Genomic DNA, 144,179 nt, shown 5'->3' on the forward strand with positions numbered 1-144,179 from the left:
GGTTGACGAAAGGTGCGGATGACCATAAGGTATCTCCGCCTACCACCTGACTTCCCAGGTCATGATTAACAGAAAACGTTCATGCGGATAACCACTTGGGTATCTCCGCATGTCATCAGACTCACTGTCTCGGGATGACAAAAGGTGCGGATAACCATATGGTACCCCCACATGTCATCAGACTTGCCGTCTCTAGATGACAAAAGGTGCGGATAACCATACGGTACCCCCCGCATGTCATCGGGCTTGCCGTCTCTAGATGACAAAAGGTGCAGAAGACGACGTTAGTCTCTACGTGTCAATCGGCTTGCTTTCCCCTGGTTAACGAAAGGTGTGGATAACCAAACGGTACCCCCGCATGTCTTCGGACTCGCCGTCTCTAGATGACAAAAGGTATGGATAACCATACGGTACCCCCGCATGTCATTAGACTTGTCGTCTCTAGATGACAAAAGGTGCAGAAGACGACGTTAGTCTCTGCATATTAACGGGCTTGCTTGCCCCTGGTTGACGAAAGGTGTGGATAACCATATGGTGCCCCCGCATGTCATCGGACTCGCCGTCTCTAGATGACAAAAGGTACGGATAACCATACGGTACCCCCGCATGTCATCGGACTTGTCATCTCTAGATGAAAAAAGGTGCAGAAGACGACGTTAGTCTCTGCGTATCAACGGGCTTGCATGCCCCTGGTTGACAAAGGGCGCAGATGATGACATTAGTCTCTACGCGTCAACGGGCTTGTTTGCCCCTGGTTGATGAAAGGTGTGGATAACCGTACGGTACCCCCGCATGTTATCGGACTCGCCGTCTCGGGATGACAAAAGGTGCGGATAACCATACGGTACCCCCGCATGTCATCGGACTTGCCGTCTCTAGATGACAAAAGGTGCAGAAGACAACCTTAGTCTCTGCGTGTCAACGGGCTTGCTTGCCCCTTGTTGACAAAGGGTGCAGATGATGACGTTAGTCTCTACGCGTCAACGGGCTTGTTTTCCCCTGGTTGACGAAAGGTGCGGATAACCATATGGTACCCCCGCATGTCATCGGACTCGCCGTCTCGGGATGACGAAAGGTGCAGATAACCATACGGTGTCTCTCCATGCTACCGAACTCTTGGGTCATGATAGCAAAAGGTGGGGTGGTCGACAAAAATAGTCTCGGTGTTCTTTCACTAAAATGCGAACATGCTTTAGTAAAGAAACAAAGCCTCCAACTGATAAGAGTAACATATGATTTTTTGATGAAAAACAATGTGTCTATTGGGGAAGGAGAGCATGCTGATAAAATTTTCTCATAACCATAAATGAGATTTTGGATGTTATCGTTTCATTTCTAAATGACCATTTAGAGGAAACACTGGGTCCAACAAAATAGAAAAAAATCACTAAAAGTGTATCAATCTCACACAACTAAGTGTTTCATCCTAATTTCGAACCATAGATATGTCATGACTTGATTTTGCAAATCATTTCCTATCAAATCAAAGATTACATGTGTGATCATGGATCAATAGGACTTTTTCGAGAATGGTGTTTTGGTGAGGAATTTGGTTCGGAGTGTTTGGGCCTTTCCTTTTTCTGTTTTTGTTTAGTGCGGGGCGAGAAAGTCACTAGCGCACAGGATTTTGGTTGGCAATCAAAGGGAGGAAACCACTTCAAGTCGTAGTTTTCTTTCTTTTCTTGTTTACTTGTGACAATTCTATATTGTTCAGATATTGTCTGGTCCAAAGACCTTTCTTTATATTTTGTTTTCTTCCGATCTTTGATTGGGAATTTTTATTTCTTTTTTTTGCTTTCTTCCAATCTTGATTGGGAATTTTCTTCCTTTGCTTTCTTCCGATCTTTGATCGGAAACTTTCTTTTTTTGTTTTCTTCCGAGGGCAAGGATGAACATTCTTATCATGGGTCAAGGTTTATGGTAAGTTGGGATGTTGGCTCAAGGCTTGTAGAACGGCTGGACATGATATATGTCAAGGTGTTGGTTTGGCAAACGGTTCAGGGATAAAGGGGATGTCCCACATTATTTCCATGACACACATGCAACAATGATGATTAAGAAATTTTATGCAAAACTGGTCATGCATGCACCCATGTGGACACTCAAGCATCAAGTTTTAATAGTCATGTGACACTAGGGCTCAGGATTCATTTTCCTATTTAAGTCAACCCAGTGTTTCAAAACATATTCTTTTATCAATTCATGCATTCATCCGAGTCTATTTTGGGCGTTCGGGAAGATTTTCACAGCATTCACCCTTCAGGTGCATACACATTTTTTTTTTCAAAAACTGGTGTTATGATCAGTGAATCTTTTTCAAAGAAAAGCTGGAAGTTATTTCTTTTCAAAAGCGTGCTAGCTTTTCAGTCGAAAGATATATTTTTTGTTCTTGTTTGTTTTTGTTTTTTTTTTTCATGAGGTATTTTGCTACCTAAACATATGTATATTTTTGTGAGGTATTTTTGCTATATACATGCGTATCCAAGGTATCTTGCTACCTAAACATACATATATATGTTTTGTGAGGTATTTTTGCTATATACATGCATATCTAAGGTATTTTCACTACCTAAACACACATACATATATTTTGTGAGGTATGACTACCTTCCGAGCTTGTGCTTGTTTTATTTAAATTCTTAGGATCATGAGAAACTAGGTGTGTCCTACTATGACTTGAGAAACAAAGGTGATCAACTAACAAGCAAATTTAAAAGGTATTAGGTTGCCTCCTAGTAGCGCTTCTTTAACGTCTTGAGCTGGACGCTTGAAGACTTGTCAGTCACGGACCTAGTACTTTGCTCACCTTTGGCTTTGGACTTGGTCGCCTGCTAGTCGGCCATGGGTCATAGGCAACGCTTCAGCCTTTGTAGATGAGCTGAGGGGCTCTGGAGGTGGCGGCGGTGCGTCTATTGCCCGCTGCCGGCCATTCCCAGGCTGCTGTGGTGTCTCGCCCTGCGCTTGCCTAGGGGGCGCAATACTTCTTGATGAAAGTCCGGTTAATAGGGGGTCTGATGACCTTGTTGGGGGCAACGGGCACTCCATAGAACTGACAAAGGCTCATAATCAGAGCTGGAAACCCCACAGACCAACTAATACTTCTGCAGGGGGAGATCGGCATTGTAGTCATTGGGCAAAATATTGCTAAGTAGCAACATCATTCATATCTGTGTAAGAGTGGTCATGTTGGTGCGCATGATCCACACTCCTCTCTTTGTAGCAGCACGGGTGAAATCTTGCCCCAGTATGCATAGTGGCTACATGATAGCCTCCCTCTGGTTGTGCTTGCAGAGTTGGCCCTCCTCCGAGATCAGGGGGGTGACCAAGGGACTAATAAAGGAAGACTACTGGCCCCTCACCCGGGAGCGTAAGTCTCGATTAAGCATTAAGGGCAAGGACCTTAAGTCTTCTGAAGGCGCAGATGTGGAGCCCTCTAAAAGCGAGGACGTGCAGCCCTTTAAAGGCGAGGACGTGTAGTCCTCTGAAGGCAAGGGCGTGCAACCCTCTGAAGGCGAGGACATGTAGTCCTCTGAAGGCGAGGACGTGCAGTCCTCTGAAGGTGAGGACATGTAGCCATCTGAAGGCGAGGATGTGTAGTCCTTTCAAGGTGAGGATTTGTAGTCCTCTAAAGGTGAGGACGTGTAGTCCTCAGAAGGCGAGGACGTGTAGCCCTTTGAAGGCGAGGGCGTGTAGCCCGTTGAAGGCGAGGACGTGTAGTCCTCTGAAGGCGAGGGCGTGTAGCCCTCTGAAGGTAAGGACATGTAGTCCTCTGAAGGCGAGGGTGTGTAGCCCTCTGAAGGCGAGGACGTGTAGTCCTCTGAAGGCGAGGGCATGCAACCCTCTGAAGGCGAGGACGTGTAGTCCTCTGAAGGCGAGGGCATGTATCCCTCTAAAGGCGAGGACGTGTAGCCCTCTAAAGGTGAGGACGTGTACTCCTCTGAAGGCGAAGGTGTGTAGCCCTCTGAAGACGAGGACGTGTAGTCCTCTGAAGATGAGGACGTGTAGTCCTCTGAAGGCGAGGGCGTGTAGCCCTCTGAAGGTAAGGACATGTAGTCCTCTGAAGGCGAGGGCGTGTAGCCCTCTAAAGGCAAGGACGTGTAGTCCTATGAAGGTGAGGACGTGTAGTCCTCTGAAGGCAAGGGCATGCAACCCTCTGAAGGCGAGGACGTGTAGTCCTCTGAAGGCGAGGGCATGTAGCCCTCTAAAGGCGAGGACGTGTAGCCCTCTAAAGGTAAGGACGTCTACTCCTCTAAAGGCGAGGGTGTGTAGCCCTCTGAAGACGAGGACGTGTAGTCCTCTGAAGATGAGGACGTGTAGTCCTCTGAAGGCAAGGGCGTGCAGCCCTCTAAAGGCGAGGACGTGTGAAGGCGAGGGCGTGTAGCCCTCTAAAGGCGAGGACGTGTAGTCCTTTGAAGGCGAGGACGTGTAGTCCTCTTAAGGCGATAGGTACTAGTACCCAAGGGTCCACCCTTGTGAGAAAGCAAGAGATCGACTCATTGAGAGGGCTGGTCATCCCAAATTCACAAGATTGGACAATAGAGGTAGGAAGTCTATGCAGTTAACATGATTTTCAGGGATGCAGATGCATGCAACCTTTGTCTTGAAATGCGGTAAATATGGATAGAAGAACAAATGATCGGTTGAAATTCATTTTATCATTTATTAGGTGAGAAAACGGCTTAAATAAACGGTTAAAAGCTCGTTAAAGCGGAAGAAAAGAAAACTAAAAGTAAGCGAAATTAAAGTGAAAGTACACAAAACAAGTAGGGACCACTAAGGGTGCATAGCATGAATTGAAAGATTCAATTTCGGGAACTTACTGGTTGAAGACCGAAGAACGACAAAGAACGAACGAAGAATGGTGAAGAACGATGAAGAATTTCCACAGAATCGCTTACGAAAGCGTTACAGAAGTATCTCGCCTTGGATTTTCTTCACGAAAACACATTTTTTCACCCAAAACAACCGAAATGCATAGCCAAGGGGTGATGAATATTTTTGAAACAGCCCCCTCCCCTATTTATAAGGAAAAAAGGGAGGTGTTTGCCGCCCAGAGGCTTCTTGAGGAAGCTTTCTAAGCGCACCTAAATTACTAAGTTCACCCCCCTTTTCATACTGTACGGAAAAGTTACGGAAGCCTTATGGAAGTGTTTTGGATTTGATTTTCATCTTTTTTGCTCTTCCCTTTCACCAATGTTAAGTGAAATATGCTTACCCAAGATTTTCGGAAATTTTACGGAAGCATTACGAAAGCCACGGAAGCCCCGGAAACCATTTTTCAAAAATGTGGAGGAACTTGCCGCCCAGTTGCTTCCTCCTTAAGCAACACAATTCCATAATGTCATGAAGGATTCGAATTGCTATTTACACCCCTATCTTGATAAGTTCACCCCTCATTTTTGTGTTTTTGGCTGTTTTCTTTCCAAAATCTCACGAAACTTTATGCATTCCGTAATGACGTCCATTTTCTTTCTGGAATGTTGCGAAACTTTACGGATTACGCAACAATGCTCTTTTTGACTTCGGAAATATTGCGGAACTTTACGGATTACGCAACAATGCTTCTTTTTGACTTCCATAATGTCGCAGAACTTTACAGATTACCTAACGATGGGTGTTAAGTACCTCGAGGCGGTCAAGCGAAGGTTGCATGCCACCAAACAATATTCCCCATATGAAATTAGGATATGACAAGTGGTAAATTAAACAAGTATAAACAACTATGTATTATAGTTTTAATATACATACCAAGCGAATGGCATGATCCTACAAGCTGATAGAACCACCTATATGCATACATCCACCCTTTTCAGATGCTCAATTTTTTTTTTTGCCTGTGCACACTTGAAACGATACTCAAGTGCATTCCAATGTGATAACAGATCATTCCAAACGCGATCTCCAATCCAATATGGCCTTTTATTTTCATTTCGGGCATCCTTAAACATCTCAAAAAGTCTATGAGAGGCTTTCGAGTTAAAAGCTTTTTTAATTTTATTCTCTTCCTCAGGTCTCCAGACCAATTTTCTCTAAAGTATAACAAAGTTATGAAATGGTACACAATTAGAAAAATACGAATTTTACAATTTCAGATAAAATAAAATAAAAATCAGCATTACTATCCATTTCAACCCTTCAACTAATTCATTGACAAAAGAATAATTTACCTTAAAATGCTGGAAAAAAAGTTCCTGATGATCTTTTGGAATCGCTCCCCATGTAGGCCATGGTTGACCAAATTGTTGCCTAATGGACAAAGTGATAGACTTTGCCGCAACCTTAGATGGATGAAACCTAAATATAAAAAATAATTCATGAAAATAGTAAAAGATCAAATAATGCATCATATATAATGATAATTATATATATTTTGTAATATTTACGCTCCATTGATTAGCGTAACCATAGGACGATCATTAAGAGGGAGAGGGGATCTTTCATTGCCAAATTTGTAGCTTTTTCATTGGTAGGCGTGTTGGCTACAGCTGGGGATGAGGAAGGTGTGGATGCAGGTATCGAGGACGGTCCACGTGCATCAACCGAGGATAGAGATGGTGTGGATGCAGGTACCATGGATGGTCCACATGCATCAACATGAGATGAAGATGGTCTAGCTTCAGTCGAAGGTGGAGATGGTGTAGCTGCAACATCAGGAGGCCTAACTAGCATAGACACAGAAGACACGGATGAGGTAAATGATGGTAGACTATCCCGAGGTGGTAATAGTCTAACCACATATCGTTTTTTCTTCGTAGTTCTCCCTTTCCCACTAGAGTCATGAGACGGAAGTCAGGGAGGGTCAACACCACCTAATGACATATCTATATATAGAAAAATAATATTATAATATAAACACTCAAATAGAATATTGGGATGAATGAAAATTATATAACTAACAAACTTCCATATGACAACAAAAATAAAATACACTAACAAAGTTTTCAATTATTAAAAGAAAGCAAACATGTCACTAATAACAAACATTATAAATGACTAACAAGCATCAATATCTAATTCTATTCAGAATTGTAAACTTCAAAGTCGTCTTCTAATTCCCCTTCATTATCTTGTTCAATATTTTTTGATTCTCCATTCAAATTATTTGATTCTTCTTCATTTGTCAACAAATTAGTAGGGTCTACTTCTTCAACACCACCTCTTGAATCTTACAATCTAGTAATACTTTCAACTTCAATGACTTTGTTGACATGTGACATTTCCTCAACTTGGTAAGGCACATGATCTTGTACATGATCGGATTTTATGTAACCCCTTGGCTTCATTTTAATTGCAACATACCAACCATGCTTGTCCCTTCTTGTTGCCGAATACGGCACATAATACACCTGCCTTACATTATGTGCACTAATGAATGAGTCAAACAGATTATAGCTTCTATCAATTAGTATTTCCACTATGTCGTATTTGGGATCAACTCTTGTTCCTCTACTCATTGGATCAAACCAGTGACAATAAAATAATACTACTCACTTAGGATAACTTGTAGTATTATACTCCAGCTTATATATATGTTGAATGACCCCATAAAAATCATTTGTGGCTCCTTTTATAAGGCCCTTTACGTAAACCCCACTATTTATCGTTTTCTTCCCTTCAGTCCATGCTTGAGTATGGAATTTGTACCCATTAACAAAGCATGTGTGCCATTCTTTGACGCAACTCATCGGACCATACGATAAATCCTTTAAGTGTTGGTTTCTCACATTTGTAGGCTCATTTATAACCTACGAATATAAAGAGTATGAACAGTTATATTTTATTTACCATAAAGTAGCAAAATAAAATATTCAATAACAAATACTTTTTCTGGGAACCAAGTAGGAAAATCTGCATGTAGATTGCGAGTAGAGGCATTTGACTGGGATTGCAAGAATGAACTGTCCAAATATAATGTATCACGAGTCAATATTTGAAGTATAATGCAATTGACAACCATAATTAATGAAACCCAAAGGGCATACATTGTGAAACTTACTCAAGGTATGGCTTCACTTCAACACAATTAGTCAACACATGAACATGGGTTGAGTCTTTCTCATCATCAGTTAACCAGTGAATCAACTCTTTCCCAAAAGGACGACCTTACTGGTCAAACACTGATAACATTGGTGGACGCCTTTCAGTTTCAATTGCAATTTGATTCCTAATATTGTGCGACGACAACATAAATTTTTTGAAATAATGAGAACAAAAATAAGTTGTCTCACAATTTATGTAAGACGCATAGATGGATCATTCAACCCTGGCTTTATTTTTCACTGTTCGTTTAGAATCGCCTATGAATCTACAAATTTTAATCAAAACCAAGCCATCATTGATGAGCATTAAACAAATGAATTTTAAATAAAATACAATGATCATTTTAGTACCTTTCAAATGGATACATCTATCTATATTGGACTGCTTCACCAAGTCTAGCTTCATATGCTAAATGAATAGGTAGATGTTCATTGAATAACAAAACCAGGGGGAAATATGTGAATATATGTATACATGATTTTGATGATGCCAAAGAAGAATCAAACAAGGTTGCTTCAAAGGATAAACAATGCTTCAAGATTAATACAAGATTGCTTCAACAAACAAAGCCTTGTTTCAAGATTCACTAAAGATCAAGCCTTGCCTCAAAACAAAGTGTTTCCAAGACATGCAAGGCTCTGGTAATTGATTACCAGGCAATGTAATGATTACTAGAAGACAAGTTTGAAAAATAGTTGTTTAAAAGGGTTTTGAATTTGAAATTTGAACCTGTAATTGATTACCAGATGTGTGTAATCGATTACTAGCAATGAAACTCTTGAAATTCAAATTCAAAAGTCATGACCCTTCAAAATATAATTGTGTAATCGATTACCAGAAACCTGTAATCGATTACCAGTGAAGAAATTCAGAAAAAGCTTTTTGAAAAGACACATCTCTTCAAACCATTTTGAAAAGGCACGAAGGGCCTATATATGTGTGTATCTCTGACTTCAAAAAGCAAGAGAGAGATATTCCAAGAGAACTTCATTGCCAAATGCTCTCTCAACAACTCTTGGGCAAATACTTGCAAATCCATTAAGAGTTCATCCATGAACTTCAATTGTAATATTCTTCTCTTAAAGAGAGAATTCTTCTTCTTCTTCTTCTTCTTCTTCTTCTTCTTATTCAAAGAGATTGATTAAAGGACCGAGGGTCTCTTAAGTTGTAAGGATTCCTGAATATAAGGGAAGGGTTGTCCCTGTGTGGTTCAGACTTTGTAAAAGAATTTTTACAAAGAGAATGGAAAATCTCAAGTGGGTTGCTTGAGGACTGGACGTAGGCACGGGAAGTGGCAGAACCAATATAAATCGAGTTTGCATTTCTCTTTTTCCTTATCTCATTTATATTATTGCAATCAATTTTGTCTTGCATGTTTAAAGAACATTATTAAATTGATTATTGCTTCTACTTCTGCATTCTGAGCCTATCATTTAGAAGGGGGTTAAAAGTTTGTTAGTGGGAAATTAATTCACCTTTTCTTAAGATAACTGAGGCCATTTGTCCAACAAAATGTTCTCTCCAACTTGCACAGAATGAATGGAATATTTTGTTCCATTCTACTCAAGCCATCCTTCATCAAAGTTTTAGAACATAAATCTTTGAAGAAATGACTTATTTCAATAAGTGGATTTAAGACATATGGCGACAATGTGTTAAAAGCAATAGGAAGTAAATACTCCATGAACACATGACAATCATGACTTTTCATCTCATGCATGGTTCCCTAATCAACATTGCACTACCCATATCCATGTACATTTGTCCAATGATGCCAATACCCATATCCATGTACAGTTGGTGGTGGTAGAGCAGTTTCTGTGACTTTTGGCAAATCTCTAACCCTACGCCAAACTTGTGTAGGTGTCAACATACACGGTGGTTCATCCCTTTCTACTTCCCCTTTTTTGAAGGCATTGTTGTTCCTTCTAAATGCATGATCACTAGGTAAGAACCTATGATGACAATCAAACTAAGAAGTTTTTCCCCCATTTGCTAACTAAAAGGCCTTTGTGTCCTCCATACAATACGGGCACGCCAGTCTACCATGTGTCCCCCAACCAGACAACATGCCATAAGTAGGAAAATCATTAATAGTCCACATCAAAGCTGCCCTCATCATGAAATTTTGCTTTCTTGAAACATCGTAAGTCAGAACATCACTCCACAATTTCTTTAGATCATCAATCAAAGGTTGTAAATAAACATTAATACCAACAGTTGGATTAAATGGGCCTAGTACGACACAACTCAAAAACATATAAGGTTTAGTCATACACATTTATGGAGGAAGATTGTATGGGTTAACAATGATAGACCAACAAGAATAAGGTGTAGATGATGCTTGAATATATGGGTTAAATCCATTTGTGCATAAACCGAGTCACACATTTTGCAAATCAATAGCAAAATCTGCATGTACCTGATCAAAGTACTTCCAGGCTTCACCATCAGAGGGATGGCGTAACTTGCCTGAAGGTCTTCTATTCTCATAGTGTCATGTCATTTGGCTTGCAGTTTGCATTGATGCAAACATTCTCTGCAACCTTGGTATTATAGGCAAATAAAACATCGCCTTTACTGGAACTAGTTTTTTGTTGCTTGTTCCAACAGTCTTGGCATGATACCTGGGCTTGTTACAACATTTGCATTCAGTTAACACTCCATCATTGTTATAATACAACATGCAACCATCCATGCCGCAGTCAATCCTCTTAGCCTCCAATCCCAACTTCGATACTAACTTCTTCGCATCATATTTTTTTTGGCAAACCATCTTTTATAGGTGTTGCATCTAAAAGAATTTTTGAAATAAACTCTAAGCACTAGTCAGGAACATTCCAATTGGACTTGCAAGCTAAAAGCCTCGCGGATATTGATAATTTTGAGTCTGTTGCCCTTTCGTACAACGGTTCATTCATCTCTACCAATAAATTATAAAATCTTTGAGTATCTTCATTTGGAGGTTCTTCCATATTATTTGAGTTTGGAGCTTCAAATGTCTAAGGTTGCCTGAAAGCATCACACACCATGTCTTACATTAACATAAATTGTTCATGTTGAGCCACATATTCTGCACTAGTTGAAGCATCCATGTAATTGTTGCCCTTATTTAAATCAACATACGACATGTGTTCACCATGATAAGTCCAAATCTAATAATTAGGCTTGAACCCATTTTTGTAAAGGTGAACCTTTATAACTCTATCCTCCAAAATCCTAGTACAATCGCATTTAACACAAGGACATCTGATCCCCCGTCATTCCGATAACAATCTTGCTGACTATTTTTGCTTACAAACTATTCAAGCCCCTCAATAAAAGACTCTTTCAAACCGCTTCTACCACTATAACATCTATCATACATCCAACGATGATTCCAAAGAATATTGGTCATATTCTGTATATTTAAGAAAAAAATAGGAACATTCATGTTTAGTCGCACATAATCTTACAGTTATCTCTATTATTAGTAGCAAAAATTCTAATCATAAATAATAGAACGTACATGTGAGTAATGAAACGATCACCCAGCACAATCTCAACTATGAAGCTGAGAGTAAGAGACAAAGAAAAAAGTTTGAAAATCATTATCTATATATTTAAAGCATACATATAAAGTATATTTATTCTCATCGAAGAAAGGTTTATCTTTTTGTATTATTAAATAATACCATGTTTTGTTTTGTTTTTTTTTTTTTGCCCATTTTATGTCGTTTACCTAAATATGTACCTATGAAAAATGTCAAGCTTATATTTTTTGACACATTCTTTTCAACACTTTTTAATTGGTTAAAATTGATTGAAATGAAAAATTTTACTAAATATGATCAATTACATTTTTTTAGTAAAAATTATGAATAATTCGTACAAATAATATGTTAAAAAAAGTTTATACCTAATGAAAGGAGCATAATGGGTAAAAAGAATCCATACGTTGTAAGGGAAATATACTAATAGTTTAGGTGTGAGGTCATGTGATAGTTAATCACTTACTTATCAATCAGGTATGGGTGTTGATTGAATGCATGATCATGGCACACAGTTGATGGTCACTGTGACAAGGTGCTAGTCTAAGATTCCCTTTATGATTTGAGTAGGATAATTGAATCTTTTGTGAGGCCTAGTACTAGCTAGTCTAGAACAAAACCCATGCTTATGTGAATAATAATTTCAATATTTTTATTCTAATTTACTAGTATATTAATACTTGAATCCATTATAACAAATTTATTATCAACATTTTAATTGATATAAATATTTTCTAAAAAATCAATAAAATATAAATTCTAATAGAATACTAATATGTTAGCAATAAAAATTCAACGTAAATATAATATATTATATAATATATTATTTAATTAAAAATATTTGAAAGTATTTATTTTGAATAGATTTTAAAGTATTTTAATTCTTATAATTAAAATATAGACCAACAGATTGTACACAAAGAATTCTTGTAAGTTTGTATCTAATTTAGTCCTATAAAAATGTCTTAGGTGAAAATTAATTATTCTCTAGTTATGTACTCTATCTTAAAAAGTAATACTTAAAAATTTTCCTATTAATCAACGTGAGCCGTTAAAAATTAAAATTAATTGATGTTAATGTGAAGTAAAATATAATTGTAATTTAGTGATTCTTGGATTGTTATGAGGAGCTTTATTGTTAAAACGAGATTACAATTCCAAAGTGCAAACGGACGAGGTATGTTGAAAGTTATTTGCTTGGTAGTTATTAGCATTTTAAGGGTTTTGCTTAGGGCATCAGTAGAATTGTTGGTACACCCAGCAAAATTTTCTAAATACCCATTATACCCTTAGCTTATAAGTATAGGTATCCTTTGTCATTTTGCATCCGAGCTTTTGCGTCCGAGCTTATTTTCATTTTCGTTCACCGTCATTCATTCCGTGAGAGGTTATTGGCGAGAGTTTGACGTTCGTTGTTGTGTCATCTTTGGTGGTTGGTTAGCAAGTGGTGTTGTGGCGGTGGCTGGTTTGGTTGACGACGAAGGTAAGGTTTTATTATTTTATTTCGCAATGCAGAAGGATTTCTAATTTGTAAGTTGAATTAGTTTTACAAATTGATAATCCGTAAAGTTAATTGAACTTACGGATTCAAAATTTGTATTCCAACGAATCCGTATACTTCTTATGGATTGGTAATCCGTATGAAGCTTACGGATTGAGAATACATAAGCTTCATATGGCTTACCAATCTATAATAAGTACATAGATTAGGAATCTGTATGCTCCTTACGGATTGGTAATCCGTATGCATGATAAATATTGTTTTGAATTTTGTTTTGAATTTAAATGTTTTTTCTTAAATTATTTTATTTTTTAGTCAGAAAAATTAAAATTGATAATCATAAAATTTAAATATATATAATCAAAATATTCATTTGATAGTTATAATTTGTATACAAAGAAACTAATATTTAGGGTTTAAAAATTAATACATAATTTTTTATTCGTTTTTATTTTAGTTTAATGTATTATATTAATAAGTGTAGTAAAAAATGCGAAAATTATATGATAGTATATTTTGGTGTGGTTAGGAGTTTTTTGTTTGTTATTGAAATTTTGGAATGTTTTGTTAAGATAGACGAAGATCAGTGGATGTATGATTGTGTAATGTCCGAAGAAGTTTATATGAATGACCAAAATGAAGACGAAGGTGGAATGAATGAAGAACATGTTGATTGCTCTGATGCATTCAATACTTCTTAGGTAGTAATATGATTTATTGTTATTAAAGTAATTAAATGAATGTTTGTTGAAGACTAAAGTTGTATGGATTGCATTATAGGTGTTTGCTACCCATGATGATGTTCTGCAATGGGCTCAATTTGTTGCTTATGAAATTGGATTTGTGGCGGTGATTATGAGATCAAACACAAAAAATGGTATTAGAGGAAGGACCTCATTTATTTTAATTGGCTGTGAAAGGAGTGGTCAGTATAGGGCCAAGAAGAAGGATTTGGTAAGAACATGTACTGGTAGTAGAAAATGTGGGTGTCCATTTAAGCTACGTGCAAAACCAGTTGTAGGGGGTGAAGGATGGATGGTGAATTTAATCTGTGGGAGGCACAATCATGAATTGGCAAAGTCTTTAATTGGGCATCCATATGTCGGTAGACTAACTAAGGATGAGAAGATAATTGTTGTTGATATGACAAAGTCAATGGTCAGACCCATAAATATTCTTCTAATGTTGAAAGAGTATAATGTCAATAGTTATACAATGATCAAACAAATATACAATGCAAGAAATGCTTACCGTTCTTCCGTAAGAGGCAATAATACTGAAATGCAACAACTAATGGGGCTTCTTGAATGGGATCAATATATTCATTGGCATAGATTAAAGGATGAATATGTTGTGCGTGACATATTTTGGAGTCATCCTGATGCAGTCAAATTAACTAATGTCTGTAATTTGGTCTTTTTGATAGACAGTACCTACAAGACAAACAAGTACAGACTGTCGTTACTTGATATTGTTGGTGTGACACCAACAGGGATGGCATTCTCTGCTGCCTTTGCCTATTTGGAAGGAGAACATCTGAGTAAAGATGTTTGGGCTCTAGAAAGGTTTCGTCGTCTTTTCCTTAAACGTGATGCACTCCCTAGAGTTATTGTCATTGACAGAGATCTAGCATTGATAAATGCGGTGAAAGTTGTATTCCCTAAGTCCATGAATTTGTTGTGTCAGTTTCACATTGATAAGGATGTGAAGGCAAAGTGTAAAACCCTTGTTGGTCAAAAAAATGCATTGGATTATGTAATGGAAGCCTGGGAGAGTTTAGTGGATTGTCCTTTTGAGCAACAGTTTGATGACTGCCTTAAGAAGTTTGAAGTTGATTGCTCACCATAGCCAATGTTTTTTGACTATGTTAACCAAACATGGGTCATTCCTCACAAAGAAAGATTTGTTAAAGCTTGGACAAATAAGGTCATGCACTTAGGAAACACAACAATAAATAGGTATTAAATTGTTAAATATATAAAATTGTTAGCTTTTACGATTGAATGCATAAAAAAATAATGTGTTTCTTCTATTGGTTATGTATCTCATATGCAGGGTTGAGTCTACTCATTGGGCCTTAAAAAGACTACTACAAAATAGCCTTGGAGACCTATGTAGCATTTTGGGAAGCCATGAACAACATGATCATGCTGCAACACACTTAAATTAAGGCATCTTTTGAGACAAGTACACATGTGGTTGGACATGTGTTTAAAGTTACCCTATACAAGAGACTACTTGGCATGGTATCAAGGTATGCTTTAAATTAGATTGCTACTAAGTTTGAGCGTGTACATTATGCTAGCAAAAACCTTTCTCGTTGTGGATGTGTGATAAGAACTACTCATGGTCTTCCATGTGCGTGTGAGCTATCCAAATATGTTGTTGGTAGCATACCACTTGAGACAATCCATATGTTTTGGCGGAGGCTAAGTTTTTTAGACCAAGGGTTATTCGAAGCTAAAGTAAGCATAATCGAAGAGATGGAAACCATTTTCAAGCAATTTAAAGAACTACTCATGGTCTTCCATGTGCGTGTGAGCTATCCAAATATGTTGTTGGTAGCATACCACTTGAGACAATCCATATGTTTTGGCGGAGGCTAAGTTTTTTAGACCAAGGGTTATTCGAAGCTAAAGTAAGCATAATCGAAGAGATGGAAACCATTTTCAAGCAATTTAAAGAACTTGATGTTTGTGGCAAAGTTACTTTGAAGAGTAAACTTTGGGAAATTGCTTACCCTGATCTAAACTCTATGTGTGCTCCTCCAGAAAAGGTCAAAACAAAAGGTGCTCAGAAGAGACCGGTGACAAAGCAACAAAGATCTACAAAGCGTGATCCCTCATACTGGGAGTATGTTGATGCATTACATTCCGTGAAAAATAGTAATTCGTCAGTGAAACATAGTGCATCATCATCCAAGCAACCATTTTAAAGAAGGACCATGCTGATGTTGGATCAATTTCATCCATGCATTCATGATTCCATTGTAAACATTGTTGATGTGAAAGTTGATGGTAACTGTGGATATCGTGCAGTTGTTACCCTATTAGGTATGGTGAAGATTCATGATCATTGGTGCGCAACCATTTGCTTAAAGAACTTACAAAATTTTCTGATGACTATATAAATCTGGTTGGTGGTATATACCGATTTGAGGAATTAAAGTGATTCCTACTTGTTGATGGATTATCCATGGTATAGTATATAACTTTAATGTTATGTTTTCTTCCATTAAATATGCATTAACTAAATTCAATTTGTTGACTGTTACATGTAGGTTACCATGGACAAGTGGATGAATATAACTAACATGGGATATGTTATTGCATCAAGGTATAATGTGATCCTTGTTTCTCTGTCACTTTGACAAAGCATGACATTTTTTCCTCTTAGAAGTCAACCACCAACAAATTGTTTTGTGCATCGTGTGATGTGTATCGGCCATGTGTATGGTAATCATTTTGTTCAGGTAAATGCATGAGTCATCCTTCCTGTGTAATTATTGTGAAAATATTTTCACCAAGGTATTTTTTATGTGTATGTTCTTATGTAATAGGTATTTCTAAGGGGTCGTTGTCCCTTACCACCATTAGCGTTGTTATGATCTACACATTATCATCAACAAGCAAAGCAGTGGTCCACACCATATATTAGTAGAATGCAACAGTATACAAATTTGTCAAGGTTGAATACAGAATATGTTGATTTAGATGAAGATTAAACATTTACTTTTGTAGTTGTGATCTAAAATAATGATATACGTGTGTTTCATTCAATGTTGACATTTACTTACTTTTGTGCTTGTGATCTAAAATGATGATATGCGTGTGTTTCATTCAACGTTGACATTTACGTACTTTCACTAATTAGGGTAACTAAAGGATAAACATAATAATTTAATTCGTAATTAATCAAAAATTAAAAATACAACTTAAACAATTAACGTTCTTTACTCATATAAAACCACAAATTATATAAAACTAGGTAACTAAAATAACTTTTCACGCATGTTTAGTGTGCCGCCTTCATCGCAACCGCACATATACATTGTCATCTGCAGTGACACCTCTAGCGATCCGCAGGTAGTCCTCCATGACATCGTATGTCTCTGTGCCTTCAATGATTATCCTTAGGTTGAGCAACCGCTCCAACCTTTCGGCTATTGGTTGACAAGCCTCCTACAACATGATAAAAAAACAAAAACAAATAATGTTAAGGGTTAATGAATGTTCACATAAATTGAGTAACAAGAATATGTTGAAAATTTATTTACCACTGCATGTCGAGGCCGCTCTACACTAGCATGTGCATCTTCAGCTGCTTCATTCATACCCATTGTCGCCACTGGATGCTGAGCAACATGCGGTTCAACAAATGTGTCATGTTGCTGCACGTGGGGCTATCTAGGAGGATCCTCAGGCTGTGCTGGACTCATGAAGGGATGGGATATCGAGTAGAACCAATCCATGTAGTCCAATGAACACTGCCCAGGCGCTACACATATCTGACCAACCGGTGCAATGTATTAAAAAAATTGAATCCATCTATCATCAATGTCTTCTATACACAGAGAAAGAGTAGCAGGGTGTGGAGGAATGGTTTGCATATACCCAAACTGTTGTACAATCCTCTCCAATCAGTGTATGACAATAGATGGACCTCATCTGATATGTCCTAAAAATAAAGAGATAACCTCAAACTCTCTGAAGGCACAGTGATACAGCATCGGATGTCAATCTATCCAACAATCTACAGTATGTCGATACTAGTAATGCCTTCCCAGACTTCCAACAACAGGCACGTGGTTTCCTCTCATCATAATCCTTAGCAGCAACAACACAACCAACAGAGGGAAAGTGCTCGTAGATCCAACACTGCACATATTTTCCAAACAAATCAATTAAACACATTTCTCAAAATAGAACAAACAAGTTAATATATATTTTCAATAAAAAATCAAATGACCTGTAAAAGTGTGATGTATCTTGCAAGCTGTCTAGTCGTGCTCTTTGATGCATCATTCAGATTGTCATACATATGCACCGGTACAACAGCTCCCCATGCGTAGCTAACACTTTGCGTCAGGTCCCTCAATGCGACCAAGAATACGACATAAACGTGTGTCACACTCTTGTTAGCAAAGAGTGTGCAACCAAGAAGGCGCAACAAATATGCACGAGCTGCAGGTGTCCACTATGTTGTGTCACATTTGCTCCGATATACATCTCACAACCAGGAAAGTCAAACATATGCCCCATGGCATTGTACTGTCTCAGCTCATGCCTTTTCACCACTTAGTTCAAGCAATTCCACTAGCAACAAGATGATATCATCCACATGAAGAGACTGAAAACTATGGAACGCGCATGTAATGGGCAAATGCAGCAACGAGGCCACATCATCCAACGTGATAGTCACCTCTCTAACTGGCAGATGAAAACTACTAGTTTCCAGATGCCACCTCTCCACGAAAGCAGACATAAGTCCCCGATCACCAGTGTCCAACGAACATGTGATCAGAGGACTTAATCTTGTGGTAGCCACTAAGCCTTCGATCTCAGGGGTAGGCCTGCCAAACATCTTGACCTTTCTTCCATGGGAGCATAATTTCAGCTCAGGATGTTCCTGAAAATGATAATATAAATCATTTCAACAAAATTTAACAATTACTTACGGGAAAAAAATATTTAAAATTATAAATACCTCTCCACTCCAAACTTTCGTGGCCACATGATAAACATAGTCTTGCAACACTGATGTGTCATGGGGTCCTCCTGGAAAACCCTTGGCATCAATTGGCACATCAACACCAGCTGTTTCTTCAAGCAGTTCATAAACTTCCTCATCCACTTGATCCATATCATCAACATCCTCAGCAACAGGTGCAGCTTTTTGTTGCCTACGTGCGGATGTTGTGGGCCTACGTGATCAGGGAGCATCATCTGCATCACGACTGACTTCTCTCCCTAAGGCTCTTCTGATAACCCTTCCTAAAGCCCGACCCAAACCTCGTGTTCTAACCATGATTTGCACATTAAAGGAGTCATCAAAATTTGTAAGCCAAAGAACAATACTACAATCAATCCCAAATTACTATCACAATAAAAAATTTAAATTTTATTCAAAACTTAAAGTAATGGCCAAAATAAAACTACAATTTTGTTTTTCAATTAAATTTTAATGCAAAGTTAAACTAATGAAAATTGACTAATGATAAATTTTTTTATTGTTCCATATCATTACTAAATTGTCAAATATATACTAATAAACATTTGAAATTTATCATATATAACAAATTTATGAAACACCTTTTAAACTATCAAATATAACAAAATTACTAAACTTCTTAATGCAAAATATTAATATTTATGTAATTAAAATAACAAATTTAACAAATTCTAATTTACTAATACTTTTTAAAAATAATTAAATCACAATAATATATATATATATATATATATATGTACACACATTTGTTTTAAAATATACAAATTACTTAATTTCTTAAAAAAATCAACTACACAAAATAAATATTTTTAATTAATTACAATTACACAAAAAAAAAAACAACAACATTAACTTATTACAAAACAAATTTTAAACAAAAATATTATTTAATTTTAAAATTTTAAATAATTATAAAATATATTTTTAAACTCATAAAACAAAAAAAAAATTAATTACGGATCCGTAATCTATATAAGGCATACAGAATCCGTATACCTTATAGGGATCAGTAATATGTATAAAGCTTATGGATTGTTGATATGTATGCTCTATACGAATCCACCATCCCCTCCGACATGTGCAGCTCCCCCCATCATGAATGAAATGCAAGCTTAATGAAAAGAAAAACTTACCTCGACGACGACTATTGTGACGACGACGCGACAGCATGACCGGCGGTGGTGGCAAGACGAAACACCAATGGGGATCAACATGCGCGGAGTAGAAGCAACCCAATATTACGGAAAGTACTGTAGCGGCAAGGATGGGGGAATTCCAAAAGCTTTTAAAATAAGAGTGAAGGGCATTTTTTCCATTTCACCAAATATGTTGGGTGTACCAGCAGTTGGGCAGGTGCCCAAAGCCATGATAGAGTCAACTTTGAGGCCCACTCCACTCCGACAGCCAAACCCATTTTTTTGTCAGTACCAACTTGTTTTATTTTTTTATTTAATTAGATGATAGCTAACTATTAACTAGCAAATTTTAGATAAATAATCATACCAAATTTTTTATTTCCCGAATTAAAAAAAACATAACAATCCAATTGTTTTGTTTTAGTAAAATGATTGATTACTGAAATGTCTTTATCCTGTCATAAACGAACACAATTATATTATTTATATATTTTTTACATAATTTTTTAGAATTCTGTTTTTTCCTATCTTAATTAATTACTAAGTACTTTCCTATCATAGTTATATATTATCCCCAAACAATATATACAACTACAAATACAATTTTTCCAAAGAATAAAATTATTATGATTAAAGGAGAAGGTACGTAATAAATTCTATTCACAAACATTTTGGGTTCTAGCTAGAATGATTGCCAATAAGAAATTACAAGATTGGAACACACATTATTAACGGATAAGCTAGCAGAGAAATCCAACGCATAGTATACATCACCTTAAGTAGAGTCCTTAAAAGCATACTAGTAAAACAGTAACATATCTCACAAGCTTAAAAGAAAGAAACAAGATGTTGCACCACTTACAGTTATATGTAATGAATAAAAGTAAGAAGAAAAGTTAATACTACTATATTATAAAATGGTAATGAACCTTTAAGTAATTGCTAATTCTCCTTATTCCTCCAAAAATGATAGTAGAAATTTAAGTACTTTGCTTGTCAATTCGGTTTGCTTCTTTGCCAACTTGTTACTTATTATCTGGAGTACTTGTCATTTTCTAGTTCTCATTATCTTCAATGTTTATATGAAAATTTAGCAAATATAACTGAGGGAGTGAAGCTTGGACGAATGATTGGGTTCACTCAGAATTATAGCATAAAAACAGAATCACCGCTGTCAAATAAAATCTCAAATTCTCACACTATAATTTTTTTAAAATCATCCATAGGAAGGGTATCACCTAGAATAACATTCTAAATCATCCATATGAAGGGTATCACCTACACAACAATTTGTCCTACAAATTTTTCTATCAGCCCTCTTCGATTGAATAACTAGAAAGACACACAAAGTAATTCCAAGATAAACTTCTTAATGGTAAGCAACAACAGAATTCTGGTTTATAGTGATTTTATCCACTAAAAAAAATTTGTTAAGCTTATTAACAAGCCAAATTTACTAACCTTCAGGTTATTGTCCATGATCCTTTTCAGTTTGTCTAGAATTTCAGTCAATGTATAGATTAACAAAGAATGCAGTACTATCAATAGTTCATGATTTTATCCATGAGAAGATCAAATCAAATCATCGTCCTTCCTTGAATGAAATCAAATCATCATCCTTCCTTGAATTTAAACAAAACACAAATTTATATCTATGACAAGATCAAATCAAATCATCATCCTTCCTTGAATTGAAATGTAATATTTGTATGTACGTTTTTTCTGGTTTGCAATTAGTGACTCGTAGTGGTTTGTAATTCTTTTTAGAATAACTACCCAACTTTAAAGAATGATTAAATTACTTATTTGGTTCATATAGTTTCACGATTCTTACTTTTTTAGTTCTTATAGTTTGAAAGTGATTTTTTTAGTTCCTATAATTTACATTTTAATTCTCTTTTAGTCCCTATAGTTTTGAAGGTGATTTTTTTAGTCTTTATAATTTGTATTTTAATTATATTTTAGTCCTTATAATTTGAAAATGGTCTTTTTAGTCCCTATATTTTATATTTTAATTTTCTTTTAGTCCTTACCATCAAAATATGAATAATGCTATCAATTACAATTAACTACAAAAATATTAACAAATAATTTGTAACTAAAATAATTGATAATTTATAATTAATTTGTAATTAATTATTTTTATATATTTTGTAATAAGGACTAAAAGGTAATTAAAAATGTCCTTTCAATATTTGAGATCGATGCAAACCATTTCATGGGACAAGTTCAAAGTATAACACCCCATTTTTTCGTAAAATAAATTAAAACGGATTTTATTTAAAAAATAGTTTTATAAAATTAATGAAAATTTTTGTAATTGAATAAATAAAGAAAAATAATTTTATTAATTAAAATAATAGTTTCAAGGTAAATAAAATAAATATATGTTCTTAGAAAAAAAATATTTTATTTATTCGTTTGATAGGTAGTAAAATAGAGTTTCTTTTTATAAAATGATAAAATAAAGAAAAATAGAGTAAATAATAGGCTCAGAATATCTTAATTATAAAATAAAGACATGTTAGGTCAATTTTTACATTTCTCAATTTCGTTTTCCCTTCTTCTCCCAAAATCTTATATTTTTCCCGCATACACTCAAATTTATCTCAGTAAAATGACGATCTTGAACTCATTAACCATTAGAGCTTCATAAAATTTGAACACTAGGTTTGGAACTTATTTTCACACATACCCACCATTGAGATTTATGAAATAATGTTTGTGGTGAGGGTAATGTCCCTCACACAACTTTTTGTTTTTCCTACATACACCCAAATCTATCCTGTAAAACTATGATTTCTGACTCGTTAACCGTTGGATTGTCGTGAAATTTGGAGTCCAGGTTTGAAACATATTTTCGCACATTCTCACCGTTGGAATTTATAAAGTAATGTCTATGGTGAGATCAATTTACCTCGCACGTAGATAATGGAATAGAGGCTTCAATCCCTTCTCCTTCTCTCTAATGCTTGGAAACCCTAATAGAACAACCAGAGGAAAAACTTGAGAAATCTCAGGGAACTACTAGAGATGTCACTATCGCTTCCGGACTACACATGTGAGCCCACTTAGAGGTAAGGGATGAGTTTATCACATTTGGGGTTAAAATGAACATATGTAAAGATCCTTAGGGGATCAAATTGGGATTTATTTTGGGATGTTTATTGTATTATAATTCTTCATGTATGATTATAGTTGCGAGATTGTTTTATTGGGATCATGAAATTGTGATTGAAATTGATAAATTGAATATGTGATAAATTGTGAGATAACATGTTGCTTTGAGATCATAACATTGTTATTGAAATTGAGTATAAGCGCAAAGTTGAACATGTGTTAATTTGTGAGATACACGTAAACATGTGATGGTGGATTGTGACATTATGAAATGTTAAATTATGGACATGAGATATGGTTGTGAATAAGTGTGTTTTTAATATTTGATGTGACAATACTTGTGTTGTGAGCTGTGAATTATACAATAACCCAACTGGTGTTTACCTGGAGAAAAGTGTTTATGCGCAAAGTGTTAAAGGGAAAGCGTAGGGTTCCAAGTTAAGAACCTAAAGTGTTAAATTCTAGCGCAATGTGTTAAACGTGTTTGAAACACGAGTGTGAGATCATGAGTATTGTATAATTCATGAGCACTGTATGCGTGCAAAAGTTATTTTATGGGTTGGACCTGAATCAAGAAGGTGAGACCCTAACAGATTTTTCAAACTCTAGGCCTTGGGGGTAAAGACATTCAGTTTAAGTGCTCCTTTAAGCCTATATTGATTCTATATGGTTGGAGCATTTTCACAAAATAGAGTGACCTTGACTGGTCACCTTATGATTTTACTAAGTGAGAGTGACATGACATGCCCATTGTGTGACGTGTCTTGTTATGTACTTCTAAGCGCGCCCCAGTGTAATTTTTCACTGACATGGTACCACATTGCAATGTTTAACTTGCCAAAAGTTACAATCTCTAAATCTTTCGCAAAACAACCTTACAGAAACCATACCCTCAGAGGTTTTTAGTTTTTCCTCTCTAACAAACTCATTGGATCTGTCACAAAACTCATTGAGTGGTAGTATACCAAAAGAAGTGGGTAACCTAAAAAATATCAACTATCTAGACATGTCTGAGAATCATGTGTTGTAGTATCTCTATTTGCAAGGGAATTCCTTACACGGAATCATACCTTCCTCTTAGGCTTCATTGAGGGGTCTTCAAGAGTTAGATCTCTCACAAAATTACTTGTCCGGAACAACTCCTAATGTTCTACAAAACATTTATATATGCTTTGGAATACTTGAATGTATCTTTTAACATATTGAATGGTGAGGTGCCAACTGGAGGTGTCTTGGGAAATGCAAGTGGGTTAGTGGTGACTGGAAATAGTAAGCTTCGTGGAGTATTTTTGAACTGCATCTACCACAATGCCCCGTCAAAGGTAGCAAACATGCAAAACACCATAAGTTCAAATTGATAGCATTGATAATTAGTGTGGTTGTTTTTCTTCTCATATTGTCAATTATTCTAACTATCTACTAGATGAGGAAAAGAAGTAAGAAACCGCCTCTGGAGTCACCAATAATTGATCAGCTGGATAAAGTTTCATACTGAAGCTTACACAACAGAACCAATGGGTTCTCAACTTCAAGCTTGATAGGGTCTGGAAATTTTAGCTTTGTCTACAAAGGAACTCTTGAGCTAGAAGACAAAGTTGTTGCAATAAAGGTCCTAAACCTTCACAAAAAAGGAGCTCACAAGAGTTTCATTGCTGAATGCAATGCACTTAAAAATATTAAACATCGAAATTTGGTTCAGGCTTTAACATGTTGTTCTAACACGGATTACAAAGGTCAAGGATTTAAAGCCCTAGTTTTTTAGTACATGAAAAATGGAAGCTTGGAGCAATGGCTGCATCCTAGAACACTTAAGTTTTTTTTTTATCAGCAAAAATATAGTGATATTATATATAATATGAAGATCAGTACAAGTGGTACTGTTATATATACAACCTAACACCATGCTTTGCAAAGCTATGGTGGCCTAATACTAGAAATACATCAAGAATTAGGTAACCATTGGTTTGACCGCAAGCTAGGCACCCAAACATAGAAAGGCTATATGCTAATCCCCCCCTAAACACAAAAACCTTCCCTAATATTACTGGACCAGAAGTGGAATGGGGTATGGAATCCTTTTTCCAAATTCTTAAACCATGTCCAACAAAGGAGTAAAGCGTCCTCCATCAATTTGTAGGCATTAAAGCTGTCATTTGAGAAGATGATTCTGTTTCTGTGGTGTCAAATACACCATGTCAAGGATATCCACCAAGTCTGCCAGCGCTGTATCTGAATGTCCTCCAAATTACAGTATGAGTGTTGCAGGAAATGTGTCCTAGAACACTAAGTGCAAACTGCAAAGGTCCAAGAACATTAAACCTTGATCAAAGATTAAATATCATGATTGATGTTGCTTCTACATTACATTATCTTCATCATGAATGTGAGCAATCAATCATTCATTGTGATTTAAAGCCACGCAATGTCCTTAATGATGACATGATTGCTCATGTGAGTGATTTTTGCATAGCAAGACTTCTCTCAACCATTAATGGTACCACTTCTAAGCAAACAAGTATAATTGGAATAAAGGGTACTATTGATTATGCTCCTCCAGGTATGTTTTAAACTCTCCAATTAGTGTTTCTTTGAATTCCCTTATCTTTCGATTCAAACTTGATATTTATTTACTAATTACAAGGTATTGACAATTTTTGCTTTATACTTTAGAGTACGGAATGGGGTCTGAGGTGTCTATGAATAGCGACATGTATAGTTTCGAGGTTCTTTTGTTGGAGATGCTTACTGGAAGAAGACCCACAGACCAAATCTTTGAAGATGGTCCAAATATGCATAACTTTGTGGAAAATTCATATCCTGATAATCTTTTTCATATTTTGGATCCATCACTTGTACCAAAACCTGAAGAAGCAACAATACAAGAAGAAAATAGTCAGAATCTCACTCCAACAGTTGCAAATTACTTAGTTTCACTCCTTAAGATTGGACTTGCTTGTTCAGTGGAATCACCAAAAGAAAGAATGAATGTGGTGGATGTCACTAGAGAGCTGAGAAAAATCAGAAAAGCCTTTCTTACTGGTAAGATAAATGGAATATTACTTAATTCTCTGCATATTACTAGAGAACAAATGTAGATGTGTCACACTTCTTTTTTCTGCCAAATTTTAATTGCAGTTGCATTTATAGTAATACTCTTTTGTCCTTTGTTTGTGTGTTTTTGAATTATTTCACACTTTTTAGTTTTCCTTTCCAAACTTGACACCATAATAAAAATGAGATTTCTAGATGCTTAGTAGCATATGTTGCTGCCTTTGGCTCTTACCTGATTAATTGCTTATGTAGTTATAATTTCATTTTCTGTCATTTGCTATGTATTTCAAAATTTCCAAAATTACAAAGGTAACTAGCTTCTTCTCGAATTTCAGGTGTTGGCACTTGAATAATCAAAGTTAAGATCAAATGTCACAACAATTTCAGAAACTGGTGTGTATGTTGCGCTGTGTACTCTTGTAACATATATCATAATATACTTAATGGATGTAATAGTAGTGAACTTATTAACTTCCTTTATTTTCATTTCCCATGACTTCTCCAATTTTAATGCATAGCATCAAAATACTTTCAAACTATATCCATATTCATCGTACCAAATTTTTATGTTATTGGCGATCCATAAACATGTCTTTTATATTCACGGGCTATATAGCAGAGAATTCTTTCTAAATCTGGTTTATGAGACGTGAACTTCATAAAGGTAAAAACATAAAAGCTTCCATATATTAATGAGTATAAACCCAAACTACAGGGCAATAACTATAAGTGAACTGCAACACTATAAGTTGATGCAGTGGCTGCACATATGCTTCACAGGGACTTTCGATCAATTGCTCTGTTTAAGGGTTTCACATTTTTGTGCCAAGTCTTGTGTAAAATCATGTTGCAGATTCAAGGTTTGAATATTAAAATAACAAAGGAAAAAAAATACTTTTCAATCTATCCGAGAGGTAGTACTTGTAATTTGTAAAAGCAGTAATTGAAATCAGTAACAACTTCTCTTAGTTGTGTCTTACTCAGACGGATTAAAAGAACTAAACATAATTGAAATGTTGTTGTACAAATGCTACCCAAACTAATTTGATGTCTTTTTTTCGAAAGTTTTTTGTTTGGAATCTTGTAAGCTCATTATATTATGCAGCAAGCTCAGTTCAAACTCCACTTCCCTTCTGGTTCTTTGAAAGTTTGCTCAAGTAATCTGCATCACTAAAACCACGTAATTGTAATGAGAAATTCTGACAAAAGAGAGACTCCGTCCTGGACAGATCTTGAGATAATGTAGAACCCTGCAAGCCGTATGAAAATGAACTTGAGTAGGGTATGATAAGAATTGGCTGAGCTTATGAGTTGCAATTGTAATGCCAGGCCGTGTTGTGGTGAGGTACAGCACTCAGCCAATAAGTCTCCTGTAAGAAGAAATGTCATTGTATTTGATAAAAAAGCCTCTGCCTACTAACAAATTACGCATAGCAGAATGCTGAATAAAAGGAATCCTAATCATTGGTGGTACCATTTATTGCTGAGTTGGGGCTGGTAGTATCTTCTGTTTTGGCAATTTCTATATCAGCATCTTCTGCATGCAAGTCGGTTAGCAGTAATTCCATAAAGAGATTCGAAGAATGCGAGATATGCAAGTGTATGCCATACCAATTCAGTTAATTGTTTGGAGGCTGATCAAGTGATTTTGGTGACTAAATCAAGTGTGTTGTTTTGTGTCATATTTGTCACTGGTTCATCTCTACATGAGCTATCATTTAGTTGTCCTCACTGCTTTTATGCTTATGGTGTACAAGAATAATTTCTCCCTTCCCCCCTTAGTTTCTAGATTTGCCTGGTTAACAAATAGTGTAAAATGACATAGTAAGTAAATGTTGAACGCATCAAGTAGGGTAATTGACATTGTCATAAGGCGTATAATTATTGAACAGAAGATCTTTATGTTAACGATTTATATGTTTTGTTTACACCAGAAAGAAGTTGAATACCTAAATTTCTTGGCTGTGTTCAACCGTAACTTATTGCCTTGCAAATCAGAAGATGCATAGCATATTTTGTATTATATAATTTTGCTGTATTTGGAGCAAGTGGTTTTGGCAAAAACTTTAGATTGTTGGTCCAGACTAGAGGTATCCATCTTACCTTGTAAACAGTAATCATACTTGAATATGGTTTTCGATTTTATAAACAATTCAAACGTGAGACTTGTTTAAGGAAATTAAGCATGTAGCATTGGACTTAATTAATCATTCATATATTTTTCCGAATGTGAATTATATTCAGGCCCATAATACCAATTTTGAGTTTGATCTCTTGTTCGCCTTTACTTGCTCCATACTTCTAAATAAAAATTAAGGGTTTTATGTGTTCTGCTCTGTATCCGGTCTGTAATTTATGGTGAGCGAGAGTTTGCATAGAAGTTCAGAAATCTTCAATTATCCTCAATATCGGTTACCACAAGTAATCCCATATTTATTTCTTTTATAAACAGGCATAATGGCTAACCGAGTTGATCCTTTACCCGATGCTTAATCAGATTTTGTTGCAGCGACAACAAAGGTGCTAGAAGCTAAAGAAAATGCTAGTAGCCTGAAAACAACAGCATGCAATGCATTAGTGTCCTAGATAACTTCAAGCAGAAATGAGAATTATTTAGAGTACCATGTGTAGGCCCAAAATCACAATGCCACAAACCAAGTTGGGTGCTGCTAGGTGCACCCAGCAATTTAAGTGAAGTGACAAAAATGTCTTTCACTTAAATTTAAAATACCCTACCTATGCAGTGTTACTGTTCACCTTCCGTACGCTGCTTTCGCTCTCCCTCCTTGCGTGTTCGTCTTCTTCATTCGCGACCACGCCCCTGCGCCTTCGTCTTCTTGCTGGTTCTTCTTTGGCGGCGCTGCTATTGGCTGCTTCCCTTAACAGCATTGAGGACCTGCGGCTTCATTTTGTTCTTCCATAGTCGAGGTAAGCTTCCTGGTCTCCATTAATGGCTGCTATTGGAGTTTCGTCAGGTGTGGTTTCATACATATCATATGATCCGTATGCGTTATATGATCCGTGTAACGCATACGGATCAACTGATCCAGTATAAACTATTTTTATTTAAAACACAAATAATACCTATTTTTAAAACAAAACTAACAAATAAACTAACTATTTAAAAACATAATTGAAAACATAATTTTTCAAACAATAACTATTTTAAATTTTTTTAATTAATTTAAAAATAGTCATACGGATCAGTTGATTGGTATGCATTACACGGATCATATAACGCATACGGATCATATGATCCGTATGAAACCACCCCAGACGAAACTCCAACAGCAGCCATTAATGACCAAGAAGCTTACCTCGACCATGGAAGAACAAAACAAAGCCGCAGGTCCTCAATGCCGTCAAGGGAAGTAGCCAATGGCGGCGCCACCGAAGAAGAACCAGCAAGAAGACGAAGGCCCAGGGGCGTGGTCGCGAATGAAGAAGACGAACACGCAAGGAGGGAGAGTGAAAGCAGCGTCCAGAAGGTGAACAGTAACCCTGCACATGTAGGGTATTTTAAATTTAAGTTAAGGGTATTTTTGCCACTTCACTTAAATTGCTGGGTGCATCAGCAATAATGCTGGGTGCACTTAGCAGCACCCCAAAATATATTCAGAGTTCTATAAGAAACAGAGCTCCAGCCTCTAATTTGTTAAAAATTGAAGCATCTAGTTATGTAGCCACAGGCAAAGACACCCAGACATCAGGAGGGGGAAAATGACAAACGGGAGTCCCACTTAGAGGTGTCTTTGTGGCAATTTTCACCTAACCCCTCATACAGATTGGTGCCACTTTGCTGGTTGTGGCAGTAAAAGACTGTGTAAGGGTGGTGACATCCTATAATGTTTAAAACTGAAATTACTTTCCCTTCTGAGATTGTATAGTTCTATAAAAGGGCCAGTGGAGTTTGTTAGATGGATGATGGTCAAAACTTTGAATTGCGCATTGGACCGAAACAGATAACATGCAAAATCAAACAAAGGAAGTAGCACGGAACTTGGTCTCTCCTTCCATGGATTCAAATTCACATTGTTTGTGTGTATAATTCATGGCCTTCGCTTGGGGAATGTGTTTTGAGATAGAGAAGAATTTAAGAAGGAATGGTAGCTTTTGAAGAATTTCTAGTCAGAAATTTTGGAGATGTTGAAGAATTCTTCTTGGAAAAATGGATGGGCATTATTTTCCCAACTTCTAAATCATTTGGGGTGAAAAAACACATTCAATTCAAGGTTCGTGTGATTGTGATCCACATGGGATGGCTTGTAAGCATGCACATCCTCTGAAATCATTCTTTGTGTCCATCTTTATACTCCTCCTCATTTTCATTGGCATCCCACTTTCCTTTCTTCATCTTATTGTTGCCGTCATCACTGTCATCATCCTCATCGTCGTGATCTTCATCATCATCGCCACCACCTTTGTGAGCATGCTTCTTATTCCTTTCTAGATCAGCACTCTCAAGCTGCTTAATATTGTTAATCACAGGATACTTCCTCCAGTTGAATATCCCTCCCAGATGTTGCAGCTATCTTTATAGCTCCACTATCCTGTAGAATCTACAACATCCACGAGGAAGACGGAAAAAGTTGAAAAATCAAGAGGGAGGGTCATGGACAAATTTATCATAAAAGCAACCATTCTCATATCAACAGGATGATGAAAACTAAGGAGCCAAAATCATTTCAAACAAAGTTAATTTGCTTGAAAAAAAGATGACCAAAAGGCAAAACTTTTCAAGCAGCAGTTGAAAAAAAACTAATTAAATTGCAAGACCTGTAGGACTGTTACATTATGGAGATAAAAAGAAAGTTTCAAGTCAACAAAGATGTGATTTAAGTTAATTGAATATCATAGCTAGATCTTACCAAAACGACAAGTAGGATGCACAGGATGAAGCTTCAAGAAGCAAATCAAAATCTCATTTCTTTGTTTTCCTTGAAACTTCTGATCTTTCTTCCAAGCTTCTAAAGTATCTTCTGTGGGCTCCATTCCTTCCAGAGGCCGCCATGTGAGCAATAGTAAACTATTTCGTATTCAGTTAAGTGAATGTGTGTGTGATTCACAGTGTTTTAGGAGTGTAATTAATTAAACAAACCGTTGTAGACCTCGCCTGTTATCAATTTCTTTGCATCATAACATATAGTTTGAAGAAGGCCTTCATGTCAATGCAGTTTGGGAATTGCATGACTTGTATGAAGACATTTTACAGCGTTAATAAATGCATAATGGAAATTCAGGCATAACTCATGCGTTTTCATTTTTGCAGGATAAAATACATTAATTATCACCAACAGAAAATTAAGGAATAAGGATTGTTGTGTCATGCACAATACACACAAGTTACATTCTTTAACAGCTTAGCATAAATCTAATCCTTAATCTTGTATAAAATGTTTAACACAATATAGTCTAAGCATGATCATCATAGAGAAAAAAATATATAACATTAATCATCACAGTCACATTAATGCTACTGAGCAGCATCTTCAGAAAACCTGGCATCAAACGGAGCTGAGGGGTGGGTAAGAGCTGAATTAGCAGAACCAGCTCCAGAGCCATGCTGCAATTCAATCACAAGCCATCGAACAGCTTTACTCATCTGTTCCAACCGAACTGCACTAATGGGAGGAAGACCGGTCATGGTAGCTTGTCCAGGTTTTCCTGCCACAGGCCTTGTTGCCTCATCCACCAGACACTCAGATCCTATCCTTTGCTTCACAGACTCCACAAACTCCTCAGCTTGATCACATGCTACTCTAAACAATTCCCACTTCTGCTTAAAGTTTTCTAGAGCAGTATCTGTTGCCATTGTTTTAATGGAACCAGCATTTTCTTTGGCTTCTAACACATTAGCTGCTGCAGCAACAAAATCTTGATAGGCATTATTCAGAGAATCAACTATGCTGTCCATTGTGCCTGCTTGTGTCAAATCTAAGCTTCTTGTAATTACAGATCCTAAGGGAAAGTAAGACCAATTGAATTAAAGCACAAGAACAGTAGCTAGCAATAAAAGATTTCAAGCTATTTGTCTCCTAGCCTGATCTTGTTTCCTGAAAATGCATGACAAATTAATATGCAAGACTAAACCTATGAAACAGAACACAAAATGAATTGGAGCATTATAAAAAGGGAAGGTGGAAGGAGAAACACTGCTAATACCAAGCACCCTATAAACAGATACACAGATCCAGCAATTAACTTTGATCTCAGATAGGGAATATAAATATTATAAAGTAGAAAAGTTTTTCTGATCATGAACATAAATATTATAAAGTAAAATAGTTGCTGGTTATGAATCTAATCTAATAAAAATTAAAATCCACCAAACATAGGTATTATAAATTCAAAACTGTCATTGTACTCAATGAAGAATGATAGCACGCAACTTATAGCAATAAGCAAGCAAGAATTGCATGAGAAATAGTGAACATATTCCACAATAACCTTAAAACTTTAATTTATTGAGGTACATTCTTATGGCATAGACATTGAACTAGATTTGTACTAAAAAAAAGGCATTCAGATTGATATCACTGTTACCACCAGATTGATCGGCACCACTAACTCACTCAATCTCATTGGCCTATTATTCTGATAACCAGGTGCAAATTAGACTTGGAAGGTCACAGGGAGACAAACCAATAGACCAGCACAAATTAGTTTAGTTTATCTGACCCAACCATGTAAGAACAAAATCAAAACTCAATAAAATTAAATTTTAATTTTAACTTTTTCCTTGGTTTGAGACAATACACAGGGAAATGAATCCCAATTCACAGTGGCATACAAATTATCCTTATCCACCCTCTAAGAAAAATAGCATTAGCAATTCAAGATGCAGAGCACATATGTGTTGGTGACACTTACTGTTTCACTTACTTGAAGAGTGGGCTGAGAGTGAGGGTCTTTGATTGGGTTTTACTGCTTCGACTTCCTTCGTTCTTAGCTCGCGCCAACGGAACCCTAATTAACCAAATCTGAAGTGAAACAAACCCCCTTTCTAGTTTGTCCCTGTTCTGTTTAATGTTAATATAATAAAGCTTTTTAGGCTCCACTAGTGCAGTGATTAAGATTTAAGACACAATAAAATATTTTAAGTTAACAAAAATAAAGGCTAAATAAAAGATTGCTTACGTAAGGAGTGTAATTTTTTAATATATTCTTAAACTTATACCCGAGCCTAGATATATTTGTGGCATTCAAATTTAATTATTACTATAAAAAATAAATAAAGAATAAAAATATAAGATAATATTTGTATAATGATTCTACAATCTTATTTTATTTCGACTAATAATAATTTTAAAATTTTTCTCTTATAAAATAACTCATGTCACGAATATTAAAAAATGATGGTAAAACATTCTATAACAATATAATTTTATAAATGTAATTTTTTTATGATTTTAAATTCTACTGCTTTTTTGTTAGTATTTACACACAAAATACATGTGTACACACAACCATACCACTGTCTTAATAGGGGTTTTATTAATTGATCTAATTCAATACAAAACCACGGTATGAGGTGAAATTGTTGACGAATTAAAAACATAATTATTTGTAAATAAAAACAACTATAAAATTAACTCATAGATAAAGAAGATAAAAAAAATGAGGTTGTAAATAATGACGCATAGTAAATCATTTATTTTGTTTCTCCATATTTAAGATTTCTTTTTTTTTCTCATAAAGTTAATTGTATGTAGTTGTACCAAATATTAAGTATAAGTCATGACTAAATATATTAATATATGATAATGTTTCTTCTCATTCTCTTAATAAAATAAAGTTAGTCTATAATAAAGTATTTAAAAAATATAAGTAATCTTGGATACAATATAATTTTAATGAGAATTATTTTATTATTTGAATATAATTAATATCATATTATATTATTATTTAATTTTGTTATCTGATGTGCATTAAATATTATGTAAGATTAGAACTTATCTTACTTTTATCTTACATGTTATTATTTTATTCTCACATCTTATTATTGTTCATAAAATGAGTTTTATATATTTTATAGAGCAAATTAAAGTGACACACCCTAGAGATTTTGTCTAATTATACATGTATCCCTCATTTTTTTCATCCTACACACTTTCCATAGTGGCACCCCCTCACTCAAACGGTGTAAACTCCATTAGCATGCAATTTAAAAAAAAACCAAAAAAATACCACCTTCTTAGTTATTCCTCAGTTTTTGATGATCATAACTTCCCTTGCTATTGTTCTTGTGCAACACCATCTTCTCAAAATGGTTCTTCTCTATCATATTGTGGTTTTTTCCTTCAAATTAGGCATGACTCAGATGAAACAAATTTAGCCCTCACGATTGTAGCTTTGTGGGCAAAATGAATTAGGCAATGAGTTTTTAAGGGTTGAGGCTGAGGCATCAACGTAGTACCAAGAAATTTTGGAAGATCCAAAGGAAAAAAAAAATAGGAGAAGGTTCATGAAGAGTGGTGGCTTAGTGCTACGCAATGGAACACTGGGGAAGAGAGAGAGATATTCAAACTTAACATTAAAGGCACAATAGTTAAGGAAATTTTAGAGGATCTTACCTTTTTTTGGTTATAAGATAGATTGAAACTTCTATATTTTCAAGATCCACACCAAAAGGTACCTGGGATTATTTGGTTCTGTCATCACGATGACATAATTTTTGCACAACCTCCCTCGTCATGGTTGCATTGGTGTCCAAAGACACCACCCTTTTCTTTGTTGCCATTGCCATGAAATCTATCATCACCTACCTTGACTGCATCAAGCTACTTATGCAAATGAGAAAAAACATGAAGAATGGGTGGCATCAAAACAACAACCATCAAAACCTATGCTTCGTTTTTCATTTGGGAATTGTTTAATGCTATTCTAAACTTAAGTTCAAGGCAAAATTGAATTTCCTGAAATGGGTAAAAGATATTCTTGTAAATGAACTTTGAAAGTTAACATTTTACTTAATCGATTATAAGAGGTGTGCCAAAGTAATGTCTTTAGGCGGAAGAAATGCATCTGTAATTATACAACCTTCAAAGAATATAAGTGTACTTTATTCTATTTTATAGACGAATTCTAGTGTAGACCACTTTAATAAGTGATCTTGCTTATCATTTTTTTATAGCCATTAGATTGATCTTATCTTTAGTTATTACAGTGCACCTTCTACACCCTATAATTCCTTAACCTCTTCACCTCATTGTCCTCTACAATGTTGACACCAAAAACCCAATCACCACTGTCAACAAATTCCTCACTGTTGTCGGCGACAACCCGACATCCTCCTCAACACCACCAACATACCCTCTTCCTTCCCCCTTTGTCCAAAAACAAAGATAACACAAACTGTAATGACGTCACTCAACTCATCAAACCAGCAAATTACAATTTGGGTGCATTCACCTTAAAGCCTCCACATTAGTTCAAGTGAAATTCTATACAAATCATGATTTATCTAGAAAATTTTAAAGGAAATATCTTGTGTTTAGGAGACTTTTTGTTAAGGTGGAAAGATGCTTCTCCCATTACACAACAAGTTCAAAAATTTGAAGACACCCATCATATAAAGAGGACCAATGACACTTAAAAACCACCATGAAGACGCAGGGCAAGGTAAAGGATAGACTCCTTTATATTGTAGACCGCAAGGGCGCACGGTGCGCCAATCCACAAGTTGCTTCCGAGCAAAAATGAACCTTTGATTCCTGAAATTTGTCGTGCAATGTATAATCATGTGCATGTAATTAATGTATGATTTATAAAAATGAATCACTTGTACAACTCAGCCTCCGTCTATTTTATATGATAGTTATGTGATACATTTTTCATAAATATTATACAATTTTTTTATAATCACTATTCTTTTCATTAACTTTCTCTTTACTATATCAAATTTGAATCATCATATTAATTTTATTGCACTTTTATAATATCTAAGTCTTTACTCAAGTAAAATGTTAAGAATACGTTTTCTATTAAGTAATAATATTTAAATATGATCTTAATAATATTTACAAGATACATATCATATATTACACGTTCAATCTTTTTAATTTTTGTATGCATAAAAATAATAAAAAAAGACACTCTCAATATATTTTTATTAGGCTTTCAACATTATCAGATAGGGCCTAATGATATGCTCGTACTTAGATTTTCTATAGAGATTCACTTGGAAAACTACTACATAATATTTTTAACTTATAATTACTACATATTAATGCTATATATATTGCTCATGGCTCACCCTTCTATCTCCACGTCGAACTCCTCCCTCACCCAAGTCGAACACCAGAAAAACCGTGAATCGCTCATCCTTCAAAATTTCTCTACTGTTCTCTCCAGCGAAAACTCTGACCGTCCATTGCTGCATTCCCATCAACGGAGGAAGATTATACGCCCACGGAGTCGAATAAAACCACCCACACCATAGCATAACCCCTCTCTCAATAAACGATCTCGCTTTCAAAATAAATAAATAAGACCGTGCGGCAACAACAAGCTGCAACTCAATTCTCGAATCTCCGATCAACCATAACCACTGATTCGCCGGAAACCCTACTTCGCTCACCAATAGGCCGAGGCACTGTTCCGTTCTGCTGAATTTGAATCCCGTCGACGGCGAGGGGAGGAAACCTAATTTGCGAACTTCGTTTTCCTTTTTTTTTTTTTTCTTTTTATTTATTTATTTCGGGAACGAAGAGGAATATTGCGGAGTGAAACAGCGTTAGTGAAGTTTAAATAGGGTTTTTGAGGCAACGAAGGCTCCAGAAGAAGACAGTAATCGGAATTGATTTTGCTGGAATTGTGCTCTGTAGCTGCTGCTGTGCTTCTTCGATGAGTTCGTGCTGAATTCAGTTACAATTCGCGGATAGCTCTGTTCAGACACATGGGTTACGATTCGGATAGCCCCTCGCAAGATGGGAGGGACGAAGGTGAGTTTTTATTTAAATGGAATTTGGGTAATAGTAGCATGAGAAATGCTAGAAACAGGGAAAAGGAAAAACAAGGAAAAAGAAATAGTTACAATAGGGTCACCGGGTTAAGTAATTGGATGTATAGTCTAGTTGTTTAGTTGTTGTAGGCTCTTTTTACTTTTTTTTTTTTGAACTGCAAAAATGATTTATATTAATAATTAATCAGTACCAGGGGTACTACATAGTAGAAGCAGGAGTGGAGTATCTCCTGAATAAGGAAAAAAGAAATACAACAACCCTACAAAAACAGCCACAAACCCAACCCTACAAACCAACTCTACTTAAAAGCTATAGACATAGCTGAAGACCATTGTTGAAAAGGTACATTGAAATCCCTTTCCCTCCCTTTCAGCCAAGACCAAGTGAGGAAAATTGCATTATCCACCATCTTAGAGATAACAAAGGTCTGATTATGAAAAACCATATCATTTCTAAGCTTCCAAATTGACTTTGTAGCTGCCAACCACCATATTTTCCATCTTCTATTGGTAGCCATCCTTCCTGCTATACTTTAAATAAGAGAGTTATACGCGCTGCCTTTTTATCAACATACGTGACATTTTTTTTGAAAAATTATGAGGCCTTTTTTTATTGGGTCTTGCTAACCGGTGCCCTTAGGGCATTGGTTAAGAAACTTAAAAGAAAAAGTATTTATCGCGAAAATCATAGGAGAGCGGAAAAAAGTCATGAGGGGTGCAATTTTGCACATCCCAATGTCTACGGACACTCGTTAGCATTTAATTTTTTTATGTTATAAAAATGAAATGCAAATAATTTTTTTGTTGGTGGGTTTAAAGTTCGAGCTTTAGTTGCTTTACTCTTGGGTCGACCTTGTTGTGGGCTTGGAACATGTTTCGTTTGCTTATTCTGGCGGTTTACTATTGCACTTAAGCATTCCTCTCTTTAATATTAGGTTTAGAATTTGGAGTAGGGTTGAATGGTTGCACTGAAATCTAAGTTAGTGTCCATATACTTAAATTTGTAAGCTAAAGTTCATATGGGAGTTTTGGTAGTGTTCTAGTATGCAATTTGGTTTCTTGTTTGGTATAGTTTGTTAACCCCATGTTTGGCGAAATTCAAATGATAGACGACGAAGAAGAATATGAGGAGTCTGGCAAGGGTAATCGTTTTCTTGGGTTCATGTTTGGAAATGTTGATAATTCTGGTGATCTCGATGTTGATTATCTTGATGAGGTAACTTTATGCAGCATTTATTGTTACTTTTGAATTTGGCTGTCAACATGTTTGGAAAATCAGGATTGAGCTGATGCATGCATGTATGGCATGTTTAGATTGCTTTGCTTTTTTTTTTTTTACTGTCTGTCATAGACTCATAGTGTTACTGTTACATGCAATTCAATTTTGGAGGATTTTAGTATTTAGAGTGCAAACTGCAAAGACTGATTGATTATTTGCTACATTTGTGTTTGGTAGGATGGTGGAAACTATCAGAAGTGATTTTGCCTTCTGCAAGCATCATTTTAGTGAAAATACAAATGTTTGGTTATTGTTGGATTAGGATAGAAATGATTTTGCCTCCAAACCTCGGTTTGACTAGAGGCGATGAAAAGTGGCTTTTGCATTAGGTTGAAAAATTTACTCTAAATTTTATATCATAGGTTTTAGGCATCAAAATTTACAGCTGATTTTATAGTGCAATATGAGCTCGACCTGAAAATTATGTACAATAAGATTTTTGTTTTGATTAAATTCATGCACAATAACATTGCTGTTTACACTTTATTATGGGCATGCCTGATTATCAATGATCCAGGAAGGATAAATTGGAGGTTCTAGGAAAGCGGGGGGTGGGGGGGGGGTCTTTCTAAAAAATAATTGCATCTTTTAGGATATGTATTCCCGTTTAGAAAATTAAATTATATTGGTTGTTGAATGAGCAATTTCATATTCTCTGTTTTTGTTATGCTTGGTTTATTTATGTTTCTGTGTTTTGGTGAGAAACTGTAAAGCTAGTGCTAAATAAGCACATTTCCTTTTTAGGATGCAAAGGAGCATCTTTCTGCATTAGCTGATAAGCTGGGTCCGTCACTGACAGATATAGATGTAAGTAAATCTAAATATCATTATCTGGCTGTATTGTTTAAGTTTGGAATTCAAAATTCTATCTGTTGATGTGGTTAACAAGTGTTAATTATCAGATTTTCCTTCTATATTTCATTCTTTCCACTTCTATTTTGAAGATGTGATGCTAATTTGTTGGTTGCAGTTGTCAGGAAAATCACCACAAACACCACCTGACGTTGTTGAACAAGGTGAAGTTGTCTGCCAGGAAAAAACTATATCATGCAGTTTTTGATATTCTGTTGGTATCATTTTTTTCCCTCGACAATTGAGAGCACTTCACCTGTGTTTTATTTCTACTGGAATTCTTTCCCACATGACATATGCTCTGTAGAAAATATCATATGAAAGAATAAATTTTGTAAATCTTATAGGAGAAATCCTAGCAACACACTATTTTGAACTCATTCTCTGCTATTGGCTGAAATTTATTGGAAATAATTTTTTTTGTATGTCCCACTTCTTATAAATGACTCTCCTAATTTTGTAGTTTTCAATAAATTTTAGCCAATTTTAGAGTGTGTTGCTAGCAATCCTCATCCTATATCTTCTCCATGGTATTGGAGGATTAGAGTTGAGTCAGTTGACGCTTGGTGTTACTCCATTCTGGAAAATATTTATAAAAAAGTTGTTTTTGTAAAATTAAAACCTCAAGGAGTTATGCCTGATGCTAGGTGTTAGTAAGGGACAGTGGCATTAGTCATTAGAAGTAAATTGGGAAAACAATCTGATATGAAGTTTCAGTGATGGCTTGTGACTGGTATTAATGAACATGTGCGAATAATATTCATTGATTAATGCCATATAGTGTCACATAGCTATTGGTTGGCTCCTAAAATATGGGGCAGGTGCTCCTGGCCTATGTTTGCACCAAAACGAATTTCCTTAGGTATATAGTGCATTTTAGTCGAAATGAATTGATTTATTAAACAGTAAACAATTAATTGGGCCCTTTTTGGGATTTGATCAGTAGAAGGACGTTAAGGTTTTATGCAGTTGAGCTCTTTCTACAGGGCTTTGATGCATTTTAAAGCAAAATGCAAGAAAATTACAGTGTGTGGCTTCTGCTAGTGAATTTGATTTGGGTTAGGATAGTTTCCATGTTTTTTTGTGTGTCTGGATTTGGATCCTTTCGTACAAGGTTCTCACATTTTTGTTTTGATCAGCAAAAATATATATATATTATAAATAATAGTGAAAGCAGTACAAGTGGACTGATTTACATACAGCCTAGCATCAACAGGAGCAGAACTACGGTTAACTAATACTATATACAAAAGAAGTATTAGGGAACCAAAGATCTGGCTGTAAACTAGGTAACCACTCACACACAAGATCTGTAAATTTTATACACTATTCCTCCCGAGTACAAAAAACATCCCAATACTGCTAGACCAAGAATGAAATGGGATATCAAATCCTTTTTCCAGGTTTTTAAAAGCAGAAGAATAAGGCATCCTCCATCAATTGATGACCATTGAATTCCATGCAAATGGGGTCTTCCCTAGGGGCAGCAACGCATCCTTTATCACATTGATCCCAAAACTGAAGGACCCGCAAAATCTTTGTGAATATAGGCCTATATCACTAATAGGCTGTGTTTACAAGATTGTGGCAAAGCTCCTAGCAAATAGACTCAAGAAGGTGATGCCAAATATAATAGATGAGAAGCAGTCTGCATTTATTAGTGGAAGACACTTGCTGCACAGTGTGTTGATAGCTAACGAGGCAGTGGAGGAAGCAAAGAGGGGCCATAAGCCATGTCTGGTGTTTAAAGTGGATTACGAAAGAGCATATGACTCAGTCTCTTGGGCTTTTCTATCCTACATGATGCGGAGACTAGGATTCTGTTCTAAGTGGATTTGTTGGATAGAGGGATGTCTTCACTCAGCCACGGTCTCTGTTTTGGTTAATGGTAGTCCCACAAATGAATTCATACCTCATAGAGGCCTAAGGCAAGGTGATCCACTAGCGCCTCTTCTATTCAATATCGTTGCTGAAGGTCTAACTGGTCTCATGAGAGAAGCATTGGATAAGAGCCTTTTCAGTAGCCTCCTTGTGGGAAAGAACAACATACCAGTTAATATACTACAGTATGTAAACGACACCATATTCTTTGGTGATGTCACAATGCAGAATGTGAAGACAATTAAGTCCATTCTGAGAAGCTTTGAGCTTGTATCTGGGCTAAAGATAAATTTTGCTAAGAGCAGCTTCGGGGCAATAGGGAAGTCTGAGCAGTGGCAGTTTGAGGCGGCACGATACCTGAATTGTAGAATCTTGTCCTTTCCTTTCCCGTACTTGGGTATCCCCGTCGAGGCTAATCCAAGACGTAGTGAGCTTTGGGATCCTATAATTAGAAAATGTGAGAGAAAACTAGCCACATGGAAACACAGACACATATCCTTTGGGGGAAGAGTGACTCTCATAAATGCAGCCCTAACAACAATTCCTATTTATTTTTTCTCCTTTTTCAGGGTACCTTGAAAAATAATAGTCAAACTGGAAGCAATCCAGAGACAATTCTTATGGGGAGGAGGTGTGGAGCAGAGGAAGATTGCATGGGTTAGCTGGAAGGAAGTCTGCCAACCAAAGGACAAAGGGGGCCTTGGCATTAAAGATCTCAAGACCTTTAACTCAGCTTTGTTGGGGAAATGGTGCTGGGACCTACTTCACAAGCAAGAGGAGCTTTGGGCAAAAATACTCTTATCAAAGTATGGCGGTTGGAGGGCATTGGAGGAAGGCATAAGAGGAAGTCACGATTCCATTTGGTGGAAGGACCTGCTTTCAAATCAGCATCAACAGCAGAACCAGGTAGTCAAAAGGGAAAGAGAATGAAAGGTGGGGGGTGGGGAGAAGTTCAGATTTTGGGAGGACCCTTGGACAGATAATGCTATACCATTAATGGAGAAATATCCAAGGTTGTACCGGATTTCGGGCCAACAGAAGCAAATCATCATGCATATGGGGAATAACACTAACAACGGATGGGAATGGAAGCTAGCTTGGAGGAGGGCTCTCTTTGATTGTGAAGTACAAATGGCGGACAATTTCCTTGGGGAAATATCACAGCAGCAGATACAGCCCCATAGGGAGGATAAATGGATTTGGAAGCATGACCAAAGTGGATACTACTCAACAAAAAGTGGTTACGACTTGATATGGGGAGAACAAATGGGAGCTAATCAGAACTTAGACTTTGTGGACATTTGGAAGCTCAAAATCCCAGCTAAATCATTGGTTTTTGCTTGGAGGCTAATTAGGGACAGACTTTCGACTAAGATGAATCTTAGAAGGCATCAGGTAGTGGTAAATGAGGTGGTGTGCCCATTTTGTGGAGATGTAGAGGAGGAGGCTGCTCACTTATTCTTCAACTGCAAAAATATCCTACCTCTATGGTGGGAGTCCTTATCTTGGGTTGGATTAGCAACAGCATTACCACAAAATCCTAGGGATCACTACCTGCAGCTTGTGGCTGACTTTGCAGAAGGAAAGCAACTTACAAGATGGAGATCTTGGTGGATTGCTATGACATGGACAACCTGGAAGCACAGAAATAGAATAGTATTCCAAAATGACACGTTTGACGGCAGTAAATTGTTAGATGATGCACTCCTAATACTTTGGACGTGGATTAAATCCATGGAGAGGGACTTTGCATTACATTTTAATCAATGGTCCTCCAACCTAAAGGAAGCATTTAGTAACTAGGCAGGAGGGGTGTTGCAGAACCTATGTAACAATTATGTGTGCTTATGTTATGTGGTTCTGTGAAATAACAGCAACCAACTGCATAAATATATCTACATTTGTAACCTTAGTACCACTGGTACTTTTCAATATATATATTATCTATTTTTGCTGAGCAAAAAAAAAAAAAAGGTTCTCACATGACTGGGTCATCTTGTGTGGCATCCCTAGAATTCCTACATGGTGGGTCTCATGGTATTTTTCCGCTTAGGGCATTACGCCAACATTCCTTTCTCTCATCATAAGACCTACTCATGTGAGGGTCGCATGTGAGGGTTGCATGTGAGGGGTAGGGTTTTGATTTGTATCTCATAATTTATTCAACGAGTTGCTTTGACAGATTTACAGAGGGTTTTGAAAGTATTTCAGGCTGATCTTCAGTTATTTTGTTATTGTTATTTTCTGTTGGGAGGATTCCTGACCCTTCTGCTCTAACATTTCTTCTTCCTTGGAAATTTCATTTGATAAAGCTAATTCACATCAAGGGCATTTGTTGTCTGTAAAATAGTTTGAATTTGATGAAATGAAGCATGAGTTGCAAAATAAGCCATCTCTTTTCCCTCTTCTGTAAAATAGTTAACTCACTGTGATTCTTTTTAATCTTAGGCTGTGACGTAAAAGCTGAAGACGCTGTTGATTATGAAGATATTGATGAAGAGTATGATGGTCCAGAGACAGAAGCTGCCAATGAAGAAGACTATTTATTGCCAAAAAAAGAATTTTTCTCTGCTGAAGCCTCTGTATGTTTGGAATCCAAAGCTTCTGTCTTTGATGATGAAAATTATGATGAAGATTCTGAAAAGGAGCAAGACTTTGTGAATGACAATTGTAAAGTTGATAACATCCCTTTAGCTGGTAATATTTTTTTACATGAATTGCACCACTTTGTTATTGCTGTTGTTCTTTGTTTTGTCTGTTTTTAACTTACGATATGGGTTATGTTGGTTTTAATCCTCATAAAAGTGCAAGAAACTATGGTAATTGTAATCTAGCTCTAGCATATTGGCTGGAGACAGATGTATTGTTTGTCATGCATGAGAATGCTTTGATTTTCTACTTTTTAATTTTTTATGGCTCTCCTTATTTGAACCTTTAAGGTAGTTCTCTTTCACTTTCCCTGAGGACAGGTTTGGAAGTAGATTTTGTTTGATTCATAGATTGTCTGTTAGGCATTTTGTCCATTGCCATGTGATTGTTTAATCACATCCAGTATGCTTTACCAGCTCCTTTATGATTTATAATCCCTCCTGAACCTGTGGATGATATGTTTGCATTCTGTTTGACGCATCCAATTTATAATTTGAATGTGCGTGAGTGCGACTAGGAACTGGTTCTATTGTGAACTAATTTCATATATTTTAATTCAATTGCCAGAGGCAAAGAATACCTATCCTTTGGGAAATTGATTTGCACTGTGCTGGTAATGCATACAAAAGATTAAAAAACCTTACTTATTAATGGTGATATTTGAATCTCACTATTGTATTGGTTTGGATCTTAACAATAGTAGCTTTGTGTTTGAGCAAAAGCTTTAATACCTTATCATTCAGCACAACTCAGCTCAATCAATTCAGCAACATATGTTTTTGTGAGGATTGAAGCTTGAAAATCTTTGGAAAGAAAAAAATGATTGGTTTTCCTTGATAAATGGTAGTCGATGAATCTCATTTCATATAGCAGTTTACATATGCTAGCTTTGTTCTTTCAGGGGAGCAGAAAGAGAGTTTTGTGGATGCATCTAAAGAAGAGAGTTCACTTGAACATGAATTACATGTTGACTCACCGCAGACTGAAGAATTGGATGCTGATGTACAAAAGCTTGAGGAGGTTTGTTTCAAACCTAAAATGTTCTTGGGGACATTATGGTGCTGTTTGATATGGCCTTAGAAGGAGATGTGGGCTTAGGTGATCGGAGAGTTAAGCCCAAGGTGTGGAAAGTTTATGAGAGGAAAAATAGAAGGCAGAAAAGGAGTTATGAGGTGGTAGAGAGAGAGAAGGAAAATTGAGAGGTGAGTGGGGATGTTTCTTATAGGGTCGTTAGAGGAGAGGGAGGGTATCATCATTGTTGTGAGTGAACCATTTTGGTGAGGTCAGAGAATTATCCATTCTCTGAATACTGATTGCAGCTCTGGGTGTAGTAGCTGTTACCCTACTGCATTGTTTCTTTTCTATTATCAATGATCTCTCACTACTATATTGCTCTATTATTCTCTATTTGTTTTTCTCTGTTTTCCATTGTTATATTGTGTGTGGTGCCTGTGGGTTTGCATCAATTGGTTTGACCTACCGGATCGATTTCCAAGCAGAGGTGATACTTGTTGATGCCCCCTAAGAAGATGGAAGCGGAAGTGTCAGCGCTGGAGAGTGAGGTGGCTAACCTTAAGGTGACGTTAGCTGAGATGCATGCCCAGGCTGCGGCAGATCAAGAGCGACTTGTTTGTTTGCTCACACAGAGCAAGGACACCGGAGGTTCCGAGGAGATGGACAAAATCATCCAGGATGAAGACTCGAGTAATTCTGGTTCGTTTGACATGCAGTGGTTGTTACAAAAGCTGCAAGGGGGTGCTCTTGATGAATTTCGGCAACCAGTGAAGAAGGTGGAATTCCCTCTATTCAATGGCGAGGATCCTTTGGATTGCTCGTGTTGAGATTTATTTTCGTGTCCAGAACACCTGCACAAAACTTAAGGTCAACCTGGCTCAGTTTTGTATGGATGGTCACACTATCCATTTCTTCAAAGCTCTATTGGATGAGGATGATCAACTGACTTGGGAGAAGTTGAAAGATGCCGTACTGGAGCGTTATGGTGGTATTGGTGAGGGTAGTGTTTTTGAACAACTAGTTGCTTTGTGGTAGGAGGGTAGCGTTGAGGAGTACATTCACGATTTCAAGAGGCTTGTGGCGCAGGTGACATGGTTACTAGACGAACAATATATGGGGTGTTTTGTCCATGGTCTGCGAGACGGAATCAAAGGCCGTGTGAGAAGTTTGAAGACATTGGGTCCCATTTCTCGATCTCACCTATTGAACTTGGCAAGGGCAGTGGAGATCGAATTGCAAGAAACACGACCCAGCTGGAGTGGGTCTCGTTTTTCTGGGTCACGCTGGTCTGGAGGGTGTAGTACCACGATTCGTTCCAATACACATGCGAGTAGTGGGTTGGGCCCAAAACAATGAATGGGTCTATGTCCGTGGGGTTCGTGAAGGTCCAGGTAAAGGGGGAACAATTTCAGGTCAAAAGAAAGAATTAAAAAATGATGAAAAACATGTTGGGTTTCGTGATAGAGGTGTGCGCAACATTTCTTCTCAGTTGATTGAAGAATGAAGGGTGAAAGCATTGTGTTTCAAGTGCGGGGGTCCTTTCCATCCGAGCCATCAATGCCCAGACTGCCATCTGCGCATTATGATCACGGAGGAAGATGAGGGGGATGACGGAGAGGTGCAGGATGTCGAAGAGGAAGATGAGGAGGGAGAAATGAGTGTGATGAGTTTGTTTGGTTTGTTGCTTTCCCCCTCAGCCCTACACAACATTTCCTCCAGCATATTTCTATACAGACAGAAGGAATAAGGGGCAAGAGGTGGAAGTATTGGTGGCTGGCGGTAACATGGTCTATTTGGAAGCTCAGAAATAGAATGCTGTTCTCAAATGCAGAATTTGATGCTAATCGATTGTTTGAAGAAGCTATTTTCTTGACCTGGACATGGCTTAGACATTTTGAGAAAGACTTCACAACCCATTTAATTCAATGGTCAAGCAATATTAGACAGGGTTTTGTTTATGTAGTGGATGATACAAATAGAACAAACTAGATGTTCTCCTCATATCTAGAATACCATTGAGTTCTGGTGTCTAGATATAAGGATTGTATATCCCTTTTGTATTAGTACCTCTGATACTGTTTCATTTATATATACACACACACACACACACACATATATATATATATATAAAATACATTTATTTTGCTGATAAAAAAAAAACAGTTTTGAAACTATGAAACTAAGAGGTAAGATCCAAGGGGTGCCTATTCTCGTGTTGGTTGACAGTGGTGCCACTCATAATTTCATATCTCATAAGCTAGTGAAAGCCATGGGGTGGAGTGTTGAGGCTACAACTCCTTTGCATATCAAATTAGGGGATGGTTTCAAAGCCAAAACTCAAGGAGAGTGTAAAAGGATCTTGATCAAAATTGGTCAAATGCAGATGAATATTGATGCAATGCTTTTTGATTTGGATGGGTTGGATGTTGTGTTAGGGATGGCTTGGCTAAATGAAATAGGTGCCATCTGCGCATTATGATCACGGAGGAAGATGAGGGGGATGATAGAGAGGTGTAGGATGTCGAAGAGGAAGATGAAGAGGGAGAAATGAGTGTGATGAGTCTGTTTGGTTTGGTAGCAGCTCAATCAAACAGTTTTGAAACTATGAAACTAAGAGGTAAGATCCAAGGGGTGCCTATTCTCGTGTTGGTTGACAGTGGTGCCACTCATAATTTCATATCTCATAAGCTAGTGAAAGCCATGGGGTGGAGTGTTAAGGCTACAGCTCCTTTGCATATCAAATTAGGCGATGGTTTCAAAGCCAAAACTCAAGGAGAGTGTAAAAGGATCTTGATCGAAATTGGTCAAATGCAAATGAATATTGATGCAATGCTTTTTGATTTGGATGGGTTGGATGTTGTGTTAGGGATGGCTTGGCTAAATGAAATAGGTGGAATGTGGATTGACTGGTCTAAGTAGGTGGCGTGTTTCAAGTTCAATAACCAGTGGATTGAACTTCAGGGAAAAGGCAAGGAGAATCTCCCATGTTCAGCCCTGCAGAGCTTATTGGCTAAGCCCAAACTGGGAAGTGAGGGTTTCTTCATGGCATCTAAGGTGCAGATGGGGAAAATGCCAAATCCAGAAAACGGGAAGTTATCTGTTTTTGGTGCTGTTTTTCAAGAGCCTAGAGGTCTACCTCCCAAACGAAACCAAGAGCATGTGATTCATTTACTTGAGGGTCAGGGACCAGTAAATGTACGCCCTTCTCGTTATTCCCATCACCATAAGAATGAAATCAAAAAGCAGGTGCAGGACATGCTGCAAACGGGAATTATTCGTCACAGCTAGAGTGCTTTTTCTAGTCCCGTGATCTTGGTCAAGAAGAAGGATGACACATGGCGCATGTGTGTGGACTACCGTGCTCTTAATAAGGTAACCATCCCCGACAAGTTCCCTATTTCAGTCATAGATGAACTCTTAGATGAATTGCATGGTGCCAAATTTTTTTCTAAAATTGATTTGAAATCGGGCTATCACCAAGTGACGATGCATCCAGAGGACATTCATAAAGCTGTTTTTCGAACGCATGAGGGTCATTATGAGTACCTCGTAATGCCCTTTGGTATGATGAATGCTCCATCCACGTTTCAAGCTCTTATGAATGCAGTTTTCAAGCCAATGTTGCGTAAGTTTGTTCTGGTGTTTTTTGATGATATCTTGGTGTACAGCTCTACTTGGACAGCTCACATGTCTCACCTGCGGTCAGTGCTTTCAGTTTTGTGTGAAGAGAGATTAGTAGCCAATAAAAAGAAATGTTCTTTTGCACAGTTATCGGTTGAGTATTTGGGTCACATCATTTCACATGAAGGTGTGGCAATGAATCCTGCTAAAGTGAGTTGTGTACTTAATTGGCCTGTTCCAAAAACTGTAAAAGGGGTTCGTGGGTTCCTAGGACTTACGGGATTATGGGAAGTTGGCCAAGCCCCTCACGGAAGTGACTAAGAAAGAAGGTTTTAAATGGGGTCCGAATGAGCAACAGGCTTTTGATGTTCTTAAGGAAAAAGTAACTACAGCACCAGTTCTTGCTTTGCTCGATTTCACTCAGGAATTCTTCATTGAAAGCGATGCTTTGGGAAATGGTTTAGGGGCGATTTTACTGTAGCAGGGGCGCCCAATTGCATATGCCAGTAAAGCCTTAGGGGATCGAAATTTGAGTAAATCAGCCTATGAAAAAGAGTTGATGGCTGTGGCATTATCGATTCAACACTGGCGGCCTTATCTATTGGATCGTAAATTTACTGTATGTACTGATTAGAAAAGTTTAAGGCAGCTGCTTTTGCAAAGGGTGACTACTATGGATCAACAAAATTGGACAGCCAAATTGTTGGGGTACTGTTTTGACATCTTGTACAAGCCCGGGTTGAAGAATAAAGGTGTTGATGCACTTTCTCGTATGCATGATTCAATGGCTTTTGAGTCAATGGTGCATTACCCTGAATGGGAAGGCAATAAAGAGGTGATTGATGAGGTCCACAGGGATGCCATGTTACAAAAGATTATTGCTGATTTGAAGGAAGGCCTGCCTACTAAACCCGGTTTTTCTTATCGCAATGGGGTGCTGTATTATGAAGACCGGTTAGTTTTATCTGCAGATTTTGTTTGGATCCCCATTTTGCTGTATGAATTTCATTCTACTCCCCAAGGGGGACATTCTGGGTTTTATAGAACATACCGACGGCTGGTTGCCAATTTGTACTGGGTAGGGATGAAGAAGAGTATTCAAATGTTTGTCCAGGAATGTGACATTTGTCAGAGACAAAAATATGTGGCTCGTTCCCCTGCAGGCCTCATGCAGCCGCTGCCTATTCCTTCATTGGTTTGGGAGGATCTTTCGATGGATTTCATCACGAGACTCCCTAAGTCCAAAGGATATGAGACTATTTTTGTTGTAGTTGACCGTTAATCAAAATATGCCCATTTCAGTCCTTTGAAGCAACTCTATTCAGCAAAGACGTTGGCTGATATTTTTACGAAGGAGGTGATCCGTTTACATGGAATTCCACATTCCATTGTGAGTGATCGGGATCCTATTTTTGTTAGCAACTTTTGGCAAGAGTTGTTCAAGTTGCAAGGGACTCACTTGAAGTTGAGCATGGCATATCACCCGCAAATGGAGGTGGTGAATCGTTGTTTGGAGACATTTCTGAGGTGTTTTATTTCTGATCAACCCAGGGCTTGGATGGTGTGGATTCCATGGGCGGAATTTTGGTATAATACAGCTTTCCATGCTTCCACAAATACTACTCCTTTTGAGATTGTCTATGGGAGACAACCACCTATTATTACTCGATTTTTGCCAGGAGAGGTTAAGGTGCACGCTGTTCAGCGGGATTTAACTGATCGCGACAAGTGTTTGCGTCAGTTAAAGCATCATTTAGTATGTACTCAGACTAGAATGATGAGTTTGGCTGATGGTCATTGCCAAGATAGGCAGTTTGTGATCGGTGAGTGGGTGTTTCTGAAGCTTCGACCTCATGTGCAGCAGTTGGTTGGGGCCAGAATTAATCCCAAATTGGCTCCACGTTACTATGGTCCTTTTCAGGTGATAGAACGAATTGGACCTGTAGCTTACAGGCTTAAAGTACCGGTGTCTTCCCGCATTCATCCCGTATTTCGTGTGTCTTTGCTTAAGAAGGCGGTGGGGAATATCAAGTGGAGAGTGAGCTGCCTAAAGAGTTGGACTGTGACCCGAGTGCTGTTTGGGGGCCTTTAACAGTGCTGGATACTCGCACGGTTATGCAAGGGGGTGACTCTGTGTAGCAACTGTTGATCCATTGGAAAAGTAAGGCTATTGAAGAGGCTACTTGGGAGGATGAGGCTCTAATTTCACGGCAATTCCCTGGACTCAGCCTTGTGGGCAAGTCTGTTTCTCAAGAGGGTGGTAGTGATAGGGCCTTAAAAGGTGATGTGGGCTTAGGTGATCAAAGAGTTAAGCCCAAGGTGTGGAAAGTTTGAGGACAAATAGAAGGCAGAAAGGGAGTGATGAGGTGGTAGAGAGAGAGAAGGAAAATTGAGAGGTGAGTGGGGATGTTTGTTATAGGTTCGTTAGAGGAGAGAGAGGGTATCATCATTGTTGTGAGTGAACCATTTTGGTGAGGTCAGAGAATTATCTATTCTCTAAATACTGAGCGCAGCTCTGGGTGTAGTAGGTGTTACCCTACTGCATTGTTTCTTTTCTATTATCAATAATCACTCACTACTATATTGCTCTATTCTTCTCTATTTGTTTTTCTCTGTTTTCCTTTGTTATATTGTGAGTGGTGCCTGTGGGTTTGCATCACTGTTTGATCCTTGTATCCAACCCTGCCTGGGGGGGAAAAGCTTGGTTGCTACTTGAAATATGCACAATTGCAGGTTTAGTACATGTGTACTGTAGGTGTAGTACCCTGCTACAATCCCTGCCAATTAGTAATGGACACACTAACATATATTTCTCTAACATTGATGATAATTATTGTTGATATGATTATAATCTTTTCATGGTTGACTTTCTATTGACATGTTAATGTCTTAATTGATGAAACAAACAGGAAAGCCCTGAAGTTCCGAAAAGGTCTATGGCTATGCCATTGCCTGTTTTATGTGTGGAAGATGGTGTGACAATTTTACGTTTCTCTGAAATCTTTGGCATTCATGAACCTCTCAGAAAGGGAGAAAAGAGAGAGCATCGACATTCTATTCCTAGAGGTACTTGGAGATTGGAAATGTTTACCTGAATTTTGTCTCCATGTGTTAGGGTCTATTATGTCTTGTAGGAGAGGTATCGTTAGAAAACTTAAATAGTTGTTGCACAATTTATACAATATGTGAATGAAATTTAGAACTGTCAATGGTGAGATTTGATTTGAATGGCAAAATGAATGCTATCTTTCTGCAGCATGGCTTCTGCCCTAATTGACTCCCCCCCTTCCTTGTGTTTACAGATAGATACAAGTCTTTCGATTTAATTGATGATTTTATAGAAGAGGATGAAGAGGAATTCCTCAAGGGCTTCTCCCAGAGTCTCTCACTTACTAAACAGGTTTGTGTAGTTCATAATGATGTATCAGAAAGCAATGATGTTGACTTGGAGTTTCCAAAATTTGGATTTCTTCTTGCGGATGCCTCAGTGGCCAGGAAAGATGATCATCAATCAAAGGACTCATGCCATAGTGCTGAACCGATGAAAGGGGATTTTGCAGAAGATCATTCACGGAAAGATCATCCTTTCATGTTGGCCAACTTTTATCCTCTTGATCAGCAAGACTGGGAAGATGAAATCCTTTGGGGCAATTCTCCAGTTCCAAGTAATAATAATGTTGAAAGCTGTGAAATTTCTGGACCTGAGTTGGGAGCTTCTGGTGGCAGTGAAATAGAAATAGAAAGTGGGATCCAGAGTATTCAGATGGAGCCTCAGAAGAAACTGGAGGATAAAGATCATAATGTCTTAATGTGCAGCTCTCCTGTCAAATTGGAGCCCTTTGGCTCATGGGATTCTTTTGGAGCTAAGACCAATTTAATATCCAGAAGTCTATTTCACCCCCAACTTCTAAGGCTAGAATCCAGATCTGAAGTGGATAGTTCTAGTCTTGCAGATGGAAGAGAGGCGGAGATATCAGAGCATAATCAAAGTGGTCAAGTAAAGCGTTTTACCAAGGTTATATCACAAAACAGAGACATGATGGAGGGCTCCTGGTTAGACAAGATAATATGGGAGGAGCTTGATCAGCCTATGGTGAAACCAAAGCTTATTTTTGATCTTCAGGATGATCAAATGCACTTTGAAGTTTTAGATAGCAAGGATGGTACACATCTTCGCCTTCATGCTGGGGCTATGATTTTAACTCGTTCTTTACAATCAATCAGCGGGGATTCTTCTGAGCTACCAGGGCATGGAAGTCAATATGGATGGCGACATGTTGCTAATGACAAACACTATTCAAACCGTAAAACTTCTCAGCAGCTGAAATCAAATTCCAAAAAACGCTCAGCTCATGGTGTCAAAGTTTTTCACTCACAACCTGCACTGAAGCTGCAGACAATGAAATTGAAATTGAGCAAGTATGAATTTATTTGTTTGGAGGTGAACACTTTTGGTTTGTACCTTGTAGCATGTCTAACCTCTTTTGAGACATTCTTGCTTAGTCAGAATATTGTGTTTTTTAAATGAAGTTCTGGTTAATTCTTACATGCAAGCTTGTTTGATGTTTGTTTGGCTACATAATACCTAATATGCGGAGAACACTCTATCTCCAAATGTTTTGGGCTTTCTACTTTTCTTGAAGAATATAACTTGAGTCCACAGTTTTTCACGAACCAGGTTCTTTTGGAAAAATTGTATTTATTCATCTGTCTTGGTGTAGGTGAACTTTTGTTGGTACCACAATGTTTTTCATAATATAATTAGTATATTCAATGGATACACCGAGCTTAATCCGGTACATTATAGAATTTTCTATACTAACATATTGTCCAAGACTAAGTTCACAGTATATATTTATAAAACACCGCAAAGTTACCCGAGATGTGACCACCCATGTGAACTGTACTGAAGGTCTTCATTGTTAATAAATGATTCCATTGCTTGCTCGTAATCAGTCACCATTAGACTAGTTTGTTCGTTGATCTGTTGGTTATCTATAACAATGTTTGGATTTCTCATGCCATTTATCAAGTTCTTGCAAAACCTTTATTGATTTGTGTATAAGTGAGCCATGCCAGTTCTTTATATGGCATTTTAATATCTATTTGTGAGTATTGTCTACATGTGCATTGTGGATTTTCTGTCATTATAATCTTACCCACTCTTTTGCAGTAAAGATATTGCAAATTTTCACCGGCCAAAAGCATTATGGTATCCCCATGACAATGAGGTGGCTGTCAAAGAACAAGGGAAATTGCCAACACAAGGACCCATGAAAATTATTATAAAGAGTTTGGGTGGCAAGGGGAGTAAATTGCATGTCGATGCTGAAGAAACTCTCTCTTCTGTTAAAGCAAAAGCTTCCAAAAAGCTAGGTTGTGAATTTTTTCATCTATAATAAAATTTGTTATCTCTGTTATGGAATTAGTATCATAATTAAGCTGCAAGTTTATTCTAGTCTTCAGCGTACTTGCTCCTCTTCTGTATGACTGACCTGAGATTTTTTTGGGGGTAGATTTTAAGGTATCAGAAACAGTGAAAATATTTTACTTAGGAACGGAGCTTGAAGATCACAAGTCACTTGCTGCACAAAATGTTCAACCAAACTCCTTGTTACATCTTGTTCGTACAAAGATACATTTGTGGCCAAAAGCACAAAGGGTTCCTGGTGAGAACAAGTCCTTGCGTCCTCCTGGGGCATTCAAGAAAAAGTCTGATCTGTCAGTAAAAGATGGACATGTTTTTCTGATGGAGTAAGTGACCTGAACTGTTATCCTGCTATTATATGTTTGCTTTCCATTGGGGCAACATTATTTTCTTATTTTGTGTTGAAATTACATAGTTTTAGATATTGAGGGAGGAAAAGAGATAAAAGGAAAATTAAGCACTGAATTAATATTAGCTTAGAATTTCATTAGCAGTTTGTGAATTGGGCAGTGGCTTGGTTGTAGAAATTGGAAATCCTTGAATATTCAATATTCAATAATAAAAACATTCTATTCTCATTCAGTTTCTGTATTCCTAACCTACTGTGTTATAGTTAATCCTCATCTTAAAACAGAAATTATTGCAAGCCTTGCAATTTATGTTTTTTCTGCATAGAATATATCTCAAGCATGTTATCATGACTCCAAATCTAATACATCCAAGAGCAATGTTGTTTCAGCACTTGATTTTAATAGTTTGTTAATTTCTTGTCTTCAATTGTGATACTCTTGTTACTTTGTTTCTCCTTCGGACTTCGCTAAATGAATGAGGATTGTGGATACTCCACTGGGATTCTGGGAATTGCATTGAATATGTTCTCTTTGTAGGCATTGTGAAGAAAGGCCTTTACTTTTGAGCAATGTTGGAATGGGTGCAAGACTTTGTACATACTATCAAAAATGCTCACCAGATGACCAATCTGGCTCCTTATTACGCAACACAGATAATAGCTTGGGGCACATTATTTCCCTGGATCCTGCTGATAAATCTCCTTTCCTTGGAGATTTAAAACCTGGTTGCACTCAGTCATCACTTGAGACAAATATGTATAGAGCACCCGTATTTCCTCATAAAGTTCCATTAACTGACTACCTGCTGGTTCGTTCATCAAAGGGAAAGCTATCATTAAGGCGCATTGATAAAATTAATGTTGTCGGACAGCAGGTTTGTATGTTCTTGTTAGTGTTTTTTGTTGAGTTAATTGTTTTTTAAGTTTTTTGAATCTTTGAGTTATTGTTTGGTAAAATCTTAATGGATGTGATATATTGAGTAGTTATACTAATAATCATGTGGTATTGATATCTTGATTAACTTTTCCTTGTTTCATATGCAATTTGCCTACCAAAGTCGAAAGCTATGTCTCTGAAAATTTGACAATGGCAGGAAAAAAATAGTGCAATTTATAATTCTGATGTGTGCTAATAATTTTTAAATATTCTTTGCAGGAGCCTCTCATGGAGGTATTATCACCTGGAAGTAAAAATCTTCAGAATTACATGATAAACAGGCTATTGGTACACATGTGCCGTGAATTCCAAGCAGCAGAGAAGCGGCATATGCCTCCGTATATCCGTGCTGATGAGTTTCTCTCACAGTTTCCTTACCAGTCAGAAGCGTCATTCCGTAAGAAAATCAAGGAATATGCCAATTTGCAGGTATAAGAGAGTCACAAAGCTTGCCACCCAAGCAATTTGTAACAAATGGATGCTGAATAGAATTCCTTAGGGCTTGTTTGGTTTATGAAAATGTCTTCTGTTTTCATTTCTTGCTTTCACAAATAATTACAAAAAAAGTGACATTGTTTTGCTGTGTTTATTGTTTTCAAAGATTTACATAGGAAACAGTGCAATAACAAAATTCTTGTTTGTATTGTTTTCTGTATAGATTTTTGAAAACAAGAAATAAGGTAAAAACAAGGTGAAATTTTTGTAATTATTTTTGAAAATAGGGAATGAAAATGAAAAAAAAAAACATTTTCTCAAACCAAACTAGCCCTTTATTTTCAAAGAGAGAAAAATGAAAATTTTGGCAAGACAATTTTATATTGGCATTACAATCTTATTTTTTTTCTGATTAAGTTTGCTGTATACTGAATGTTTCATTCAATATCTATTACCACAGAGGGGAACAAATGGACAGTCAATTTTGGTTAAAAAGCGAAATTTTCGCATTTGGTCAGAGGATGAATTGAGAAAAATGGTTACACCAGAGCTTGTAAGTTATATCATATGACATTCAGTTTTTTCATTTATAAATTAAAACATGTCATTCTGTTGAAATGTACTATTAATAGAAAAATAAATCATCTTTAAAACATGCTATGGAGGTTTGGAACTTGCATTGTAAAACTTAATCCCTCAACTGCATGATTTGTAAAGTTCTTTTAGGTTCTCTTAGAATGTGGGCTTGGGCCTAACTCAACCCCAAAAGCTAGGTCATGGGTTGAGGGTTGTCCCTTTCTTATATACTCTTTCTTGGCCTTATCTCTAGCCAATGTGGGACTTGGGATTTTTCCTAATACACCCCTTCACGCACAATACTTTTGGGCTTGGTGTGTGGATAATATGGTGGGTGGCTTGTTAATGGATCTTGGATAGACTTTGATACCGTCTTAGAATGTGGGTTTGGGTCAAACTCAACCCCAGTACCTGATGCTATGCTTTTGGTTTGTTGAAAAAATGAGGCTTAAAAAAACAGTAAGGCTAAATTACTCTTTTTGTCCCTCTTTTTACTTAATTTGTTCAATTTGGTCCCTCTATGATTAAATGGTTCAATTTGGTTCCTTAAAATTAAATACAAAGAGGGACCAAAGGAGTAATTTAGCCTAACAATAATGCATTTTATTGGATGCTCAATGCACTTTGTATGCTCGTGTTGTATTATTTTTATGATTTTGTATGTTTGAGGGTCTATAATCAACATGCTGCTTAGCTTGGGATGCATTTATGTTTTGAAAGTGAATTAATTGCTTTGTCCAGATCTTGGGCACTTATGTTTTATTGTTTCTTTGTTATAAGATCTATCTGTTATAATGCTTCATTTAATATGATTTCTTCTTTGTCTTGCATTTTTTTAAAATTGTTTTAGGTTTGTGCTTACGAAAGCATGCAAGCTGGCCTCTACCGTCTAAAACATTTAGGAATAACTGAAACACACCCCACTAATATTTCATCTGCAATGAGTCGTCTTCCTGATGAAGCAATAGCATTGGCTGCTGCATCACACATCGAGAGGGAACTGCAGATTACTCCTTGGAACTTGAGTAGCAATTTTGTTGCTTGTACAAGCCAGGTGATCTATGTTAAATCTGATTTTGAGTTTATTTGACATTGGCATCTATCCTGGTTATGTGTTGAAAATTTGTTAATATATGTCCATTTGATTATTTTGAGGGTAGAATTGAAAATGGGTTTAAAAGTAAAAGGAAAATAGGGCAGGAAAAATTAAAGAAAGCATAGTTGATTGTCAAGGATGAACCGACGGCTATAGAATGATCTCATTGTAGGCATTCTTGTCTGATGTAACGTATAATTTCTCCATGAATGAGTTACTGACTTGTGTAGGCCCTTCATACATTTGCACTTGTTTATAATTTTATACAAGAACTTGAAGCTTGAAAACATGCTATTGTTTTTCACTAAGAATCTTGTGCCAAGGCTTGAGAATTGAGTGCCCTCTATGATTTTTTTAACTTTTTGATAAACAAAGAATATTTTAAAATAGACTTAATTACACTTAGTTTGGACTGAGTGTAATTTTTGCCCCTCAAGTTTTTTTTTCTCGTGCCAATTAAAATGAAGCAAATTAGGTTCTACTATTAATTTTCTGTTACTATCAAAACCCTTAAATTCTAAATTTCTACTCAGTAATTGATTAAATTATTTTAAACCTTTTCATTGAAAAACTCACCAACTAAAACATCAAATTTCACCCAAAATCAGTAAAAAAAATCTCAATTTTTTCCCACTTCAAATCATAATCTATCATATGAAATTCTTAAAATCTTATAAAAAAAACCCCCACTAAATTATGACTTCTAAACTTTTAAATATATTATTAGTCCTCAAATGTTTGAATAAAAAATAATAAGAATTTGGTCTTTAATTGAGTTCAATGGCATCATGTTGTTGTTGTTTTTTCTTAATTTTTAAAATAGATGAACTTAATTTACCTGAAAAGAACTTGATGAACTAAAATCGCAGAGAGTCCAAACTAAAGGGACTAAAAATGCAATTAAGCCATTAAAATCTAATAGAAAAGTGCAAATGCAAAAGGATAAACATTTGACTTATCCCCTTTGTTCCCCCATCCCTTAAAAGCAAAAAACTTATCTTTCTATCTTTTGACCTCTCATTTATATTTTGCAATTTGAAAAATGCACCAGAAAATAGAAGTTCACTGTAGTATGTTATAAAGGTGATCTCTTCTGCTATGTTATGTTGATAAGATGGTATTGCTTCTTGACATTTGCATGAAGCAAGTGACTTTTCCAGAAAGATATTAGTTCTGCATCCACAAGTTGCCTAGAATTGCTGCAATTCTTCCATTTGACTGTCATATGAATCCAATAAAATATGAATGCAAGTGTAAATAGGTCTTATAATTGAATTTAGAAACATGCATCAATGGAAGTCATGCATCCGTTTACAATTATTGTAGTGATAATTTGCTTCTATGTGTAGGAATTAATTGGCTGTGATGAAGAGAAATGGACATAAAAAATTTGCTTCTTGTAAGAAATGATGTCATGAAGAGAGATGGACATAAAAAATGTTGCACAAATTGTTGTATGAATTGTTGTATGTGTATTACATCTCTGTTTATTTATTTATTTTTTGCTTTTCATAATAGGAGTTATCTATTTAGAAGATAGGGATTATTATGATTTATATCTATTCTTGAAATCATTCATAAAGAGAACAATTTCTATTTTTGGTTCATTAAGGACAATGTTTCTATGTTTCTATATTATACATACACTAATGTGTTTGATGTTGTTGTATTGGATTTTCATTAAATGCTTTAAAAGCTTGGATACTTCACCGATACTTACCGGTGAAGAATCCTAAGAGTATCAGTATTGGATATGTAAACCAAATTGAATTATCGGTGCTTCATAGACTACACTGCAATAAGTATATGTTTGTTATTTTTTCTAGTAGTTGACTAAATTAATCATGAGTTTTTCACCCCTTTTGGTGGAATTTTTTTTGACAGGGTAAGGAAAATATTGAACGAATGGAAATTACTGGTGTTGGTGATCCATCTGGTCGTGGCATGGGTTTTAGCTATGCTCGGGCACCTCCAAAGGCACCAGTGTCAAGTGCAATGGTGAAAAAGAAAGCAGCTGCTAACCGTGGAGGTTCTACTGTTACCGGTACAGATGCTGATCTACGTAGATTAAGCATGGATGCTGCACGAGAGGTGTGTGGTATTTTGGCGATCTGTTCTGAACTGTATGTATTTATGTAAGCTATAGAGCTTGACTTTAAAAAAGGCTTTACTTTCTGGCTGGTGAAAATTTTCCTTGCATATTGTACTCAATTGTGGTATAAATAAAGCTGACATTAGAGGAGAATCTTGTTTTGTAAACTATAGAAATGAAAATTTGCGTAGCAAAATGTTTTGATCTCTCAATGAATATCTATATCAATAAATGGTGTCTCGAAAAGCCAGGGATATTTGATTTTCATCAATGTATTATTCTCAGTATTTCATTTACTTTTTTTTATCTGCAAAGATAAAATTATATATTAATACGAAAGCTGTACAAGGGGTATCGGCTAAAAATAAAACCAAGTTAGAGTATATAAGTGGACAATCCTCACCCCTTGAGCTAGCTTTTGGGGTTGAGTTAGGCTCAAATTCACATTCTAATAATCTAAGAGGTACTGTTATATGTACAAGCACCAGCCTCCCAAGTATTTCATTTACTTGAATATGAATAGACAATTATTTGACAAATGCCTATTTGGTTGCCCTTCATTCCCTTATCCTTTTCATTAATCTCAGAGCTAAGATTGAAAACTGAATTTGGTTCTGCGATATATGCTTATTGGTATTCTCTTTGTTTCTATTTTCAGTATTTTTTTCATTTCGTCCAGATTTTATTCCAAACACTAGTTTGTTTTCTTTTCTCTTGCATTTATATGTAGTTTCTTAAGTTGCAAATTAATTTTCCACAGCTCCATTTGGCTGGTTTGTCTTATTAGTGTCTAGTTGACTTCTGAGTGCAATTATAATGATGGAATAGCATTGCATATGTAATTCCTAGGGTTCCTGTTTTTAATCTCAAGTATGGTCTTATCCAGGTTCTTCTTAAGTTCAATGTTCCTGACGAAGTCATTGCAAAACAAACTAGGTGGCATCGCATTGCTATGATACGTAAACTTTCAAGTGAGCAAGCAACATCTGGGGTTAAGGTTGATCCAACAACTATCAGCAAATATGCTCGTGGCCAGCGAATGTCCTTTCTTCAGTTACAGCAGCAGACCAGAGAGAAATGCCAGGAGATTTGGGATCGACAAGTTCAAAGTCTGTCAGCTGTAAATGGTGATGAAAATGAGAGTGATTTAGAAGGGAATAGTGATCTAGATTCTTTCGCGGGAGATCTTGAAAATTTACTTGATGCTGAGGAGTGTGAAGAGGGAGAAGAGAGTACCAATGACTTAAAACGTGATAAGGGTCTTAAAATGAGAAGACACCCAACTTTGGCTCAGGCAGAGGAGGAAATAGAAGATGACGCAGCTGAGGCTGCTGAATTATGCAGGCTGCTTATGGATGGTATGACATTTCAGTGATTATTGAAGTATTATTTCCAGATCCTGTTAGGGCTGTTCTAATATAATGACTATAAGTTGTTAATTGGATCAATATTTTGAAATTGAACTCAAAGATGCTACTTGTAGTATTTGACCTTTTTTTTTGCAATAATTTATCCAGATGATGAAGCTGACAAGAAGAAAAAGAAGAAAGCTAAAGTTATTGTGGGAGAAGCTAGATTGGTACCAAAGATGCAATCCAAATTTTCCTTTGACAATGCTGAACAAGTTAAGCAAATAACAAATACATTACAATTAGATGGAACTAATCACTGGAAAGAGGATGCAATCACAGATCTTAGGGAGGTAAGATGATATTTAGTTTATTTACATTCTCCTGTGATTTGCATCTTGTTTAAAACACTTATTTCACAATATATATTAAGATCTGATCATAAATTTGTAAATAATTAACTACATATAAATGGGGCCTAATTATTTTATTACACGTTTTTGGCAGGAGGAAAACTTTCCCACTAAAAAAAGCAAATCACTGAAGGTCAATAAAGTCAAGAAGAATGATATTACACCTATTAGTATACCCAATAAAAAAATCAAATTGAATATGGGAGAAGGAATTAAGGTAAGTGATCAAATTTAATTTGTTACATCACTCTTTTTTCCTCTTAGAAAAATCCTGAGTTTATGTAAAAGCAATAGTATTAAACACTGATTTTTTTTTGTAGAGAAATGCTATGAACACACTCTTTTGGATACCAATTAGAGAGTGTGTTTAAAGGAGTGTGTTCTTAGCAATTCTCTTTTTTTATTATAGTATGACTGCTGATAAAGAGAGCAACAAGTTCTTTCATGACCGTACCAAAGTTTTGTGGGCTTTTTGCTTTGTCTTTTATTTTTGTGTTATAAACATTTTTTATCTCATGTTTTGAATTATAGCGAGGGTAAGCACAACAATAATGTTGTCTCAACCCATCCTAGGATTGTGACAAGAGAATCTGATCTTGATGTTCCCAATCAGAGTATGTTGGATTTTCATTCCCAGCTTCACAATTTGCCTCTATGAGAAAACACATCGGGATCTAAGGATTTGCCCCCAAATGTTGAAGTTTATAAGCCTTGATAACAGGTTCTACCTATTGCATCCATAGCAGGAAGTTAGAATCATCTAACTTCTGAGAAATCGGAAGAAAGGAAGGAGTAGTGGAAGCGGAATTCTGATTTGTCGCCATAGATAGATCTCAAGCTCTGATACCATAATAGAGTTTGAGAGAGAGAGAGATAGAAGATATTGCTATTGATTCATAATGAAAAGTTGGCTACAACTGATTTTGTTTCTCTATTTACAGAGAAACATATGTGGTTACACTTAACATGACTAAGGTAGTTAACTAACCGTAGATAGTTACTGCTCTGACAGAATAATAAAAATGACAGTTGTACTAACAACTGCTCTAACTGAATCATGAAGTAAAACTTACTTAACATAGCAGTCATTTCTGTTATTTTGTTAGAGCAATAACTATATATGGGTAGTTAAATGCCTTAGTCAGGTTAAGTGTAACCACATATGTTTTCTCTGTAAATAGAGAAACATAATTAGTTGTAACTAACTTTTCATTTTGAATCAATAACAATATCTTCTATCTCTCTTCTTCCTTTCTCTCTCTCTCTCTCTCTCTATTATTGAGGGCAATACTATATCTAGACACAAATAAAAGATAACAAAGGGGGCTATCGAAAATCCGACAGAGTCTCCCCTATAAATAGAACAATCCATATCTTGATTCACCACTTGTGAAACCATACAAACTATATATATATCATACACATAGCCCACTATTCGTGTCCATATGGTAGGATCACATAGGACCCAAAACAAAGATATTGTCCCTGTCTAGCCCTATAGCTGCGATATATTGGAGTTACCAATAAAAGTAGACTCTTCATCATATGCACTGGAAACCTACCGAAAAGATGGACAAAATTCCTTCTGTAGATTAACAAACCCCAAGAAGTCTACTACTCAATCACCTGTGAATCTGAAGGGACAAAGAAAATAATGGGATAAGTCATAAAGGCTTAGTGAGAGCATGATAAACAAAGTGGACAGGAAGGAGAAAACAAACATGGCACAAGGTTTAATATTCAAATAAAAGCTTAAGATAATAGTTTAATTAAAATGAAATACAAACCAATCCACTTTGTAAAACAGATTTTTTTTATTCTCTCGGAAAATCCATGAAATAAAAATATAATTATAATCAAGAATAGAATTCGTCTATGAACATACGCAACTCATACTCATAGTAGTTTACACATGAACTACATCAATACAAAATGACAAACAAAAGCCTTAATCCAATAGATTAATGATATACAACATAACTCACATTTGACAACCAGTAATTACTCCTTTGAGCATTCATTAGTAAATATAATTAAAAGCATAATTCAAGAATAACAAACTTTCCATGAACTTCCATTCTATTATGTGCACATAGACCACATTATCTTTTCATTGTGGCGAACAATAAATATGGAAACTATTGAGTATTTAATCCATTAGTTACATTATCTCTTTGTTGTAGCAAACACAATATATATATATATATATATATATATATATACTATGAGTATTTGACCCATAGGCTACATTATCTCTTCGTTGTAGCCAACAAAAATCAATCACAAAACCCACAATGAGAAACCAATTTTACATTTAAAATGCACGCCCAAAGATCACAAAGAATCAAGTCCAACCAAGAAAAATAATATTATACTTCATTCTCAAGTACTCGTAGAAATCAAAATCACCAAAATAGCTGATTTTGAAATTTACTTGCTTCTCCTAAAAACAATTAAAAGTGTTACTAAGTGGATTAGCTACAAACAACCAAAGAGAACCAAATTGAACTCTTCCAATGCCATTGTGAGGAACAACCACCATATTTTTCAAGGAATCTAGGGTTTAAGATCAAAAGATCAAGAGATTAGACAAAATCCCCAAATTAAAATGCCTAGGGTTTTAAGTCACAATAATTAAATTACCAACACCTCACTCACAACCCATTAATAAGTACTAATCTATGCTATAAATTTATCATCTACCCTTATTTATTATGGGTTTACCTGAAAGAGCTCAACTAGAGAATTTTAAAGAAATGGGTCTTGTTCCCTTTAACTCCAATCACTTTCCCATGCTTGGGTGCCACAAGGCTTATTAGAGTATGCTGTTAGTCCACTGTGAAAACAATTCTGTAAACTAATTGTAAGCTAACAGCACCTATCTTAGAGTTGGTTAGAATCAGTTAGAGTTGGTTAGGTTTTGTTAGTTAGTTACAATCTGTTACAATAACAGAACAGAGGTCTATATATACCTCTTTTGTAACCTTTTGTAATTAACTTTGATAATCAATAAAATCAGCCTTTCTGTTCAACAAGTTTTCTCTTCCTTCTCTCTCTCTCTCAGTTTATTCAACAAGGCTGTAAGGAACTTGTGAGTTTTGAGAAGGAAAGAGATGCATATGGAGTTGAAGGAGACCGGGTCAAGTGAGAAATGAAGGGAGGAGGGGCTGTGTTTTTAGAAAACATGATGTTGAGAAGTGGGAATGGGATCTGGGTTTGTTTTAAAATGAAACAGGGATTCAAAAGTGGAACGGTGCGTTTCAAAAGTTGTACCTTGATGACCGGTTGGTCATGGGTTTGAATCTGGAAAGAGTCTTCAGGCACTGAGATTCGTTAGTTAGTTATATTTTGAATTTCTAACTTTAATTTGAGTTTGTAACTGCCACATGCATTTTCAATTGGAGTTTAATTAAATGTTAATTATAGATTTATTTGGCAAGCCCCCCCTTCCAAAAGTTACACAAGATCCGGATTTTGACAACCTTGGATCAACCTTAGGCAACTGATATAAAGGGAATTTGACCAAGGTCAAATCCAAAGTGTATATAGTAGTAATTGCATTTCACTCCATTGAATGATGGAGAAATTAGGACCGTCCTTCTTGTCTGGAACTGTTTATAACTTTTACAGTAATTGCTAGAATGGAACTAAATACATGAAAGGTTTAATTACTCATTTGATCCCTAAAGTTACAAAAACTTTTTTTCAGTCCCTATACATAAAAGCATCTCCTTTTAGTCTTTGCACATATCATTTTAATCCCGTTTAGTCCCTATGGCGAGGACATGTTTAGTGGCTAAAAGGGAATTTTTTAAGTATAGGGACTCGAAGAGATAGTTTTTGTAGCTATAGGAACCAAATGAGTAATTAAACCTACATGGAAATAGTCTTCTTGAAGCATGTCCAGAAATGCAATACATTATTGTGTATATTGCTGATGTGCTAAAAGCTCGTTGATCTATGTATGTGTTTGTGAGTTTTGTGTTCGCATTCTTTTAGGAAGATTGTAATAATGTTTTTAAATTTTATTCTGCCTCCTTAAATTATCTTTGATTTATGTCTGAAGAACCAGGTGTTTAAGGAGAAAAAACCATCAAGGGAAACTTTTGTTTGTGGAGCATGTGGTAAGGTATGTATCTTGAGTTGTTTACAGCCTATTTAGCCTTAAAAATTAGTTTTTGACACATGCTGCTTAAGGTTTGATGCTTTTGATAACTTTTTTTTTACAAAAAAATATTTTTAAAATCATTTCTGTAGATGTAAAGTTAAATTGTAACTTCGCAAGTGTGTTTTGAAGACAAAGCATGATCAAGAAACCAAAAGAAATCTATATTTTCTAACTTAATAAATAAAAAGATATCAATTAATTTAAAATAGAAGGGTATATTTAGTTACGTGAAAGTTTTGCTCCATTCTTTGAATATATAGCATTATTGTAATTATTTTGTTGATGAACCAGGCTGGGCACATGAGAACGAATAAAAACTGTCCAAAATATGGTGAAGATCTAGAAACTCAACTTGAATCTACAGACATGGAAAAATCATCTGGAAAATCCAGCTTTGTGGATCCCTCTAGTCTTTCCCAGCATAAAGCTCCCTCCAAAAAGTCAATGTCTAAAGGCACAACAAAAATTGCTCCTGTTGACAATTCATCAAAAATTCCATTGAAATTCAAATGCAGCTCCACAGAGAAATCTTCTGATAAACCTGCAATAGAAAGCCTGCAGAGTTCTGACAAGCCAGTCACTTCTGACTCAGAAACTGCAAAGTCTGCTAAGGTTAATAAGATAATTATTCCCAAGAAAGTGAAACCAGATGATACACAGGCTGAATCTGGTAAGCATGCTATTGTTATACGGCCTCCTACTGATTCAGGTAGAGGACAGGTTGATTCTCACAAGTTCCCTATTAAAATACGCCCGCCAACAGAAATAGATAGGGAGCAAAACCACAAAAAGATTGTTATAAAACGTACAAAGGAAGTTATTGATCTGGAACTGGACAGTCCTGGTGGAAACACTGGACTTCAACACAGAAAAACTAAAAGAATTGTTGAATTGTCGAATTTCGAGAAACAAAAGAAACAGGAGACCGTGTATGGAACTGAAGGTTTTAAAAAATGGAACAGTAAAGAGGACAGAAGATGGCAGGAAGAGCAAGAGAAATGGAGAAATGATGCAAGGCTTCGAGAAGAAGACAGAGCAAGAAGGCATCGCAAAGAAGAAATCAGGATGCTCAAAGAGCAAGAAAGGTTAGATGAGATAAAAAGATTTGAAGAAGATATTAGAAGAGAAAGGGAGGAGGAAGAACAACAAAAAGCTAAGAAGAAGAAGAAGAAGAAGCCTGAGTTAAGAGACGAGTATTTAGATGACCTCAGAGCAAGAAGACACGATAAGAGAATGCCAGAAAGAGACCGGAGTGGAAAAAGGAGATCTATTACTGAGTTAGGAAAGATTGGTGCAGATTATATGCCGCCAACAAAACGCCGAAGAGGGGGAGGGGGAGAGGTACATTTCTATCCATGTTATTTTCTTTATTTAGTACTTGTTGTACATCCATGTTCTTCATCTTCATACATGTTAATTAGAAGCAAATTACCAATAGCTACTTGGTCATTTATGACGTGAAAGTGCTAATATCTGTCCAGCAGTTGAGGAAAGCTGACGAAAATATTGAGGACTGGGAAGAAAACAGTCCTGGAGCCAAATTCATGCCATTGCCATGATTATTTTTGTTGTGAATTCAAGATTTTGTCTAGAATTGTAATTCAAATGTTAGCAGCCTGCTTTTTTTTCTTTTTTCTTTTTTTCTTTAGTAGTTCAAATTAAGCTACTAATACCTTTACATTCTGCAGAATGAAAATCATGTGATTTATTGATTTAGATTAGGAATGTCATCAAGGTGGATGCAGGGGTGCCTCTCCTGCAGGGAGTATAACCTTCACCCCTTGACAGAGAGGGCCACCTTTCTACTTTTCTTGATAGAAGAGTTTAGTCTTCAGTATTTTCTTTTAGGCTTTGGAAGACCGCCATTTTTTTTTGAGCGAGTAAACTATGCAAATGACCTAAAGAAACAATGTCATTTAGTTGTGATTTATGTAGTAAAACTATATTATATGATTTTGGTTAGAAATAGTTTTGAAGTTATTTGTATGGCTGTGGTGCTAGTCTTCTTTACTATGTTTTTGTAGCATTGCTTGGTGTTTCACTTGGCTTGAGCTCTATGTTAACTTAAATTTTCCTATGAAGGTTGGTTTGGCAAATATCTTGGAGAGCGTTGTGGACACCATTGTGAAAGATAGGTATGATCTGTCGTATCTTTTCTTGAAACCGGTGTCGAAGAAAGAGGCTCCTGACTACCTGGACATTATAGAGAGACCTATGGATCTTTCCAGAATCAGGGAGAGAGTACGGAATATGGAGTACAAGAGCCGAGAAGATTTCAGGCACGACATGTGGCAGATTACTTTTAATGCACATAAATATAACGACGGGCGAAATCCGGGAATTCCTCCCCTTGCAGATATGCTTTTGGAATATTGTGATTATTTGTTGAATGAGAATGACGATAGCCTCACTGAAGCAGAAACTGGCATTGAAATTAGAGATTTCTAAACCATGTCAAATTCAGATCATGATCTGGAGGTCTGTTTGTAGAGCTAAATGATTTGTCAAAGACTCAAATGTTGTATTATGGTTTTAAAAGATACCAAAATGCCTATTTTTAAACGATATCCGAAGAGGGTTGCAAGTTGTAAACAAGAGTGATGTATGAACCATGTAGCTCGTTAAATTTTCAGCTTATAACAATGTAGATCACTTGATTGAGACCACTTAAAGAATTCTTTTAGATGATAAAAAAAATCAAACTAAAAGCAGAATAGCAGCAGTTATAGATTACTATTGGTAATTTTTTTCTTGAGAACTTTATCATTATTTAACGATAGTTCTTTTTAATGGATTTAATACTTTAATTTTACTAATTTTTGCAATTAATTTGTCATAATTTTTTTTACTTAAAGCCGTTAGTTTTTCTATTTACTTCAAATTTTCGTAATTAAGTCAATTGATTGATGTTAAACATTTTTCGTTCAAAACTTATCTAAATCTCATTTTTTTTATCGGTATGAATTGAAGATTGTATCAAAAGGTTTATAATATTTTATACATCATACTCAATAAATTGAGTTAAATTTTCTTTGACTACTAAATCTCATCTTTAGTTCTTAGCCTCACATCTTATTAAGAAAATATTAATTTTGAACTATTTAAAAAATAATTTTATTTTTTTATTTTTAATTTATCATATTTTCTTGACTATTTCAATAGGAAAATAAAATGAGTGGTAAAGGTTAAAGAAAATTGATAATAGATTTGTAATTTTATGTTTTTTTTCCTGTGAACCTTGAGATATTGAGATATATTTAAGACTTTGATTTGTTTGTTGTCTACAACAGTTGTAGTAGGATGTTGGTGGTGAAAGCTTACAGTGGCAGGTTGCACTTGTTGGTGGAAGAGGCGAGGGAGAGTGTAAAGGAGGTAGCGAAGGGGGTGTAGGGGTGTAGCTTGGAATAGATGTTATGGCCTTCTGCAACAGAGGGGAAGGGCAGGTCAATGGGGATAAATTGGAAGGGGAGGGACAAATTAAGATCTTCATGTTATTGATTTGGGTTTTAGGAATTTTTTAATAACTAACCATGATGTTTTGGTATTTAGGGACACTTATTTATTTATTTTTATTTCATTACGTATTTTGGCATTTTTTAAGATTAAATTAAAAAAATAGAATTTTGGCCGTAAAAAACTTCCACAAGTGGTGACATTATTTGTCATGTTGGGGCTTAGTTAATGTTGTCTTGATAGATGGACTAAAAAAGTAATTTCTAATTTAGTGGGACTAAAAAAGCCTAGATTAAGAAGCGATTTCAATTCTAGATCTAAACAACTTCACGCCTTAGTCACTTATAAAACCAAGATTAAGAAGCAGATCTAGGCGATCCTCTCCCACGTCACCATTGAGAACCTCCCCATGCTCTTGTTCACTTACAACAACATGCTCTTGTTCACATACAAGAAGAGGCTCTTGTTCACTTACAACAACATGCTCTTGTTCACATACAAGAAGAGGAAAACATGCGAAAAATGGTCTTAGTATTTGTGGAGAATAAAAAAAAAGAAATGTAGTTTATCATTGACGAGTTTAAAGAGCCTTACTTCACTGCGATATGTATTACATCACAAAAATTATCGACACATAATTGCCAGAGGATGAAGGTGGTAATGAAAGAATGAAAAATAAAACCAAAACACCACCGATTGTCCATAGAAGTGGAAAATGATGGCTAGAGTAGGAATGGCTGTTAGAGTGGGAAAGACTAAAAGATCATATGTGGAAGGATCTATAATAAAAAGATTAATCATATGATTAAAAATTATGGTCCACTATATATTTATTAATAAAACATCTTTAATGTTGGATCTTGGGGATAGATCTTAAGCTAAAGATCTAATCTTTCTCAAATCCAACAGTAAAACATCCTTTAAGATCTTCATGCTGGAGATCCAATTCTTGGGAAAAAACTTTGAAGATTCGCACACTTTTTAATTTTTTGTATTGCTTATTTGGTAATAGTAAAATGCGAGGAGGAAAATGAGAGAAAAAACAACACCAGATCTTCTTTGCAACAAAGAGAACCATGAAACAATTTTTTTTTAAATAATACATCACAAAGAAAGGAAGGGGGGAATATCGGGGAAGGTGGAACAAAGGAGGGGAGGGGGGAGGGGAGGGGGGAGCCGAGGGGTTGCACGGTGAAAGGGAAAAGGGGAAGTCAAGGGGTTGCGCGGAGGAAGGGAAAAGAGAAAAAGAAAAAAAAAAGAAATAAGGAAGATGAGGGGATGAGGGGATGAGTGGGTGCCGAGGAGGGAAGAAGAACAGTGGGGAAGATGAGGGAGGGAGTGGGTGAGATGAGATGAGACGAGAGAGAGGAATAAAATATTTAAAAGCGGGATTCATGTGAAACCTACTCAAAGTTATCTAAGAATCCAAAACGAAAGAAAATCTGGAGAGATCTTTAATTCTACGTGACATTGTGAGGCTCACCAAAAAGTGGTCTAAGATCTTAATTTGGGATCTCACTGAAAATACTCTTAGAATTGAAAATAAGGATAAATAAAAAAAATATAGTAATTGATAAAATAATTAACAAAATATAGTAATTGATAAAATAATTAAATTTATGATGTTAACATAATTATTTTTTGACAACATGTTAACATAATAGTAAATAATAACACGTATAAAGTATGCTTGAGATCCTTGTAAAATTTAAAAAATATGAATTTTGTTTTTATGATTTTTTTTGTATTAATTTAGTCTATGTAAAAATAAAACATAATTTTGTTGATTGTCAGTCAGTCCCTAATTGCATTAGACATTTCCTTGGCGTGGCTAACAAACTTTACTTTCTCTCTCTATATTCTCATGTACACACACTCAAAAGACACCAAAACCCACTATTATTTCATCTTCCTTCTTAATCTCATCATAAAGTGTGAAAATTATAATTTTTGGGGGTATTTAACCACCATAAATTGTTTAATTCATTTTATGAAATTTAATCAACACATATTATTTAATTCATTTGTAATCAAACTACAAATATAAAATTGTTTGTCACATCATATTATGATCTAATAGGATTATTACTCAAAATTAATAAAAATGTTATTTTATTTTTATAGGGATTAAATTAGTACAATTTTAGAAGAATCACACATTTTATCATTTTTTAATTAAGAGATATATGGGTTAACTCCTCTACCACTTAGTCCAAGTCCACTCATTTAGTGGTAAAATAATATTAAAGTGACAAATTCATTTTTAAGTCAAAAATCCAAACTCAATACTTAATTCGATGCCAAACTTTGAGTATTAAAATTTTCACACAGTAATACTATTCATAAGCAATTAGATTAAAATATCACAATCATTTAATTATTCTAAGTAAAATTTTAAATTCAAATTTTATGGTAAAAAAAATGTAATTGAGACAGTTAAAAATGATCCAACTAGATTTGTTGTGGATACAAATTAGTCATTAATTAAAAAATAAAACTGGTGAATCCTGACAATAATTAAGACAGTTGAAAAAAAAAATCAACTGACCAATTCAAAACAGAAAATGTAACCCCTCCTAATCCGATTTCCCCTTTATTACCAAACAATACGTTACAAAGTGAATGCAAATCAAAACAATTGATCCAGTTCCATTTCCATACCATGGTTGGTGTAGCAGCAAAATAAATAACTCTTCCTCTCTCTCTCTCTCTGTGTTCAATTACAATCCCATTTCAAATTTCAAAACCAAAACTAATTGTCTCTCTGAGAGAACTCCATAGCTTGGAAACTCCACTCTCCAAAACTCCATCCTCCTTCCTTCTATGCCACAACTATGTCCCTCCTCAGCCGATTCTTCTACAAGCGCCCCCCTGACGGCTTACTCGAATTATCCGACAGAGTCTACGGTAAATTCCAATTCCCAATTCCCGATTCCCATTTCAATTCCATTTTCATTTCATTGCATCATAATCTTTTTTTTTTTTTTTAGTCTTCGATTCCTGCTTCTCCACCGAGGCACTCCCGGAGGGAATGTACAGCCTCTACCTCCGCCAAATCATCTCCGACCTCCACGAGGACTTCCCGGAATCCACCTTCCTCGCCCTCAACTTCCGCGACGGCGACCACCGCAGCCGCTTCTCCCGCGTCCTCTGCGACCTCGACGCCACCGTCGTCGACTACCCAAAGCAGTACGAGGGATGCCCCCTCCTCCCCCTCTCCCTCCTCCACCACTTCCTCCGCCTCTGCGACTCCTGCCTCGCCGACCCCGCCGCCCTGATCCTCCTCCACTGTGAGCGCGGCGGCTGGCCCCTCCTTGCCTTCCTCCTCGCCGCCTTCCTCGTCTTCCGCAAGGCCGCGCAGACCGGGGAGCGCCGGATTCTCGAGATGGTCCATAAAGAGGCGCCTAAGGGGTTGCTGCAGCTGTTGTCGGCGCTGAACCCGCTGCCGTCGCAGCTGCGGTATGTGCAGTATGTGGCCAGGAGGAACATTGGGGCGGAGTGGCCACCGCCGGAGAGGGCCCTGTCTTTGGACTGTGTTATTCTCAGAGGGATTCCTGGGTTTGATGGCGGGAATGGGTGCAGGCCATTGTTTAGGATTTTTGGCAGGAATTTGCTTAGTAAAGGGGGGCTTTCCACACAGATGATTTATAATATGCATAAGAAGAAGAAGAGTTTGAGGCACTATAGACAGGTTTTGATTGTGTTTGTTGTGGTTGTGGGACAAAACTTATATATAGTTGTTTAAGTGCTTTTGGTGTTGTTCTTCAATTCTGTGTGTGTGTGTGTGTATGGTTGGTTGAGTTTGTTGTGGGGAAAAACCTATATATAGTTCTTTAGGTGCTTTTGGTGGTGTTCTCTAATTAGAATTGGAGTTTTACTTTTAATAATTTGAAAATATAGGCTTGCGTTAAAGGTTAAAATTGATTGCTGAAGTGAAACTCTAATTCTGATTGGAATATAGTGGTAGATGTAGCTAAGGAACTGTATCTAACTTTTGTCCTTTGTTGTGTTGGTTTGTAATTTTGTATGTGTGTCTGCACTATTTTGATGCTGGAATGAATGAGTTGTGTTTTTATCTCAGGCAGACTGTGATGTGATTAAGATTGATATTCAATGCTTAGTGCAAGGGGATGTGGTTTTGGAGTGTGTCCATTTGGATTTGGATCTGGAGAGGGAAGTGATGATGTTTCGGGTGATGTTCAACACGGCGTTTATTCGGTCCAACATTTTGATGCTGAATGCTGAGAACTTAGACATTCTTTGGGATTCGAAGGAGCGGTATCCGAAGGGCTTCCGGGCTGAGGTGAGTATGTGTTATAGTATTGTATGGCTGATGAAAAGTTAAGACTTCGATTTCTTGTTGTGATGGTTGTGGTTTTTCTGTGGTAAGGTTATTGGTTGTTAATCTGATCATGAAAAGCCTTGATATTTAGGTTTTGTTTGGGGAGGTTGAAAGCATAAGTCCTCCAAGGGCTCAGACGAGTATTTTAGATGGTGAGGTGAAAGGTGGATTGCCTATTGAGGCATTTTCAAGGGTTCAGGAACTTTTTAGTGGTGTAGAATGGGTTGAAAGTGGGGATGCTGCTGCTGTCTGGCTGCTCAAACAGCTTACAGTCTTAAATGATGCCAAAGAGCTTTCAAGGTTTCAAGGTAGAGGAAGTTGGTATTCATCACCCGCTGACTCTGACTCTGAAAATAATGAATCGAGCACTGCTGATAGTTCAGATGAGGCCTTTGATGTTATTCCCAAGTCTTATGCTGATCCTTCAAAATTATTGATATCTGACAACCCTGATTTGGTCCATTTAGCTTTTGAGAACAATGGTGGAGATTATGTAAATCTCACTTCAAGAACACCTGATCAGTCGTTGACTGATAATGTTTCATCACCTCATCATGCTCCAAGAAAGCAATATTCTCCTTGTTCCTCTCCACCATCACCTTCACCAGTTCCCGCTACTCAACCTTTTCCAATACCGGCACCACCACCTCCTACATCAAATATACAGCCAGATTTAGCTCCTCCCCCACCTCCACATCAGATAGATCAGAATGTGAACAATGCTTCTACATTTCCTTCACCTCCTCCTCCTCCTCCTCCTTTGGTTTCCAATACTCCTAGTCAACCTCCACCTCCTCCTCCTCCTCCTCCTTTGGTTTCCAATACTCCTAGTCAACCTCCACCTCCTCTAGGACCTGTACGAACAAGTTCAGCCCCACCGCCACCACCTCCTCCTCCAGGTCATGTACAAACAGGTTCAGCCCCACCACCTCCTCCACGATCTGTACAAACTGGTTCAGCTCCACTGCCTCCACCTCCAGAATCTGTACGAACAGGTTTGGTACCACCACCTCCTCCAGGTCCCGTGCGAATAGGTTCTGCCCCGCCTCCACCTCCACCTCCACCTCCACCTCCTCCGGGTCCTGTACGAACAGGTTCTGTCCCGCCACCACCTCCACCTCCTCCAGGTCCTGTACGAATAGGTTCTGTCCCACCACCACCTCCACCTCCTCCAAGTCCTTTACGAACCGGTTCTGTCCTGCCACCTCCACCTCCTCCTCCAGGTCCTATACGAACAGGTTCAGCCCCGCCTCCTCCTCCTCCTCCTCCTCCTCCAAGTCATGTACGAACAGGTTCAGCCCCACCACCACCTCCACCTCCTCCAGGTCCTGTACGAACAAGTTCTGTCCCACCACCACCTCCACCTCCTCCTCCAGGTCCTGTACGAACAGGTTCAGCCCCACCTCCTCCTCCTCCTCCTCCAGGTCATGTACGAACAGGTTCAGCCCCACCACCACCTCCACCTCCTCCAGGTCCTGTACGGACAGGTTCAGCCCCACCACCACCTCCACCTCCTCCAGGTCCTGTACAAACAGGTTCAGCCCCACCACCTCCTCCTCCTCCTCCAAGTATACGAACAGGTTCAGCTCCACCACCTCCTCCTCCTCCTCCAAGTGTACGAACAGGTTCTGCTCCACCACCACCACCACCACCACCATTGGCACCAAAACCTCCAGGTGCTCCTCCTCCTCCACCTGGCCGTGGTACATCTCCAATGCCACCTCCACCACCTGCAGTTAGGGCCCCTGGTGTGGCACCACCACCAGGCAAAGCTTCAACAACAAATGTTGGAAGAGGTCGTGGTACTGGTGGTACTGTTAATGCTCCTAAGAAAACTTTGCTAAAACCCCTACATTGGGTGAAAGTTGCTCGAGCAGCCAAGGGAAGTCTATGGGCTGATTCACAGAAACAGGATAGTGGAACAAGGTACCAATTATTGATTTTTCATATGGATATCTGACATGATTTTCCTAATATTTTTTATAATCACTGGAAATTGTCATTTATTTTGGGATCACATTATGTATTGTAGTTGTGGTTACTTTTGCTCAATCTCCCTTCTTTTGATAGGAGTTGGGGAGGGTGGGATGCAATGCCTTTGCCTATTTAGCATTTCTGATTTTAGATAATGAAATGTTTGGTAGGGCCCCTGAGATTGATATATCAGAACTTGAGAGCCTGTTTTCAGCAGCATCTACTTCTGATGGGAGCAGTACTAAGGGTGGAGGACGACGTGGTCCTAATATTAACAAACCTGAGAAAGTACAATTGGTAAGCTACTCCTTGTTGGCATAAATTTTTATCAACTGTTGTTTTAACAGTTTATATGCACGATTAGAATATCCTATAATGGTAATTGGGAATTACTCTGGTATTAAAATTGTTATCTCTGGTAGATTTTTCCTGCTCTTCATAATTGTGTGTACAGTTCTCAGATTGAATTGATGTACAGTTATCTGTTGAAATATTCAATATTGCACTTTGGAGTTTGCATGGGTGTTAGGATATGATATGAGCTGATAAAACCCTACTTGTATGCAGATACTGGAACATTTTTCTTTTAATTTTGTCTGATTTGTTGTATTTAATTAGTAAAGGAAATGTATAACTAATAAACCCAAATTCCTTTTTTCCTTTCCTGTCAGGTTGATTTGCGTAGAGCATATAATTGTGAAATAATGCTCTCTAAAATCAAAATTCCTTTGCCAGATATGCTTGTAAGTTTCTCTATCCTTGTGCTAAGTTTACGTGGGTCTTGTTTACTCAATGAAATTACCTCTTTTATATAAGTTTCTGATGTTCTTTGCTGCATCATATTGCAAATCTGGAGTTATCCCAAATTTTTTTAGCACAAACACTCACTTACTGTATTTAGGACTGATACCAATGTAATCGATTTATCCATGTAAATGCTAAATCATATCCACGAAATTGTAAAGTTTAGGCTCAACTCAATTGTATAAAAAGATACCTCTTGGGATTGAATTTGACAATAGGATTCCTTGTGCTTCATTTGTGTTTTTCTCTGTTCATTCATCAGATTCTTCTTTTTATCACAAAATAGGACAAAAGTAAAAAAACCTAATGGAGGAATATGCGTTTTGTATCTATTTTTCTTAGTTAGTGTGAACGCATCCAAGTATTCTAGTTTGGCTCTGTAGCAGGACATTTTGGAGGGATAAAAGACATTTATTGCAATTTTGTTGAAGGCTACTTGGAGTGGGAACTTTGACCCATTTGTTGAATTGATTACTTTATATTGAATCCTCAAGCAAAAATGGAATGTTAACAAGTACCGTGGCAGATTGGTTTTACTCCTTTTTTAGTTGAAAGCAAAGTCCAAGCATAAGTATTGAAATATAGCCACAAATGTCATTAATTGATGCTTCTAATTTTCTTCGAGTAAGTTGTTTATTCTTTTGTTTTGGTTTGCTTTAGGGGTAACTGTCAATATCCTTTTTCATACTTCTCTAGTTTATTTCCTATACAAATTCTTTTTGTATGAAAAGACTTTGTATAAGGTTTGTCAATTATTTGGAAGTCTACTTTTCTAGCTTCGCTTTTACAAACCCATGCATTTGAGTTAATGTCAATTCGAATTAGCTTATTTTTTAGGTCAATTTTTTTTGCTCCTTTGGGCAACTTCCTGAGAGAGTTTTTGAGAAAAAAAGAGATGATTTTCTCTGAAAAAAAGCTTTCCTAAACATTTTGAAAAAAAACTTGTGTAATGAGAACATTTTAGCTAAGTTTGTTTTTATCTAAATATTAATTCACTTACACTTCCATTCGTGATGAAGGTTGATTTTAGATGGCATTTTTTACCATGTTTGCTCTTATTCTTCTTAATAGTTGTCATTTTTGTGGGTTTTGTTTTTTATTTCAGAAAGCAGTCCTGGCATTGGATTCTGCAGTTCTGGATATTGATCAGGTTGAGAATCTCATCAAGTTCTGTCCTACAAAGGAAGAGATGGAGATGTTAAAGGTACTCCTCTAAAAAATTGTGTTAAATGTAATTTGTGACTTCATTTAATATCTTTGGTATTTTGTGTGAATAGTATCTTGGTTGCAATTTTTTAACCATATTCTTTTTTACTTGGTTCTAGCTTCAAAATCTTGAATCATATAATTGTATATTTGTTTGTATACATGGAGATTGCCATCTTAGCTTCATTCAATGACAAATTTTAAAAAGTAAATGAAGCATATTTTCCTATGGCTTTGACATTAATTTATTTTGTTAGAAAAGCTTTCTATAAACGAAAGTGAGAAAAAATTCTAAACAGAAAAATGAGGAAGATGATAATATTCAATCCAACTGATAAACGGTTACAACTATAGTATATATGCTAGAGCTAGGATAGTTGTACACAGCTGTTATTACAACTGTCAACTAACCCAAGATTAGTTGAGTTAACTATAAGGACTAACTATACTAAACTGAAATAAAAGAAAGGAGTAATTTTACTCTACTACTCTAACATGTTAAGATTTCAAATATGATAATTTCTTCATTGTATGATCTAAAGGATGGGGAGACTTTCTCCTTTATACAGAGAAAACCCTATCTTAGCACAGAAAAAGGAAAATACTCCAATTCCTGTCCAAAATCACCTCCCCCTCTATAATTTCACTCATCTATTATGGTATGATCCTTGAATTCCGTTTACCACTAAGCATGTGACAGATGTCCCAGTTGCTATAGTCTTTTCTAGTAACTTCCAACGAATACCCCTCTTGGCATTCTCTGCAGTAGTCATTTTCCCATTATCTCCTCTTGCCTTTTCCTTTAAACACATGTGACCTTTAACCCACTTCTGTTCAACCCATATTTTTTCTAGTATACATCTGTCATGGGCCTATCAAAATATTATTAGATTGTTCCATTTTGGTCAAAATAATATGACAGCTTTGATAGAACCTTTTTATATTAATTAGTCTAATGTATATAGAGAATTTCAGCTTACAAATTTTTTTAAATTAATTGTAAATCTTCTTAATGATGCATAAAAAAGTGTTGAAAGTCTGTGATAGAACTGGACCAGAAACAGAGGAAGAATGTGTATTATTATTATTATGGTGCCTCCAACACCTAGGACAGCATATAGATGAGTTTCGAGGTCTCACCACCCTCCACTTCCTAATCCCCCATTCTAACTTCCCTCTAATTGGCTATTTATAGTTTCTTAACTAACTAACAGTAAGTTATCCTAGCTATCCTAACTAACTGACAGCTAACATACACTTTCCCCATCTATCAGTCTGGTTCAAATTTGATCTAAAAGATGTGTGAGATGCTGCATTGTCTAATAGGAAAAAGGAAAATGTCTTTTTTCTTGCGTTTTTCCTGTCTAAAATCTTTTTGTTTTCAGAATTATACAGGAAACAAGGAAATGCTTGGAAAGTGTGAACAGGTTTTTTCCCTGATACTCTCTAGTCAAATGAGTCCTTGCTAATTATTTATGTTGATTTTAACATTTTTTTTTTTATCTCATCAGTTTTTTATGGAGCTCATGAAGGTTCCACGTGTGGAATCCAAATTAAGGGTTTTTGCTTTTAAAATCAACTTTTCTTCTCAGGTATGTAATCTAGGTTATGAACTTATGATTATCTTTGTATGGTTTTGCTATAATATTTCATGCACAAAGATTTGTTTTTCATGCTTCTTCAGGTGAATGATTTGAAGTTAAATTTGAACACAATCAACAATGCAGCCAGAGAGGTACTGTTTAATTGCCCTTAGTTGACAAACATGAAGGCATTATTGGGCTGCTTCTTTATGCTATTACTCATGCTGACAGGTGAAAGAATCTGGGAAATTGCGTCAAATAATGCAGACCATTCTTACACTGGGCAATGCCTTGAATCAAGGAACAGCACGGGGTATCTTTTTGTTAACTCTCATTGTACTTGAGTGTAATTTGCGATGGATTTGTAGTTTACATTTTCACCTCACCATCATTGACAAAATGAGAAGTTTCTGCAATGCTGTTTAGATTATATCCTTTTATGTTGATCATTGCAGGATCAGCTGTTGGATTCAAATTGGATAGCCTTCTTAAATTATCTGATACTCGTGCAAGAAATAACAAAATGACTTTAATGCATTATTTGTGTAAGGTAGATATGTCAAAATCTTCAAATTATATTCTGCATTTAACTATTGTATCTTTAAGCTAGTTGTGTTCTTTACTACCCAGTGTAAATATAAAAACTTCGTACCCCATTACCCAGAGGCTCTTCACTATGCGAAGGTATGGGGGAGGGAATATTGTACGCAGCCTTACCCTTGCATATGCAAAGAGGCTGTTTCCGGATTCGAACCCATGACCAACAAGTCACCAAGGCACAACTTTACCGCTGCACCAGGGCTCGCCCTCACCCAGTGTAAATATACTCAGATAAAAACTATGTGAAAGAAAAGAACTGTAGTGTTTCTGGGCATTATTCAAGGCTTATGGAAGAAATCTAAATCTCTTGTTTTCCTTTACATGGCTACATCTATCTCTCTCACTTAAAACCCAACTATTTGTATAGGATTGTAGTTTCTGCAAGGTATTATCATTCTAGAAGCAGAAGCCATGAAGAAAAGTTAGGGATAAGGATCTAAAAACTAACTAAGGATTGAAAAACTAGCTCTGATACCATAAAAGAGTCCAAGAGAATTTCAGAAATCTAAATTCAACCCAAGAAGATGGTTACACCTTAGTTTATATAGACACCACTGTAACTGTTAACTAACCTGAGTTAGTTAGTGACAGCTGTCCTAACAGATAACTAGCTAACTATAGACTAACTGCTAACTGTAGTTTAGCCTTTACAGATCAGTTAAAAAGGAAACTACTACACCGAGTAAGTATACTCCTATAGGGAAGGGTCACGTATCGCACTAACTTTGCTATGATTTATGAGTTCTTATGTCTGATAGTCAATTGTAGCAGCGTGCTTGGGAGACTAATAATTTATTAGCTCTATTAAGATTTTCTTTGGTTTTATAATTTCCTTATATTAACTTTACAATATTCAACTTCTAACATCATTTGTTAGTCATTGATGCTGCTTTTGATATGATACCTTACAAAAAAATATTCTTGTCTCTTTAGCTTCTCGCTGAGAAGATGCCAGAATTGCTAGATTTTGATAAGGATCTTGTCCATTTGGAAGCAGCTTCTAAGGTATTCTTTGTCGCTAATTTTTCATTATTGATATAGATGTATTACAGGTGATTTTATGTAAGATTATTTTGCTTATGTATTGATGTTCTCTGTCCAATATCTAGATTCAACTAAAAGCATTGGCTGAAGAAATGCAAGCTGTGAGTAAAGGTTTAGAGAAAGTTGAGCAAGAACTTGCTGCTTCTGAAAATGATGGTGCTATATCTACTGGATTTCGTAAGGTGAGAAGTAAAAAATGTTGGCTTTTGCCCATATGTGAGATACTGCTCTTATTTAAGATACTTCTCTACTAGAGAACATGGATGTTTGTCCTATTCAACACAATAATATCAGCTTTAAAACATGCTTGTATTATATTTCTTTTTATCCGTTCTAATAGCAGGTTTTAATGATGCTTGTATTAGATTTCTTTTATCCATTCCTCCGCATCCCCATTCTCGGTACCTCAACACAAAAATATACACAAAAGAAACAGAAGCCTCAGCAATAGTTCTAGCTTGACTCTAATTCATTCTATGAAAGAAACTATAGAAAATCTAAACCAGATGTTTAGACTAGATGATTCCTTTGCTACATGATAACATCTACATGAAAACTACTGCTGTGATCTTCAATAGATTGTAATATGGTTAGCATCTATCATGTATCTAGGTAATTTTATATGTCTTGTGACATGGGCCCATGGTGAAAACCTTGATTTGATTAATATTTCATTTGACTGTATACACTTGTGATTTTCTCAATTTTCAGCATAGTTATTAGAATCTTACTAGATTTGAATCCTACAATTTGATACAAGTTGTATCATAAGATGAATCTCAAGACTCAAATGACTTTGAATCTTATGATACAAGAATAAATCAATGCAATTTTGTATCCTTAATATGTATCAGACAATTCAACAATTTGTTATTTTTTAATTTTTTTAAACTTTAATTTTGTCAATTCTCGTGAAAAAATTGGAAAGTCATAAACTTAAATTGTTAAATGAGAAGGAATTGAAAGAGCAATTATGAACTTATCCTATCTGATTATTCCACTACTTTATTTGTGACTAATCCATTCAATGCATGCATTCTATTTGGTTTCATTGCTTATTTTCCATTCTATTTGGCATTATGATTCATGATTCAGAAATTAGCTTAGCGATTCACATTTTGGAAACCATGTTTCACAGTTATGTTTGTCTTGCTCAGGTGTTGAAGAATTTTCTTGATATTGCTGAAGCTGATGTGAGGTCTCTTATATCATTGTATTCTGAAGTGGTGAGTCCTGTTAAAGTTATATTTCCTCTCTTCCTCCTTTTTCCTTGGTGTTGCTCTTGACTTGTAGATTGCCTGCTCAGAGGAGAATTTGATGCACCATCCCAGATAATAGTCACTAGTTTGGACTATGTTGATAACTAAGTCTGCCAACTACGTATTTTTTGGTTTTGGTCTTGATTCTTTCTTTTCCAGGGAAGAAGTGCAGACTCTTTGTCCCAGTACTTTGGGGAGGATCCAGCTAGATGCCCTTTTGAACAAGGTCTGATGTTCTCTACAGTCTAGACACATTCACAACACCTGAGTTTTTTTAACCTTTATTTCGTTGCAATGATTAATTATGTAGAAGGGCCCTTGTTTTGGTTTTGGTTTTATGAAATTCAAAATCTTCCATTGCTTAAGCAGTGGGAATATGGCTGGAGGAAGAGAATAACCACATTTTCTCGCTCAATTTATTAAAATATAAGTATTCTGCTAGAATTTTTACCTGGCTACATGTGATGTGTGATCGTTATTTTATGATTTTTTTTTCATTCTAAATCTTATTTCCTTATGGTGTAGCACCTGTGATTTATACCCTCCTTTTAAAGAAGCAACACTGCGTAAATCCTCAATTATGTAGGAGAGTTTCACTGGGCTTTGAGAAATTAAAATAATCATCACTAAGTAGGAACTGGAAGATTTATTCCACTCCATAGCTTACTTTTTGTTTGGGTTCAGTGGTGGAGCAATATGTCCCCCTTTAGTTGCCTGAATGTGCCATGGTTTTTGGTGTCCTGATGGATGCACCTTGGCATTGTAAAAATTCATGGTACTATTATTTCCCCAATGAGGATCAAGCTAGGTAGGTGCAACGGTAAAACTGAGTTTTGGTTTCTTTTATGAAGATTATGTTGACTGCTAAAGTTGTGTTCTTGTTGCAGTGACGCAAATCCTTGTTGTCTTTGTCAAGATGTTCAACAAGTCAAGGGAGGAGAATGAAAGGCAGGCAGATGCTGAAAAAAAGAAATTAGAGAAAGAAGCATTGAAGGAAAGGACAGCAAATAACTCGCTTTCCAAAAAAGATGGCGTTCGATAGATGCCTAAACAAGCAAGCCGCATGGTTACTTTCAGTTCAAACACACTGCGTTATACATTTTGGACTATCTCAAATGCATATTTGCATGTGCCATTGGGATTTATTCCTTCTAAAGATGATGCTAGCTGTTGGACGCAAGTGGTTTAGTCAGTTCCTTTTAGTTGGATCAACGTGCCTCTCCCATTGTGCTGCACTGCTGCTAAAGGAGAAATACATGAAGAGGCTGGTGGTCTTTTGTAATTATACCACAGGGCAACTAATATAGAAAATTCACGTTTTCTTCCTCTTTAAAATATAGAGGCCATATATAATTTTTTTAAGTTCAAATTTTCTTGTGCTCTAGAACACTGCACATGCACTTCTCATTTTGTAATCTAGCTGCAGATAATTTTTTGTAGTTCAAAAACACTTTGGATATATGATAACGAATTCTTCCCGTGTATGATATGAAACCATAGCAATCATTATTATTGCTGAGTAAAGGTGTCAAACAGCAGTGTGTTAGCCTGTACAGAACCTAACCTATGTCTCTTTGGCTCTTGCAATTTATTCTTTTTCGAAGACCAATATCCTTCCCTTAATTTAATGGGTTTCTAATTAACTGAGTATGACTTGTTAGATATGAGAATATTCCAAAATTTACATATAACGATATTTTTAGTAAGGAGATTTATTTTTTTGCTGCCAATCAAACTAAAGCATGAATCTTTAAATGGTCCCACCACCATATTACCTTTAATATATTTTCACTCCTATTATTTTGGCTTTATTGAACATTCAAGATCAGTAATAAATTGAATCCCATTTACATTACAACGTTCACTTGTTTTTCCTTGTGAGATTATTCGGCTCATCCATCATAGACACTCCTCAGCTCTGTGGCTTTTCAATCATTTGTGATATACACTGCAACATCAAAAACGCGTGACTCGTGTGTAAGGTTGACCCAAATGCAGTGCTCTATTTATGTTGTGTCTGAACCAGATTAGCAAGACTTGGAAATTCTTTTTTGGTTTGAGCAAATGTTTCCTGTCCCTTGGGATCTTATGCAGGAAGAGAACTAGCCTGCTGTTCCGAGGAGTCTAACTTTTTGGCCTTCCCCTTCTCAAGCAAGTAAAGTCTCTCAGCTTCTGGCATTGCCTGCATGATGGTCTGCAACTTGAAATTTAACTCCTCTACCTTTTCCATGAGCCTGTCATTTGTAAACATGCCCATAATAACTGTCTGAATGGTTTCCCAGCTCTCTATTAGTGGTAAAACAATTATCACAGCAGAACCAACAGTACCCCATCCTATAGCAATCACTGCCCAGAAATAGAAGTAGCCCTTACTAAACTCCCCTGTGGTAAGGAACAAGTAAAAGTGTAAGTGACCAAATCAGATATGTTAAAACAAAGACTTTCTTATAATTTGGTCTAAGGTGCGAAAAGAAAATCATGGTCAAATGTTTGCTAATGCAAGTCAAAAGTTGGTTACCTGCTGGGAGGGAGAGAATAGGCCATAGAATGACAATCAAAAGAGTGAAACCAACACCCCACTTCACCACCCATGATTTAGCTCTGATTAGTTTTTCTTCTTTAAACTCTTCTGCTGGAAGATTAGATTTTTCCTTTTCAACCACTGTGATTTGCTTGGTGGTACTCCAGTCATAGTTCTGAGGTCTCAACATGCTGCAGACAGCATGAGCAACTCCTCCAGTTAGTATAGAGACAAGGTTTCCAGCAAGCATTGGTGCATTTCTGCCAGTTGTATTGAGGTTTACCCGGCCATATTGTATTTTTGTAACAGACAGCCAAGTGATAATTCCTAAAACACAACCTAACACTGTTCCAAGAATGGCTCCAATTGCATTTGCTTTTCTCCATAGAAGCATAAAAGCAATGGGAAGAACTGCTGAGCCAATCAGAATTCCCATTGCAAGGTACATCCATCCTAAAGAAACTTCAGCCTTGTTCAGTATAACTGCTAACAACCCCATGAAACACCCGAATCCTAGGACGACACCCCTTGACACTTTGAGGATTTGCTTTCCACTTGCATTAGGATTTATGTAAGTTCGGTAGATATCATATGTGCATAATGAGGACACCGCAATGAGTTCTGATGAACCAGCAGAAGTTACTGCCCTGGTGAGTATATCAAAAGGTCAAAACCATCAGAAAGTAGAACAAAGAGGCTAGATAGTTTTCTTATAAGCCTTGTAGTAAATTGTTAATCCGTTTGCTATTTCAATCTTATCTAGACATATTAAGAGTATTCCCAATGGATTCTGATAGTAACTTACATAAAAAGCATGGTAAGAAGAAGAATAGATCCTCCTTTCCCCATCAAAGCTACAGCCGTAGCAGGGGGAACAAGTCCACGGCCTGCTTCATTTTCATTTATTGGTAAATCAAGGGCCAGGGCTCCTAGACCTAATGATGTAGCCAAAGAAAATGGCACAGCAAACCAGACCAAGCCTCCCAACAAGTACCCCTTATGAGTAGATGAAGGTCTTGCAGCAATGGCACTCACCCAATATCCCTAGGCATTCCCCATTTGAAGAATAATTAGTAACAAAACCCAAATAACAAAAAAGAGTACAAAATTATAACTTTTGCATATTCAGGACACTCGAAATAAAACAAACTGAAGATGAAAAGACACCTCTTAATTAATGCTTACATTGTCAACAAACACAGTGCCAAAATTTCCAACAATGTTTATAATCCCAAAAACTAAGCCACCGGAACTTAGCATTGTTAGGTAAGAACCTTTGTGATTACCACTAACTGGACCACAAGATTGTCCTTGGTGTGATATAGGATCCTGACATGTTCTTGATTTGCTTGCAACCTCTAGCAGGCGATTGTAAACAACAGAAGGGCTACCAAGCTCGCTGCTAGCCGTGTAGACAAGGTAGACAAAAATCACCAAAACAATGTGCACTGAAAAGTGAAAACAAAAATTTTAACAGTGGAACACATGAATATAACAAAATGTAGATATTGTTGGTGGAAAAAGTGATAAAAAATTAAGTAGAAACCTATGACAGAATGGATATAGCTTGCTAAGAATGTGGCCTTCAGTCCACCCGCTAGTGTATAGACAATTACTCCAAGTGGTATTAGAAAGCTAGCAGCATAAAGGTTCACTCCAGTTAATGCATTTACAACCGCAGAACCACCGAGGAGCAACATAGCCGTCACAATTATATTCGTCAAGAAGCAGAAAATGAGGAAAACAATGTGCGCAGAAGTCCCCCAACTGAGGTAAAGAAACTTTGTTATCACTAGAATATGACCAAAAGGTTGCACTTGAGCTTTTAACAAAACATCAAGCAAAAATACTCTAAATGTCCAAACAAGTAACATACCGGGCCTTGACAATTTCACACACAGTATGAGCATGAGGAGCCTTTCTTTTAATCTCTATAGCCATGATTCCAAACAACAATACCTGTTCATTTTCAATACATTATAAACTGTCAGCCTTACTTCCTTTTCCAAATTTCAATATATCAAAATTTAGAAGGAAAAAAATTGCTATTCTAAGGAGATATAAGGTTCATGCCTGGATGGTGGCCCCACTAGCATACCAGAAAGGTCCACTAACTCCATACTCCCATGCAACATTAGAGCTTTGCAGGATTGTAGCAGCCCATGTCCACTGCACAAAATCATCGTAATAAAGAAAAGAGACGTGAAAAAATGGAATCTCAGGTTCATCAAAGTATTAACTATGAGGCTATTTGAATCCATTACCTGAGACACAATGACACTTGCAATAAGCCCCGTCTTAACATTTCTTCCTGCTGTATTGAACCATTCAGATGTGTGACGTGACCCAACATAACGCTTCTCCAGCCACACCTGATCCACAAAAATGTTTGTACCCAATAAATTGATTATGATAATCTGAGAAGGATTAGCAACACACTCTTTTTAACACGTATTTTGTTATTGATTAAAATTTGTTAAAAACTACAAATTAAGGAGAGAAACTCATTAAATAAGAAGTGAGATCCATAAAAATTCATGATTTTTAATAAATTTCTGCAAGTGTAGAGAGTGTATTCAAAAGAGTGTGTTGTTAGCATCTCATGATAACTTTATGATTATAACATACAAGCTTCCATGCAACTCCAAAGAATGGTGGTGAATTGTGAAAGTATAAAACAGTAATTATGAGAAAAACATGAGAAGGTTAGGCAGTGATTTTCTACTTCAACCAAAAGATCAAAATAACTAGAGAAAGAAACAGATTTGAGGATTACGAACCAAGAAAGAGGTGAAGACGGCAAAGAAAGCACCAAAACCAAGAATGACAGAGTAACCAACACCCTGATTAAGCACTGGTTTGCCTTCAAAGAAACTGGTCTGCCTCACACACACACCTCCATTTTCAGACACATGATAGTACTTGCTAGAAAATTCAAATGGTGGACACTCTACTAATGCAGAAGCCATGAAACTATGAAGGAAATTGTCTTAGTTGCTTGCTATTAATCCAATAAAATTGGAATACTATACATCTGTCTCCATTTCTTAGAAACCAAAATGGAGATTTTGAGGCTTATCTCTAGCTCTAGCTGGGGACAGGGAAGGTAGTAAGTCAAACTAAGAGGGTATCTAACTATTTTAATCAAAAGAATCTATAGATCGGATTCCTTTACGGAACTCTTTGGTCCAAGTGTTGAATTTTGGACTCATTATTTTGTCAGCATTTCTAAGACTAAGGAGTATACATTGTACAATAAAAAAAAAATCAATTATTATACATTAGTATATCAATCAAAATAATAATAATAATTTTGTATCAGATAATCCACATCCTTGCTGAATAGCAAAGAAAATATTTTAATATAAACAAAGATTCAAAACTAATATTTATTTAGTTAAGAGGTAATTTTCAAAGTACACATATATGTAGTTTTAATAATTGATTATATTTTTAACGAAATTGCATTTTTCTCCTAACAAGGGGATTTATGATAATAAAAAAGGGTAAAAGTGAGATTAGAACCCATGGCCGTGAAACTCCCCTCTTATCTTTCATCACCTAAAGCAATAAGCTGTTTATCTTTTTTCTTTTTTATAACAAAGCTTTTTTATCTTTTAAGTCATACGATAAACACTACGTTATATTTCATATAATGTTACTGCATGATGATAGACCAGAATATATGACAAATATCTACGAAAACAAAATTTGTGACAAAATTAAATAAAAAAGATATAAAAAATACAATACTATATATCATATTATGAGAAAAAAAGTATACACTAATATTATCAAATAATTTTATTTTGTCATTTAATCATAAGTCACATGCATGATAAGTTCGTTAATTCTTATACAATTATTTTAAAATTCATACTATGATTATTTTTTATTTGATAACCTAAATTATTCTTTATATATGATAATGTATTTTATTGTTAAAAAATTGTGAGAAATTGATTTCACAAAATTAAAATCGACTTTGAGAATATCAAATTACATTGAACATTAATTTATTTTTAAACTAACTACTGCAATAATTTTATTATTAAATTATACGTTCTTTTTATAAAAGAGCCGCCAGCATCTATAGTACTATACTCTTTCCGGGTCCTAAAGTCGGTTTCCATGTAAAAAGACATTTTTGTTTTTCTTTTTTTAAAAAAACGTTCGTGAATGTGGGCCACAGGTTTTTACTTGGAGGACACGGAAATTGTTTATTTTTTTTTAAGAGATCCAATCTACTTGCTCTCCAAGAAATAACAAAATAAGTAAATAACTAATGATCAATTATGGCAGCTAAGTGCTATGTATCATGTATGTACCAAAAACATTTATGGCTGTATTTTTTTTAGAGGAAAAATTATGGTTGTTTTGAAGTACAAATATTGCACGGTACGAGTGTACGACAGTCAAGGAAACTTTAATATATTACGGTATACAAATACAAATATATATAAAAAAAATACAACTTGAGTTCTAATTAAAAAAAAAATTAAGGGTGCATTTGATTTGTTAAAAAAATAGGATAAATAAAATTACACTGAACAAGTAATTGTATTATAACTTTTTGTATTGTACGTTGATCAATGTATAGTACAAGTAATTTTGTGATATATCTTGTTTGATGTGTTTATATAATGAACAAAATAATATAAATTTTATCATAATATTCTTTTTAACGTGTAACATTTGATTTGCACTAAAAAAAATACAGAACAAAATTTTAAAACTTTTAAATTATTTTATTATTAGAATAAAATTTATTATCATGTTTTACTAATATTTATAATTTATTAATATTGTGATATATTTTAATTCTAACTAGACCCACCTTTCTTGTCCATTTCAATTTTTTTTTGTTTTATTATTTTTTATAGGGCTAGGGTTGACATCGGGTCAGAGCAACCAAGCTCAACTTGTGAGTAAATGAATGGATTGAAAAATCCTAAGTGCATTGGCACACCTTGATGGTGCAACACAGGAGAGACACCTCCACGGAGGAGGCGTGACCTTTGATGTCACCGGACACAGGGCTTGGAGACGCGAGACTCCCACAGGGTCACGACGATGACGCCAAGGACATGACAACGCAACACAACCTCATTGAAGTTAGCCAAAAGAAAAAAAACATAACGAGAATAAGGAAAATGACATGAGAATATTTGAATAAAATAATAATGAAAAAAAAAGAAATAATGAACAAAAAAAAACAACAATCGTCTATACAGATTTTGCCGACAACTAAGGTATCCACGGTTAGGTGAAGTAAAACAAACAAAAAAAAATGAAAAAGAAAATGAAAGAAAGAAAGATGGAGGTACAATGTTTGGAGAGAAAGGTTTTAAAAAGGAGATAGATATGAAAAAAGTGTGTATAGTAAAAAATCAAAAAATATGAATAATATTATATTTTTACTTTTGTTAGATATGAAATAAAAAATTATATTAAATTTATTGAGTTACAATCTTTTTGATATTTGTTTAATTCATCATTCTGTTGGTACGTAGTATATCTCTCGGTATTTTTACAATAAGAAGACATTTTTGTTTTTTTTTTTAACGTTCGTGAATGTGAGCCACAGGTTTTTACTTGGAGGACACGAAAATTCTTGTTTTTTTTTTTAAGAGATCCAATCTACTTGGTCTCCAACAAATAACAAACTTTTAATAAGTAAATAACTAATGATTAATTATGGCTGCTAAGTGCTATGTATCATGTATGTACAAAAAACAAATTATGGCTGTATTTTTTTTCTTTTTTTGAGAGGAAAAAATTATGGTTGTTTTGAAGTACAAATATTACACGATACGAGTGTACGACATTCAAGGACGACATTCAAGGAAACTCTAATATAGTACAGTAAACGAATACAAATATAAAAAAAAAACAAATACAACTTGAATCCGAATTTAAAAAAATATAAAGATGTAAAGTACAAATTTGATTCATTCTTTTGTGAATTTATTTGTTAAAAAATAAATGTTATATGATATTAAATTATATAACTAATAGTATAAAAACATATATACATAGAGAGATTAAGTAAAATTAAAATTTATACAATAGAAAAATAGTTGGTTTTTTTAAGGATTATCCTAAAAATTATGCTAATAATAATTTCTGATTTCCTATAATATTAAATCCATAAATATTTAGAAGTAAAATCTGACATTTTCAAAAAAATTATTTTCCCATATATGGATATATAATTTAGAAGATATTACAAATAAAGGTAATTTAATTCATTTATTGCTGCCAATATATGGTGATTTTTTTTTATATATATATTTTGAAGTCTATGTCAAAAATATAATTCAAGGAAACTTAAAAGCAAATTTTATCGATCAGTAAAAAAATTCCCAATATCAGTATTCTAGTATTCTAGAAAAGCCGTGCCAACTAATTAAAACCCACCAAACGCATCAACGTTATTCACCTTACGTCCTTACGTTTCGTCGTGTGTCTCATGAACCATTACATAAACTCTTTACCTTTGTTTATTCATAACTACTATATATATATATAGACCCTCCTTAAACCCTTTTCTTCAACAGCCAACAAAAAACAAGTCTTTTTCTGAAAACTTAATTTCTCTCTGATTTTCTCCCTCACTTTTATTTCTCTCTTTCTGGATTATTCTCTCTGTGTAGATTGTGGCGTGTTCTCGATGATGATGATGATGAGCCGCAGCGGCGCCAACCGGGTAGCGAACACCGCAATGTTTGTGGCGAAGGGTTTAAGCGGCGAAGTTGGTGGTTTAAGAGCATTATATGGCGGTGGTGTGAGGAGTGAGAGCACTTTGGCTTTGTCAGAGAAGGAAAAGATTGAGAAGAAGGTTGGTTTGTCTTCTGCTGGTGGGAACAAAGAAGAAAAAGTGATCGTGAGTTATTGGGGCATTCAACCCTCCAAGATCACAAAAAAAGATGGCACAGAATGGAAGTGGAATTGCTTTAGGGTATGTAAACCATATGTGTAAGTTTTTTTTTTTCAGGTATAAAAAATAATATGATGTTTCTATCTTATCATAAACTAATCTTATTTGCGGTGTGTGTGACTAGCACTGAACCCTTTCCACACAAAGAAAATTGAATATTTTTCCTATCAAATAAATTGTTTTTCCCCACATGAGAAAATAACTTGGTCTTATGTTATTCTGTCAACCCCTACGGATTGCGTCCTTAATTTGTTCTCTCTTGAAATTTTTAATTTATATAATTTTGTTTTGGGGATTAATTATATATTTGATAATGGTATTGTTTTGATTTGTTGATGATGTTAATTGACGCGAAGCCATGGGAGACATACAAAGCAGATCTTTCCATTGATCTGGAGAAGCACCATGCTCCAACCACGTTTCTGGACAAAATGGCTTTTTGGACTGTCAAGGTTCTCAGATACCCCACCGATGTGTTTTTCCAGGTATTTTGGATCTTTTCCTTCTCCTGCACGGAACAAAGTCAAGTAAAGAATAAATAAATAATTTTTTATTTCATTGTATGTAAAAGTCTTTTAAAGAGAATATATCAGATATATTTTTTTTATCTCAATATAATAATAAGCAGTAATAATACTTTTTAAATATGTTTATACAGTATTTTATTTAACCTTTCTTTGGGCTATTTTTCTTGCTGTCATATAACGTTAGTTATTTTGTTTATTAGTCATTCTGTTTTCCCCCCTTTTTTATATCTTTGTTTCTTCTGCTTTTACCTCAAAATAAATACGGTATATGGTATATAGTAATTATATTCCTGTTTTATTTTTTCAAGGAAGGTATATCTCTTTCAATTTTTCCCTTTTAGTCCTAGATGTTTTCATTTGTTATTTCATTAAAGTAATTTTCTTTATTTCTCTTCGAAGATACGGTGAAAGGTCTTCCTACATGGATTCATGTTTTAAGGTTTTTAGTTAAGTTTTTCATTATTTTTGGTGCAGATAAAAAAATATTGTTGGTTATATGTCTTCTTTTTTTTACTTGATTTGCGTTTTAAAGTTCCGAAATTTATTTTAATTATTATGTACTAATTTAGTTCCCCAATAAATTGATTTTTTTTTTAAAAAAATAAAATGGTTCGTATAAAATTCTGGTTTGCCTATGGCTTCTGGTATATTTTTTTAAAATAGTTTTTGTGGTCATGAATACTAAGAATTTAATTGGTATTATGATGATGGTGTAAAATAATTTTATATTGTTGTCTAATAATAAATTATTGTTTGTATGATTTTTATGATAAATATCATAAAAAAATAAACTTATCATACATAATTAATTATGATTGAATAATTATTCTATAATATCAGTGTATAATATTTTTTTTTCTCACATACTAAACATCGTTATATAACTTTTTTTTTTTAATTGGCACATCATTATATGCTGATTTATTATTTTAATATCATTTTTGGTTTTGGGACATCTTGTTAGGTTTCTTTTTGTTTTTCCTCAGAATAAATAAGTATCATGCACAATACATGTGATGTTTGTCTGATATGAGATGTGTTTTGGTCAGGAGGTGTGTTTGTTTAGGCATTCGAACATAATACATGTGATGCATAATACATGAATGTGACGTTTGGTAATATACTTTTTTTAAAAGACAAAATACTTGTGTTTGTTCAGACTTCTGACCATTCGTTCCACATGTTTCAAGAAATTAAACATGAGTCTAGAAATTTGTTAGATTCACAGAGATTCAACGTTTCACAAAGACTCCCTACTCGATGGGATTGGGATGCCTAGCACATGAAAAGAAAATGATCCAATAGTGTTTCATAAATTCCTCCACCGTAAGATGAGATGCCTCCTAGGTTGATTTTGTTTTTAAGTTTCCATTTGCCATAAACCATTAATCTTCCTAAAGAACAAAATTATGGTCATGCTAATTAGCACATACACTCTAACTTCTTTTTCTCATTTTAGGATAAAATAAAAGCCTGCTTAAGCTAGCATACTATTAGTCTTATGGTAACATCAACAATCAATATTGCCTTTCAAGTTTAGTATGTGCTTCATAATGAAATTTATGTGAACTTTGTATAAACAACTGTATATGTGAAAAGTCCATTCCCACACTTTTCACTGTCATGTTTGAAGGAAAACTTGTGTTATTGCAGTACTTGTTCACCCTTAGATGAGTATTGTATTCTATATACTATGTTTGAAGTTTATTATTTTCTTAATTAAGTTTGTTGTGTGTAAATGTAACAGAGGCGATATGGATGCCGAGCAATGATGCTAGAAACAGTGGCTGCAGTCCCTGGGATGGTAGCAGGCATGCTACTTCACTGCAAATCCCTAAGAAGATTTGAGCACAGTGGTGGTTGGATCAAAGCACTGCTGGAAGAAGCAGAGAACGAGCGTATGCACCTAATGACCTTCATGGAAGTGGCAAAGCCAAAGTGGTATGAGCGTGCACTAGTGATAACTGTGCAAGGTGTTTTCTTCAATGCATACTTCTTGGGGTATTTGTTGTCACCTAAATTCGCACACCGCATGGTTGGTTACCTGGAGGAGGAAGCAATTCACTCCTACACAGAGTTCCTTAAGGAGCTGGACAAGGGCAATATCGAAAATGTGCCGGCTCCAGCCATTGCCATTGACTACTGGCAGCTCCCACCAGGCTCCACTTTAAGGGATGTTGTCATGGTTGTAAGAGCTGATGAGGCACACCATCGTGATGTCAACCACTTTGCATCGGTAATTATCCTTATATTTACATATTTTTCTATTCAGCTAATTAAAATGGGAAGTTAAGAAAAAATTGAAGCGTTTTTCTCCTTTGATTGTGTTAAATGATCTATAAAGAATACTGATGGTGTTTTATTGTAATGAACTGCAGGACATTCACTATCAAGGGCGAGAGTTACGAGAGGCTGCTGCTCCAATTGGTTATCACTAATTTTTTTTGCCTCTTCTGATGTTGGAGTGTGGAAATTTAAGACAAATTTTGGTGTCATTTTGACTAGAATAAATAAAATTGCTCGTGACAGACTATACAGTGTTTTTTTTTTGTTATGTCTCATGATGCCAATGTAAATAGGGTGTGGTGGAGTCTTTATTTGTTCAAAGTCATATTTGGAGTATTTGTAATTCTACTGTGCACTCTGTAAGGTACGAGTGGAGTTATATGATATCTCACACACCTCCAAGATATAGTTTTTGCCTACTAATTCCTTGATTTATTCCTTTTTGAATATGGTTTTTGTTTCGTCTTGGACTTCGACTTATTGAAGATCAATGGGCAGAAAGAATTGAGGTTGAAATCTGTATAATTACTGTCCTGGAAGTTATAAGCATCATCATGAATATGATACCAAAATGAGGACGTCGTGTGTGAAACAGACAAGCGAAGATTGAGTCCATGTTGAGGAATTTCTTTGATATTGAAATAAAATAATGTTTTGTTCTCAATCAAGAAGAAACTTAACCGTTAGATTTTACATAATGTCACTAAGTATGCAGGTTTCTAAGCAGACCTACATAGAGAAAGTGACTATGTTATCAGAATCCTAAGGGTCTTGCTCTCAGATCCTATATTATGCTCATGGAGCCATTGTGTATGATAAACAAGGTTTTTTTGTTAGTCCAACAAGAGCCTAAAGTCTTGGCAAACGGGGCACATTCAGAGGCAGAGAATGACAGAGGGGTAGAGGTTCTCAAGGAGTAAGGACTACTTAAAGGCATAAAATTATGTATGCGTTGTGGGAAGAAAAGAATGGGCATACGGCATACCATTGACATGTTATAGAAAGCTTGGTTTCCCACCTAACGTACGTATATTTTCGAAGAGGACTAAGTGGTTACAAATGATGATGGAACTATTTCTCAAGTTCAGTAGAATACCCACATAGGAGAAGTGGCTTTCACTAGAGAATTGAAGTATCATTGACTCCTTGACCTACTCAAAGGACATGTTCTGTCTCAAAAGGATCAAGCCAGTACTAGTTAAATTGCCCGATGCTTCAAATGTTTTTTTAGACTTATGTTGTGGCCCTTTTTGTACAATGACAAAAGAATTGAAGCATGTTTTACTTAAAATAAGGGATTAAATTAAAGCATTTTAAAAAAATAAGGGATTAAATTGAGTACGAAATGGGATTTTCCAAGATTTTTTTTAAAAAAAATAAAGGACACTAAGACCTTTTTATTAAAAGAGAGAGTAAATTGAATAAAATAAAAAAAAATAGAGGGACCAAATTATTAATTTAGCCTTGATAAAATTTCTTTCTTGCTGTGTGTTCAACGATAAAGGGGTGGGAGGTGCAACACAATGAAAATGAGTTTTCGTGAAGGATATTTCCGGGAAAAAAATTACAAAAACTTTTTGGGCAAACCTCTTGCAGACTTGCACAATTCCATCCATTTTTTGCTGATGAGCATTGCTTTTCGCACCAGTCAAATTGTTGGTACACTTAACACAAGATGGACAATTACAAAATTATCCTTCCGTAGAGCTGATATGGATTGTGAATTCATAAGCCTATTACGAATTATCAATTAGTAAGTGACCCATATGATTTTTTAATTTTTTTAAAAAAATATATTTTAAGAATTAATTTAAAATTAATGGTCCATGAATCAAACCCGTAATTTTCGCATTATTAACACGACGCTCTAAGGTCAATTATATTATAAAATAATTAATGTAGTTATATATAACACTAAAATTTTTAATATATATTTAATGCACATCTAAATTTACATAATAAATTTTATGATAATTAATTTTGATCTAATAATTAATTTATTTATATATATTATTTGTAAATAAAAATCATATATTTAATAAAAAATTATATATGTAAAAAATACATTATTAACATAAATTATTTTTTGTCTTTATTAAAATTAATTTTGATCTAATAGTATATTTTTTTTACATATATAAATTTTAAATAAAAATAATAGGTTTAGTAAAAATTTATATATGTAAAAAAATAAATTATTAACATAATCTACTGATATATATTTTGATCTTATTAGAATTAATTTAGGTTTCTATTTAAAATTTATATATGTAAAAAATACATTATTAGATCAAAATTAATTATAATAAAGTCAAAAAATACATTAGTAAATTTATGTTAATAATATATTTTTTACATATATAATTTTTAATTAAACTTATAATTTTTAGTTACAATTTATATATGTAAAAAAATTAATTGTCACAATTTATTATGTAAATTTACATGTGTATTAAATATACATTTAAAATTTAATGTTATATATAACATTAATTATTTTATAATATAATTGGCCTATTAAGTCAGTTGGTTAGAGCATTTTGGTCATTAATTTTAAATTAATTCGTAAAACATTTTTGAAATTTTTTTAAAAAAATATCATGAGTCATTTACAGATCGTCAATCCGTAAGCCCAATACAGATTGCGAATCTGTAAGTCTATTACAGATTGACAATCTATAATGAGCTTACGGATTGCCGAGATTACAGATTGGCAATCTGTAATAGGCTTAACGGATTTGCAATCCGTATAGCTTTATGGAAGGACAATTTTGAAATTGTCCATCTTGTGTTGGGTGTACCAACAATTTAATTGGTGCACAAGGCAATGCCCTTTGCTGTTTAATAAAAGTCCAACCAAACAGAATAGACATTTAGGTGAAAAGGAAGAAGGAAACAACACTGAAATTTTTATGCATAGATTTTAGGTGCAGGTTTTGTAACAGCACTACACTGTTTCGAACATTCTAGATACATTGATGATCAGTTAAATTATTATGAAATTCCTATAACCTCGTACTGATGGGAAATTCTGAGAGGGGATTGCTCTGAAACAGGCCTACTCTGGGACCAAAGCTCCAGGTTGACAGTGCCACAATCCCAGTGAACAAGACACTTGAATACCTCACTAACACTAAATCGGTTCACCAGTGCCAAGCCAAGACATTTATCAACCAGCCTCCATTCGCCTGAAATGAAATTACAATTAAAATTTTTACAGGGAACACTATAATCAGCTGTCCAGATTCACAAGATTGACATGAAAATTAAACTACAAAATGAAAACAGTAAAGAAAACATAAATTCTTCCACAGCCACCTATAAGAACATTGGTTTTTAAAATGGATGTTGGATTTATTTTTTTTTCCATCGGTTGGGGAGTAGGAAAAGATGGGATGTGGAAGAAAAGCACGTGGAAGAATAGGTCCCTGCTGCCATGCCTACATTTTGGTTTTGGTCATTACACTAGGACTATTTCTTAGTAGTTTTGAAACTATAGGAACTCAACCAAATGTTTAAAGTATGGAGACCAAAACCAAAATTGAGAAAAATGATAGAAACTAAAAATGTATATAGACCTAAAATCTCTGAACATAAACTCATACTGAAATCCCAGAGTCAGTTTCATCTTTAAAGCTAAAACACAAGCCAGCATGCCAGTTAGATCTCTTCATTTTTATATTTCAAATTTATATGTTTGGTTGTGGTGAATGCATTTTGGGAAAATAATGTATTCACCATCGCCAAACATATAAATTTATTCTTCTATCATACTTACTCATTTATTCATCCCAGTAGAGTTCCCACATTTCATGTGGGTAGTAACAAGATAGGAAAAAGATAAAACGAACATTACCATTAGGAATGAGGTCTCCTTCAAAGAATTGCTCCATACCATCAGGAAAGACTTCATGCTTCGATCCATCCATTGAAGTAAATGAAACAAAAGATTCTGATGGATGCAAAACACTAAAGGTTGGGTGAACTCTTAAGCAAACCAACCTACAGAACACACAAAGGAGAGTAGAAATCAGCACATCTGAATAGACAACTGACAAAAACATTCAGTAGTGAAAATAACAGAAAAGAAGGATAAATTGTTGATTAATGTCTCAACTTTCCACTAGGATCCTCATGCACAACATAGTGATAAACACAAGAAAATGTCACAAAAAGTAAATAGTCTTTTAATTGACATATACAATGCATGTTTGGGTTCAGATGATTGATGAATATTAATCAAGTGAGTAAAACAAATTGTTTTAGAAGTATAATATAAAAATCATTCCCGTGTTTTCACCTAACAACTTAAGCTTTTGTAGAGTTAGTTCATGACAAGGTATCAAAGCCTCTATGACCACAGTTGATAAAAATTGAATCCTTGTTATCCCCGTTCTTCTAACAAAAAAGTTCAACATCAGCACAAGTAGGCCTATGCATTATCAAGACTTCAAGCCCAAAGGCTTCTTGTGTGAGAGCCCAAGCTTTTAGGAGAGTTAGTTCATGTAATTTTGAAAGAATGATAAGTAGCAAGAATATTCACCCAAAAATCATTTTGAGAGAATAAATTATTTGGAAATGGTTAGTAAAGTTACTTTTGAGTGTGAAATTGTCAAAAAACAAATAAATTGATTTTTATTATCATTAAACTTATATGTAACAACCAATTGGTAAAATCTGTCAAGTTGAAAAACAATAAATAAATGTTATTCCTGGTAGATTAACATTTGGGACCAAAACTAATTTTGGACTTGCCAGCCAAACATTTCAAAATGTGTCCAAGAATACATTTCTAAGTGGAAGTGTATAGAGGCACTCAGTAACCAAACACACTTAACCCCCATGATCCAACACTGCAGGCTATAGCAAGAGAAGTGCCAATCACCTTATTAATAAATCAGAGTTGGAGATCCCCCAAAGATGAAATTAACTTTATATATATATATATATATATATATTATCACAGAGAGAGATAATGAGAATATTGTAAGGATACAAGAGGGGAAGCTTCAGATATAACCTTGAGAACCCTCCAGAACCAGCTCCAACACTTCGTGCTATTATACTAGAGTCTATCTGGATGGCATTGGGAACATTCTTTGGAACATAGATATGACGTTTAAGAACCAATCCCCCACCAATATCACCCTCTAACACCACAAGCCCTGGTTCTCGACTGAAATAAAATTGTCACAAAATACATGTTGAATACCAAAATGAAAAATGAGGGTGGAACAAGAATCAACTGCATGCTATGAAAAAGTATATACAAGGATCAAATTGGCCTTCGGTGACATCTTGACAAAAAGTTTCCTCAGTGAAATCATGAAATACAAAGGAACTTACTCAATGACAGAATATTCCTCAGAACACCCAGCAGAACGATACTCCATACCACTATACTCCTCATACCCATTTATCTCAATCCTACTATGCAGCCATTGTGTTCCTGAAAAAAATTGTTTATTATCATGAACATTGTAAAGCATATTATAAACAATACAAATTATTTAATCAATGTGTCACAGGGAAAAACACAAGCTACTTGTACATTTCCAATAAACAAATTAAATATATTGCGAATTATGATCAACGTACCTGAAGGAATGTGTGTCATGGACATGATTCTACCCCCAATCCAGGGAACAACTTTAAGATTCCACTCACCATTTTTCAGTTCAATGGGAGTTCTTGAAAGCTCTGTTCCCTTGGGTCCAGAAACCTCTTCTACATCAGGAATTGGAGTTGCATTTTCTGCCAAAAAATAAATAGCAGAAAGTAGCACACCTTGATATAGAATTGGAATTTCTAGGATCCTTGAATGCATGTTAGATACTATTCAGATGTAAAATACAACATAATTTTGCAGAATAAAACCACAAGTCCACCTCCACTCTACTCATGAACAGGACAGGAGAACTAAAACCAATGCAAAAAACTCAATTCAGACAGTTCCCTACAGAGGGCAAAGAAACCATATGGAAGATAATAAAGACATGGAAACTACAGCATAGAAATAGTAAGGTCAGTATCCAAACCAAGAAACATCTTCAAAAATTGACATATTAGGTCTTAAAAGCATGATTGTCTTCAAGAAATACACAAAACTACAAAGCACTATACTAAAGAATAAATGTAGCATTGTCAGAGAAAATGATGGTCAACAAAATATCATATAAATTAATATTCATAAACCAGTCAAGTAAAATATTTGAAGAAAATACCCAAACGGTCCTTGTAATTCTTCTCACTAGTAGATACTAGCTTCAACACCTCATCTTCCGAAGGCAAAATTAGTTGCAGAACTTCTCCATCAGTTCCCCATGTATCAAGCTGTTTAAAAAACAAAAAAAAAAATATAAATATCAAGATCAAGTATCCAGTAAAGGATGGAATCAAGCAGTTACAGTTTCTTTATGTCAAGTTTCAAACTCTTTGTAGTTTCATCTCACATACCATTGCACCCCCACCCAGCAATAATTGAATATGCAAGCGGCGTTTAGGTCTTTCCCATGATCCATCAGTTTTGTGGACACTCACTGTAACAACTGATGATTTAAGTTCAGCCACATAATGTGTTAATAAATAACTGCCTTTTGTGAATTCATATCCATCACCATCATCCTCAAATAGAACACCTTCAGCTTTCCCTGTCAATCATGAAGGGTGCATTTGGGTAAAGAACTTAATCAAACACTAGTTCAACAAGTTCTTATCATGTAAGGGCTTATGCCATAAATTTAACCATATTTCATAGTTAAAAAGAGTTTGTTTTGATAAATTGTGCCGAGAAGCTTATCAAAATAAGCTAAGAACATATAGGAGTCATAAATTGTTTTCATAAGCTCAAATTAGCTCCCCATAATTTCTTTCAAACCAAACACCCCGTAAATCTTATCCATACAGCCTTTAACAGCAAGGTGTTAATCTTAAGAGTAAAAACCTTAGCAAGATAGTTGTACAAGCATGCCAAGGGAAAATTGAATGCATTGACTTACCATGTTCATCTAAAGCCACAAAAAGAGTCAAGTCATCTGAAGGATTAGCCTCTCCAACATGCTGATGAGGGAGGCCCACGGGAATAATTGAGCCACCTTTTAAGTATAAAGCTGGCAAATCCTGACAAGCCCCAGACAAAACAAAAAACAAAGGAAAGCAAATAATTTTTTTTTTGACAGAAAATAAATTAAAATAGTACTAAAAAAAATGCAAACAAAAGAGCAGTAAAAAAAATACCGGATGTGCATCGTCGAAATCAAAATTCAACCATATCCCCTTAGGCAAAGTAATCTCCAACTTATCCAACCCCTGTCTACGTAAGGTGCTGATCAAGATACAAATAACATGTTAAATCAGCACAAATTGTACAGCAATGTATTATACAGCTTTCTATAAAACTTAACGTATAATTAAACTTGAGAGCTGCTACCAAAAAAAGCGGAGACCCGAAGACCACAAATACTTATAAATATGAATTGTTAATGAATAAGAGAAAACATTAGACATTATGAATTATTAACATATACATTTAATAATGCAAAATGGACATGGTCAGATAAAGGTCAAATGAGGAATCAACTCAAATTCAAAGAACTGCAGACACAAACACAAAAGGAGCAGATAGCAGTAATTAATATCCATAAACAGACACAGTATACCAAGCCTCAACTCAACAAAGAATAGATAAGCTAGGCTTTAGATTACAATCATTTATTTTTGTTTCTCTACTACAAAAGTGTACCATTCCTATATCCATATTGTTAATGAATTCAATGTTTTCAGCTTATTTAAAAAATGGAGGAACATAACAGGGGATTTACCATGATCTGATCTAATTTTTTTTAACAAATTGGAAAAGAAAAATGCAACTTTTTTTATCATTCACCCTTTCTTGATGACTAAAGGATATATCAAATTTGTAGTCAGCATGCATAGAAGAATGAGGAGGAATATTGTCATGTCATACAGAGAGAGAAAAGGTGGGTGGGAGAGTGCTAGGAATAGAGTGAGGAGAACAGAGAGAGACAGAGCGGGGTTCCACAACCATTCACGACTGACAAACGACGGAGACAAGGGGGATAAACAGCAAGGCAACAGACGAGTAAACTGGCGAGACAGGAACGACATAACGACTTATTATTTCACGCGATTTTCTGATGATGTTTCGGAGTTGGAGCTTTGGCACCATTTCAAGAAATGGGGCGACGTGAGGGAGATTTTCGTACCCAAGATAAAAAACAGAAATGGAAGACGATTTGGCTTCGCTAGATTCAAAGGTGTGAGAGACGAGCACCATCTAGCCAGGCAGCTGGACCAAATTGTCATTGGAGGGCTTAAGCTGTATGTCAACATCCCCAAATATGGGAGAGACACCAAGGGGAAAGAAGTGGTACGACCAGAACCAACTAACAATCAGCACCACACAGCAAGACATGGGGGAGAACACTGCCTACCTAAAGTTTCGACATCGTACGCGGAAGTGGTGGTTCGAAACAAGCACTCCGGCGATCATGGGAAAGAAACAACCAGGGGGAATCATAATCGTGCTCTGTCACGATCGTCGGTATCTATCGACATTCCACTGGAAGATAAGAAATGGTTCAGTGGAGCTTGGGTTGGCCGTTTGAAAAACCTGGTCTGGTTTGATAAGCTTGAGGAAGACCCACTATGGGATTTCGGAGCAAATATAACCCCGAAATACCTAGGGGATGACATGGTGCTACTTCTTGGTCTTTCGGATGACAGAGCTGAACAAATGAAGCAGGAGACGATGGAGGGAGTAGAATCAATGTTCTATTCCATGGAAAAGTGGAGTCCGAAGATGCGAGCGGGTCAAAGGTTAACTTGGGTTCAATGTTGGGGCATTCCAATTATAGCGTGGGAGAAGAGATATATTCAGCAAATCGTGGCAGTCATGGGGGACGTGGTGGACGTTGATGATGATGTTGATGAATCTCGAAGGGTGGACAGAGCTAGGGTGCTCATTCGCACCACATGGAGCCCCGGCATACAACACACAGTATATGTTAACATAGGAGGGGAAGAATACACGGTGCATGTGGTGGAGGAAATCCAAAGAGGTATCGAAAGCTGCACCTGCCGGCGAAGGAGGGACACCTGGTCGTCGGAGGAGATCGATTCCGACGATAGTTGTTTTGACACACCGACGGCGGTTTCATCACCTATGCCACTCGACGACGCCGGCAACTTTCGATGCCCGAGGTCACGAAACATGGCGGACCTCAGCCTACAATCAACCGCGCAAATTGCTGGGCCCGACGGAGCAAGGACCGACGACATACCCATTGGTTCCTCTGGGTTCGTTAACCCTCTGGATAATCACTTGGACCAGAGGATAATTCCCGATTCTCAGGCATGCAGCAGAACGGATACCTGTGCCCTGAAAAGTGATGATGACGCGGTAAGTTTGGGACCATTGACAAACAGCAGCAACCAAAATTTCAAAATGAAAAACCAGAAGCAGAAGGAAAAGGAGTGCGGTGGAAGCAGGGAGCATTTCGAGGAGGATGAGGGCTTGCACAAAAAAGGTAATATTGAAGGGGGCAGGGCAGTAGCGGTGGAAGAGGATCAAAGTTATGCACGTGACAGACATGTGGAAGCTGGTGTGGATATTAATGTGCTGGGCCCTTCTAGTCACACCCCCAAAAATGCCAAGCCCATCCCTAACAGCAGCCCAAACAGAACAATATCTATACCAACCAATAACTGGAAGGTATATTCACGCTTAAGGGGGTACAAAAGACGAATTCAGACGGGTAGTTTAAATGAGGCCCATCAGGATTCAGTAAAACAACTAAACCATTCAGCCACACAACAACTTCAAGCTTTCGAGAAGGCCAATAATACCCCTCCCTGCAAGGATCAGATAAACCACAGAAAGCTAAACGATGAACATCAAAGTGGTCAAGGCATGCATGATGAGGAGGCCGAAAAAACTGAGAAGACTCAGATGCAGGAGGCAGCAGATATCTTGAACTTGGCTAATGAGTTGGGGGCAACATGGGGGTCAAACAGCAAGGAGATCATAAACAAAATTAAAGATATGGAGGAAAGAGATGTTAAAGAGGCGGAGAGATTGGGTATAAGAAGAACTACCCCATGAATATTATTTCTTACAATGTAAGGGGTCTAGGGAGGGGGGTGAAGTGGGCTGCTATAAGGAGAATGGTTAGGAAGGAACAAACTGATATGCTATGTATTCAAGAAACAAAGAAGGAGAATTGTGACAAGAGCTTATGTCGAGCTTTGTGGGGTGATATCGACGTCCAATGGGAAATGCAACCAGCTTCTAACACAGCTGGTGGGATTTTAGTGTTATGGAATGAAAAAGCTTTCAAGCTTCAAAGTAAAGTCATTGGCACAGTTTTCATTATGCTGTCTGGTCAATGGATAAAGGAGAATCAACAAGTTCACATTGTCACTGTTTACTCACCATGTGATATTCAGAATAAGAGAACTCTATGGGGCAACATCAAGCAGCTGAAGTCTTCAGTCAACGGGGGTTTGTGGTGCATTTTAGGCAACTTCAATAATGTCAGAGACCCAGCTGAGAGGCTTGGGAACAGCCATAGTTTGGAGAGGGACAGCAGCATAAAGGAATTTAACGATTGGATTGCAGAATTGGAATTGGAGGATGCACCATGGCGGGGAAGAAAATTTACTTGGTACAGACCGAATGGATCTGCAAAAAGCAAGCTTGACAGATTCTTAATTTCCTCAGAATGGTCCAGCATATGGCCTGCAACCACTCAGGTCACTCTAGATAGGAATTTCTCAGATCATTGCCCGATCATGCTCAGATCTAAATGCATAGATTGGGGACCCAAACCATTTAGGGTCCTTGATAGCTGGCTGCTGGACAGATCATTAACCAGAATCGTGCAAGAATGCTGGTCTTCTTCTCAACACAGTGGGTGGGGGGGATATGTTCTCAAAGAAAAAATAAAGAGCCTCAAAAGTAGGCTGAAAGTTTGGAACAAGGAGCATTTTGGGGATACTCACAAGAAGGTTAAACAGTTGCAGGATCAGCTCAACAAATTAGAAGTGGAAACCATGGACAGACAGTTATCTACACAGGAGGTGACATCTAAGAAGCAGCTGCAAGAAGCTTTGTGGGTGGCTGCCCAATCCCATGAGATATTACTAAGACAGAAGTCCAGATCCAGATGGATCAAAGAAGGAGATTGTAACTCAAGGTATTTCCACTTGTTGATGAATTCGGCGCGAAGAAACAATCTGCTGAAAGGAGTTATGATTGATGGTATGTGGGTTGATGAACCTCAAAAGGTGAAGGAGGCAGTTAGAGAGTACTTTTTACAAAGATTTCAAGAGACTGAGACCTGTAGACCATCTCTTGATGGAATCCAATTCCAGTCACTTAATTATCACCAAAATGAGATGTTGACAGCAAGATTTCAGGAGATGGAGGTAAAGGTCGCTGTTTGGGAGTGTGGGAGCGAAAAAAGCCCAGGTCCTGATGGGCTGAATTTCAAGTTTATTAAGAAGTTCTGGGAGATCATGAAGCCGGACATCCTCCGTTTCCTTGATGAGTTTTATGTAAATGGTATATTCCCAAAGGGTTCTAATGCATCTTTCATAGCATTAATCCCTAAGGTGGATGATCCACAGGGACTAGCGGATTACAGACCCATTTCTTTAATTGGCTGCATCTATAAGATTGTTAGTAAGCTCTTGGCCAACAGACTGAAGAAGGTGGTGGCGCACATTATAGATGAAAGACAATCTGCCTTCATACAAGGCAGGCACATATTACATGGTGTTTTAATTGCAAATGAGGTGGTGGAGGAAGCTAAGAGAACAGAAAAACCGTGCATTGTCTTCAAAGTAGACTATGAGAAGGCCTATGATTCAGTGTCATGGAATTTCCTTTTATACATGATGAGAAGGATGGGCTTCTGTCCCAGATGGATTAGATGGATTGAGGGATGCCTTTCATCTGCGACCATATCAGTCTTGGTAAATGGGAGCCCCACGGCTGAATTTACCCCCAAAAGGGGTCTAAGACAAGGAGATCCTTTGGCACCCCTCTTATTCAATATTGTCGCTGAAGGTATAAATGGTTTGATGAGAGAAGCTATTCAGAAAAGAATGTATACAGCCTATCCGGTTGGGAGAGACAAAGTGGACATTAGCATTTTACAATATGCGGATGACACCATTTTTTTTGGTGAGGCGTCTATGGAGAACATAAGGGTGATCAAAGCCATCTTGAGGACCTTTGAATTGGTGTCAGGTCTCAAAATAAACTTTGCCAAAAGCAAATTTGGATCTATCGGTATGTCGGAGCCGTGGAAGCAAAATGCAGCCAGCTACTTGAATTGTAGCCTGCTGTCCATCCCTTTTGTTTACTTGGGGATGCCCATTGGGGCAAACCCTAGGAGATGTCAGTTGTGGGACCCACTAATCTATAAGTGTGAGAGGAAGCTAGCAAAGTGGAAACAAAGACACATATCGTTTGGGGGGAGAGTCACCCTTATAAAATCAATCCTAACCTCTATTCCGATTTATTTCCTTTCTTTTTTCAGGGTACCCGCAAGGGTGGTGGACAAATTGGTGCGTATACAACGTAGATTCCTTTGGGGCGGTGGAGATGTTCACAACAAGATTGCGTGGGTTAATTGGGAGACGGTTTGCCTTCCTAAAGAAAGGGGCGGGTTGGGAATCAAGGACATCAACAAATTTAACTTGGCACTGCTTGGTAAATGGAAGTGGGAGTTATTCCAGCACCATGGAGATTTATGGGTTAAGGTTCTAGAATCGAAATATGGGGGTTGGAGGGGTTTGGATGCAGCAAGTGATAATACCGCTTCCATATGGTGGAGGGACATAAAACTAGCTCTACACCATCCGCAACACCAATCTGTTTTTCAGGAAGGAATAGTTTGGAAGGTGGGAAGTGGAGACAAAATAAAGTTTTGGGAGGATAGATGGCTTGATGGTGAGACAACCTTGCTGGCAAAATACCCTAGGTTATATCTCAATTCATGCCAACAAAATCACAGAATTGAGGAGATGGGAGATTGGAAGGATATGGGTTGGGAATGGAACTTTATTTGGAGGAGGCACCTATTCGACAACGAGGTTGATATGGCTGCCAACTTTCTAGTTGAGGTGGATCGCACTCAAATTCAATTTAATAGAAGAGATGAGTGGATTTGGCTAGCAGAAGCTAGTGGCCAATACTCCACAAAAAGCGCTTATGAGGAGATGTGGGGAGCTGATACAGAAGACAGTCAGCTGCAGGAGTTCAAAGATATATGGAAGCTGAAGATACCTCCTAAAGTTGCAGTCTTTGCATGGAGATTGTTTAGGGATAGGCTGCCAACTAAGTCAAATCTGATAAGGAGGCATGTCGAAATCATCGATTCAGCTTGTCCGTTTTGCAGAAGCTTTGAGGAGGACGCTGCCCACTTGTTCCTACACTGCGATAAGATTCTGCCTCTTTGGTGGGAATCTATGTCGTGGGTCAACATCTTGGGTGCTTCTCCGCAGCACCCAAGGCAGCATTTTTCCCAACACGCCGAATCGTTGGGTAGAGGAGGTAGGGTTAATAGGTGGAATAGTTGGTGGATGGCCCTTACATGGTCAGTCTGGCAGCAGAGGAACAAGATTATTTTCTCTAATGAGACTTTTGATAGCAACAAATTATTGGAGGAAGCATTATTTATATTGTGGACATGGCTGAGGAACTTGGAGGAGAACTTTTCTACACCCTTCAGCCATTGGTCGTCAAATTTATCATCAGTTTTTGTATAATAGTGGGGGGGGGGGGGGGGGGGGGGGGGGTTAGAAATAGCTGCACTGGCAGCAATCTTCCTTTTTTTTTTTTTTTTTTTTTCTGCTCTTAGTATCTGGTTCCCATCAAGACTGATTTAAGTCTGATTCTGGAACCAGCTCACTGAGATACCATGTTTTTTGTATCCTTAGTACCTCTGGTACTTCATTATCAATATATATTACTTTTGCTGACCAAAAAAAAAATAGAAGAATGAGGAAAACCAGCCTATTTCCAGCAAAGGCATCTCTAAAAAATATAGCAGTGTTGTCTAGATTGATGATAGATAAGTAAAGAAGTAGAAGAACCTTGCATACACTAAGACTGGACCAAGCAAAAATGAATTTTCAAGTTTCCTCAGACTGGGATCTTTTGGATCTGCAAAAGAAAATCAATAAATAAAAAGATAAAAAAATTGTGATATATAGGAAGAAAGGTCAGATATCATAATAAAACCAACGACACAAGTAGTAAAGAGAACATGAACCCACCAGCAAAGAAAGTAGGGGTTGAAACTGGAGTGCCCCTTGTATGAGCAAAATAAAAAAGAGTGTAAATAAGTGGGATCAGACGGTAGCGCCTCTTCAATGCCAATCGGCAAACTTCTTCACACTATAAGTTAGAGCTGAAGTTAGAGATGCACAAAGCACCATTTCATTAAGAGAGAATTATAAGGGCTGTAAATTGTCCCATCCTCCCATTCATCACATAAATGTGTCCTTAGCCTTTTGCCAGACAGAGCTAGGTTTGCATACAAAAGAATTAAAAGTTTTTCTAATAAAGAAATATACTAGTCACACATAATATAGTCAGAAGATGCTAGCAAATATTAATAACAAATTAGCATAGTCAAAATATCTGCTGGCTGATCAGTGAGAAGAGAATGAGTGAGAGAGAGCGAGAGAGAGAGAGAGAGAGCGAGAGAGAGGGAGAGAGACGGTGGGTGGGAGAGAGTGTTACCCAGAAGAGAGCGGAGAGAGCGGGAGAGGGAGCGAGATAGGAGGGACCCACGTCTGAATGTCGACGGACAAAGGATAGGAGACCAACAACGCTACATGCGAGCTAATTGGAGAGATCACCGGAATGTTTCCTCATTTTATTTCACTCGTTTCTCTGAAGACACAACGGAGGAGGAGCTCTGGCAGCATTTCAAGAAAGCGGGTGATGTTAGGGAAATTTTTATCTCAAAGAAAAGGAACAGGAGTGGGAGAAGATATGGTTTTGTAAGATTCATTGGTGTGGATGATGTGCAAAAGCTAGAAAGGAGACTGGACAGCATTGTTCTGGGAGGGCTAAAGCTGTATGTTAACATTCCAAAATATGAAAGAAGAAGGGGAGGAGGGCAACAACCAGCAATAGGGGATCGAAACTACACTACGAGTCATGATCAGGGACGAAGAGATACTTACGAGGCAGTCACGCACACATTGATCCCGGGTCTGAAAAGTGGATCGTTTGCAGAGGTGGTGGCGCGGCAACACCAAAGAAAAACTGCAGTGATGCCGTCAACAGTTCCGTGCAACACATCAACTTCAGATGTGTCTCTCGACATTCCCATACAAGGGCTGAAATGGCTTCAGGATGCCTGGGTGGGAAGACTCAAAAAGTTAACAGCGCTGGGCAGTGTAGAGGAGGATATGCTTTGGGACTGGGGAGTGAATATCGTGCCGAAGTACATCGGCGACGACATGGTTCTTCTTCTAGGCCTTACAGAAGGCCAGGCTCGACAACTGATGGAGAGCAACAAGTCGCCGTTCTACTCTGTGGAGAGATGGAATAGGCAGGTGCGCGCGGGATCTAGACTAACATGGCTGCAATGTTGGGGAGTGCCGTTAATGGCATGGGATTCGCAAAATCTGAAGAAAATTCTGGCTGCCATAGGTGACGTTGTGGAAGTAGATGATGAAGTGGAGGAATTGCGAAAGATGAATAGGGTAAGGATCTTAGTGAAAACACCGTGGAAGCCGTTGATACAACACACAGTGAGAGTATGTATTAACGGAGAGATATTCCCGGTGTGCGTCATAGAGGAAGGTGGAAGCTATTCGCACAGCTGTCGATGCAGGTTGAGAGCGACGTACAGCTCATCGGAGGACATCTGCTCGGAGGAAAGTGAGCTGAGACCGCTGCCGGAGTCTACCCAGTCGTGGATAAATGCCGGGAGCCAATATGCGGTGGTGTCGGAGGAGTGGAGAGACATGGCGGAGGAGCAAAAGCCGGCGGAAGAAGGTGACATGCAAGGGGAGGGAGAACAGAACTACCATCAGGTATTACCTGTTGGTTGCGAGCCACAGGGGGACCCGCTGGTCATCTCTTCAGACCAGGGGACAAAGGTCAGGAGCCGTTGTAGCGACGACGAGGTAAGCCCAGACACAAACGCAAGTCAAAATGGTGCGGTTGCAGAGACCAGAGATGCAGGCGAGGTACCAGACAGATCCGAATTAAGAATTGTAGGGGACAATGGGCTTCGTACCCCTGACAGGAAGAGAGGAGAGGAGCATGCAAAAGGAAAGATGAGGGCAGAGGAGAGTGGGTCAGATTTTGAAGTTGCTGAACTTAACCACACACATGCACGTGACAAGGAGCATGTGGATTTAGTTGGGCTGGTTTTACTTCCCCACACCCCCTCTATTAAAGGAACCTACCAGGGAGATAATAAAATAGAGGCCCATTCAAACCAAAAACACCCCTCCAACGTGTATGTTAGGAAAAAGTGGCGCAAAAGGCAAATTACAGAAAATGGGCTGCAGAGGAGCATGAGTGTGGTGTCGGGAAATGTATCTTCTCAACAGGGAATGACTAATGGAGGGCATAAGCAAGACAATATTCAGCAGCAGCATTCACATCAGCATGAAATGGACCAATATATGCAGCAGGAAGAATTGCAAGCTAAGGAGAATTCTAAGGAGGCAGAGATATTATGGCAGTTGGCAAAGGAATTAGGAGTAACAGGTTGGAATGACAATACAAAGCAGGTGCAGCAATTGGGTGAAATGGAACAAAGGGACATTAAAGAGTCTGAGAGATTGGGAGGGATGAGGAAGAGTCCATGAATATTATCACATATAATGCAAGAGGTCTAGGGAGGGGAGTTAAATGGCCATCAATTAGGAGAATGGTCAATAAACATCATGCTGACATGTTGTGCATACAAGAATCAAAAAAGGAGGTGCTTGATAGATCTGTGTGTCAAGCCTTATGGGGGGATTCTGAAGTTCAATGGGAAGCGCAGCCAGCAACTAACACTGCTGGAGGTATTTTATGTTTATGGAGTGACAAAGCCTTCAGATTGGAAAGGAAGACCAGTGGGGCTGGATTTTTAATGTTAGCAGGAAAGTGGATCCAGCAGGACTTACCATTGACCATAGTCAATATTTATTCCCCTTGTGATATGCATCGCAAACGTGTGTTATGGGAGTCTATTAAGGAGCTGAAAAATCACAACCCGGGAGGTTTGTGGTGCATCCTAGGGGATTTTAATAGCACCAGAAATTCTGCAGAGAGAGCTGGTACATGTCACAGGGCCTTGGAGGATGGTGGCTCTAGGGAATTCAATGCATGGATTGAAGAGCTGGAGGTAATGGAACCAGCCTGGGTGGGAAGCAAGTTCACTTGGGTTAGACCAAACGGTTTATCTAGAAGCAAGCTAGATAGGTGCCTTGTATCTGCGGAGTGGCTTACTAGATGGCCTAACACAGCTCAATACACTTTGGAGAGGAACTTCTCTGATCACTGTCCGATTTTGCTCAAATCCAGGAGTTCTGATTGGGGTCCTAAGCCTTTCAGAATAATGGATTGTTGGCTATCTGATGCTTCTTTCAAGAAAGTTGTGGAGGAAAGCTGGACATCTAACCAGCTAAGTGGTTGGGGTGGGGTAGTACTAAAAAAGAAAATAAAAGCTCTCAAGACCAGGTTGAGGGAGTGGAATAGAGATCATTTCGGGGACACACTAAAGAAATATCAAAAGATTGAACAAGAGCTAAATAAGCTGGAGGAGACCACATCCGACAGACAACTATCTCAACAGGAGATTGTAATCAGGAATCAGCTTCAGGAGGATTTATGGAGAGCGGCTCATTCCCATGAGTCGTTGCTAAGGCAAAAGGCGAGAGCCAAGTGGATCAGAGAAGGAGATTGTAACTCTAGATATTTTCACATGATGATTAATGCTCGTAGAAGACACAACTGCTTGCAAGGGTTACTGATTGAAGGCTCTTGGGTGGAAGAGCCGACAATAGTCAAAAAGGCAGTCAAGTCATTCTTTGAACAACGTTTTCAAGAAACACAGCCTAATAGACCTACACTGGATGGGATACACTTTCAGACCATCGATAGCATGCAGAATGAGATTCTGGTGGGGAGATTCCAGGAGATGGAGGTGAAAGAGGCGGTGTGGGATTGCGGGAGCGACAAGAGTCCGGGGCCAGATGGTTTGAATTTCAAATTCATCAAACAGTTTTGGCATATCTTTAAGCCTGATGTTATGCGATTTCTGGATGAATTCCATGTAAATGGAATCTTTCCAAGAGGTCTAAATGCGTCATTCATAACACTAATTCCCAAGGTCTTGGATCCGCAAGTGCTGAACGAGTATAGACCTATTTCACTGATAGGGTGCATTTATAAGATAGTTGCAAAGGTGTTGACAAATAGACTAAAGAAGGTAATGCCTCTCATTATTCATGAAAGGCAGTCAGCATTTATAGAAGGCAGACACATGCTGTATAGTGCGTTGATTGCAAATGAGGTAATAGACGAAGCCAGAAGATGCCGCAAACCTTGCTTGGTTTTCAAAGTCGACTATGAGAAGGCGTATGACTCTGTTAGCTGGAATTTTCTGATTTACATGATGCGTCGTATGGGATTTTGCACCAAGTGGATCTCGTGGATGGAAGGATGTTTAAAGTCAGCATCAGTTTCGGTGTTGGTCAATGGAAGCCCTTCAACAGAGTTCTTGCCTCAGAGAGGACTTAGGCAAGGAGACCCTCTATCACCTCTCCTATTTAATATAATTGCGGAGGCATTGAATGGAATTATGACTCAGGCGCTAGAGAAGGGGTTGTACAGGGGATTTCTGTGTGGCAAAAACAAGGTGGAAATTAGTCTCCTTCAATATGCGGACGATACTATCTTCTTTGGTGAAGCATCAATGGCAAACGTTAGAGTTATCAAAGCAATGTTGAGGGTGTTTGAGCTAGCCTCGGGCCTCAAAATCAATTTTGCCAAAAGTGGATTTGGGGATTTCGGGGCGACGGAGACATGGCAAAGTGAGGCAGCTGATTATCTCAATTGTAGCTTGTTGACACTCCCTTTCACATACCTTGGTCTTCCTATTGGAGCAAATCCGAGAAGATATCAGACATGGGATCCCATTATCTCCAAGTGTGAGAGAAAATTAGTGAAGTGGAAACAGAGAAACCTATCGTTCGGGGGGAGAGTGAGCCTTCTAAAGTCAGTGCTAACATCTATTCCTATTTTCTTTCTCTCTTTTTACAGGGTTCCTCATAAGGTGGTGGATGAGTTAGTAAGAATTCAGAGAAATTTTCTGTGGGGAGGTGACCAGCAGCAGAGGAAAATAGCTTGGGTCAAATGGGAGACAGTATGCATGTCAAAAGGAGCCGGGGGTCTGGGAGTTAAAGACATTAATTCCTTTAACTTATCTTTACTGGGTAAGTGGAACTGGAATCTATTTCAGCGACCGGGGGAGTTGTGGGCTAAGGTGCTGGACTCAAAATATGGTGGTTGGAGGGGCTTAAGTGAGGCCACAAGAGCAAAGACAGAATCTATATGGTGGAGGGATCTAAAGCTTGTGTTTCAACACCCACAACATGGTGTGCTAACCAATAATTCAACACTATGGAAGGCGGGTTGTGGGGATAGATTTAAATTTTGGGAGGATCCATGGTTGGGTGGGGAAGAATCGTTGCTAGCAAGATACCCCAGGTTGTATACCATATCTTCACAACAAAATCAGCTTATACAGCATATGGGGATCTTCAGAGATACAGGGTGGGAGTGGGATTTCAGATGGAGGAGATCGCTGTTTGATAATGAAGTAGATATGGCGGCATCTTTCCTAAGGGAGGTCGAGTGTCTAAGGATTCAGGCGCAGAAAGGTGACCAGTGGGTGTGGAAGGCAGATTCGAGTGGGCAATATACGGCCAAATCAGCTTATTGTGTTCTACGAGAGGAGATGGTTGATGGGAACCTGGATGGAGCTTTTGAGGAATTGTGGAAGCTTAAGATTCCCTTGAAAATCACGGTATTCGCTTGGAGACTCATAAGAGATAGGCTACCGACAAGGTCCAATCTGCGGAGGAGGCAAATTGAGGTAGATGATTCAACGTGCCCTTTCTGCAGATCCGAGGAGGAAAATGCATCTCATTTATTCTTTCATTGCAATAGGATATCTCCAGTTTGGTGGGAATCATGGTCGTGGGTGAATTTGCTGGGGGCTTTCCCAAAGCACCCAAGGCATCATTTTCTCTACCACATTCACGGAGCGTTAGAAGGAAAGAGGGCTAGTAGATGGAAATGGTGGTGGCTTGCGCTGACTTGGACCATTTGGAAGCAAAGAAATGACATCATATTCTCCAATGGGACATTCAACGCTAACAGATTATTAGATGATGCACTTTTTTTGTTATGGACATGGCTCACACACTTGGAGAAGGATTTCAATATACATTTCAATCAATGGTCCTCCAATATCAGAGCAGGATTTTCTAATAGTATAGGATAGCATCCTAAGGCAAACTTTGTATTATCTTTTTTCCTCAGCTTTGGTTCACTTATTGTATAGGGACCAATCCTGAGGTGACTATTGTATTTTCAGTACCTCTGGTACTCTATTAATATACTAGTATTTTTGCTGATAAAAAAAAAAACAAATTAGCATTAAAAGAACAAAATCCTGATTAGGCCAGTAGCAGAATACAACTGTAAATGCTCTAAAAAAGATTACATGATGAGTGTCATATTTATTTATGTCATCAGTCCTAGATATAATAAATGAATTATATACACACACACATCCAATGGATATCAAGTTCCATTGAAGAGGAAAAAATAGCCAGTTTTTAAAAGTAAACACAGAATAAGTTAATAACAAATGTACACCACCAGAACTTAAAGCATGAAATGGAATATGAGATTATGTCCTTTTTTATTAATCAACTAAAATTGTTATGTTGATACCAAGCTAACAATTGAGCTCAATATAGAGCCTTCATTATTTTACTCCATGTGATATAACGATAAGAAATTTCATCATAAAATTCAGATAAATGTACAGCATATAAAGAGTTAGAAAACGCAAGAATATTGATGTTAACCTCTTCCCCAAAAGACCAGGGTTCATGGTCAGTGGTGCCAGCTTCAGAATGCCCTCGGCAAAAAGGAAACAAGGAACCTACACCCATCCACCTTCCAAAAAGTCTAGGTGTTGCATTTCCAGCAAATCCACCAATATCAGGACCTGAAAGTGGCTGACCACTAAGTCCCTGAACACAAGGAAAGGAAATTATTAAGGGAAATACAACATCTATTCAAAGTGATTATTTATTGTCATTAACCAACAATCACAAGAGCTTAAACTATTAGGGAAGACAAATGAATGATTTTATATTATATCTCTAACACACCCCATACAAAGGCCTTTTTAGACCCATATTCTAAGACTTCACAAGAAACTGCAGAAGTTAATGGTGCTAAGACAACATCAAATGGCAGTATTGCTCAAGGGAAGTAGCATCCATGCGACTAAGAATCTTACCAGCTGAAGTACCATGGAGATACTCATGTGAAGATGCTCCCATGTAGAAAGATTATCTCCAGTCCATGTTGCAGCATACCTTTGGCTGCCAGAAAATCCAGCTCTCGTAAGAACAAAAGGACGCTTCTTTTCATTAGCTAGTTTCATGCCTTCATAAGTTGATCTTGCCATCAGTAGACCATAGACCTATAGTGAACAGTAATAGTAATTGACAAAACTTCGTAACTACATGGTAAGGCACCAAAACATTCAACAAATCTAAATTGATACACTAACATCAGAGAGTCAAGATGCAGTTGGTAATTGGTATCTAATTATATAATCGAAGTGCTCTATCAACAAGCTTATGATAAATAAAAGAAACGCGACTCCAAAGTCATAATAAGGGACAAAGTATATTACATTATGATAGAAAAAATGATTCTGACAACCTCCAAGTTCAGTATCTCCTCTATGAACATTGCTCTCAGGCATTGTTTTTGTTAGAACCTAGAAAAAAGAAATGGGTAAAGAAGTTGGAAATGAAACAAATCAAGATCCACAAAAAATAAGATTTGGATCAAATATTGTTTCATATTATTTGAAGAAAAGAAACCAAAGAGATTAGAATTACCTTAAAGATAGCTGGTTCGTTCATATCATTCCATATACCATCAACACCATTGGGAATGAAGTCTTTAACTAAATTTGCCCACCATGCACGAACTTTAGACTGCGTATAGTCAGGGAAGACACATGGCCCAGGCCACACCTCCCCTGAGGATATATATATGGGATAATGCATCACAGAAAGGAAAGAAGAAGGCATGAATGAAGTACAGAAATATTCAAGTAAAAAGAAAAAAAAAACTTACCAACGTAAGGAGTTCCATCTGCCTTTTGGACCCAAACATCATTTTTAGAACCACTATCGTATACAAAATAACCCTCTTCCTGCTTGATTCCAGGATCAAGCATCCAAATAGCTTTAAAACCACTATAATGGAGATCTTTCACTAAAGACATGGGATCTCGAAAATGCTCCTGAAAGATCAGACACTACTTACTTATCTAAACAAAAGTATATTGTTTAGACATTAAAATGGCCAACAAAAAAATTAACTAAGCTTTTTTCAAATTACCAGTGCAGGCTGGATAGCTAATGTGATTAAGCCAATAAAACAAATTTACATTATACAAACTATGCAATACATAACTTTAATTTATGAGACACAAGCTACATGTACTATAAATAAACTGATAAATGATTCTTTTCCTAGGTGTAAAAAAACCTGCCTTGTCAAAGGTGAAACAACGAAAACCATCCATGTAATCGATATCCATCCACACCACATCACAAGGTATGCTCTTTTTCCGGAATGTTTTTGCAACCTGCAAATTTTAATTGTTAACAAGTCAAGACAAAACATGCTTCTAAAAAATTAATACCCAAAAAAGTTAGAATATACAAAACAAAGTTGATAGCGATGCAGAAATCGTAAACTTTTAGGTACGCTGAATGTTAACATATAACCATAATTTATCTGGTAGCATGAAAATTTTGGAAACCCATGTTTAGTATGAGAGCTGAAAGTTATTAAAGATTTCCTGGAGGGTGTAATGTCTACATTTTGCAATGAATAAGGATTTTCATATTCATTTACAAACACATTATTTAAACTGTGTTTATATGCTTAAGATTCCCAGGCATCTTGGATTCCAATATTTATTGAATGGTATGCCCAATAATGAAGAAGTTTGATATACTGCCAAAGGCATATTATCATCCCATCCAAAAACCCCAGATATTTAACATATTAAAAACAGATACACCAAACAGAACTTTAAAGGATTTCATTTTTTTCTTAACCAAAAAGATAGTAAAAGCAAAAAGACTATAGCAAAACAGTCAGAACTTGGAACACATGTCATATTCAGATTCTACAGCGTTCTACATATATGAATGCAAGTATGCAACTAATTCCAGAGTCATCACAGTAGAGAAAAAACCAAGAACCTCCAGAACTCTCTGGTCAGATAAATAACTCCAACGGCATTGGTGATAGCCTAATGACCATTTTGGGGGCATAAATACAGTTCCTGACAAAGGAAAAAAAATGTAAGGAGGAGTTTTAAAATGAAATGATGAAGCTGGAAAGTGTTGTAAGATTATAGAATAATGTTCACATCCTAACATATACATGAAATTTTAATTTAAAAAGGAGCTCTTATTGAAACTTGTACAAAAGTTATAGTTATTAGTTATAATAGTAAATTCACATCGCATGCTTTATCAATGTTATCGATAATGCCTTTATTTTTAGATATAAATTTCATTAGCTCCTATAATAATAAAAGCACACTATACATATTACAAATGTGTATGCACACACATAACAAATTAACATGTAGCATATGAAATCATATTTTGTGTGTGTTAACAATAGGTACAAGGTTCTTGTATAGATATGGACTACTCTCCTTAAGTAATGACAGACTTCAGTTTTTCCAAACAAAATAATTGCATAAAATCTTATGTTGAATCCCTCAACAAAAATGAAGAGGCATAATTGCCATGGAGATGCATAATTATCATTTCTTTCTAAGGAATCATTTTTTTAATCAGAAAATTACCAATTGCTTTTGATAGAGATATCAACACTGCCGTGGGTGAAGCAAAAGGACCAAATGTAATGACAGGATATGAGGATGGAGCAACAAACTGTATTGTGGATTCTTTCCTCAGATCAATCTGCTTATGAACAAAACAAATGACCATCAAACAGATTAATATAACAGCATAGACATCTCTACAAGGTTATAGATGAGAAAAAGCCAATTTTCCAGCACCTCACAGCGCCTTGTCGTGTCAGCAAGGATTCCTAGTGCCTCGCCATTAGGAAGAACTGCTAACACCCATGGATGTGATTGGTACAAGGATGTAGTTCCAGGTCCATAACCCCATGCATCTGTGTTCCATGTGAAAACCTGCAAATGAAATTTAACTGATCAGCACCCAGATAATAAATAAATCTTTTTAAAAAGACAAAATTCCATAAGATTGACTTACCCTTTTGCCCGTCCTCTCTAGCTCTCCGCTAGCTTCTCCAGTTCCATAAAGGGAGGTACCTACAGGAAGCTGGTTCAGAAACAAATTCAATCAATTTCTGAAGGCCTGGGAAATGGCATGAGCAGTGAATTATGCCAGGAAACAAAGTCAATAAACAAACACTCCTTAATTTAAAGATAATCAACATTTTTAAGATGACAACCAAAAGATCTGATGCCAGAAGCAAATAAAGTAAGTAACTGACCTCAAGTTTGACAATCTGCTGCTCTAGAAGACACTCAAACGTAGGGGTATACAGGGGAACCTTCTGAGTAGTGATAGGCGTGTCTCTATCCTTGCTATTTACAAAAGAAATACTGGGATATGCTGCATCTCTATCATTTGCAGAACAATCAAAACGAAACACTCCATCTTCTAAAATAGGCTCAAAAATCATACTCCCTGATCTGACTTCGCTATCACGACTAGTAACTGCTTGTCCTTCATAATTAGCCATTTTGGGCACAAGCTTCTCACCAACTCCCTTTCTTCTGCATACCAAAAATTGCACTTTTGTCAACCATGCAAGTGTTCAATTCAGTCCTTGTCCAATTTAACCAAAATAGAAAAAAAAATTAAAAATCATTAACATACTTTCACTGACATGCAACGAAATTCAGAAATAACAATAATAATCAGGTAATTAAAGAATTAGTAACGAGTTCTCTCTCTTTCTCTCTCTCTCAATTCAAAGAAAATCACGTGAAATTAAATAAAAAGTCACTCGAATTTCCACAATCCAAACTCCGATTGCGGAATTAACATGCATAAACTAAAGACAACGCTGGCTTTGCAAAGAGGAATATGACAGTTCCACAGTGTGACGCGGGAGAAAGAAGAAGGAAGGAACCTGAGAGCGATTATCGGAGATGAAAATGGCACGTTCAGAAGAACACGATGGTGATGGTTTAGTGGAGACACCAAAACCGATGGAGATTGAACGGAACCAACTTTGATGACGCTGTAGCTGTGACTGCTACTACTCGGTAACACTAGCGCGTCCTCGATCATCACGTCGTGACTTTTTGGATTATATTTAATCTTTTTATTATTATTTTTTAATTACTATATTTATCATTCGCAAAGTTATTTATGTTGTGTCGTAGTGTACACTTGAGAGCGGAAGAATAAATTCCATTCGGGCATAAGCTTTATCTAGTAGCGTTGTCTGTCGAAGAAGGATTCCTTTACACAGATAATAAAGCCTCTTTTCTATTCTTTGTTTTTCTCTGTGAACAGATATTATTCCATGATTTGTTGATGTGTTAAAGATGGATGCTAAGTAAAAGGGTCTAGATATGACTGGAACTGCATTCGAATTCTTTAAAATAAAGCTTTATAGATTAAATAAAATGTTATTAAGATAAGAGACTCACTTAAAAATAGAACTTCAAAATAACAAAAATGCTGTGATTTTTTATTCATTATGTTTTAGTTTTATTTCATTTTATTATATAAGTTTTAAAGTTTTATTTTGATTCTTTTGAAAGTTTTATTTTAATTTTTTAAGTTTTAAAAGTTTCATTTTAATCATTTGTTTTTATTTCTATTAATTAGTAAATATTAATGTTCTATTAATTTTTAAATAATTAATTTAAAATAATAGTAACTAAAAATCAAAGTAAGATCCAAAATTATCACCTTGACATCAGATTTAAAGTTTTTTTATCACCATCGAGATCTAATATTTCTAATATTTATTAGTGTTGGATAATAGTATGGCTATGGGGTGGCGCACCCGTGTTGTTTGGTGGATGAAGACTACGAATTTGGGGTGTTTATTGATTACGAATGTAATGTTGTGAAGGTTGCGGATCTGAGTGGATGATGGTTCTAATATTATGTTGTGGTGGTTATAAAGTTTGTAGAAGATAAAAGAGGTTAAAAAAATAGGTGAGGTTGAATGTATTTGAAAAAAAGTGAGAATTTTAATTGTTACTATTTCATAGAGTTTAAGAGAGAAAAACAAGATAAAAAGATGAAAAATATTATTATTGATTCAGAATGAAAAGGTTGGTTACAAACTAATTATGTTTCTCTATTTATAGAAAAAAGGAATATGATTACACATAAACTGACCAAGGCAATTGACTAACCAAAGTTAGTTACTACACTAACAGAAACAATATCTTCTAACAAAATAATAGAAATAACAAAACCACAACTATCCTAACTGAATCATAATTCTTCTAACAGTTGCCCTAATTGAATCACAAAGTGAGACTTACTTAATACATTAATAGCCCTCCCCCCCCGCCCCCCCAAAAAAAAAACAAAAAACTCAATGGGTTTGAGAATCAGAAATGGACTCAACTTTGAGTTTGGACCTAAGAAAGATAAATTGAGTTGGTGATAGAGGTTTAGTGAAGGCATTGGCACATTGATCTATGGCAAGAATATGATACGCTTTGAGCTTTTTAGTTAACACTTTCTCCCTAACAAAAGAAGATGTTGATTTCCATGTGCTTAGTTTGAGAATGAAGAACTAGATTATGAGTGATAACTACTGCACTTTGGTTGTCACAATAAATTTCTGGGGTCTAAAAAGGAACAGATAACTTTGTTAAAAGAGTTTGAATCCATATAACTTCAGTCATGGCTTGAGCCAAGCTTTTGTATTCAGCTTTAGTGGAAGATCTAAAAAGCTATCATTTGCAACAGAGGTAAACTTGCTATCATTTGGATCTGAGGCCTAATCAACATCACACAGGGCTTTGATAGTAAAAGGCTGAGAGGAAGGAGAAACCTTGAAATGCAGACCATGATGAATATAGCCTTTAAGGTACCTTAGAATGTGTTTAATAGTTGTCCAGTGAGAGTCCATAGGATTAGCCATGAACTGACAAACCTTGTTCACAAAATAGCTTCAACAATAGACCTATAAAGAGATAGATCACTGAATAAATTTGAGCCAACTTTGGTTAACTTGCAATTAGCAGTCATAGGGGAAGAAATAGGTTGTGTTTCTCCCATTTTGGTTTTCTAAAGCAAATCTCTTATATATTTGCTTTGAGTCAATAGAATAGTCTCATCAGCCATTGATTTGATTTCAATACTAAGAAAATAGTAAAGTTTTCCCAATTGTTTAAGAGAAAAATTAGAATGCAGCTTAGTAGTGAGTTGTTGGATTACAACATTGGAGGTATCGGTGATAATAATATCATCTACATAAACAAGAATGTAGATAATGTGTCCTTTGTCTTCATAAACAAACAACAAAGAATCGTACTTGTTGGCCACAAACCCAAGTTGTAAAAGAGTTCCTTTGAGCCTACCAAACCATTATCTTGGGGCCTGTTTAAGGCCACACGAAGCTTTTTGTAGCTTGCAAACCAAGGTTTTATCTGAACTTTTGAAGCCTTATGGTTGCTGCATGTAGATAGTCTCTTCAAAATGGTTATTTAAAGAGGCATTGTTGACATCTAGCTGGAACAAATCCCGTTTATTAGTGAGATCAAAATTGATAATCAACCTGATTGTAATAGGTTTTGTCACAGGACAAAAGGTTTTATTAAATTCACAACCAGTAACCTAATGAAATTCTTTAGCCACTAACCTAGCCTTGAACCTGTTAACAGTTCCATCAACTTTCTCCTTAATTCTGAAGACCCACTTACAACACATAGCTTGTTTGTCTTTGGGAAAAGGAACAAGATCCCATGTTTTATTGTTAAGAAGAGCCTCATACTCTTGTTTTATAGCAACAAACCGTTGAGGATCAGCAAGAGCCTTTTTAACAGTCTTAGGTTCACAATGTGCCAAAAATAGTGAAGGATGCAACCTAGGTTGATGAATTCTGAACTTAGATCTGGTTTGCATAGGATGGACATTTTGTAAGGGGAGAGCATGATTAGAAGAACTGACAGTGTGAGACAGAGAAAAAGAGGTACTAGATAGTTCACTTTGATTTCTGTTCAAGTCAAAAACAATGTTAGAGTGTTCATCAGTAATATAATTTGGTTAAGCATTTGAAAAAGGAAAAGATGATGTGACATTTTGAGAATTATGGGATTCAGTATTAAGGGATCTAGAGGGATCAACACTTACAAAAGTAGAATTAGTTTCAACATGTTGATAAGAATGTGTGAGTTCATTAGATGATGTGATCCTTATTAGGAGCGGATCACTTGATACAGGCTACAGAGTTTTGGATGACGACACTTCCGGATAGGGAAGATAAGTCAGGTAGATGCCACAAGGATTACCTTGATAAGTTCGAGATTGGTTCAGCGAGGAACCCAGAGAGAAGTTCTCACAATTTTTATTAAATGCAAAAAGTTCTTCTATTGAAAACAAAATCCATACATATTGTGTATTTGAACGAAAAAATAGAAATAGACATAGGACTTCAAATCAGTTTGGACCAAAATTACAATGATAAAATTATAAATATAAAAAATAGAACATATTTGACATGGGTCTTCAAATTAGTTCGGGCCTTCAACAACAATTAATATTCTTAGCAGTTCCTTTGCCTCTAAGCCTTCATCCTTCTTCACTTGGGTAGTTTCAAGATTCTTATCATCACTTGGATTTATGTTCAAGTCAAAAACAGTGTTAGAGTGCTCATTAGTAATATAATTTGGTTAAGCATTTGAAAGAGGAGAAGATGATGTGACATTTTGAGAATAGGAAATTCAATATTAAGGGATCAACACTTACAAAAGTAGAATTAGTTTCAACATGTTGAAAAGACTGCGTGAGTTTATTAAGGGAAGGTGAAACAAGAGGAATATGAACAGTAGGTAAAAAAATCACTCTTATCACTCTTAGAAGAAGTGACAGAGTTGGATAAAGGTGAAAAAAGATCATTGTAAGGATATTTAAGCTCATTGAAGATAACATCTCTTGAAACATAATTTGTCATTAGGAGAGAGACACTCAATCTTTGTGAGAAGTGGAATAACCAAGGAACAAACACTCATGTGACGTGAATTCAAGTTTGTGTTTATTATAGGGTCTAAGAAAAGGATAGCAAGAACATCCAAAGTTCCTAAAAAAATTGTAATTAGGTGACTTGTTGAACAAAATAGTATAAGGAACTTGAAATTTAAGAGAAGTAGTGGGAAGTATGTTTATCAAATAAAGAACAATTTGGAAGGCAAAATCCCAAAATTTTAAAGGGGGAGAAGCTTGTGTGAGAAGAATGAGCTCTAACTCAACGATATGTCTGTGTTTTCTTTCCATAACACCATTTTGATAATGTGTGTGAGGGCAAATTAGCTTGTGAATGATCCCATGGGTTTGAAGAAATGAGGTAAGAGGTTTAAATTCGCTTCCCCAATCTATTTGAACATTCTTAATTTTGGTATCAAATTGGAGTTCAGTCATGGTTTTGAATTGCTGAAAAACAGAAAATGTTTCTGATTTATTTTTAAGAAAATGAATCCAAGTAAACTTAGAATAAGCATCAACAAAGTTGATATAATAAGATAAACCATTTAAGGACGAAATATGAGATGGTCCCCATAAATCACTATATATAAGTTCAAGAGGAGTAGAATATATAGTTTGAGATAAAGAAGATGGTAGTCTATGTAACTTTCCAACACAACAAGTAGCACAGAATTTGAACATGGTTTTATTAACTATGGGTATATTACAATGATTAAGCACAAGCCTTAGTACATTAGCATTAGGATGGCCTAATCTAAGGTGCCATATAGTTTGAGAGCTAGTACTAGGTGTTGTTTTAACATCAGAAACTGCATTTACAATGGAATTAGAAATTTGTGTACTAGAACCACTGGAAACAAAAATAACAACAAAATCAACACTGGAATTTGAAAGTAAGCAGATGGTTGAGGTAGAGTCTTTCAGTGCAAGATGTGGAAATATGTAAAGGCCATCAAGACCCAGTGAACCTTGAAGTAGCACTTCATTGGTTCCCTGTGATTTCACAGCACAATGATTAGGATAAAATTAAAATAAACATTGTTATCCTTAGAAAATTTGTTGACGCTGATTAAGTTTTTAGTGATGGCAGGTAGATGCAATAATTGTTTTAAGGAAAAAGAGACTCTAGGATTAATAGGGGAAACAAACTTTGTGTAACCAAAAGACTTAATAGAAAGGCCTTGGCCATTACCAATGTATATTTGGTCTTACCCCTCAAATAGACCAAGTTGTTGGATGTTTTAAGACTCTTTAGTTACGAGGAACGATGCACCTGAATCAGGTATCCAAGTAGTAAAGTTAGGATCTTGATTTTCAGAATTAACCAGCATTGCACTAGGTTGGGAGTCTTTGTGAGAATTAGTTCTCTGATTATGTTCTGAACCGAAGGTGTTTGATGAATTGCTTTGAAACAATGGTTCCATCAATGTGAGAGATGCATTTGGTTGAAAATCATAATCATAGCGAAAATGACACACCATTATTGTGTGACCAAATTTGAAGCAAACTTGGCACTAAAAATTTGCATAATGGTCGCAGCCTCTGCCGCCACCATGATAACCTTTACCACGGCCAAAGTCATTGCCACTGCGACTATAGCCACTGCCACAATTGAAGTCACCACGATTTCCAGAATAATTGGACTGACTTTGTGAATTGAAATTATTCAAGGATGAATTGTAACCTTGAGCAACATTGGTTGATGGTGAATTAGCAAAGCATTTCTAAAACTTTTTCATGCGTGCCTTATGTGCATGCAACAATGCCTTTATTTCTCCAATCAAAAGTGGTTCAAACTTACTTTTCATCATTGGACTGTACTCATTTGATAGGCCTTCAAGAATCACGTCAAGGTGTTCACATGGAAGAACATGATCTCCCCACGATCCAGGTGCATCAAATATGTGTTTGATGTGCAGAAGAAACTCACGCATTGTTTTCTGGTCAAGCATTATAGTTATGAGTTTTGTTCCAAGTACCCTACCTTTGGAACATGTTTGATTATAAAAATACTCATGGATTTGCTCCCTAAGCTGATATGAATGAACACATTTGATAATTCGAGATAGGATTGAAACTGAAAAAGTCAATTGGAGCCATGACAAGAGAATATGATCTTGTTGTTCCTAACCGGTGTATGCTGGATTTTCATTTTCAGCTTCACAATCTGCCTTTGTGAGAAAGTGCATCAGGATATGAGGACTTGCCATGAAACGCTGAAGTTTATTAGCCTTGATGACAGGTTCTACATGTTGCCTCCATAGTAGGAAGTTAGAATTATCTAACTTATGAGAAATCAGATGAAGAAAAAGGAGTAGCAAAAGTGAAATTTTGATTTGTCACCATGGATAGACCTCAAGCTCTAGATACCATCATAGAGTTTGAGAGAGAGAAAAAGAAGAAGAAAATGGAAAATATTATTATTAATTCAAAATGAAAAGGTTGGTTACAAACTGATTTTGTTACTCTATTTACAGAAAAAACAGATATGATTACACATAACCTGATTAAGGCAATTAACTAACCAAAGTTAGTTATTGCTCTAACAAAAATAATAGTTTCTAACAAACTAATAGAAATAACAAGACCACAGTTGTCCTAGCTAAATCACAAAATAAAACTTACTTAATACACTAATACTATTTTAAATTAGTTATTTTAAGACTTAACAAAACAATAATGTATGCTAATAGAATCAGAAGAAATCATCAAAATAAAATTTTTAAAAATATAAAAGGATCAAAATGAAACTTCTAAAAACATAAAGGATAAAAATGAAACTTTTAAAACTTAATCTACCAAAAATAAAACATTCGAAAACAAAAATATAAAAATTTCAAAGTCAAAAGATCAAAATGAATTTTTAAAATTTAATATACCAAAGTAAAACAATACTAAAACAAAATGAACCAAAAGTAACATTTAATCTAACAAAAAAAACATTTATAATGAGGTTGAGAATTTCAATTTTTTAATCTTTTTAGTGAAAATTGAATTTCTTTTATTAAAGTTAATCAAAATATACGACAAAATTACTAGAGTTTACAATTCCTTTTAAACACCCTACCCGAACAAAGTATCTAATTGCAAAACATTCTAAATGCACTAAAAACAATATTTCCTCGCTTAAATTAAAATTCCTCATCCAAACAATGGAGGCTAAATTACATATATGATTTTAAATAAAATACATATCATACTTGTACAAAGTAACATTTATGCACAAACCTAATGGTAATAAGTAGGTGACTTGACTGACACAACGTTGGTTAACCTCTAAGAAGGAAAAACGTAATACTTCCGTGTAAGGATAAAGAAACTAGCAATTCTAAAAATAAGATAAAGAAAATAGGACCACAATATATCTTGAGACAATTAACCACATTTCTCACCTGTTTCACATCTACAAAGTCTTCAATAAATGGATGAATCTCAACCGAGATTTGGTCAAACATTGGCAAAAATCTCATGGGCTGATTTCTAAGATGAAGGGTGAGCTAACATGCTATCATGGTCAAAATGTGATGCATCAACATGCTCCCAGCATAAAGGATCACATTCAATTGATTTGTGTCTCTTCGAAACCCTATTTTTTCTCTTTTGGGACAAAAGACTTGAGTAGAAAAAATATTACAACATCTTGTCTTGCGTTAGGTCAACTGAAGTGTAACTTTAGATGAGTAGCGTTCCATGTTCTTGGAATCACTCTTCCATCTAGCTCTTGTAGTCTGTACGCTCCATTGTCTAAGATTGCTACGACCTTGAATGGGCCTTCCCAGTTGGGACCAAGCTTTCCCGCTTGGGATTTTTTCTGGCTTTTCCTCGAATTAGCCACACGAGATCACCGGGTTGAAAGGCTCGTGGTTAAACTTTGTATTGTATCTTTTTACTGCATAGAGTTTGGTAGCTTCTTCTCTGATCCTGACCATTTCTTGGACTTCATCTGCTGTCTCAAGTTCTACCCTCATGTTTTCTTCATTTTGTTGTTGCTAGAACAACAGTCCCTTTATCAACGGTTCCCTGACGTCGATGAGGATCATGGCATATGTGCCATATGTGAGTCAGTAAGGTATTTTATTGGTCGTTGTCTGGGGTGAGCAATGGTAGCCCTAGAGTATAGTGAGGAGTTCCTCTTTCCATTGACCATTAGACTTGTCGAGTCAAGTGCGTAGGGCCCTTAGGATGACTTTGTTGCTTGCCTTTGTCTGACCATTGGTCTGGGGATGTTCGATAGGGTGAGGAGGTGCTTGATGCCTAGCCTTGTCAGAAAGTCTTCATAAGTTTGAGCTTTGAATTGGGTGTCGTTGTTGGTGACAATGGCGTACAGGAGACCATACATGCATATAAGGTGTTTCTAGGTGAACTTCTCCACCTCGTTAGTTGTGATTTCTCTGAGTGGTCTTGCCCTAATCCACTTGGTGAAGTAGTCAATAAAAACTAATAAGTATTTGACTGCTCCTGGGTCCCTTGGCAGTGGTCCAAGTATGTCCATTTCCCACATGGCAAAGGGCCAAAGGGATCTCAAAATATGGAGATTGTCAGGAGGGGTAAGTGGAATATTTGCAAACTTTTGGCATCGTCTACATCTTTTTGTGAAATAAGCATCCCCTAGTATAGAAACTGCATATGCCTTCATCAAGTTCTCTCAAGACATAGCCTGTCTGTTGGTTGTTCAAGCACTTTAACAAGGGTGTTGTCAACTCTCTTTTGAATAGCTCATCAAGGATGACGTAGTAGTTGGCCTTCCATTTCAGGTGTCGGGTTTCGTTCTCGTCTTTTGGCATCTTCCTCTGAATTAGGAAATTCTTGTAGGGGGTCATCTAGTCTAGTTCCTCCTCTTCTCTGGCCATAACTTCTTTAGTTTCAATTGTGGGAGTTTAAAGCATCTCATGAATAATAGTATTGAGGTTCTTGATCTTTTTAGTGCTAGCTAGCTAGGAGAGCAAGTTTGCTCTGGTGTTGTTCTTCCTATGTATGTAGTACATCTCAAAGCATTCAAAATTGTCAATAAGAGTTTTGGCAATGTGGTAGAACTTGAGCAACATTGTTTTCTTAGTCTGGTCTTTGCTTGCAACTTGCCCTTGGATAAGCTACGAGTTTGTGTACCCATTCGAGACATCAACATCAACTATGTCGATACACCATTACCACAAAGTCTACCCCCTATCACTTTCACTAATAGAGACTTCAAGGGTATCAACCCCATCAATCAAGACGACCCCATGGTTGTCTCCATCGTAATCATCAACTTCATGGTGTCCAAGATCCTCATTGACTAGGGTAGCTCCACTAACATCTTATACTGGAAGACATTCCAGAGACTTGAGGAGATTTACAATCAGATATTTAATCGTTGAAGCAAATACCTCTTACTTTGCTTTGATTGACAGGAAAACACTCAATGAGCTCGGAGCCGTCATCTCCACACCGCATTTGAAGATGAAGTTCCCCACCTTGACGGGAAAGGTCGTGACTATCAAGGTTGATCAAAAGCAGGCACGACAGTGATACATAGAAAGCCTGAAGGTGGTACCTTATCCTCCCACCAAGGAGCCTGCCATGCCTTACCCCACAGTGGATGGTACCACTTAGGTCATAAGCATAGACGAAGGGTCTCTAATTCGAGCCCTAATTGCCTACCAAGCAAGCCTGGACGAAAACTTCGATGTAGATCCATGCAACAACACTTCTGACAGAGGTCTAAAGCCTATTAAAGAGATCGTCAAGCTGCAGCTCAGACTCAAACCCAGGTAGTGTATGCATATTAGCAAGGGCCTCACCAGCCATGAGCACAGACACATAGTTGATGTCCTACATGGGAACTTGGGCCTGTTCACTTGGTAGCCATCTGCTATGCAAGGAATTCACCCAACATTATCTTTCACAAGCTCCCCATCTGTCTTTAAGCCAAACCGATATCATAGAAGAAGAGGAAGATGGGAGATGAATGATGCAAAATAGTTAGAGAAGAAGTGGAAAAGCTTCTCAAGGACAACTTTATCATAGAAGTAACGTATTCCACCTGGCTTGCCAATGTCATCATGGTTGAAGAGGCCAACGAAAAATAGCGAATGTGCACTGACTACACTGATATGAACAGGGTGTGCCCCAAGGATGCATACCATTTGCCTAACATCGATAGGCTAGTCAATGAAGCGTCTGGGTTCCAAGTACTAAGCTTCTTGGACGCCTACTCTGAATACAACCAGATGCATATGCACGCTCCAAACAAGGAGAAAATGACATTCATCATTGAAGATGCCAACTTTTGCTACAGGTTCATGCCTTTTGGCCTTAAAAATGAAAGCGCTACATAACAGAGATTGATGGATCAAATTTTCAAGCAATAGATCAGATGAAACGTCAAGGTCTATGTCGACGAAATGGTTGTCAAGTCTCAAAGCATGGCCAAACAGGTGGCAGATCTATAAGAGGTCTTCGAAGAACTCCTCAAATACGGCATGTGTCTTAACTCAAAAAAACGTACTTTCGAGGTCGACAGGGGCAAGTTCTTGGGATTTATGATCACACATCAAGGAATAGAAGTCAACATCAACAAATACACAACCATATTGAAGATGCACAATCTTACTAATCTCCAGGAAGTCTTAAAGCTAAATGGAAAACTAGCATCCCCGTTCAGATTCCACTCTAAGCTCACCGAAAAAGCGAAACCATTCTACAAATTGTTCAAGAATATTGAGCCATTCCTATGGGACGAAACCTGTGAACAACCCTTCTTAGCCTTCAAGAAGACCATTGTCACACCGCTAGTCCTAAGTCGACCCAAGTCGGGAGTACCTCTACTAATATGTCTCTCAGTAACCGACAAAGTTGTTAGCTCATTCCACGTACACGAGGAAGGGAAGCACCAATTCCCTATCTTCTTCACCAGCTGCATACTCCATGACACCGAAAAGCGCTACCAAATGATAGAGACGATGACACTAGCACTCGTAACCTTGGCCCGATGTCTTAGGCCATACTTTTAGAGTCATCAAGTGGTAGTCAAGACAAACTATCCCATCAAAATGGTTTTGAGAAAGCCTGAACTCGCAGGAAAGATGGTGGCCTGATCTGTCAAACTTTTAGAGTTCTACATCCAGTACAAACCACACGATCCCATGAAGACACAATTCATGGCTGACTTTCTGACAGAATTCACTAGAAACAACACAACCACCTCATACTTGTGGATCCTTTACGTTGACAATGCATCCAACATAAAAGGAAACGGGATATGGATTATCCTCGAAGGCCCTAACAATATCACTCTAGAGCAAGCCCTCAAGCTCAGCTTCAAATCCTCCAACAACCAGGCATAGTATGAGGGGCTCATTGTAGGTCTGAAGCTAGGCAAAGAAGACGGAGCCAAATGGCTATGATGCTACATAGACTTACATCTTGTTCAAGGACAGGTTGCCAACACATACTAGACCAAGGAAACAGTGTTGCTCAAGTACTATCACATAGCAAAGTCTTTCATCGACAATATGTTTTGAAATGTATTACATCCCTAGGGAAAGCAACACCCGAGTGGACCTACTCTCCAAGCTGGCCAGCACCAAGAAAGTCAGGCACCTTAAAACCATCATCCAGGAGATGCTTCAAACTCCCACCATAGATGCTGAGGAAATTATGACCAGAGAATAGGAGGAACCAAATTGGATGACCCCCTACTAAAACTTCTTAATACGGGGGTCCTACTAATGAATGAGGACAAAGCCCAACACCTTAGACAGAAGGCTAGCTACTACGTCATCCTTGATAGCGAGCTATTCAAAAGAGGGTTGACAACACCCTTACTCAAATGCCTAAACAATCAATATGCAAACCACATCATGAGAGAACTTCACGAAGGGATCTGTGGACTCCACACCAGAGGACACTCCCTAGCCACCAAAATGGTGCGAGCAGGCTACTACTAGCACCCACTCAGGGCAGACGCCCTCAACTTCACCAGGAGATGCAGATAATGTCAAGAGTTTATAGACGTGCCACACACACCTCCTGACAACCTTCATAGTCTGAGCTCCCCTTGGCCCTTCGCCATGTGGGGAATGAACTTACTAAGACCATTGTTAAAAGCCCTAGGAGCTATCAAATTCTTAATAGTCTTCATTGACTACTTCACCAAGTGGATAGAAGTAAGACCACTTCGGGGCATTACGGCTAGCGAGGTGGAAAAATTCACTTGGAAACACCTCATTTGCAGGGACAGCCTTCCATACGCCATTTTTGCCGACAACAACACCCAATTTAAAGCTCAAACTTACGAAGACTTCCTAAGAAGGCTAGGCATCAAGCACCTAGTCACCTTTGTCAAGCATCCTCAAACTAACAGACAGGCAGAGGCAGTTAACAGAGTTATCCTCAAGGCCCTTGGAACTAGACTCGACAAGTCTAAGGGCCTATGGAAAAAAGAACTCTACAACATACTCTGGGTTTACCATTGCACACCCAGACAACAACTAGTGAAACTTCTTACTGACTCACATATGGCACAGACGCTATGATCTCCATAGAAGTTGGGGAGCCGTCGACAAGAAGATTATTGTTTCAGCAACAACAACATGAAGAGAATATGAGAATAGAACTTGAAACCACCGAAAAAGTTCACAAAAATGAGAGGATTAAGGAGGAAGCTGCCAAACTTTGAGCGGCCAGAAGATACAATAAAAAGGTTCAACCATAAACCTTTCAACCCAGCGACATTGTATGGAGACTCCGAGGTGAAGCCAGGAAAGACCCATGAGTGGGAAAGCTTGGTCCCAACTGGGAAGGTCCCTTTCGGGTCAAAGCAAACCTCGACAGTGGAGTATATCTACTACTAGACCTGGATGGTAAAGCAATCCCACAAACATGGAATGCCACCCACCTGATGTTCTACTTCAAATGACATACACTCTGAACCCAATGTTGTATTGTTTTCCCTACTCAAGTCTTTTGTCCCAAAATTACAAAATCCAGGGTTTTGTCTTGGAGGGTTTTTAACAAGGCACATCTGGGGTAACGAAGGGAATTTTTACTTAATTACATACATTGAATAAAATTCTACATCTCTTGCTTTTCACATCTCTCTTATCAAAACAAGAGCATCCATAGTTGTACCTCCGAGGCTCTTAAAACCTATTGTTCGTCCTTGGTGAGCCCTTCTTCTGACTCTAGTGTGTGCCACCCACAGTGAGTGACACATATGCAAGAACGTATCACGATGGTGACTCCAATACATGTCACCCACGACAAATGACATGTGCACACGAGCATCCTACTAAACCTTCAATGTGTGCCACCCACAGTGAGTGGCATGCATGCAAGTGCATATTACTATCACGGCTCTAGTGTGTGCCACCCACGACGAGTGGCATGTATGCAATAGCACGGTGCTCAAAACCCAAGATGGACAATTTCCTGGTCAATCCTCTACAGGGCTCGCAAAACCCAAGGTCTGCCCTTGGTAAGTCTTATTGATTCACACCATCAAGTCTCTAGTACCTACCACTTTGTAAGAGACATGTATGCAAGAGCAAGCCCGATGATCTCCAATACATGCCACCCACGACGAGTGCCATGTATGCAAGAGCACAACACTTAAGCTGCACGCAAGACTCATTAAACCCAAGCTACGTGTCCATTAATCATTACAGGTCTACAAAACCCAAGGCCCATCCTTGGTAAGCCTTGACACAACTCCGTAGGCTTGACAAAACCCAACACAAACACATCCCTGGTCCAAGGCTTGACAAACCCAAGGTTTACCCTTGCTAAAGCCCCACATTACTAAAGTTCTATCTCTACAGGAATGCAAGGTACACAAGGTCTACCCTTAACAATCTATCATATTCCTAACTTTTATCTGTGCAGGAATACAGGATTTTCAAAAATCTAAGGTCTACCCTTGGTACTCACATCTACAATACCCAAGGTCCGCCCTTGGTACCTGCTTCTACTAAACCCAAATTGGTCCGCTCACATGCAGCAGCTACGACGATCACCGTTAAAGGTGTAAGTTCCACCTAGCGAACTATCACCTCATTATCTGGCAAGACTTTTAATCAGGTAAAAGCCCATATTCTCTCCTCATAACCATCATAGGAGTACTTTCACAGGTCAAGACGACCGCCACCTGATTGTATAACAAGACTTTTAATCAGATGTAGCTCACACTCACTCCTCGTAGACATCAGAGGAGGAACACAATAGGTCAAACTAGTTAGGCAAGACCTTAAACCAGGGGCAACACAGACACAACTCCTCATAACCATCAGGGGAGAAGCTCCACGTAATAGAAGGAAGCCCTACCAGATGGGTGACAAGACCTTTAATCAAGTTGAAATCAAACTTGAGATGACCCTATGTCATTCCACTTTTTACAAGACCATGACGGTCCTACTTCTACATCAACAAGGTCTTGCTTACTATGCTATCTACAGCCTATTCATATGGCCATAAGTATGGAATGTTGCTAAGACAAAGTCAACATATATACACACAAGACATACACAGTTCAAAATTTGTCATCAAAGGAAAGCTTATGAATTGAAAAAATAAAAAATAATATTGCCACAGTTACAAGGCCTATATGGCCAAAATCCAACAAAGAAAAAAAGACAAAGACAAAGGCAGCCTAGACAACGACATCATCGCCTTGCTCTGCATCATCTCGCCTTTCATCCGCAACCTCCTCCTCTTTCGCAACAATCTCCTCCTTATCAAGCAGGGCGTCATCCTTCACATCCTTGAAGGGATCAAAGAGACCCAAGTCGAGGTCCTTCGCAAACAAACCAGCCTGCCTCATGGCCTTCTAAAAGCCTTTCCCATGCTACTTCGTAGCCTCCTTCTTGTACAAAAGCAACTTCTCTTCAAGCTCCTAGCCGACCTCCCTCTCTTTGGCCACCTGCAACTCGGACTCCACCAACTTGGACTCTGACTCCGTAAGTCAGGCCTCCAAACCATCAATGCTCTTGGCAAGCCCGTATTTCTCAGTCGCTATGTTCTTCATTTTGCCACCCAGGTCCAGCTTCTAAACCTGCAGGCCCTTGCAGCGCCTGATCAGGTTATCACCATCCGACCAGGTGCGCAACAGTTTGGCCAAGGAACCGCCAACCTTGAAAAATTGTTGACGGTTCACCTTTACAACCTCAGCAAAAGCAATAGTGACATTGACCACCTTAGGGTGCTCCACTCACCATAGAGTTCGAGCAGTAGCCTTCTGTAGAAGCAAGCTTCATTATGAATCAAGATTGACTCAAAGAGTTTTGATGATAACAAAGATGATGACAAAAAGCTCAAAAGTCAAGAACACTTCATGATAACAAAGATGATGATCTCAAGAATCAAAGAATGAGTTCAAGATTGAATCAAGTACACTTCAAGGATCAAAAGGAAAGTTGAATTCAAGAATCAAGAATCAAGTTTCAAGATTCAAGTTCCAAGAATCAAGATCAAGATTTAAGACTCAAGATTCAAGAATCAAGAGAAGACTCAATCAAGATAAGTATTAAAAAGTTTTTTCAAAAACTGAGTAGCACATGAATTTTTCTCAAAACCTTTTACCAAAGAGTTTATACTCTCTAGTAATCGATTACCAGTAGCAAAATGGTTTTCAAAAAACTTTCAAACTGAATTTACAACGTTCCAATTAATTTCAAAATGCTGTAATCGATTACTAGTGTGTTTGAACGTTGAAATTCAAATTTAATTATGAAGAGTCACATCCTTTCACAAAAAAGCTTTGTGTAATCGATTACACTGATTTGGTAATCGATTACCAGTGATAGTTTCTGAACAAAATCAAAAGATGTAACTCTTCCAATAGTTTTCAAGTTTTTCTAAAAGTTATAACATTTTCCAAATGATTTTTAAGTTTTTCTAAAGGTTATAACTCTTCTAATGGTCTCTTGACTAGACTTGAAGAGTCTATAAAAGCAAGGCTTTGATTTTCATTTTATACATTCATTCTTTAGACAACAAACTTTTTCCAATTGATTTCTGAATCTCTTTGAACTCCTTTTTCTTCTTCCTTTGCCAAAAGCTTTCCAAAGTTTTCTGGTTTTCTAAACCTTGAAAATTGTGCTATTCATCTTTTTCATTCCCTTCTCCCTTTGCCAAAAAGAATTCGCCAAGGACTAACTGCCTGAATTCTTTTTGTGTCTCTCTTCTCTCTTTTTCAAAAGAACGAAGGACTAACCACCTGAATTCTTTTGTGTCTCCCTTCTCCCTTGTCAAAGAACTCAAAATGACACAGTCTGAGAATTCTTTTGATTCTTCCCATTCCCATATACAGAAGATTTCAAAGGACTAACCGCCTGAGAATTCTTTTGTATCCCCATTCACAAAGTTTCAAAGGTTTAACCGCCTGAGAACTTTGTCTTAACATATTGGAGGGTACATCCTTTGTGGTACAAGTAGAGGGTACATCTACTTGGGTTGTTGACTGAGAACAAGAGAGGGTACATCTCTTGTAGATCAGTTCTAGTGGAGGGTACATCCACTAGGTTGTTCAAAGAGAACAAGGGAGGGTACATCCCTTGTGGATCTTTGCTTGTAAAAGGATTTTTACAAGGTTGAAAAGAAATCTCAAGGACCGCAGGTCGCTTGGGGACTGGATGTAGGCATGGGTTGTTGCCAAACCAGTATAAAAACTCTTGTGTGTTTGTCTCCTTCTTCCCTACTCTTTTAATTTCCGCTGTGCACTTTAATTCCCGTGGATGAAGAAGGCACCAGGATGAAGAAGGCGACGCCATGGCCGCCAAGACAACAGCAGGGAGAGCCAACAAAGTAGATGAAGTAGGCGATATCGTGGAAGCACCAATGTTTGCCACACTGACACATAATAAAGGACCTGTGATGATGGAAGGCAAACCACAGCAAGACCAACTTGAGTGGATAGAACAACAACTTCAGCAGTAGTAGGAGCAGCATCCTGCACAACAGCGGGAGGAGGTGAAGGAGCAAGGATAGCAAGAGTAGCAACTTCGACAGCAGCAGTAGTAACAGTCTCGACAGTCGGTGCAGCCTGAGGCAACCCTTGCTCTATTGAAAGGCGACCCGCAGTAGGCATCATTCCCACAGCCTGCCTCATGGCGTGGAGGCCATTAGGGGCCTTTGACTTTTTACATCCAGATGACCCAGCCACATCTTCCTTTTTCTTCTTAGCCAAAAAAGAGGAAGGAATGTTGGGGTAACCTCAGCAACAACAGTAGTAGGGCTAACCTAGCCAACAGGTTAACCCCCTTTTCCAGCAGATGGAGCAGCAACAGACGTTGGCACGGTCCCACTTGCAGGTCTGACCTTCAAGCGAAGTCACCCATTACTCCAGCAAAACAGCCAAGACAATAACACCACATGTGTTAGACATAGGTCGACACCAACCTCGGACAACAAATGAGGACAAAGTTAGGCATTTACCATCCAAGGCAACGAGAGGATTGCTTGCTGACAGAAGACACAAAATGGCTTGTGCATCAAGCGAAGCTAGCAGCTGCTCCAAGATTGCTTTGTCGACCCTCTCCATAAGGGTCAATGGATCCTCGTCATACGACTTGAAGCTGGTAGGATCAAGCTTCTAGTAGAGCAGGAAATGGGGCTCCCTGTCCCTATTGAACATCGTTGGCATTCCATTAGCCATGACATCAATAGCCAGGACCTTGAAAAAATGGTCCTTAAAACAGAAAAAGGCGTTTGAGTCAAACTTGAACAAATTCTTGGACACCCTGTTCAAGGAGACTCATTCAATCTTGTCAGATATTTTCATTTGGAAGAAAACAAGAAGACCAGCACACTTGACTAGATATTGAAGAAAAGAACAAGATCTCAAACGCCCTCACCATCGCCCAACTATTCGGGTGAAGCTGGGACGGGGCCACATTCAAGTGTTCCAGTAGAGCACACTGAAACACGGTCAAGGGCAGAATAACACCCAAGATCTCGAACAAGCATCTGTACACAAAAAAGAAGGGCAGACAACCAAGCGCCGCCCTAAAAAATGGGAAGTCATCATTCCCGCAAGCCTGAACGGCCAGTTTATAGGAGTCCTCAATATTCGCCAACTTTACCTGGTGCTGAAGCACGACGATGCTTGCCACTGAGGTTAAGGATGACCTACACTTCAACACATCATCCCTTAACCACTCATAGCCAACAACGACCGGGGCATACAATGGTGACCCAACATTCACGCTAGGTTGAACACAGGGAGACAATGTCACGTCTCCACTGCCACCAACGCTCCTCACATCCCAGAAGTAGAAGGGGGGAGGATCACATTAACCAAGACTAGCTCCCCAGCAGCAGCAGAAGGTCGTGCCCTTCTATGAAGGCAAGAAGTGCCCCCACCAATTCGACATGAAGTCTTTACCCTCTATGAAGAGAAGGACTCCCTATTAGAGGCACCTTAGTGAGTATCCTCACACGAGGAATCACCAATCGAGATGAGCTCCCGATGTCTAATGGGTTGCTTAATCGAACCCCTAAATCACTACGCCCCAACTAATGGCGGAATCAGACAAGAAAAAAGACATGATGAAAAAAGTACCTTAAAGAACGAAGAAAAAAGAAGGGGAAGCCAAAATTTTGAAAGCACAAGAAAGCAAGAAAAAAGCAAAGAAGCAAGAGGGCAGTGAATAGTGAACCGAATCAAATGTCCACCCCATTTATAGGGGAGATGGACTTTTTGGTAACTGGCGAGAGCTAAAGAGGTGCTCTAAAATTTCGCACCATAATCTTCCCCCACTCGCGCACAACCGTTTCTCCAGTACGTGCCCATTCCACGTGTGACATGCACACAAGAGTACCTTGCAAGTGCCGCACGCGTCCGTTACAGTAGATAGCTGTTAAGAACTATCTTAAATACACTTTCCAACGGTCAAAAAAAAGGAAGAGTTGTCAAATCTGATGACTTACCTCATCTGACACATGTCCATCACATATTACCTAATAGAAGCAGCTCGGACAACGCATGTCCAAGCTCGGGGGATTGATAAGCAACATTGACGTGTAACTCTCACATTTGTCAAGGCTACCACACCCGACATCGAACAACACTCAACCACACTTGGGGGGCTTGATAAACTCGTCACCCTCTGATTAGCAAGACTACCATCCCCGGCATCAAACAGACTCCCTCAACATGAGACAAAACTCTTTCAACATTGGACAACCTTTTTTGCCTGCAAACCGGCTCGTAGCTTGGGGGCTTATGTACTGTCCAGGACCCACAAATCCTATGTGGCACTCAGAGACACATGTCCACCTTGCCATAGGAGCGCGGATGCCTAGCCCTTAGAAATCGGGCTCCGCAACAATCAGGTTATCTCTATTTTAACTACAATTCACATATATTTGAATATCTTATCTATTGGCATGTATTAAATTATCTATAACGCCACATTATCTACAAGGTACAAATATCTTCTACCTTTATCTCTAACATCATCTTTAAGCTCCTGTTATTATCTATAAGCCGAGAATTATCTACAAGGCTAATAAATAGGCCCTACAAACAAGGACCAACACCCTCTCTCATCTACTATAAATATAGGTTCCATCAAACCCCTCTGCACGGAAGTCACATATGACCTGCTCTCACACAGTCAACACACGGCAACAAGCCCATGCCCCTCTCTTTCTCTTTACCTCATGAGCTATTTAGAACATTACTTGTTTTACTCTCCTTACACACATTCTTACTTGAGCGTCAGAGTCCTTTGTTTTGCAAGTCCCCCCTCCTATCAAAAGCACCCTCAACGCCAACGTGTGAAGTTCGGGATCCCACTCAACCACGTCAACCCTGACGTGACAAGGATCCAAATTTTGGTTAGAACAACAGGGTAAAACATTTTTCACAATGGAGTGTGATCATTCAGAAGCTGAAAGAGCTCAGCATATAAAACAAATATATGATCTACAAGAACATATTCAACAAAAAGATAGGAAACTTATTGAGTTCTATAATAGCTTTATCAAATGTCATGATTTTCTTAATATTTGGAAGGAAGGCACAGGTGGGTTGAGTATGCAGAGAAGACTAGATAATAATGCCTCCCAGGTTCCAGTTGAATGACATGGTTGGCTCCACTTCATAACTGATCACACAGGAGATGAGGTAATTTTTTTCTTTCGTCTTTACCACCATTATTCTTTCTTCTAATTGAAAATTGCATTTTAACACAAGGATTGTAGGGGCATGAGCTGCTATGCATTTTCCACAATTAAAGCCCAAAGAGCTACTGCATGAGCATTTAACGTGTCTTCACCTAACAAAATTTTGGAATTGTTGGTTTGATCATAAGAACTATTGCATTATACAAGAGCTTTGTTGATTTCTATATATCTAAAATGGTTTTCTTCACCTTATTTTTTCACATGTTAACTTATTTGTTGAAATGAGTTTATTTGATTTTAGAGTATGCACCCAAAGGAGAACTTTACAAGGAATTGCAAAAATGCAAATATTTCAGTGAAAGGCGTGCAACTACTATAAGTATATATCATACAACAACATTTCTTCTTTTCCTCTCCCCATATGTTGTTGTTTATGGATTGCAAAATTCCATATTGATTGTCAAATTAATGTTTATTTTGTGATCAAGGCAGTATGTTACATCATTGGCCTGAGCCCTTATATATTGTCATGGAAAGCATGCAATACATAGGGATATTAAACTAGAGAACCTTCTTATTGGTTCACAGATGATCTTTTATACCCAGGCTATTGTTTCTTACATGGTCCTTTGTTTCTTATCCCCACCTTATGCTCATTATTATGGATCATTTCATTCCCTTCTTGATTTTTGCAACTTGTGTTAAGATTTTCTTCCATGGTTATTTTCATTTTGTTCTCTCTAAATGTTTATATTTTTATTTGTCAATTTAATATACATAACATGAAACATGTTTTGATTTATGAGGTTTAAGAAAATGATACAAAGTTTTGGTTCGATGTGTAGATGCAGGAGATTTATAGAGCTTATGGTTACTTTTCGAAGAAGGATTTTGTGATAAAGGAGAAACATTTGTAAGTTGGTTCTCAATCTCTTTCCTCACTTTGTTCCTAATGATCTTAATAGTGTGTTTGTCAAATCCAACATATATTGGATCTATGTGATATTTACAAATGTTATAAGAATTTTGTCAAATCCAACATATATTGGATAACACTCTTTACCTTGAACGGCTCCTTATCAGATCCTTAGCATAACCAAATAGACAATGGTGGTGTGTAAATGGAGAAATTTCTAACAGGTAGAAATAAAAATGTTTATATAGGGAGGGTGTAGTGTCCCGTGAGAAGCTGTGGAGAGGGGAAGTTTTCAGGGTAAAGATGGAGGCCTTTGGCCAGGGTGGATATTGTTTATTGTAGTCCCTTGATATCTTTCTTTCTTTTCATCTATATGTTACTGAATGTGTGTGCTAGAGGATTTTTCCTGTTGTTAGGAAATAAACGTTCAATTCTTATCAAACTATAAGGAACTAATATGATAAATTGTTAAACAATCTATAATGGAAGTAAATTAGAAAAATATTAGAATAAAGAGATAGATTGTCTTTTCTTTTTGTTTATTTTTTTAAGAAGGATGTAACTTAATTTATGAACAACATAGAAAGATGTTGTAGAAGAAGCATGTGAGAGAGAAATCGATGTTATTACAGAATCGGGTGGGGGTATCAGGGACAACCAGGATGCCATAGACTATTGTAACAAGTATGGTGGTTCACTGCTCTTTACCAATGTGAGGCACTTTAGGTACTAACTTAGTTTTTTGCTTTGGAATAACTACCTGCTTCCATTATCCAAGCGGTGTTGCTAAAACTTGTGCTTCCAATAGGTAGCAACAAAACCTGTTTTTGAAATCAAGTGACTGTATGAGTAAGATTTTACTATCCAACTTATATAGAAAAATAAAAATTGATGTTCTGTTACTATCTAATGTCTTATGTACATTAGAATAACCTGATGGAATCATCTTTTGCAATGAACAAAATCAAATTAGATATTCTTGTTGTAACTATTCACTTATGCTTAGTTGGAAGAAAAAAAAAACATGTAGGGATTTTGAATGCTACTAAAGCTTGTAAAACTACTTCAGCTTCGTTAAAGTTATTTATTTTAGGAAAATTATTTTAACTAAAGTATGTAGGCTTTTATTTTTCTTTTTATTGCAAATTATGGGAATGCAATCTTTGTTTTGTAGTGTCATAAGCCCACTTGTATGTTCTTCAGAAAAATTAGGAGCTCTAATTTTTTCAAAATTTTCGTAGAGAAAATCTACTATTTTTTCAATTTGGTTTAATCTGGTTTCCAAAGTGAAAATCATGTTATTTATAATTTTATTTCCTGAATCATTTTCCATTTTAAAATCAGGAAAATCAATTTTTAAAATTGTTTGTACGCAAGTTTTGCAAAAATTCTTGTAGCATAAACTACAATGAGCTCTTAACATTTTGTGAGGATATCTTTTGCAAAAATGGCATTCTTTGTGATCGGGTCCTATATGGAATTGTATCTCATGTTCACAATCATTTAATTCAGTTTTGAACATAAGGCTATATCCCAAATCATCAAGGATTTCTCCATAATGATTATATTTATCGTCCACTGGATAAAGATTAGTGTACTCATTTCTAGTGAATTCGTTTAAGATTTTATAATCTTTGTTAACTTCTTCTTTAGAAGTATAGTCACACCAACTAACTATTGAATATATTCCGAGTTAGTATAGATTGTCTCGTCTATGGGAATGAGATTTATTCTACAGCTTTTTATCAATTCTGCTTCTCTTGTAAACAGATTGGTTTTGTTCGAACAATTTTTGGAGTAATGTCCTAGTTGGTGGCAAGCATAGCATTCTAGTTGCTTTGAATATGTTTTGTTATCTTTGAGTTTTCTAACATGTATTTCTTTATTAAGAGTAGATTTTCTAGAATTAGAGACTCTAATTGAATACCTACGAGTTGAATTCTTTTTCCTAGAGGGTTGTCTATTGGGAGGTTTATATTGAGGCCTTTTCCTCCTAATTTCTTTGTGGTATTGTTGTGGAGTGTAAATCTGTTTACAAATTTCTGAATCAGCCATTTTTATTTGTTTGTTAATGGCTATGTTGGTACATGTATCTTCCATCACTTTCATTATGTGTTGGATTCTAACAGTCAGATTATTCATGACAAGGTCAATTTGGTCATCATTCCAACTATCTCTATTTTTTTTTCCTAATTTACCAGGGAGTTTTAGGAATAATTTTTCTCCCAAAGATTTATCAGTAAATCCTCCTTTTATAGAGGCATACATTAGGTAGTAAATTCTTTTATTTTACTAAAGTAACTTATAGAGTCTTTCTAGGTTACCTAGATAAATCTTTTGTTTGATGGTATTTCCAACATTTACAGATTGGGCTATAAAGATTCTCTGTATTATACTACAAAAATTGTAGATGTTTGGACCAGGGTCTACGAGATTTTTTTTTATTTGTTCTAGGAAAGTTTTTTTAAACGATTCCCAGCAAGCTCTAGCTATATCTCCTAGATATGTTTCAGCTCTTGCTATCATGTCTTGGCTGGTGGATAAATGATTTTGATGGTTCACCCTATAGTCTCTTATAACAGCAGAAGTCCACTATTCTATGTAGTTTGGAAGTAATTGGGGGTCAACACTTCCTATGTTTAATAAAAGAGATGGCATATTGAATGTTGGTTCTATGGGCAACCTTTTCCCTTTGGATTTTATATTATCTCCTAAAGCTAAGTCTACTGGAGTGATAATTTTTTCACGGGGGAGGAATCCCATCTGGTAATCTTCCATAGTATAATCAAATTGAGGGGTAAAATTTGAACTAATACCAGAAGCATCAGCCATGAGACCTTTATAAGATTTAGGAAACGAAACTAATGATTTTGTTTCATCAATCTTGGAATTAATTTCTAAATTATTTTTGAAGTTGATTTCTTTTTCGTAAAATTCATGTAAATCAATCTTCTCAAGTAAATCCTCAATACTCTATGTATCTGAATTTTCTTTATCTATTGATGAGAATAATTTTTGTCTGAAAATATATTCATCATCTTCATCAGTGTCATCAGGATCTGTTTCATTATTTACGAAACTTTGTCCTTGACACTTCTTGTCCTTTTCCCATTTTTCAACTACTTTAAGGAGTTTTTGGGAAAGAAGAGTTTTTTCTGAAAAAGAGTTTTCAGTTTGTTTGGGTTCCTCGTAGGGAATATATGATTCAAAATATGAGCAATGCCATAAATTCATCATAGACATTCTAGACGGTTTCATCTCCTCTTTTAGAGAATTTTGTATGTCTTCATAATCAGTAAACCTTACTGAAAGACTATTTCTTTTGTTTGTTATTATAGTTGATCTAGGAATGGTTATTGCACTCCTAGAGGATTAGCATTGTTATGTGTTTGCCATTGATTATTATGATTTCAGGAGAAATCAAAGATTTCGGGTGGCAAAAATTGAATTCCATTAGATGATAAGGTTGTCACTAATGGAATAGTGTTTATCCTGTATCTAGGGGATATATGATCACTTATTCTGCCTATGAAGGTGGTATCTAAGTGTAAGTTATGTCCCACAAAGTTTCTTCCAAAACCTATTGTTTGGACTTCTAAGTTTATTTTGTATTAAATCACTAAGATTCATTGTGTAATTAGGGGCAATATACATCAGGGAGACTGTTTGATTTAAATCTATTTCTATCATCCCTATTATGGCTGAGAATTGTTATCTCTGAACCTTTGATCAAAGAGCACTACAAAAGCTTTAGCTCCCACAAAGGATCTTGTTAGAGACCTAACGCCTAGGGTAATTAGCCCTAGGTGTACATATCTTCTATTTGCACTAAGAAG

The 144,179-nt window shown here is 36.9% G+C and overlaps 7 protein-coding genes, 2 long non-coding RNA genes and 2 pseudogenes across 21 annotated transcripts; 5 read left to right on the plus strand and 6 right to left on the minus strand.

Annotated features, from left to right (window-relative positions):
- The first annotated feature begins 10,539 nt into the window (after positions 1-10,539).
- Positions 10,540-14,919, plus strand: LOC114410600 (protein FAR1-RELATED SEQUENCE 5-like). The gene is made up of 3 exons (XM_028374561.1): positions 10,540-10,590; positions 13,644-13,739; positions 13,852-14,919. The coding sequence occupies exons 1-3, from the start codon at positions 10,540-10,542 to the stop codon at positions 14,917-14,919; spliced, it is 1,215 nt and encodes a 404-aa protein (XP_028230362.1).
- A 2,038-nt stretch (positions 14,920-16,957) lies between these two features.
- LOC114409406 lies at positions 16,958-20,069 on the minus strand. The gene is made up of 5 exons (XR_003666077.1): positions 19,935-20,069; positions 18,778-19,090; positions 18,040-18,699; positions 17,348-17,948; positions 16,958-17,252 (listed from the first exon to the last, which is right to left on the minus strand). It is a non-coding gene; the product is annotated as an uncharacterized LOC114409406 (long non-coding RNA).
- A 2,761-nt stretch (positions 20,070-22,830) lies between these two features.
- LOC114410601 lies at positions 22,831-26,583 on the plus strand (annotated as a pseudogene).
- Positions 26,584-26,823: 240 nt separating this feature from the next.
- LOC114409408 lies at positions 26,824-29,177 on the minus strand. 4 transcript variants are annotated; one of them, XR_003666081.1, is made up of 4 exons: positions 28,845-29,177; positions 28,591-28,658; positions 27,583-27,903; positions 26,824-27,478 (listed from the first exon to the last, which is right to left on the minus strand). It is a non-coding gene; the product is annotated as an uncharacterized LOC114409408 (long non-coding RNA). The 4 variants fall into 4 exon arrangements; XR_003666080.1 differs by having other exon boundaries at positions 27,583-28,658; XR_003666079.1 differs by having other exon boundaries at positions 28,591-29,177.
- Positions 29,178-29,303: 126 nt separating this feature from the next.
- Positions 29,304-31,223, minus strand: LOC114409409 (annotated as a pseudogene).
- A 139-nt stretch (positions 31,224-31,362) lies between these two features.
- Positions 31,363-33,133, minus strand: LOC114409410 (mediator of RNA polymerase II transcription subunit 32-like). Of its 4 annotated transcripts, none has more exons than XM_028372859.1 (2): positions 32,991-33,133; positions 31,363-32,161 (listed from the first exon to the last, which is right to left on the minus strand). In XM_028372859.1, the coding sequence occupies exon 2, from the start codon at positions 32,020-32,022 to the stop codon at positions 31,582-31,584; it is 441 nt and encodes a 146-aa protein (XP_028228660.1). In that variant the 5' UTR covers positions 32,023-32,161; positions 32,991-33,133; the 3' UTR covers positions 31,363-31,581. The 4 variants fall into 4 exon arrangements, with proteins under 4 accessions (XP_028228660.1, XP_028228659.1, XP_028228658.1 ...); XM_028372858.1 differs by having other exon boundaries at positions 32,979-33,133; XM_028372857.1 differs by having other exon boundaries at positions 31,363-32,066; positions 32,991-33,132.
- A 3,227-nt stretch (positions 33,134-36,360) lies between these two features.
- LOC114409411 (transcription initiation factor TFIID subunit 1-like) lies at positions 36,361-67,907 on the plus strand. 2 transcript variants are annotated; one of them, XM_028372860.1, is made up of 21 exons: positions 36,361-37,051; positions 38,181-38,287; positions 39,095-39,157; positions 39,321-39,366; positions 43,532-43,780; positions 44,634-44,752; positions 51,277-51,433; positions 51,670-52,786; positions 53,541-53,743; positions 53,884-54,121; positions 54,683-55,019; positions 55,301-55,510; positions 55,977-56,069; positions 56,943-57,146; positions 59,073-59,279; positions 60,167-60,638; positions 60,798-60,982; positions 61,137-61,259; positions 65,109-65,171; positions 65,502-66,551; positions 67,293-67,907. In XM_028372860.1, the coding sequence occupies exons 1-21, from the start codon at positions 37,006-37,008 to the stop codon at positions 67,656-67,658; spliced, it is 5,655 nt and encodes a 1,884-aa protein (XP_028228661.1). In that variant the 5' UTR covers positions 36,361-37,005; the 3' UTR covers positions 67,659-67,907. The 2 variants fall into 2 exon arrangements, with proteins under 2 accessions (XP_028228661.1, XP_028228662.1); XM_028372861.1 differs by lacking the exons at positions 36,361-37,051; positions 38,181-38,287; positions 39,095-39,157; positions 39,321-39,366; positions 44,634-44,752 and having other exon boundaries at positions 43,674-43,780.
- Positions 67,908-71,278: 3,371 nt separating this feature from the next.
- LOC114409412 (formin-like protein 14) lies at positions 71,279-83,038 on the plus strand. 4 transcript variants are annotated; one of them, XR_003666082.1, is made up of 18 exons: positions 71,498-71,570; positions 71,654-72,354; positions 72,745-72,966; positions 73,097-74,931; positions 75,150-75,276; positions 75,651-75,722; positions 76,889-76,987; positions 78,375-78,416; positions 78,501-78,581; positions 78,674-78,724; positions 78,804-78,885; positions 79,028-79,122; positions 80,106-80,177; positions 80,282-80,398; positions 81,374-81,442; positions 81,635-81,701; positions 82,160-82,283; positions 82,363-82,504. XR_003666082.1 is itself a non-coding variant. In XM_028372863.1 (18 exons), exons 1-18 carry the CDS (start codon positions 71,498-71,500, stop codon positions 82,515-82,517), a joined length of 3,909 nt encoding a protein of 1,302 aa, XP_028228664.1. In that variant the 3' UTR covers positions 82,518-83,038. The 4 variants fall into 4 exon arrangements, 3 of the variants coding, with proteins under 3 accessions (XP_028228663.1, XP_028228664.1, XP_028228665.1); XM_028372863.1 differs by lacking the exon at positions 82,160-82,283 and having other exon boundaries at positions 73,097-73,768; positions 73,820-74,931; positions 82,363-83,038; XM_028372862.1 differs by lacking the exon at positions 82,160-82,283 and having other exon boundaries at positions 71,279-71,570; positions 82,363-83,038.
- Positions 83,039-83,218: 180 nt separating this feature from the next.
- Positions 83,219-87,118, minus strand: LOC114409414 (urea-proton symporter DUR3). The gene is made up of 9 exons (XM_028372865.1): positions 86,777-87,118; positions 86,261-86,368; positions 86,070-86,165; positions 85,873-85,955; positions 85,543-85,763; positions 85,182-85,444; positions 84,802-85,040; positions 83,994-84,643; positions 83,219-83,857 (listed from the first exon to the last, which is right to left on the minus strand). The coding sequence occupies exons 1-9, from the start codon at positions 86,963-86,965 to the stop codon at positions 83,562-83,564; spliced, it is 2,145 nt and encodes a 714-aa protein (XP_028228666.1). The 5' UTR covers positions 86,966-87,118; the 3' UTR covers positions 83,219-83,561.
- Positions 87,119-90,491: 3,373 nt separating this feature from the next.
- Positions 90,492-94,196, plus strand: LOC114409415 (ubiquinol oxidase 1, mitochondrial). Its single transcript, XM_028372866.1, has 4 exons — positions 90,492-90,957; positions 91,293-91,421; positions 93,211-93,699; positions 93,842-94,196. The coding sequence occupies exons 1-4, from the start codon at positions 90,670-90,672 to the stop codon at positions 93,899-93,901; spliced, it is 966 nt and encodes a 321-aa protein (XP_028228667.1). The 5' UTR covers positions 90,492-90,669; the 3' UTR covers positions 93,902-94,196.
- Positions 94,197-96,627: 2,431 nt separating this feature from the next.
- Positions 96,628-119,511, minus strand: LOC114409416 (alpha-glucosidase 2). 3 transcript variants are annotated; one of them, XM_028372868.1, is made up of 23 exons: positions 119,278-119,511; positions 118,633-118,915; positions 118,389-118,457; positions 118,169-118,306; positions 117,953-118,070; positions 117,336-117,418; positions 116,615-116,710; positions 116,194-116,362; positions 115,953-116,095; positions 115,742-115,828; positions 115,340-115,525; positions 114,900-115,067; positions 108,057-108,177; positions 107,874-107,943; positions 100,986-101,073; positions 100,748-100,868; positions 100,206-100,399; positions 99,974-100,082; positions 99,348-99,503; positions 99,096-99,198; positions 98,770-98,925; positions 97,606-97,751; positions 96,628-96,937 (listed from the first exon to the last, which is right to left on the minus strand). In XM_028372868.1, the coding sequence occupies exons 1-23, from the start codon at positions 119,436-119,438 to the stop codon at positions 96,744-96,746; spliced, it is 3,159 nt and encodes a 1,052-aa protein (XP_028228669.1). In that variant the 5' UTR covers positions 119,439-119,511; the 3' UTR covers positions 96,628-96,743. The 3 variants fall into 3 exon arrangements, with proteins under 3 accessions (XP_028228669.1, XP_028228668.1, XP_028228671.1); XM_028372867.1 differs by having other exon boundaries at positions 118,633-118,918; positions 119,278-119,509; XM_028372870.1 differs by lacking the exon at positions 119,278-119,511 and adding an exon at positions 119,022-119,224 and having other exon boundaries at positions 118,633-118,918.
- Positions 119,512-144,179: the final 24,668 nt, after the last annotated feature.

Source organism: Glycine soja, chromosome 4, assembly GCF_004193775.1.
Source record: "Glycine soja cultivar W05 chromosome 4, ASM419377v2, whole genome shotgun sequence".
NCBI lineage: Eukaryota > Viridiplantae > Streptophyta > Magnoliopsida > Fabales > Fabaceae > Glycine > Glycine soja.

What these genes read in the sequence shown, in the direction of transcription:
- LOC114410600 (XM_028374561.1), top strand. Translation starts at nt 10,540, where the DNA reads ATGTCATTTGGCTTGCAGTTTGCATTGATGCAAACATTCTCTGCAACC. An exon ending in AAACATTCTCTGCAACCTTG is followed by an intron (nt 10,591 to 13,643) that starts GTATTATAGGCA and finishes TGTTTTGTTAAG; the next exon opens with ATAGACGAAGATCAGTGGAT. An exon ending in GTGGAATGAATGAAGAACAT is followed by an intron (nt 13,740 to 13,851) that starts GTTGATTGCTCT and finishes ATTGCATTATAG; the next exon opens with GTGTTTGCTACCCATGATGA.
- LOC114409410 (XM_028372859.1), bottom strand. Translation starts at nt 32,022, where the DNA reads ATGGACAGCATAGTTGATTCTCTGAATAATGCCTATCAAGATTTTGTT.
- LOC114409411 (XM_028372860.1), top strand. Translation starts at nt 37,006, where the DNA reads ATGGGTTACGATTCGGATAGCCCCTCGCAAGATGGGAGGGACGAAG. An exon ending in ATGAAATTGAAATTGAGCAA is followed by an intron (nt 52,787 to 53,540) that starts GTATGAATTTAT and finishes ACTCTTTTGCAG; the next exon opens with TAAAGATATTGCAAATTTTC. An exon ending in TTAATGTTGTCGGACAGCAG is followed by an intron (nt 55,020 to 55,300) that starts GTTTGTATGTTC and finishes TATTCTTTGCAG; the next exon opens with GAGCCTCTCATGGAGGTATT.
- LOC114409412 (XM_028372862.1), top strand. Translation starts at nt 71,498, where the DNA reads ATGTCCCTCCTCAGCCGATTCTTCTACAAGCGCCCCCCTGACGGCTTA. An exon ending in AAGAGATGGAGATGTTAAAG is followed by an intron (nt 76,988 to 78,374) that starts GTACTCCTCTAA and finishes TTTTGTTTTCAG; the next exon opens with AATTATACAGGAAACAAGGA. An exon ending in TGCTTGGAAAGTGTGAACAG is followed by an intron (nt 78,417 to 78,500) that starts GTTTTTTCCCTG and finishes TTATCTCATCAG; the next exon opens with TTTTTTATGGAGCTCATGAA.
- LOC114409414 (XM_028372865.1), bottom strand. Translation starts at nt 86,965, where the DNA reads ATGGCTTCTGCATTAGTAGAGTGTCCACCATTTGAATTTTCTAGCAAG. An exon ending in GCACTGTGTTTGTTGACAAT is followed by an intron (nt 85,041 to 85,181) that starts GTAAGCATTAAT and finishes GGGAATGCCTAG; the next exon opens with GGATATTGGGTGAGTGCCAT. An exon ending in CTTCTTACCATGCTTTTTAT is followed by an intron (nt 84,644 to 84,801) that starts GTAAGTTACTAT and finishes TATACTCACCAG; the next exon opens with GGCAGTAACTTCTGCTGGTT.
- LOC114409415 (XM_028372866.1), top strand. Translation starts at nt 90,670, where the DNA reads ATGATGATGATGATGAGCCGCAGCGGCGCCAACCGGGTAGCGAACACC. An exon ending in GGAAGTGGAATTGCTTTAGG is followed by an intron (nt 90,958 to 91,292) that starts GTATGTAAACCA and finishes ATTGACGCGAAG; the next exon opens with CCATGGGAGACATACAAAGC. An exon ending in ATGTCAACCACTTTGCATCG is followed by an intron (nt 93,700 to 93,841) that starts GTAATTATCCTT and finishes AATGAACTGCAG; the next exon opens with GACATTCACTATCAAGGGCG.
- LOC114409416 (XM_028372867.1), bottom strand. Translation starts at nt 119,438, where the DNA reads ATGATCGAGGACGCGCTAGTGTTACCGAGTAGTAGCAGTCACAGCTAC. An exon ending in TAGAGAGGACGGGCAAAAGG is followed by an intron (nt 118,307 to 118,388) that starts GTAAGTCAATCT and finishes TTTCATTTGCAG; the next exon opens with GTTTTCACATGGAACACAGA. An exon ending in ACGAACCAGCTATCTTTAAG is followed by an intron (nt 115,829 to 115,952) that starts GTAATTCTAATC and finishes TCTTTTTTCTAG; the next exon opens with GTTCTAACAAAAACAATGCC.